Raw genomic sequence first — 142,032 nt, 5'->3', positions numbered from 1 at the left:
TGGTGGGTCATAGTATTGGCAAGAAATATACAGCTAAATGTATTTATTTATACATTTTTACTATTTTGGTCTAGTTTTCCTATGATAATTTAAAAAAACATCAGGTCGGTATCCATTATCACTTACAACCAAACGAAAGACCAATTTGTCCTGAAAATAATGAACTATAATTCACTGTAGTTGCGATTAATGATGCAGTTTTACTAACACGTGTCAAAGTTTAAAAACTTTGTTAAGCCATTAATGGGCTAAAAACGGGCATTAATGTTATTACAAAGACCTTACATGTCAGAGTCGCTAGATTGGCAAATTTTGGATTTAATGTGCATCTCTTGTAGGTCTTAAAGGAAAGTTTAAGACTCTACCCCCCTGGTCCAGGTACATCACGTGCGCTAGAAGAAGAAACTGTTATAGAGGGCGTGAGAATTCCTGCTAAATCGTCTCTTATGGTAAGATCCAAACCACTACTGCACCCAGTACTGCACCCATTTCGACCTTGGAAAAATCACGGTCTTCTTCAGGGGAGGGGGGAGTGGAAAAAAATACCTCCCCCCTGAAGAAGACCGTGATTTTTCCAAGGTTTAAATGTATTGGGGTGTTCTGTATACCAGAGGGTCACAAGAATTACATGCTATGCAAATATATTTGAATATGTATGTATTCTATCAATAGAATGTATAAACTATGTATGCATTTCCTCTACCATTCAATTATTCTGCAAGTTGTACACCAAAGCTCATATTTTAAATACTTTTTGTATACTATGTCAATTACTCAGTGTTTTGGATAATAAAATCAAGGAATTTTTATAAGCTCTTTGTTTCTCTTTCTCAGGTAAGAGATGCACACGCACCCAGATATCCACAGAATGCAAAAGAAAACGTGATTCATCAGACCAGGTGTCACTTACCTGGTCAAAAATGAGTTGACAAGAGGGCTACATCTCTTGTCCTGTTTGCCCCTGGGTTTGAAGACAGGGTATAACCCATACTTTTTGAAATGGGAATGAGGGACACCTACTAGCAAAAAGATTCAGGCATAGGACACGCCCCCTGCCACGCCTCCTTAAAGGAGAATAAACCAAAAATAAAAGATTAGTTGAACCCACAAGGGCTTTTTTTTTACCTCCTACTATTCCTTTTATTGGCAGCTACTCAGCACCAGACGCATCAAACTGTGAGGCGCTGTGTGTTCTGACACCTTTTTGCCCGAACCAGCATTCCCTATTTCAGCAATTTGAGCTGCAATAGACCTTCTATTGGATCGGACTGCATGGGCCAGCCTTTTCTCCCCATGTGCATTAATAAGCCTTGGCCACCTATGACCCTGTCTGTGGTTCACCAGTTTTCCATCCTTGGACCATTTTTTGTCAGTCCTAACCACTGCAGACCAGGAACATACCACAACAGCTGCAGTTTTGGAATGACCCAGTCACCTAGCAATAAAATATGGCCATCAAATCCTTATGCTTCCCCATTTTTTTCTGCTTCACACATTAACTTCAGGGACTACATGTTCATTTGCTACCTAATATATCCCGCCAATTTTCAGGTGCCATGGTCACAAGATAATCTTTTTTAGTGAAAAGCCTGTGGCGTGCAAAGCACACCCAAAAACTTCCACCCGGTGCCCAAAAAAGTGCACACACATCAAGAGTGAACACAAAAACGTGCAACGGGTGTCTACTGTCCTCCACTAGGAAGGACCTTACCTGATCCCCCGGGGCGTTAGGCTCCAGACGGAGACTGAGGTACCAATACATGGCCCATCTGGCTGAAGCCAGACGACCGCCTTTCTCCGGAAGGTCTGCTGAAACAGACCCACCCATGTACTTGGGTAGGGGCTCCCCCGAAGGAAGACTCCCCAAAGAGAGGGCGAACCAAGCCAGAAGGCCTATGTCCACCCTCCCACAAGACTTTCAGGGTTGGCCCGAGGACCGACGCCCTACTCATCAAACGTGCAAGTGACAACTCAAAACGTGAAAAAACACGCAAAGATAAAATAAATAATAAAGTGGGGAAGGGATAATGAAGAGGAGAGTGAAAAGGTAACCATTGTGTAAAACAATGACCAGGCCCATGGTCACAAAATAATCAACGTTATTAACTTTATCTGTCAGTGGTCATAATGTTATGGCTCATTGATAAGGTAACACTCATCATTGTATATTGCATAGTATACAACTACATCCTGTATCACACCTTAGTGAGTGATGTTCATTGAGTAATGTTCTAAAATCAATCCACCTAATAAAAATATGGAATGTTCTACTTACTGAAACAAAGTTCAGATAATTTATTTTAGAAAATAAACCTGTATCTTCTGTTGTTCCTTGCACAGTTTAACACCTACGTCATGGGAAGGATGGAGCAGTTTTACCCGGATCCCCTTGTTTTCAACCCAGATCGATTTCACCCTGATGCTCCCAAGTAATAATTTTTTTCTTACCTGTGCTAATTGTTACCTCTGTGATACTCAGGGCCATCTTTAATATTGATTGGACCCTGGGCAAACAATTTCTTGGGTACCCCCCCCCCCCAATGAATTTCACTCTCCACCTGCTCCGAGACATACAATAAATAGCAGCTGGACTTAAAATCAGTTTACTGTATCAGATTAAGCAGCAATTTCGATTGGTTGCCAGAGGTTACAGCATATCATTACTGCTTACTGACTGGTTGCTAGAGGTTACAGCACACATTACGGCTCACTGATTGATTGCTAGAGGTTACAGCAAATGATTTCTGCTTTTTAATTGGTTGCTAGAGATTACTGTACAGTAATACTGCTCACTGATTGGTTTCTAGAGGTTACAGCACATCATCTCCTCACTGCAGGGGGCCCAATATACATAGGAATGCCACCTTTATTTACATATCTATGATGCCGGCCACAGCTATTTACATATCGATGTTGCCGCTATTTACACAGGAATGACGGTTATTTACATGTAAACAAAGGGTCTGCAGGTGAGTCCTCTGTACACAACAATAGGGCAGAGCTGGGCAGCATTAGTAGCAGCACTTCACACAGATATTGGGACACAGCACAGGACTAGAACCTCAAGGGACAAGGGAATTTAAACCGGGATAGTTGGCAAGTATGAGGCAGCTGCTTTGGGACCCATGAAATGACAGGGCCCAGGGCAGCTGCCCCTTTTGCCCTGCCTTAAAGATGGCCCTGGTGATACCCTGGAAATAGCCAGTTTGACTAAAAACCATATTTCATCATAGGTTATGGTCTAGAACAGGGATATGCAATTAGCAGACCTCTAGCTGTTGCAGAACTACAAGTCCCATGAGGCATAGCAAGACTCTGAGAGCCACAAGCATGACACCCAGAGGCAGAGGCATGATGGGACTTGTAGTTTTGCAGCAGCTGGAAGTCCGCTAATTGCAGATACTCTAGAAGATCAAGGGTCTTCAAACTTTGTAAACAAAAGTTCAGTTGATTGTCCTTCAGACTTTCTTACATTTTTAAAGGCGAACTTTTATGCCTTTAACACACAGAGAACCAGACCTTATTTTCTCAGGGTGGGAGTGGGGACATATTAAAAGACCTATTAGAATTTTTTTTTTTGCTACCTTTGTCCACATTAGCAAAAAATTCCGGCAACTCGATTTGCTTCTTCTTAAATCTTTATTGAGCACTAGCAGCAGTGCAAAATCTAAAGTGCTTACAAGTTTCGGCCGGAGCCTTCCTCATAGCATACAGGTTTACAATAAAATCAAGATTATATAGAAAAGATATCAATTCCTCCAAAAAAAGGGGCGGTACAATCCAAGTTTAAAATCAATTAACAATTCAAATCATGTGAGTTTTCAGTCTGTGTTTCCATGTTCCCTCCCTTCTTTCTCTGGTTCTGCCAACTTCACATGATTTTAATTGTTAATTGATTTTAAAAATTGGATTGTACCGCTCCTTTATTTGGGGAGGGGAGTGGATACATATCTGATTCACCATACCATTCATATACTTTAAATATGTTACAAGATCATTAGGTATCACTCCCTTCAGATGTTATAGTGCATTCAGATTCTACCCAAAGGCACCACATTTTAAGAAATGTTTTAGGGCATCCTCTCAGGGCAAAAGGGGCAGCTGCCCTGGGCCCTGACATTGTTGTGGGGCCCAAAGCAGCTGCCTCATACTTGCCAACTATCCCAGTTTAAATCCCCTTTTCCTTTGAAGTTTTAGTCCTGTGCTGTGTCCGATTATCTAAGTGCTGGTAGTAATGCTGCCCAGCTCTGCCTTACTGTTGTGTACAGATGACTCACCTGCAGACCTGTGTTTACATGTAAATAACTGGCATTCATATGTAAATAGCTGCGGCATTCATAAGTAAATAGCTGCAGCGGGCGGTATTGATATGTAAATAAAGGTGGCATTCATATGTAGATCATGCCCCCCTGCAGTGAGCAGATGATGTGCTGTAACCTCTAGCAACCAATCAGTGAGCAGTAATCTCTAGCAACCAACTAACAAGCATAAATCATTTGCTGTAACCTCTAGCAACTAATCAGTGAGCCATAATGTGTGCTGTAACCTCTAGCAACCAGTCAGTAAGCAGTAATGATATGCTGTAACCTCTGGCAACCAATCGCAATTACTGCCTGATCTGATACAGTAAACTGATTTTAAGTCTAGCTTCTATTTATTATATGTCTCAGAGCAGATGGAGAGTGAAAATGCATGGGGGGGGGGGGGGGGGCAAGACATTTTTTGCCCAGGGTCCAATCAGTATTAAAGATGGTCCTGCATCCTCTGGCTTCATAAGTCATCTTATACAGTGAGATTGCTTGATTGATTAATGTAATCCAAAAAGTATGTCAGGGGGGTTTGCAATGTCATAACGTCTTATTGGCACCCCAATTGTGCCGTGATTTTGCCACGATTGTTGCGCTGCAATCGCAGCAAAATAGCAACGAGAGCCACTTGTCGTTCAAAAAAGGAGGAGAAGATCCTATAGCATCACGTTTTGCATTTTGGCGCGATTGCAGCATGATTTATTAAGTGACAATTGCAGCAAAATCGCACCACAATTCGGATTTGGATCACTCAGGTGTAGTAGTAGAATAGTTTGCTTTGCCACATGAAGTAAGCACTTTTTTTTTTCTTTTTCCAAACAGGCCATATTTTACGTATTTCCCATTTTCTCTTGGCCCACGTTCTTGTATTGGACAAGTCTTTGCTCAGGTATGTTAATTCATTTTATTTCATATCAATGAAAAATGCCTTGAGTATCGAGACATATACACAACTAGAAAACATGGACAGAGCATAGGACAAAGTGACAAATTGACTTTATACCCCGGCATCCCCTGGGCACTGATGTGTCAGAGCTTTACACAGAGTTAATGATCTTACTTCCACCCCCACATGTTCAGGTTTGGTAGTTTGCCGTTCAGGTTGGGTAGTTTGCTGATCAGGCTTGAGCACTGCATCCTGGGAGGAATAGGAAAAGGTCACACGCTTCCCCAAATCTGTTATTTCCAAGGGCTCTGACAGATGACGAATCAAGAAAGGAGAAGGTAAGCATCAGTTGATCCTTGGAGGGACAAGGGGGTAATGCCACGTACACACGACCGAATATTCCGGTAGACTAGGTCCAACGGAATCAGTCCATCGGACATTCCGATCGTTTTTCATTAAAAAAATTAGACGGACCTAGAAATAGAACAGGTTTCAAATCTGTTTGACGGACTCAATTCCTATCGGGAAAACTGTTCGTCTTTATGCTTTTCCGATTGACCAAATACGACGCAAGGGAAGCTATTGGCTACTGGCTATTGAACTTTCTTTTTTAGTCCCGTCTTACCTCATCACGTTCAAAAAGAACAGGTTTCGAACAGACTTGGTCCGTTCGTGTGTGGCCAAGTCTGTTCATCGGAAAGTCCGTCGGAACCCTGACGAAAGTCTGTCGGGAAGACCGTCGGACCTAGTCTGCTGGAAAGTCTGGTCGTGTGTACGCGGCATATTACTTTGCTTATTCCTTTTAACTCAAGTAAAATTTTTTCTAAAAAACAGCTCTGATTATTTGGTAACACATAAGCCAGGGCAGTCTTTAAGGCAGGGCAAAAGGGGCAGCTGCCCTGGGCCCTGTCATTGTTGAGGGGCCCGAAGCGGCTGCCTCATACTTGCCAAATATCCCAGTTTAAATTTCCTTGTCTCTTGAAGTTTTAGTCCTGTGCTGTGTCCCGATATCTCAGTGTGAAGTGCTGGTACTAATGCTGCCCAGCTCTGCCCTATTGTTGTGTACAGATGACTCACCTGCAGACCCTGTGTTTACATGTAAATAACCGGCATTCATATGTAAATAGCAGCGGCATTACTAAGTAAATAGCTGCAGCCGGCAGCATTGATATGTAAATAAAGTTTGCATTCATATGTAAATCATACTCCCCTGCAGTGAGGAGATGATGTGCTGTAACCTCTAGCAACCAATCAGTCAGTGGCGGCCCGTCCATAGGGGGCGCCCGGGCGCCGCCTCCCCCCCCCCGTGTAAAAAAAAAAAAAAAAACGGGCCCTTTAAGACATTTAAAAAAAAAAATGTCATTTAACAATTTAACATAGTGTACTGTGGCGCCGGTCGCAGTGCACTATGAGAAGCGCCACGTCGATGCAATCACAAGATTGCATCCATGGCACTTCATTTGCGGGTTAAAAACCCGCCTTGCGGCGCACTGTAGAACGCCGACTAGCTTCCGCCCGTAAAATCACTGTGATTCTACGGGCGGGAGCATTGTCATTCTTAGACAGACAGGTCACTTCCGGCTTTCGGCTGCTTCACGAAACCCGTAAGTGTCGTCGGCAGCTCCGTTCCTCAGCCCGAGCGGAGCTGCAAGAACGGTGAGTGGCATAATTGACTCTCTGTGGAAAAAATTTAATAATGAAGTAAATAATAATTCATTACCAAATGCACCCCGGCCGGCCTAAGGCTCGGTTCACACAGGGGTGACACGACTTCCAGGTCGACTTTGTGAGGCAACTTGGAGGCGACTTGAACACGACTTAGACACGACCTGGGGCGACTTACAACACGACTTTGAAGTCGCCCCAGGCCAGGCGACTTTTGCCGTGGCCAATCAGAGAATGAGCTGTGAAGGAGGAACTCCACGCCAAATTTATGATACTGATGGGCACAGATAAGGCGGCACTGATGGTGAAAGATGGGTACAGATAAGATGGCACTGATGGGTGGCACTAATGGGCACTGATAGGTACCACTGATAGATGGGCACTGATAGGTGGCACTGATAGGTGGCTCTGCTGGGCACTGATGGGCACTGGTAGATGACACTGATGGGCACTGTTGTTGAGGCAGATTGTGGGCACTGATAGGTGGCACTAATGGGTGGCATTGATGGGTGGGACTTTTGCCTATACTTAGTTGGCACTGGCAGGTGGGCACTGATAAGCTGGCGCCAGCTCGCCGTGATTGGGACTGAAGTCCCTCTCATGGCCGCCGTTGATCAACGGCTCTGTTGTCATCACATGATCAGCTGTCATTGACTGACAGCTGATCACGTGGTAAGGGGTCGGAATCGACCCCTTACTCCGATCTGTGATCAGGCGAGTCTCATAGACTCGCTGATCACAGAGCGCACCCTGCGCGCCACTCAGGGGGCACGCAGGCTGCTCGTGCACAGGACGACGTCAATAGACTTCATCCCGGCAAAGCAGGTCCGCGCTGTAGCCGTCATTTGGCTATAGCGCAGATCTCTAGTGGTTAAAAGTCAGCAGCAACAAAAAGTATAGCTGCTGACTTTTAATAAACACACACTCACCTGTCCTAGGCTCCAGCGATGCGGCCTCCCGAAGCCTCCCTTCTCTCCCTCGCCTCTCCCCGGTGCCGGTATCACTAATGTGGGCACCAAGCTGTGAGAGCTTGCGGCTTCACAGCTTGGTACGCACTGTGCATGCGCGAGCCGCGCTGCACGTCCTGAATGGCAGTGGAATCTTCTGGGACCTGTGACAGAAGATTGTGGTTAGAGGAGAACTTCCGCTTGAGCCGTCCAGGCAGTCTGAACGGATGTGGGAGTCGGGTACCTGTCAAAACTAGGTACCTGCCCCCCCCCCCCCCCCCAGCCACATGTAGCATGTCAGGGGGTCAGGAGTCCTTAGAGCAGAAGTTCAGTGGAACTCCACTTTAAGCTGCTGATCTGCACACCTGCTGTCCAAGAGGTAGTTGGTAGATAGGAGCTGGATACGGATTTTGACAGGTCATCAAAATGTAAAGAAAGTCATTGCTTGAGCCCTATTGGCCTCTATTCAGCAGCTCACCGCAAAGGCAGGGGACTGTCCTGGGGAGAACATTCAAGTTCAATAAGTACAAAGTCTTTATTGTTCAACTGATTGTAACAATCAGCACAAAAGCCATCAATAAGGTCTGGGTGTGGTGGTAGATCGTGGACTGAAGGATCCTGAGGAGCTGGCCTGGGGTTTCTGGTAGAGCTCAGATTTTAGACAAAAAAAAAAGAGAGAGGGAGGCAGGAGAGCCCTTACTGTATAGTGTAATACATTAATTTGAAAACAAGAAAACTGTGCTTCCACAATAAAACACAAAAAGGTCAAAATGGACTTACAATTGTGATCTCCATGCAGAGTCAGCATGGTCGCTCTTTATGCATCGGCATTCCCATCCTGGGTGCTCTTTGGGGGTTCTCAGGTGGGTGAATAAAGTGGTAAAAATAATCAACGCAAAAAGAGCCCTTAGTTAGTTCTATTGGCAGAAGCGCCCAATGTGGTTATTCAAAGGATAGGCAGGAGTCGTCTGCTTTAGTAAAACATCCAATTACTTTATTTCACAAAAAAAAGAAGCATTTTGTGGCTTTAAATTGCCACTTCCTCAGTTCAAGGTGATAAAATTGGTGTCTGTGAATAAAAAAAGTTGTCATAGGGTACAATAGGTATTTAACATAACTCAAAAGCACAATCTAAAAAACAGTCAAATAAATGTAAAACATATAAAAAGCAACCAAATATGAGAAGTGTGCAAATAGAGCCACCAATGCATTTTGGAGGGCCCAATGAAGAGGGATTGTGTGGCCCCCCAAACCACATTACTGGCTTTTGACCTGGTTGTGGTACCCAGTAGAACAATAATGACTTTGGACTCCCAAGGATTTCTCATTTTGGCTCTCGCTTTGACTTATTACACTTGGATTTATTAACTGGGGTGAATGTTCTTTCCTGGAGAGTTCCCTGCCTGTATGTGAACTGCTAAATAGAGGACCATTGGGCTCAAGTAATGACTTTGTCTGCATTTTGACGACCTGTGAAAATATGTATCCAGCTCCCCTCTACTACTGAAACAAGTAAGAGGATTGAGTCGGCAACTCTTAAGTCCATATAAAGATTTTAATAGTTGGTGACAAAAAGTGACAAGCAAAACTACTGACGCGTTGTCGGCAACAGCCTTAGTCTTAGCATCCCCTCTACTACTATCGCATGGCCAGCAGGTGTGCAGATCAAACACAGAGAGATCACAATAGAATTCCAGAGATTTGCACCTTCTCCTTGGTGCCCTCTGAACTTTTGGGCATCTTCTGTAGCCTGTATAAGGGGCTCCCATTCCACCTGCTGGATTCTTTTAATTTCCTTCATATTATGGAGATTGTAACAGGTGAACACAAAGGGGTACAGGAAGACCTAAAACTCCCATTGGACAGCAACACAATCAGAAATTATGGCAGGGAGATCTCTGTCTTGGAACATTTTAAATATGAGAGGCTGCACGAGTTGTATCTACAATGTTGATGTTGGGTGTACCGAAAACTGATTTTGTGTGTCTTCCTATATAGATGGAAGCGAAGGTGGTAATAGCCAAGCTCCTGCAGAGATTCGAGTTTGAGTTGGTGGAAGGACAAAGCTTTGAGATATACGACACTGGCTCTCTACGGCCCATGGGAGGGGCAATATGTAGACTGAGGCCCCGAACAATCTCTGGAACCATGAAGAAATAAGAGTTTTTATGTATATTGTTTCATGTAGAGACTATTGCCGCGTACACACGACCGAAAAAGGTCCAACAGTCTTCCCGACGGACTTCCGACCGAATGGACTTGTCCACACACGAACCGACCAAAGTCCGTTAGTTTTGAACGTGATGACGTACAACGGGACTAGAAAAGGAAGTTCAATAGCCAGTAGCCAATAGCTGCCCTTGCGTCGTATTTGGTCCGTCGGACCAGCACACAGACGAACGGTTTTCCCGATAGATTTCATCTGACAGATTTGAAACAGGTTCTATTTCTAGGTCCGTCAGAATTTTTGAAGAAAAAAGTCAGATGAAGCGCACACACGATCGGAATATCCGACGGAATGATTCCGTCTGACCTTTTCTGCCAGAAAGTCCGGTCGTGTGTACATGGCATATGTCAAATAACTGTCTAAAATAAGAAGACTATGTAAAAGTCTATATACTAATGAGTTTACAAAAAAAAAAAAAATGAATTTTAAAAGGGTCAACTTACTTTTACCAGAAAACTGCTTATGCATGTAAGTGATGTGTGTAGATTGAAATAAACTGTGTAGCTTTCACCAAAGTTAAGTAATGTCCTAACCACAGGAGTAGGCCATTTATGTACTTCTGAAAGCCTGGCCAAAACACTCCCAGAGATGGCAAAATCCTGTCCTACCTTGTTGCTAGGACGTTGCTAAGACACTCCCAGCTAAATCAAACTCCTTTGCATGCACTCTTTCTCCCCAGTTGCTGTAGCTTTGAGCTTAGTAATGCTATGATAGAGGAGATTGTATGACAGATCTTTGAGCTTAATAATGCTATGATAGAGGAGATAGTGGACCAAACATGTGCAAGGGTTTGGAAGCTCACCCCAGTGATGGCTGGAGTGAGCAGTAGCAGCTGGGAGTGAACCTTAGCAATGTCCTAGCAACAAGGCATGATGGAATGATGATAATGATGATAAATTGCCTACACCTATAGCAAGGGCATCATTCAACTTCAGTCAAAGCTGCCATTTGTTTTTATCTACAGCCGGGGTAGGGAACCTTTTTGGCTGAGAGAGCCATAATCGTCACATATTTTAAAATGTAATTCCACGAGAGCCATACAATATGTTTAAAACTATTTTTTTATTTTATTTTATCGAATAATAGACTAATTTCAATTATAACTGTAATATCCACATCTCCCCTATGATTGTCTGCTTGCTTACCACTACACAGGCAGGCAGACCCACGAGCAGTTGAGGTGGGTGATGATGACGTCAGCGCGCCGCTCACCTAGGCCGCCGCCGGGTGTACCAAGATGGCCGCAGCTCCGGAGCTAGGCCGAAGCTGCGGCCTTTCCTATGGGCTCAATCCATGGATCGGCACACCACGCAATCCGCGGATTGAGAGGTGAGAGCCAGATGCAGCCATCCAAAGAGTCACATCTGGCTCGCGAGCAATAGGTTCCCTACCCCTGATCTACAGGCACCCCCTTACCTGCTTAGGCGGATTTGTAGTAAAATGGAACTAACTCTTTAAACTAAAGATGCATAGAGAGCTATGTTTTTTTTAATGTATTTGTTGAAAAACAGAGCATGTAGCTATGGTCTTATTATATACTAGTAGTCAAGATGCTAATATCAGATCAAATTCAGATACTTACATTGCTTGTTACAAGGTACTTCTTTAAGGGCCACAGTGAAGCATTTGTGTAAAAAATTCCATATGCTAATCTGTGTGTAATTTTTGTTTTATATTCCTTCCCTTTGTACTTTTAGGTATTGTGCCTTGACAGTTTTTTTTTTTCTAATTGCTGCATTTTTAGTAAAAAAACAAACAAAAAAAAAACGATTGAAGAAAAAAAAGCATTTACCGATGTGGTAATGATTACAAATCTGCATTAATGTTTGTCTTTTAAATATGTCTTCGGGTTCAGCGTATTTATTATCCTAATAATACAGTAAGTAATACAGTAATACATTTGGAGCTCAGTGGTGGACCAAATCTCTAAAGGGTCCTGCGCGGAAAGAACTATTCTTGAGCCCTTCGGTCAACAACTACAGCCCAAATGCAAACACGTATACAGTACACTAAATACAGACAAAGAGTAGCCTTTGTAATACCCTAACCACTCTTATGGTTCATGATATGCCCCTGGGAAAGAAAAATGAAATGTAAGTGTAATGTGTGGGCACTAGGGATGAGCCGAACATCCCCGGTTCCGTTCGCACCAGAACCTGCAAACGGACTGAAAATTTGAGCGAATTTTACAACCCTATTAAAGTCTATGGGACTCGAATGTTCGAAATCAAAAGTGCTAATTTTAAAGGCTAATATGCAAGTTATTGTCCTATAAAGGGTTTGGGGACCCGGCTCCTGCCCCAGAGGACATGTATCAATGCAAAAAAAGTTTTAAAAATTGCAGTTTTTTTTCGGAAGCACTGATTTTAATGACGCTTAAAGTGAAAAAAAAGTGAAATATTCCTTTAAATATGGTGCCTGGGGGGTGTCTGTAGTATGCCCGTGAAGTGCCACGTGTTTCCCGTGTTTAGAACAGTCCCTGCACAAAATGACATTTCTAACGGGAAAAAAAGTTTAAAATTTAAAACTGCTTGCGGTTTTAATGTAATGTCTGGTTCCGGCAATATGGATGAAAATCATTGAGAAAAATGGCATGGGTAGCCCCCCTGCCTATTACCAGCCCCTTTGGGTCTTGTACGGATATTAAGGGGAACCCCCGTACCCAAATTCAAAAAAGGAAAGGTGTGGGGCCCCCGGGCCCTATATACTCAGAACAGCAGTATACAGGCGGAGCAAACAAGACTGGGACTGTGTAGGTTTGTTGTGTTAAGTATAATCTGTTTGTAATTTTGAACTGGTACATTTTTAAAGTGTAGCTGCAGTCAAAAAATCTATTTTTAAGCTTTTTGGAAAACATACGGAAGGGTTATCACCCCTGTATAATTTGGCCGTCCGTCTTATGTCATCTCACTTGCTGTTGTCTCCTTCCGTTTGCAAGTAGGAGACGTTTGTAAGTTGGATGTTTGAAAGTAGCTCTGCAGAAATGGCGGAACAAGGTGTTGGTGTTGCCACAACACTGTAAGCCCTCAAAGTCACTCTTGGTGGGCGCTGGAGCGCCCTGCTGTGAACGATTATATCAAGAATTGTAATTACATGCCATTGTTGAACAGTGGTAGAAAAATTGGGCCTTTGGTTGGTAGAAAAATTGGCCTGGTACCACAACACTGTAAGTCCTCACAGTTACTCTCGGTGGGCGCTGCATGGCAGGTCAACATATGTCTGGTCAAGCATGTGGTGCCCAAGCGGCTGATGTTTTGGCCACGCAAGATACGCTTGAGACATATGTTGCAAATAGCAGCGCCGCGATCTGATGCACTTGTCTTAAAAAAGGCCCACACCAAAGAACTTTTGGAATAACGTGCAGAGGCAGCTCCCTGCACAGGCGGAGCTCTGCGGTGTGATTCAGTCGGTGTGCTGCCCTTAAGCTGGCCCCTGGAGGGCATCCTACCTCGTTGGAGATGGGCCTCATCATCCTCCTTCTCTCTCCTATCAGGCACCCACGTGGAGTCAGTGACCTCATCATCTCCTTTCTCATCACTGGAGATAACCTGGCAGTATGCTGCAGCTGGTGAAACATAACTGCCAGATTGCTGTCCTTCTTGGGCATCCCCTCTCTCTGGGCTCATGCTACTGCCTTTCTCTAGCTGGGTATCATCATCAGAGCCTTCAAAACGCTGGGCATCCTCCTGGAGCATGTACCCAACACTGTGGTCAAACAGTTTGGGGGAACCTCTGGAGGACATGGTGGGTCTAGGGAAGGAGTGACTGATGCCATTAAGACGAGGGAAGAGTCCACGTTGGCAGCTGCTTTGCCAGTACCCTGAGCCTGGGTGAGAGAGGATGAGGAGGGCTTGGTCATCCACTCTACCAAGTCTTCGGAATGTTGCGGCTCAACGCGTCCAGCTGCCGAAAATAAGAACAAGTGTATCCCATGGCCACGTGCTGATGAGGATGCACCCTGTCCACGACCAGCACTGTTGCCTCTAGACACAGAGCCTGCTTGCCCTCTTTTATTGACTCGTAAATGTCTGCCTCTCCTTGTTGGCCTTCCAGGGAGATGAGAACACCAGCAATTGGGGTAGCTTTAGGTGCACACTGAGCAGATGACACAGTACACCAACTGTAATTACAGCAGCTGCCTGCGGTATAGGATCAGCAGAACACCAGCAAATGGGGTAGCTTTAGGTGCAGGTGGCACAATACACCGACTGTAACTGCTGAAGCTGCCTGTGGTATAGGACCAGAACAACACCAGCAACTGGGGTAGCTTCAGGTGTACACTGTGCAGGTGGCACAATACACCGACTGTAACTGCTGCAGCTGCCTGTGGTATAGGACCAGAACAACACCAGCAATTGGGGTAGCTTCAGGCGTACACTGTGCAGGGGGCACAATACACCGACTGTAATTGCACTAGGTTCAAAGGAAATGAAGACACTGTCTCTGCGTCTATCTGTCTATATGAGCCGCCTGCAACACACTACGCAAGGCCGTCCTGCAGGCGGCCTTATATAGTTTGGGGCGTGTACTAAACCCTGTATGCTTCGATAGAAAGAGCGGCAAGGGCAGCTGATAGCGAGTTCCCTGATCCTCAGTCAAAGTGTAAATCGGCACTCGGGGAGTTCGCCACACTGATTACACCAAAAGTGAAAGCTCAGAGTGTGTTCTCTGCCTCCCCCATAGTGTAGTACCTGGCAGGAAGAGCTAAGGTAAAGTAATGCCGATTTTTAAAAGGCTGTATGTATGTGTCATAGCGCCCAACTGTCCCTGATTTGGAGCAATGTCCACCTGTCACTCATTCCTCCTCATTTGTCCCTCATTTTGGTCTGCTTTATACAGTTGTATATAAAACGCACTTTTTCTCTATCTAAAATTGTTTTCCAGCACTAAACCTTTCATCTGATTTCTAAATTGCTGCATTTGTAAGTTCCAAAAGTCAATATAAAGGAATAGTAGTTGTAAAAAAAGCCCTTGTGGGTTTAACCAATTCTCCTTTAAGGGGGCGTGGCTAGGGGTGTGTCCTATGCCTGCATACTTTTGCTACTAGGGGTCCCTCATTCCCATCTCAAAAAATTGGGATGTATGTATTATGTGTGTTTATGTATGTATGTGTGTGTATGTGTGTGTGTGTGTGTGTGTTTGTGTTTGTGTGTGCGCATGCGTGTATGTGCATGTATGTATGTGTGTGCATTTATATATGTGTGTGTATATATGTATGTGTGTGCGTACATGTGTGTTTACATGTATGTATGTATGCACATTTTATGTATGCTCTTTTAATCCTGACCCCCTATACGTGTACAATCAGAACTGATTTTTTTTCCGTGCTTGTTCATAGTACCAGCAAAAAAATGCTGTTCCTCTGATAAGTTATCTATGCTCAGATCGCTTTTCAGAGGCATTTGACAGCCGGTAAAGAGGCAATATGTTGCCTCCTGACCGCCAGTTTTAACCCCTTAAATGCATAATCGCTATGCTACAACTGCGTGCAATGCACATATGCCAATGTAAAGAGCATTCTTTCCATTGACCACCAATATAAGGAGCATTCTTTCCATTGACCAATGACCACCAATGTGGATATTCTTTTTATAGCCCACTAATGTAAAGAGCATTCTTTCCATGGACCACCAATGTAAGGGACATTCTTCCCACTGATCACCAATGTAAGGAGCATTCTTCCCACTGATCACCAATGTAAGGAGAATTCTTCCCACTGATCACCAATGTAAGGAGCATTCTTCCCACTGATCACCAATGTAAGGAGAATTCTTCCCACTGATCACCAATGTAAGGAGCATTCTTCCCACTGATGATCACCAATGTAAGGAGCATTTTTCCCACTGATGATCACCATTGTGGATATTCTTTTCTTAGACCCCTAATGTAAGGGGCATTTATTCCATTGACAACTAATGTAAGTGTAGCAAGGTCTCCGGCCTTGTCCAGTCTAATGAGGACCTCCAAGGCCAAAGACAGCTGACATCCTTCAATATGAAGTGGGTAGTAAGGCATAGTGGGTGCAAAGATGGTGAAAGTCATTGGGCGCCAAACACTTCTTGGATGTAAAACCGGTTTTATTTCTTTTGACAGTCCTTTTTGGGCCCTAAAGAGAGTTAGGGCCCTTAAGTAGTTATAGATTCAATTAGCAGACTCTGAGACTTCAGTAGGAGGACAGCCGTGCAGGAAAAGGCCCCAGCAAGGTGCCACTTCTGCGCATGCAGGAATGCTGTCTCCTATGGCAACAGTCCTTTAACAGTTCCCAACTCAAATGTAACAGTCCTTTCAGCTCCACTACAACTGCCTCTTGTAGTTCTTGAACATTTGAGCTCCTGGTCTCTCACTAGACCCTCTGAATCACTGACTCTGAATCGCTTGCGCTCCTCCAAGGTTGGCGATGGTATCTCCCTCAAGCGTCACCCATGCTTCCCTGCTGGGTCCCAATCCATATACTTCTTAAGCTTCACCCTTGCTAAGTTGCGAGGTCCCTGGCTTGACTCACAAGGCTGCCCTGCAAGCGTCTCCTCCGCAAGTTGGGTCTCTGATTTGATCACCGCCTGAAGTTTCCCGATTCTCCACCATGCCCGTTCAGTGAGAATATGGTTCCAGTCAGTGGTGGCTTTAGGTTTTGTGCTGCCCTAGACCTGACTAAACTTGCGCACCCCTAATTTAAATATGGCCCACCCCTTCCTGTCAAGGCCACACTCCCTTCTGTTTAAGACCTGCCCTGCCCGTGCAGTCCTATCAATGCAGACTACAACAGAGTCTAATGGGACCTAGAGGGGTTTCTCTCACTAACAGTGTCCATTAGAAAGTCTCCCCCTTCCAGGACCCATTGGAGTCTTCAACGGGGTCTAATGGGACCTGGAGGGTGGTCTCTCTAACAGAGGCCCTTTCAGTGTCCATTAGAGACTCTATTAGAAAGAGTCCCCTCCAGGTCCCATTAGAGACTGAAAAGGTGTATAATGGGACCTGGAGGGGGCCTCTTCCTAACAGAGTGTACAGTGAACACCTCCATTCACTCTGGTCCTTATAGAAGCCCCTCCTTGTACCATGACTCTCACCCCTGCCCCAACCTCTCACAAAATAAAATTGGCACTGTGACGCGCTCCTCTTACCTTAGTTATGAGTACTGTAGCTGTGGCTGGCTCCTGCATCCTCTGTGACTAGCCCCTGTGGGTGGCTGGCTCCCTGGTGCGGGTGGGTCACCATGGGTGGCTGGCTGGTACCCTGGCCCTGCTGTGGATGGGTCATTGTGGCTGTCTGGATCCCTTCTGTGGTTGGGTCACCATGGCTGGCTGGCTGGCTCCTGTATGTGGCTGACTGGTACCCTGTTATGGCTGGCTGGTTTCCTGGTGGGGGTGGGACGCCCTGGTTGACTGTCTGGCACCCTGGCCGTGCTGTGGGTGGGTCACTGTAGGTGGCTGACTGTCACCCTGCTGCGGGTGGCTGGCCTGGCTCCCTGCTGTGGGTCAGTGGGTGGCTGGCTGGCACAGTGCACCCTGCTGTGGCTGATAGGGGGGGCTAACAGAGAGGGGGGCTTATAGAGAGGGGGCGCTGACAGAGAGAGGTGGGTTGACTGACAGAGGGGGGGGGATGCTTATAGAGGGGTGAGAGGGGCTGATAGAGAGAGGTGGGCTGACTGACAGGGGTGGGGGGGGCTGACAGAGAGGTGGGCTGACTGATAGGGGTGGGAGGGACTGAAAGAGAGATGTGAGATGACTGACAGAGGGGTGGGGGGGGCTGACTGACAGAGGGGGAGGGGGGCCGACAGAGAGGGGGTAAGGGGGGCAGATGAGAAAGAGATCTCAGGAGACACAGTGCGCCAGGCAGAGAGGCGGGACTCACACGTGCCGCTGTTTCGGTCGCCATATCTGAGGGAACACCGAGCTCACTCACAGACCAGTCCTGCCTCTACACGTGACCAGCTCTGCCGCAAATGACCCCATTCGGCCAATCACTGGACGCTCATCGCCCATCATTAAACTGGGCTCGGAGCAAACACTCTGAAACTTTTAAAACAGGACAGGTGTTTTGTCGATTCCGGTCAGGCTGCCCTGCAAGTGCTGCTACATCCGGCCACCGGGGGGGCTGCATTTCTGCGGGAGGTGGCCATGGGAAGACGGGTCGGGGGGCTTGGCTTTTTCTAGTGCGGGAGGTGACTTTTTTGCCGCCCTCTGCAAAGTGGGGCCTAGGCCAAAATACAGCACTGGTTCCAGTACTTTGTTCAGTTACTCACTGTGCTCCCTGGTAAAGGTGGTTGGACAGATTCCCTTCAACCTCCGACCACTGGTTGGTTCTCAGGCCAACAGAACCGTCACTTTCGGTTGGACTGCAAGCCGCAGTCCCAACTTTGTGCTGCCATCTTACTTCTGGATAGGCCCTCACACAGCCTGGCAGCTAGAGGCCCCCCAGGATAGGCCCAATCTTAGGATCTTGCAGCCTGGGGCATATGACAAACTTCCACCTAGACAGCCATCCATGTGGCTGGCACATGGATAGCAGGCCAAGGGATTCAAGAAAACCCCTGCCCATTGGCTGAGATATCCCACATACCTCATATGGGTTGCCCTCTCATATCTAGTACCACCAAGTTCCCGGACACCGAGCGGTAGAAGAGAAAAGTGCAACAAGGCAAAACTTAGGGAGAAATCAATAGATCTCTATCAATCCACCAAGGTAACTACTCTTGGAAAGTAAATTTGTGAGGAGCTCCCTGACTAAACCCCAGGGTGCTACATCAGGGCCATTTTTTCAATTGTCAACCAACGTATGGGAGCATTCTTCCCAGTGACCCCTATTTAATTAATATTAGCAGGGTTTCATTGAGACCTGAAAAATATTTCAGGAATTCCCATGGGGTAAAAAGGTTGAGAAAGGTTGCATTAATTACAGTAGATGTTGGCAAGCTACTGATGGGTTGCCAACCATCAGTATATACAATGTATGTAGTTATATGACGCTTGCCATACTTGCTTACTATGCAAAGAGCTATTGAAAGAATACTCCTTACATCAGGGGTCTCAAACTGGCGGCCCTCCAGCTGTTGCAAAACTACAAGTCCCATCATGCCTCTGGCTGTGGGAGTCATGCTTGTAACTGTCGGCCTTGCAATGCCTCATGGGACTTGTAGTTTTGCAACAACTGGAGGGCCACCAGTTTGAGACCCCTGCCTTACATGGTCAATGGAAAGAATGCTCCTTACATGGTCAATGGAAAGAATGCTCCTTACATGGTCAATGGAAAGAATGCTCCTTACATGGTCAATGGAAAGAATGCTCCTTACATGGTCAATGGAAAGAATGCTCCTAACAGTGGTGGCCACTCCTTTGGGTTCATATTAGCACTTGTTAATGCTATGCTGGCTGTAAAATAATAGAACCTCATGCTGTTAATTATCACACAGCAACCAACTTGATTCACCTGGATTTGCCCAACCTCTTTCAGACTGAGGCCTTTTCAATAATACAGGGTCGGGGGCATTATGAAAAACTTGTATAACTCGGCATTGTATATTTTTAACCCATATACTGCCTGCAAGGTTTTAACTCCAGCAAAAGGCAGATGATAACAGCTCTGCAAATGTTGGCAAAAGCAACTATACACAATGCAGAGAACTTACCAAAAAATATAAACAGAAAAATAATCTGCACGGCATGGGGACTTATAGCAGCCAATCAAAAAGCAAAGCAAAAGAAAAACTGTTTGCTGTAACTGATTAAAACATTAAAGTGGCGGGCCAGCGGAAAAAAACAAAAAATTTAAAAGTCAGCAGCTACAAACACTGTAGCTGCTGACTTTTAATAAGCACTTACCTTTCTAGGTTGCCTGCGATGTCGGCCGCCCGAGGCTGACCCTTCCCTCGGCTCTCGGGTCCCAGCGGCGCCATTCAAATTAAGGGAAACAGGCAGCGGAGCCTTGCGGCTTCACTGCCCATTTCCTACTGCGCATGCGCGAGTCGTGTGGCGCTTTGTGACACACACAGATCACACAACACACCACGCTCCATTCACCAGAAGACAACGCGAGGAGGAGAAGACTGCAGATCACCGCGGAATAGGAAGAGGCAGATTAGGACGATCTGCCTAGCAACAGCCATTTCTGGTAAGTGAAAAAAAAAATTGAGCACCAGCCGCTACTGATCTGCCTGTACATTTAACATTATCCCCCCCCCCCCCCCCCCCACAAGGCAATGCTGCTGTCCAAAGGTGCCCCCTGTGCTCCTTCATCCAGAGTGGGGGCACTCTAGTACAGGAAGTTTGTTACTGGCCAGATCACCAGGTGAAAACAGAGGGGAGGAAAAAGCCAAAGAAAAGGTTTGGTTTTAATACCAATTAAGCTCCAGTTAGGAATGCTATTCGTTAGGGTTGGTTACATTTGGTGGATTTGTCTGTGCAGAAAAAATCTGTAAGCAAAGGAGCATTGTCATATACAGTGTGTCATGGAACAAAATATTTTAATATCAAGAGCGGACCAATGCAGTACAGCGTCATTACATGGTACAGGGTGCTGTGATTGGACCCATGTGATTGGTTCCATGTGATCACTGGTGCTGACCAATCACAGATCACACACAGTAGTAAACAATAATGTCATGAATGGATTCCATTCACGATTACTGTTTACTTTGTGCCATGTCATCGCACAGCGATCACGTGGCATCTGGGCCGCTCACAGTGGCCGAATACCAAGCAACACAATCCGCTGTGTCCGGTGGTTGTATATTGCACCATTGTGCGCCCCAAGAGGTGCGCGCAGTGCGCATGTGGACCTTGACGTCCAGGTATGTTGCGGTGCCTGGGGGAGCCGTCCACCAGCAGTAAATGCTGGCAGTTGGAAAATGGTTAGTCCTCATCAGATGTGGTCAACTCCACCCTGTACAGTATTCCTCTCTTCAAAACAAACAAGGAAGTTCAATAGCCAGTAGCCAATAGCTGCCCTTACGTCGTATTTTGTCCATCAGACCAGCATACAGACGGTTTTCCCGTTAGGAATTGAGTCCGTCGGACAGATTTGAATCATGTTCTATTTCTAGGTCCGTCTGTTTTTTTTTTTATTTTTTACGAAAAATGATCGGATTAGCCCACACACGATCGGATCGTCCGACGGACTGATCCCGTTGGACCTAGTCTGCCGGAAAGTCCGGTCGTGTGTAGGCGGCATTAGGAGCGAGCAAGAGAGGGTGGCTACATACAGTGGGACCTCGGAGATCGAATGTAGCCCCCACCTTCTAACAGGGAGTCAGATCACAGCAGCAAAATAAAAAAAAATTAAAAAAATTTGGAGGAGGATGACAGCAACAAAAGGGACTTTTTTGAGTTAAGAATATTTACTTGAATAGAATATATTTTTTTGAAATCCAGAGTTTATTGTGACTTTAAATCCTGTATCAGCTGAGGAGCTGTAAAATGCCGTCATTCAGGTTTCTCATATTGCACTCTGCACTGCACAGCCCTCTATAATTGTAGAGGCCCCAGTCTGAAGGAGGTTGGACAAACCCAGGAAATCGGTCTATTGTTGCCCTTTGTCCTATTTTCAGCAGCCGGTTTGGAATTAAGAAGGGTTGCTGTCAGCCAAAAGGTGTCTGCAGCTTCTCGGCGACAATGTGGGCTCTTGTTTTCTGGATCTTTGCTCTTCTGCTATCCCTGGCCTCCGTGTCTTTTATCCTATTCTGCGGATATGTCTTCTACATACATGAGAAATATGACCACATTCCTGGACCCCCCAGAGACAGGTAAGTGAACCTTATTTTAACATAGTTAAAGTGGAGCTCCACCCCCTTCTCCTTTGCCACATTTGCCACCTTTCGGAGGGGAGGGGAGGAACGGATACCTGGTTTTGACACCCACTTCCGGGTGATTTCACCGCGGCAAGATCACCCGGAAGTTTGGTCCCCCTCCTCCTTCCTCCACCGCCAGGCCATTCACAAAGTGCAGAGCGCTTCATGCATGCGCAGTAGGGCTAGGGTTGCCACCTGTCCGGGATTCACCCGGACAGTTCGGGTTTGGAATCATGTGTCCGGGTTTCAGACTGCCTGAAACCCAGACACATTATTCAGATTGGACTATGGCTTCCCAGCAGGGTTGCTGGCTGCAGTTGTCTAAGCTGAGAGTGTCTGTTACACTCTCTTTCATGCTGCCCAAAGCCAACACTAACAATCCCCCCAGCACACTTACAGATGGTAGAGGAGAGAGGGCTTGATCTGTACCTCTTCCTCACTGCCCTGCCCCTCTGAATCTGCCCACTCTCCTTAGAAAAGGAAAGTGTGGGCTGGAAATTTTAAGTTCAGCAGCCTCAGATACATCTGAATGAGAGGTCCTGACTGCCAAGGGGTGAGTGAGCTCACCATCCATCCCTGTCTGTGACTGAAGTCTCCCACATCTCTCTCCTGCCTCTGAATGAGTACACTGAGGTAAATCAGGGTTCTCAGAGCACCCCTTACATCAGAGTTCCCCCTTCAATCAGAGCCCCCTCTGTACATCAGATTTCCCAGGAGATCCCTTATGTCAGAGTCCCCAGAGTTCCCCCTTACATCAGAGTCTGCAGAGTCCCCCCTTACAGTGTAAGATAACTTTGTGAGTTCAGATGTAAAAGGGGAACTCTGTGGACTCTGATGTAAAGGGGGACTCTTGTTATTAACTTCATATGATTAGAAATGTTATTTAATAGCAAAATATATGTATAGTTTATACTTAAAAAAAAATTGCTGTGTGCCGCAAAAGTGTTCGGGTTTGACTTGAAGAAAAGGTGGCAACCCTAAGTAGGGCACCGGCTGTAAAGCCACAAGTCTTCACTGCCAGTTTCCCTTGCAGGTAATGGCAGTATTTGCATAGCTCCCAACTGTCCCTGATTTGGAGCAATGTCCCTCTGTCCCTCTTTCCTCCTCATTTGTCCCTCATTTTGGTCTGATCTATATAGTTTTATATAAAACGCACTTTTTATGTTTCAAACAGTGTTTCCCAGCGCTAAACCTTTCATCCAATTTCTAAATTGCTGCATTTGTAAATTTTAAAAGCCAATATAAAGGAATATTAGTGGTAAAAAAAAAAAGTCCTTGTGGATTATATGAACTTTTTTTTTTTGTTTGAGGGGGGGGGGGGGGGGGTTAATTCTCCTTTAAAGAGGAAGTAAACCCTGATGGGTTTACTTCCTCTTTGATTCCCTGAAAAGGTAAAGCATAATGGACTACTATGCATCGCATCGCATCGCATAGTAGTCCATTATGTGTCACTTACCTGACACAGGAGCCAGCGCAGTCACCGCTGTCCCCTGTAGTCCGGAGCATCCATCTTCTCGGTGGGTCTCGCTGCTCCAGCGCTTTCATTTGGCGGAGCCGCAATGACATCACTCCCGCGCATGGGCACGGGAGCCGCCACTCGCGGCATATCGCCGCTAACAGCGGTGTGCTCAGTGCGCCTGCATGCCGCTGTCTACGGTGCATGCGCCGCAGACAGCGGTGCCTGTCTTTTGGCAAATATCTCCTAAACCGTGTAGGTTTAGGAGATATTTCTTGGACCTACAGGTAAGCCTTAATCTAGGCTTACCTGTAGGTCAAAGTGGTTTGTAAGGGTTTACAACCACTTTAAGGGGGCGTGCCCTATGCCTACATACAGTTGTTAGTAGGTGTCCCTCATTGCTATCTCAAAATGTAGGGAGGTATGTATTTGTAACTTTTAATTAATTGTAAAAATTATAATATTTTCTAAAGGAGCTGGAGCTCCCGCTTTAAAGTAGAGCTCAATCCAATCAATAAACTAAGCCCCCATACACAAGGTCGGACATTCCGACAACAAAATCCTTCGGATTTTTTCCGAAACTGGTGTTGCATACACACGGTCTGACAAAGTTGTCGGAAAATCCGATCGTTCGGAACGTGATGACGCTTGTTCCTTAGGATGGGACTACGTTGCGGCTAATAGCCAAGGTCTCGTAATTTGATCTGAGCATGTGTTCGCTACAAACGATCGGAAAAAGCCAGATTGGATTTTGTTGTCGGAAAATTTGAGGTACTACTGCACTGTCAATTGAAATCGCACCCTAAAGTCGCCAAAAGTAGAATTTTTTTTAAAGTCACCTATTGAGATTTTTAAGGGTAAACGTTTGTCGCCATTCCATGAGCGGGGGCAATTTTGAAGCGTGACGTGTTGGGTATCAATTTACTCTGTGTAATATTATCTTTCACAATATGAAAAAAATTGGGCTAACTTTACTGCTGTCTTATTTTTTAATTCAAAAAGTGTATTTTTTCCAAAAAAAGACCGCTGCGCAAATACGGTATGACAGAAAGTATTGCAATGACCGCCATTTTATCCTCTAGGGTGTTAGGGAAAAATGTATGATGTTTGGGGGTTCTTAGTAATTTTCTAGCAAAGAAAAACTGTTTTTAATTTGTAAACAACAAATCTCAAAAAAGAGGCTCGGTCCTTAAAGAGGAAGTAAAGGCACTTTTTTTTTTTTTTTAATGCAACCTGCAAGGTAAAGGCATAATGAGCTAGTATGCACAGCATACTAGCTCATTATAGTTACATAGTTAGTTACATAGTTAGTCAGGTTGAAAAAAGACACAAGTCCATCCAGTTCAACCACAAAAATAATAATAATAATAATAATAATAATATCATACAATCCCATACACCCAATTCTATACCCACAGTTGATCCAGAGGAAGGCAAAAAACCCCAGCAGAGCATGATCCAATTTGCTAAAGCAGGGGAAAAAATTCCTTCCTGATCCCCCCGAGAGGCAATCGGATTTTCCCCGGATCAACTTTACCTATAAATGTCAGTACCCAGTTATATTATGTACATTTAGGAAATAATCCAGGCCCTTCTTAAAGCAATCCACTGAGCTGGCACCAGAACCACCTCTGCAGGGAGTCTATTCCACATTTTCACAGCTCTTACTGTGAAGAAACCTTTCTGAAGAATAACTTACCTAAGAACGAAGCGGTCCTCCTCCTTTATCTTCACCAGTGCCGGTCATCCAGTGCCCAGGGCAAAGATGCCAAACTGCATCCCCCTTTCTCTTAGGGTTAGGGTCAGGGTGCCACCTACCTCTGCAATAAACCATTGCGCCAGAGGCAGCCGTTCCTCCTGCCCACCCCTTGTCCCGACCCTGATCTTCACCGCTGCCATGTATCCCAAAGTGACTTCCGGGTCTCGCTGCTCCGGCGTTGTGATTCGCCGGAGCCGCGATGACGTCACTCCCACGCATGCGCACGGGAACCGACACAAGCAGCATATCGCTGTGATCTGTGGCGCGCTCAGTGCACCTGCACGCTGCTGTCTATGGCACATGCGCCATAGACAGTGGTGCCTGTCTTTTTGCAAATATCTCCTAAACCGTGTAGCTTTAGGAGATATTTCTTGGACCTACAGGTAAGCCTTAATTTAGGCTTACCTGTAGGTCAAAGTGGTTTGTAAGGGTTTACAACCACTTTAAATGGTTAAACACTGCAATTATAACTAAATATATGTGTGTACAAAAAACACATTCTGCTGTCTCATTCACAGGAAATTATTTTCACTTTTAGCTTCCTCTTTGGACATTCTCCCACAACATTGAAGCACATGAAGAAAAATGAGCTTGTGTACGACTTGTTTTTTGAGTGGTAAGTTGTGCAATTATTTATTTTATGTTATACTGGGGAAGCGTGACATATGGAAAAAAATAATAATAATAATAGCAAAATCAACAGATTTATTTGAGATTATGAAAAAAAAGTGATTACATTTGCCATCTTGCTAATATGGATATAATAAAGCAGCCTTTTTGGGTTTCCCTGGGATGCCATGAACACCTGATGCGGTCTGCCCTGAATCAGTATAATGCGCAGCCATGGCGCGTGCCAGCCGCAGGCACCATAACAATCAATGAAGTTCTAGAGCTGGAACACACAATGTCCCACCCACACAATGGCAATGCATGGTGCTGAGCCAGGGCAGCCTGCCCCCAGCATTCAGAAGACAGACAGCACCTCCATCTAGACCTGCTCTGCCATGCTGATGGAGTATTTTAGGCCTCTGATGTATATTATTATAGGAGTGTAGTTTGTAGTGTGTTTGTTTTATTAACCACTTACAGACCGGACCATTTTGCTAGCCAAAGACCAGACCACTTTTTGCGATTCGGCACTGCGTCGCTTTAACTGACAATTGCGCGGTCGTGCGACGTGGCTCCCAAACAAAATTTAGGTCCTTTTTTTCCCCACAAATAGAGCTTTCTTTTGGTGGTATTTGATCACCCCTGCGGTTTTTATTTTTTTGCGCTATAAACAAAAATAGAGCGACAATTTTGAAAAAAAAACATTATTTTTTCTTTTTTGTCATAATAAATATCCCCCAAAAATATATAAAAAAACATTTTTTTCCCTCAGTTTAGGCCGATACGTATTCTTCTACATATTTTTGGTAAAAAAAAAATCGCAATAAGCGATTATTGATTGGTTTGCGCAAAAGTTATAGCGTTTACAAAATAGGGATAGTTTTATGGCATTTTTATGAATCATTTTTTATTATTTTTTTTTTCACTAGTAATGGCGGCGATCAGCGATTTTTATTGTGACTGCGACATTGTGGTGGACACATCGGACATTTTTGACACATTTTTGGGACCATTGTCAGTTATACAGCAATCACTGCTATATAAATGCAGTGATTCCTGTGTAAATGACACTGACAATGAAGGGGTTAACCAGTGGGTTGCAGTGTAGGGGTTAAGTGTTCCTAGGGGTGTGTTACTAACTGTGGGGGGTTGGGCTTTCATTTAGTGAACACTGATCTCTGCTCCAATCACATGGAGCAGAGATCAGCGTCACTAGTTGCTAGGCAGAATGGGGAAACGCTGTTTACACGGCATTTCCTCCATTCAGCCTTCCCGTGAGACGATCGCAGGTATGCCTGCGGCGATCGAGTCCACGGGACCCACGACCGGACTCACGCGGGACCCGACCGGCACTGCACGATGGCAGGGCGGCATTGAAGATTGGACGTACCTGTACGCCAATATGCCTGCCCGTGTTAATGTTATAGAGCAGGGGTCTCCAAACTGTGGCCCAAGGGCCAGATGCAGCCCTTTGCTAGCCTTTATCCGGCCCTTGGGGCACTATTTCTCCCACTGATATGAGGCACTATTCCTCCCACTGACACCAACAATGGGGCACTGTTTCTTCCACCGATACCAATGACGGGATACTATTCCTCCTCCTAATAGGGGCAATACCCCTCCTCTTTGACCACCAACCCTGAGGCCATATTTATTCTCGCTGATGCCAGGCCCATGACATTCCTGAAGAAAAAAGAAAAAAATATTGCGCTAACCCAAAAAAATGAGTGTATAAACCAGCAGCTACATCCGAATATAACCAAATTCGTAAATAAAACCAACACAATATAATGTAGCGCTAAAATATACTGTGAAAAACACACGTGACAAATAAAGAAAAAAATATAAATAAAGTCCAAATGCTAAGTGAATAGAAGAAGTCTTTTGAATCCTTATAGGACATAGGATGTGATTTTACACAAAATATGGAGGCTGGAAGGTGATCTTGAAGACATTCAAAAGCAGTGGATTCTAAGTAGAAGAAATCAAGATGGGTACTCTTACCGGAACCATGAGGTCAAGCATACATATAGAGATGAATGGATCTCCATGGGGCTATCAACCATTGAAGTTACTGTAAACCCTCTAATCCAAGGAGCAATGATCCGTGACGTCACCGGGATTCCTATTTCTCCAAGGTCCCGATGGAATGGATGTGAGGAAAACTCAACTCCAACAAAAACCAAGGATGATGGGTGGATCTGAACTCATATAAAAGATCATATAGAGAACAAAAAAGAAAAACAGCTTCCCATAGTGTAGATGAAAAATAACGAATGGCTGTTTATTGGCATAAAATCAGCAAAACACAGGATAAAAAGTATATTTTCAAAATAAAAACGTGATCACATAAAAAACAAGCAATACAGGGAACATGACTACCACGCCCTACGCGTTTCGTCCCATAGGACTTCAACAGGGCCATGACATTCCTGCCCCTGCTGGCCACACATTTTTGGCCTTCCTAAAGTCTGAAGGACAATAAACTGTGCCTTTGTTTTAAAACGTTTGGAGACTTGTAGAGTATGTTTTGTATCTTGATATAATGGTAAATTTGATTTAGTTACATTTCTCAGTTTCTGTGATAGACAACATGATACCCGGTCCTTGAATCAGTGCTGTGCACTTTGCTCATACTCTCTAGAATGTTTTTTTCACTGGCACTTCTGTTATTGCTTTACTGTATTGGCTCCAAGATGCTCTGATGCTAATTGATAATCCTGTCCCCTGTTTTTTGGGATTGGGCGCTGTATGTGGATTTTACAGTATATATGTTTGTTGTTTATCTCTAAAAAACATTTATTAAAAAAAAAAAATTATGGTAAATTTGAGCTCACCAATTGCCTTCAAACTTGGATAGAAAGAGTTGACATTTTCCAGCTTCAATAAAGGCACTTAAATGATGTAACACTATGTAACACTATGTAGAGCCTTTTATATTTGTTCTAATAATTTTTTTAATTATCAAGAGGCTTTGAGTAGGAAGTATTAAAATTTAAGAACACATTTTTGAGAAAAGAAGCAATGGTGACCTGAATTTGCATTAGGCTAGGTTCACCCTGCTCTGCCTATTGTCTACAGCGCCTTGAAAACTTATTCCTACCCCTTGAAAATTTTGCACATTTTGTCATGTTACAACCAAAAACGTAAATGTATTTTATTGGGATTTTATGTGATAGACCAACACAAAGTGACACATAATTGTGACAAAATGTGAAAAATGTCAAGGGGGTATGAATACATTTTCAAGGCACTGTATATCTGTCATTTTACATGCATGCATTTGATTATGGAATATATGGACTGGTCAGTATAATTTTGGGTAGCACCCACATATTAAAGAGATTTTCTCACACTCCTATGTAATAGTCTATAGGTCCTTCACATTGAGTTTATTTCCATCTACAGATGGTTGGCCAACTACTGAGGGTCTACTGTGTGACAGCCTCTTGCTAGGACACTGGCTAGGTCCCCCAGCAGTTTACAGGCCATCTGTAATTTCTGGGTTGGTGATCCTCGGGTGCTAGGTACCCTTGCTGAGGGCCATCCGTTTTTTGCCTTTCACCAGTGGATGTCTTGAGTGGAGAACCTTTGAGTGATTACACTCTACCCATTGTGGTGTTGTTGGCTATTCAGCCAAATCTCCCTACTTGGAACGTCCACTGTCTTCAGGTTCTATTGGGGCCCCTTTGGGGGGAGGGGATAGGGGGGTTGAAAGGTGTGGGGGGGGTCCTGAAGAATGTGGAGGGGTGCGGGAGTAATTGCAGGTGAGGGGGTTATGGGGAGGGTCAAATTAGGTCCAGAGGGCACCAGCATCATTTTTATTTTTTGACATCAGGGTTTACTTCCTCTTTACGTAATGTTTGAGAGCAGTTTTAGGCCTTAGGAGCCCAAAAGAACAGGAGTGAGACTATCTGGCCATACACTAGTCAAATTTTGTTTTAACGTTCAAAATAAATTCAGAAAAATCGTTGGTCAAAGCATTTGATCTTTCATCATTAAGTTGTTCAAAGGTCCTTCAAAATGTCTCCAGATCTGCTACTTGATTGGAAACCTAGACAACAAAACTGGTTTCTTTTGTGCCTAGAAACCAAAACAAAACAAAAACCACATTCACTGTAAGCCCTTGTACACACGGGTTGGACATTCCAACAACAAAATCCGACGGATTTTTTCAGACGGATTTTGTCCGAAACTGGTGTTACATACACACTGTCAGACAAAGTTGTCGGAAAATCCGATCGTTCGGAACGTGATGACGTTTGTACGTTACGACGGGACTACGTTCAGGCTAGTAGCCAGTAGCTTTGGTCTCGTAATTTGATCTGAGCATGCGTGGCACTTTGTCCGATCGGAATTCTCTACAAATGATCGGAAAAAGTCCTATCGGATCATGTTGTCGGAAAATTTTATATCCTGCTCTCCAACTTTGTTGGTCGGACATTCCGACGGAAAAAGTCAGATGGAGCCCACACATGGTCGGATTATCCGACAACACGGTCCGATCGGACATTTTCCGTGTGTACAAGGGCTAAGAATTTTGTTTGTTCAAGAACAATTTTCCATCCATCTTCTTTCAATTTTCTTGTCACCGTTGTTAAAAAAAAATGTTGATTTGTGCTCATTAACCATTAAAAAATGAAAAGAACATTGTAAAAATGAAAACTCTAACATTCTAAATGAAAATTCTACTAGTGTGATAAAGTAGGAGAAAATGTAGGGATTTTAACGGCACTAGTTATAAAGAAAGTTGAACAATATATAAAATAAAAGTATCCAATTTTTATTTAGAGCATAATTTTAATTCACCAACAATAAAATTGTACAATTTTATTGTCTGTCAATTTTAATTATGTTCCAAAAAAAAATTGTATACTTTTATTTTATATATTGTTCAACTTTCTTTATAACTAGCACCGTTTAAAATCCCTACATTTTCTCCTACTTTATCATATTATCTATTTGGGGGTGTGGTGCCTATCTAAAGGGTGCTTTGTATGCTTATGGTTGAGCCATCTGTATAAAATTCTACTAGTATCTGGCCAGCTTTGGGTACACTTGGCACACATCTTACAGTGTAGATCAGCCTTTCTCAGCCTTTTCAATACAGAGGAACCCTTGAAAAGTTCTCCAGTCTCAGGGAACCCCGGCTAAAAATTAGAAATCTACAACTCGTGATACATTAGTGCGATGGTCAGTGGGAAGAACGGTCCTTATGCTTGTGGTCATTGGGAAGAATTACCTCCTTACAGATAGCTAAAAAGATCAAAGGTGTGAGTGGGAACTTATCTGAGAGGCAGAAATGGCCCAATGCTGGAGGAACCCCTACAACCTCTGGAGGAACCCTGGTTGAGAATCACTGGTGTAGAGACCTGGATGGAAGGGTTTCTAAGGTACAAAGGAACAAATGTCACTATTACTCATAGTTCAGAAAAATATGGATATCACCAGCACTTCAACAGTGACTGTTATCTTGATGAAGGGTCCTGGTATGGTTTTGAAACATTGCATTGTGGTAAAAAAAGGTCTTCTTGGAGTCACTCTGGAGCACCGGTGATAGCCATGTATTTCTAAATGAACATGAAGTGTGCATAGGATAAGAAGGGTGTTGCACAAAGGGCCAGGTGCCCAGGATGGAGGACGCTCCCACCCACTACAATGCAGTGCACAGTTCTTGTTCTGAACAATACAGGCAGGGCCGTCTTTAAGGCAGGGCAAAAGGGGCAGCTGCCCTGGGCCCTGTCATTGTTGTGGGGCCCAAAGCAGCTGCCTCATACTTGCCAACTATCTTGGTTTAAATTCCCTCGTCCCTTGAAGTTTAAGTCCCTTCCTGTGTCCTGATATCTCAGTGTGAAGTGCTGCTACTAATGCTGCCCAGCTCTGCCCTATTGTGTACAGATGACTCACCTGCAGACCCTGTGTTTACATGTAAATAACCGTAAATAGCAGCATCATTCATATGAAAATAGCTGAGGCCAGCGGCATTGATATGTAAATAAAGGTGGCATTTATATGTATATCATGCATCCTTGCAGTGAGGAGAAGATGTGCTGTAACCTCTAGCAACAACCAGTGAGCAGTATTGCTGTACAGTAATCTCTAGCAGCCAATCAACAAACAGAAATCATGTGCTGTAACCTCTAGCAACTAATCAGTGAGCCTTAATGTGTGCTGTAACCTCTAGCAACCAATCAGTAAGCTGTAATGATATGCTGTAACCTCTGGCAACCAATTGCAATCGCTGCCTGATCTGATACAGTAAACTGATTTTAAGTCTAGCTGCTATTTATTATATGTCTCAGAGAAGGTGGAGAGGGAAATTGCATGGGGGGCCCCAAGAAAATTTTTGCCCTGGGTCCAATCAATATTAAAGACGGCCCTGAATACAGGACAAATAAGTGTACCTGTGTTTATACTTTGTCTTATTTTTTTTTACAGGGTCCAGAAATATGGCCCAGTTGTACGGATTAATTTTTTACATAATGTGATGATTTTAGTTGCCAATCCAGAAGCAGTAAAGGTAAGAATATCTCCATCTCTGTACCATCTCTGGACCATCAATGAACCAGTTGACTCATTAGAGTAAGCATAAGATATGTAATCATTAGCTGTAGTAAATATTGACCAGTTTAAGGTAAGGGGGTCTATCTATGCATTTGTATTTACCCAAGATTCATACATTGATCACCCAAGAGTCACACATTTTTTTAAAAAGATTCAATCAGAAAAAAATGTTTAAATCTTGAAAGAAACTTGTGTGCATCTTGGGTTAAAACATTGATAAAGAGACCCCTAAATGTTTGGATGCGATTACAGATTTTGCTTCAATATACATTATATTACCAAAAGTATTGGGACACCTGCCTTTACTCGCACATTAACTTTAATGGCATCTCAGTCTTAGTCCGTAGGGTTCAATATTGAGTTGGCCCACCCTTTGCAAATATTACATCTTCAACTCTTCTGGGAAGGCCGTCCACAAGGCTTAGGAGTGTGTCTATGGGAATGTTAAACCATTCTTCCAGAAGCGCATTTGTGAGGTCAGGCACTGATGTGGACAAAAAGACCTGGCTCGTAGTCTCTGTTCTAATTCATCCCAAAGGTGTTCTATGGGGTTGAGGTCAGGACTCTGTGGAGACCAGTCAAGTTACTCCACCCCAAACTCGCTCATCCATGTCTTTATGGACCTTGTTTATTCGCTGCCAAATATTTTACATTTTGACTCAGCACCTACTGCCATTTTTCTGTATCCCAGTTCCTATGTTTTCATGCATCGTTGAGTCGCTTGTTTCCACGTCTGAGATATGGATTTTTTGCCGCAATTCTTCTATGAAAACCACTTCTGACCAGACTTCTCCAGACGATAGATAGGCATGCATGGATCCCACTGGTTTTTCGCCAGTTTTTTGTTGATGGCACTGCTGGACACCTTCCAAAGGCAAGTAAGCATAGTTACATAGTTACATAGTTAGTCAGGTTGAAAAAAGACACAAGTCTATCCAGTTCAACCACAAAAAAAAAAGATAATAATAATATCATACAATCCCATATACCCAATTCTATACCCACAGTTGATCCAGAGGAAGGCAAAAAACCCCAGCAGAGTATGAACCAATTTGCTACAGTAGGGGAAAAAATTCCTTCCTGATCCCCCGAGAGGCAATCGGATTTTCCCCGGATCAACTTTCCCTATAAATGTCAGTACCCAGTTATATTATGTACATTTAGGAAATAATCCAGGCCTTTCTTAAAGCAATCCACTGAGCTGGCACCAGAACCACCTCTGCAGGGAGTCTATTCCACATTTTCACAGCTCTTACTGTGAAGAAACCTTTCCATATTTGGAGATGAAATCTCTTTTCCTCTAGACGTAAAGAGTGCCCCCTTGTCCTCTTTGTTGACTGTAAAGTGAATAACTCGACACCAAGTTCACTATATGGACTCCTTATATATTTGTACATGTTGATCATATCTCCCCTTAATCTCCTCTTATCAAGCGTGAATAAATTTAGTTCCTCTAATCTTTCCTCATAGCTGAGCTCCTCCATGCCTCTCATCAGTTTGGTTGCCCTTCTCTGAACTTTCTCCAGTTCCCCCATATCCTGTTTGAGAACTGGTGCCCAAAACTGAGCTGCATATTCCAGATGAGGTCTTACTAATGATTTGAACAGGGGGGCAAAATGTTATCTCTCTCTCTGGAGTACATACCTCTCTTAATACAAGAAAGGACTTTGCTCGCTTTGGAAACCACAGCTTGGCATTGCATGTTATTATTGAGGTTATGATCTACCAAAACCCCCAGATCCTTCTCCACTATGGATCCCCCCAGATCCTTCTCCACTATGGATTCCCCCAGTTGTACTCCCCCTAGTATGTATGATGCATATTCTTAGCCCCCAAGTGCATAACTTTACATTTCTCAACATTAAACCTCATCTGCCACATAGTCGCCCAATTAGACAGAGCATTGAGGCATGATGTGCCTTTTATCTGCTGCATTAAGTTTCCTTGGCCAACCACTGCATCTACGGTCCCCAACGTTGCCCAATCAATAGTGTCCTCAATTCTGAAAGATACAGGCAGATACTTTTTCATCATGCCATACCATTAGGGAGGCGTGTGATTGGCCCCAAATTTATTCTGCAGCAGGACAGTGACCCCCAACATACATCTAATGTCATTAAGGACTACCATAAAGAAGAACAAGGAGTCCTGAAAGTGATGGTTTGTCCCCCACAGAGCCCTGATCTCAACATCACTGCATCTGTCTGGGATTACACAAAAAGACAGAACGGTTTGAGGCAGCCTACATCCACAGAAGATCCGTGGTTAGCTCTCCAAAGATGTTTGGAACAATCTACCTGCTAAGCTCCTTCAAAAACTGTGTACAAGTGTAGATAGAAGAATTGATGCTGGTTTGAAGCCAAAGGGCCACACCAAAATATTGATTCAATTTCGATTTTTTTTTTTGTAAATTGATAAAAATAAATAATAAATGTGTAGGTTAGAATGGAACTTCAAGCAAACTGCTAAATACGTAATTATGCTATAAGTGAACAAAAACACAAAGCTGAGAGAAAAGCACTGAGGGCATGGCGGAGGGCATGGCTGAGGGCATGGCTTTGAGTGGGAGTGAGTGGTGTGTTTTCATTGCAATAAACCTTCCTTGGAGTAAAATTCTTGTTTTTTGCTGCCTGTTTTTTTTTTTTATTATTGACTACAGCAGAGAGTGAGCGGACTGCTCCTGGCTGATCTCAGGACATTGAGGGGAAACAGCTATCGCAGTTGACTACAGAACATTTCACACGCTATGGAGATAAGAATGCCCCATACACACGGTCAGACATTCCGACGACAAAATCCGTTGGATTTTTTTCAGACAGATTTTGGCCCAAACTTGTCTTGCATACACACGGTCGCACAAAGTTGTCGGAAAATCCGATCGTTCAGAACGGGGTGACGTGCAACGCGTACGACGGGATTATAAAGAGGCCAGTAGCCAATAGCTTTCATCTCGTAATTTATTCTGAGCATGCGTGGCACTTTTTCTGAACACGATCGGAATTTAAACGATCGGATTTTGTTGTCAGAAAATTTTAGATTCAGCTCTCAAACTTTGTGTGTTGGAAATGCCGATGGAAAAAGTCAGATGGAGCCCACACACGATCGGATTTTCTGACAACACGATCTGATCGCATATTTTCCGTCGGAAAGTCCGACCGCGTGTACAGGGCAGAAGAAATAGTCCTAACAGACAGAAGGTGTGAAAAAGGGATACATCCACAAAAACAAAAACAAATGCAGCCACCACATCTAAGAACCAGTAAGCTGCTAACTGTTTTTTGTTCTTGAGCTTAGATACAAAACTTTGGTAGCATCATATTGCAACACAGTACATGTCATAGATTTGGGCAATAGGTTATTGAATAGCATGTAAAAATGTCAGGTTCGTAACCACTTGCCGCCCGCCCTATAGGCAAATGACGGCTGCAAAGTGGTTTCAAAATCCTGACCGGACGTCATAGGACGTCCTCAGGATTTTGAGCCGCTGCGCGCCCCCGGGGGCGCGCTTAGCGGTGATCGTTGTTGCGGGGTGTCAGTCTGACACCCCGCAACTACGATCTCGGTAAAGAGTCTCCGACGGAGACCCTTTACCGCATGATCAGCCGTGTCCAATCACGGCTGATCACAGTGTAAATAGGAAGAGCCGGTGATCGGCTTTTCCTCACTCGCGTCTGTCAGGCGCAAGTAGAGGAGAGCCGATCGGCTGCTCCTCTGACAGGGGGTGTGTGTGCAGATCGATTATCAGCACAGCCCCCCCGAGGATGCCCACAATGGACCACCAGGGACTCCACCAGACCACCAGGGATGCCCAGCATCAGGTATGCCATCCTAGACCACCAGGGATGCCAGTCAGTGCCCACAATGGATGCCAATCAGTGCCCACAATGGGCATGACTGATTGGCATGCATTATTGTTTGGCACTGATTGGCATTTATCAGTACAAAACAATACAATCCAATGTCGCCTATCAGTGCCCATCCATGCCAACTATCAGTGCCCATCCTGCCTATCCATGCCCATTCATGCCGCCTATCCATGCCAATCTGTGCCAGCTATCAGTGCCAATTTGTGCCACCTATCAGTGCCCATCCATGCCACCTATCAGTGCCCATCCGTGCCACCTATCAGTGCCCATCCATGCCAACTATCAGTGCCCATCCATGCCCATCTGTGCTGCCTATCCATGCCCATCTGTGCTGCCTATCCATGCCCATCTGTGCTGCCTATCCATGCCCATTCATGCCGCCTATCCATGCCAGCTATCAGTGCCAATTTGTGCCACCTATCAGTGTCCATCCGTGTCGCCCATCAGTGCCACCTATCAGTGCCCATCAATGCCACCTCATCAGTGCCACTTCATTGGTGCCACCTCATCAGTGCCGCCTTATCAGTGCCCGTCAGTGCAGCCCCACCAGTGCCCATCAGTGAAGGCGAAAACGTACTTATTTACAAAGTTTTGAAACTGAAACAAAAAAAAATATTTTTTTTTTTAAATTTCCGGTCTTTTTTTTATTTGTTTAGCAAAAAATAAAAACCGTAGAGGTGATCAAATACCACAAAGAGAACGCTCTATTTGTGGGAAAAAAATGATACAAATTTCATTTGGGTACAGTGTAGCATGACCGCGCAATTGTCATTCAAAGTGCGACAGCGCTGAAAGCTCAAAATTGGTCTGTGCAGGAAGGTGTTTAAGTGCCCCCCGGTATTGAGGTGGTTAAAAAGCATTCAAAATGTCAGAAAGCACGTGTGTCCGGGAAATTGAGAATTCTATCGAGAAATGTTGCCAGGCTAAATAGAATGGAGTTGTCGGGGTAAAGCATGTATGTTTCACAAGGGATTTTTTTGGAACGATGTGCAGGAAAAGAATAAAAATCACAGTTACAAAGTGGCCGTTATAACTTCATTGAAGGGTAAAGCAAAGCTCTAAGATCTCCTCTTTTTTTATACCTTATTGTAGGAATTTCTGATGTCTCCAAAATACACAAAGGACAGGTTTTATAGCCGTATGTTCAACATGTTTGGCGTTCGGTATGTATCATATCTTCCAGGATATTACATACAAATTATATTGGGGTTATCCAATACAGTAGGTCTAAAGCCCCATACACACTATCAGATTATCTGCTGAGTTTTTCCTTCAGATTTACCAAAACCATATAATATGAGGACAAACCTTAGGAGTGTCAATGTGTAGGCAATCAGGCAGGCCCTTCTACTACATGGTTTTGGTAAATCTGAAGGAAAAACCCAGCAGATTATCTGATAGTGTGTATGGGGCTAAACTCCTCACCTGCTATGGTTCTTTTTATGCATAAAATCTTCCGTGCTTAATGGAAAACTAAAAGCAAAACTTTTTTTTTTTTTTTTTTTGGATAGAGTAAGGAAGGGTTTCAACTAGGGTTGCCACCTTTTCTTCAAGCCAAACCTGAACACTTTAGCAGCACAGGCCACATTGTTTTTTGTACAATACACTATAGGATTATAAAAGACCTGGGACACCTTTGGGTGCCCCAAGTTGAGTGATAATGCCGCAAAACAGTGGGCGTGGCCAAACTGCTCTTGCTGACACCATTGACACCCCCCCGCCCCCCAGTGATAACGAACCTGCCCCTAGACCAGTGATGGAGAACCTTGGCACCCCAGATGTTTTGGAACTACATTTCCCATGATGCTCAACTACACTGCAGAGTGCATGAGCATTATGGGAAATGTAGTTCCAAAATATCTGGGGTGCCAAGGTTTGCCTTTACTGCCAATCACACCGTTTTTAAGGCAGGACAAAAGGGGCAGCTGCCCTGGGCCCTGTCATTGTTGTGGGGCCCAAAGCAGCTGCCTTATACTTGCCAACTATCCTGGTTTAAATTCCCTCGTCCTTTGAGGTTTTAGTCCTGTGCTGTATCCCAATATCTCAGTGTGAAGTGCTGCTACTAATGCTGCCCAGCTCTGCCCTATTGTTGTGTACAGATGACTGATCTGCAGACCCTGTGTTTACGTGTAAATTACCGCCATTGATATGAAAATAGCGGCAACATTCATATGTAAATAGCAGAGGCCGGCGGCATTGATATGTATATCATGCCCCCCTGAGGTCATATTCACAGTAATCTCTAACAACCAATCAACAAGCAGAAATCATGTGCTGAAACCTCTAGCAACTAATCAGTGAGCCGTAATGTGTGCTGTAACCTCTAGCAACCAGTCAGTGAGCGGAAATGATACACTGTAACCTTTGTCAACCAATTGCAATAGCTGCTTGATCTGATTCAGTGAACTGATTTTGAGTTTAGCTGCTAATTATTGTATGTCTGAGAGCAGGTGCTGAGCAAAACTGCATGGGGAGGGGGGCCCCCCAAGAAAAGTTTTTCCCAGGGTCCAATCAATAGTAAAGATGGCCCTGATCACTGCCTTAGACAGTGGCACACGGCTCCCAGACGGCAACAGATTTTTGTGTAACTATCTTGGTAGTTACTTGGGGAGCCACAGCCCAGTCTGAATAATTTGTCCGGGTTTCAAGCAGACTGAAACCCGGACACATGATTCAAATCCCAGGCTGTCTGGGTGAATCCTGGACAGGTGACAACCCTAGTATAACCCCTGTTGGGTTTTTTTACAGCCTGGGTGAATCCTGGACAGGTGGCAACCCTAGTATAACTGCTGTCAGTTTTTTTTCCAGCCTGGGTGAATCCTGGACAGGTGACAACCCTAGTATAACCCCTGTCAGTTTTTTTCCAGCCTGGGTGAATCCTGGACAGGTGGCAACCCTAGTATAACTCCTGTCAGGTTTTTTTTCCAGCCTGGGTGAATCCTGGACAGGTGACAACCCTAGTATAACCCCTGTCAGTTTTTTTCCAGCATGGGTGAATCCTGGACAGGTGGCAATCCTAGTATAACCCCTGTCAGTTTTTTTCCAGCATGGGTGAATCCTGGACAGGTGGCAACCCTAGTATAACCCCTGTCAGTTTTTTTCCAGCCTGGGTGAATCCTGGACATGTGGCAACCCTAGTATAACCCCTGTCAGTTTTTTTTTTCCAGCCTGGGTGAATCCTGCACAGGTGACAACCCTAGTATAACCCCTGTTGGGTTTTTTCCAGCATGAGTGAATCCTGGATAGGTGGCAACCCTAGTATAACCCCTGTCAGTTTTTTTCCCAGCATGGGTGAATCCTGGACAGGTAGCAACCCTAGTATAACCCCTGTTGGGTTTTTTTTCCAGCATGGGTGAATCCTGGACAGGTAGCAACCCCAGTATAACCCCTGTCAGTTTTTTTCCAGCATGGGTGAATCCTGGACAGGTGGCAACCCCAGTATAAGCCCGGTCGGTTTTTTTCCATCTGGAAAAAAAAAACTGACAGGGGTTATACTAGGGTTGCCACCTATCCAGGATTCACCCAGACAGCCTGGGTTTTGAATCACTGTCTGTGTGTGCCAGTCTGCCTGGACAGATTTCTCTTCACTAATGCCCTGTAGACACGATAGGATTTTCTGACAAAATCCATGTTTTTTTTCCGATGGATTTTGGCTCAAACTTATCTTGCATACACACGCTCGCACAAAGTTGGTCGGAAATTCCGAACGTCAAGAACGCAGTGACGTACAACACATATGACGAGCCGAGTAAAATGAAGTTGAAGAGTCAGTGCGGCTCTTCTGCTTGGTTCCGAGCATGCATGGAACTTTGTGCGTTGGAATTGTGTACACGAGATCAAATCCGTTGTCGGAAAATTTGAGAACCAGCTCTCAAATTTTGTGCGACGGAAATTCCGATGGAAAATGTCCGATGGAGCCTACACACGGTCAGAATTTCCGACAACAAGGTCCCATCGAACATTTTCTGTCGGAAAATCCTATCGCGTGTACACGGCATTACTGTCCCATAGCCAAAGCTAGGAGTGGTAAGTGAGTTAGATCGGGTTTGCAGCGCACCTATAAAGAAAATAGGGGTAGGTCTGAGCGCCGGTACAATTGTAATTTTTTCCATTGTTGGTTCACTTACCTTTTCCTTCGATTTCCCTTCTAAATGTTTTTTTTTCTTTGTTTTCTTTGTCTGAATTTCTCACTTCATGTTCCTCCTCGGTAAGCTGTTCTGGCTGATTAAACACCGTTCGGATGATGGTGTGAAGTTTACTGAGGAGAAACAGGAAGTGAGAAATTCAGACAAAGAAAAAAAAAACATATAGAAGGGAAATCGAAGGAAAAGGTAAGTGAACCAACAATGGAAAAAAATACAATTGTACCGGCGCTCAGACCTACCACCTATGCACTAGCTTAAAGGAACCTATTTAGAAAATAAAAAAATGAACCTTTACAACCCCTTTAACATTTTTTTTTTTTGTGTTTTATTACCCATCATATACCAGGTTCATGGGAAGAGGCTTAGTGACAGATCGGGATTATGATCACTGGCACAAACAGAGGAGAATCATGGATCCAGCATTTAGTAGAACGTAAGTACAAATATTAACCAGACGTTAAAACTTAGAGGGTAAAATAGATGCTGCTTTTAAACCTGAAGACCATGGAAACAGCGAAATACACATATGAGATGTTAAAGAAGAATTCCAGATATGGATATTTTATATATAGTTACAGTACATTGTGCCAGCAAAGTTTATCCACTTTTTGCAATTCGGCACTGCGTCGCTTTAACTGCAAAAATTGCGCGGTCGTGCGACGTGGCTCCCAAACAAAATTGACGTCCTTTTTTTCCCACAAATAGAGCTTTCTTTTGGTGATATTTAATCACCCCTGCGGTTTTTATTTTTTGCGCTATAAACAAAAAAAGAGCGACAATTTTGAAAAAAAAAACGCATTATTTTTAACTTTTTGCTATAATAAATATCCCCCAAAAATATATAAAAAACATTTTTCTTTCCTCAGTTTAGGCCCATACGTATTCTTCTACATATTTTTGGTAAAAAAAAAAAAAAAAAAAAAAATCGCAATAAGCGATTATTGATTGGTTTGCGCAAAATTTATAGCGTTTACAAAATAGGGGATAGTTTTATGGCATTTTTATAATTTTTTTTTTTTACTAGTAATGGCGGCGGTCAGTGATTTTTATTGTGACTACGACATTATGGCGGACACATCGGACATTTTTTACACATTTTTGAGACCATTGTCATTTATACAGTAATCAGTGCTATACAAATGCACTGATTCCTGTGTAAATGACACTGGCAGTGAAGGGATTAACCAGGGGGTGACAGTGTAGGGGTTACGTGTGTCCTAGGGGCGTGTTACTAACTCTGGGGGCGTGGCTGTGTGTTATGCCTCGTACACACGATCAAACAATCAGGTGGAAAAGTCCGGCGGACTTCAATCCCCCCGTGTGTAGGCTCCGGCGGACTTTTTTTACCCAAAAGTCCGGCGGACTTAGAAAGTCGTTTTGCACTCCAATCTGTCCGCCGGATTTGCATTTCGGCGGACAATCCGGCCGTGTGTGTGCTAGTCCGCCGTACTTTTGAAATGAACGGACTTTTCCCGCACAGAGAAAAGTCTGCTCATTTTGAGCGTGTCTCCAGGTAGCCGGGGCCAGCGAAGGAGGCGTCGCTGGCCCCGTTACCTGGTATGGACTTAAAGGGGAACCCCTACGGCGTGGGGGTCCCCCCCAGGTCCACATCAGACCCTTATCCGAGCACGCTACCCGGCCGGCCAGGAAAGGGGGTGGGGACGAGCAAGCGCCCCCCCTCCTAAGCCGTACCAGGCCGCGTGCCCTCAACATGGGGGGGTGTTTTGGGGAAGGGGGGGCGTGCGGCCCCCCAACCCCAAAGCACCTTGTCCCCATGTTGATGAGGACAAGGGCCTCTTCCCGACAACCCTGGCCGTTGGTTGTCGGGGTCTGCGGGCGGGGGGCTTATCGGAATCGGTAATTTATGTGTGTGTTTGCAGAGAGACGTAATTTATGTGTGTGTTTGCAGAGAGACCATTTTTGGAGTTTTTATTCTAGCCGACTAGCTATAAGACGATACACTAGTAAAGTAGCATCGGTCTCCACAGTTGCAATGGGGGTATATGAGAACATGCATTTTGGTGTCTGGTGCATTGTGCGTTAACCTTGGTTAGCACTGCCTATTTTACCTGCATACAGATACTTGATTGGATTGATGGCACCCTTCAATGAGAAAGCCGAAGACTTGGTGGAGAGACTTTCAGAAAAGGCTGATGGAAAAACTGAGATTGGAATGCATGACATGCTGTGCAGAGTCACCCTGGATGTCATCTCGAAGGTACATAAAATGAACTGATGTAGGCTTTCCGTTACTTATAAGGTTGCCCATACACCAGCAGATGGATTCCTTCAATCTAAATGTAGCGCTTACCCCCAACGTGGCCGCTGAGAATGTACCCAAGTCTCTCAATGTAGTACAGTCATGGCTGGCAGTCACGTAAGCACAGTACCACGCACACTGACAATACAGGTTCAGTCTAGGGCAGGGATATGCAATTAGCGGACCTCCAGCTGTTGCAGAACTACAAGTCCCATGACGCATAGCAAGACTCTGACAGCCACAAGCATGACACCCAGAGGCATGATGGGACTTGTAGTTTTGCAACAGCTGGAGGTCCGCTAATTGCAGATCCCTGGTCTAGGGGATGATTTTTTAGTATCAATTGCTGAAGATCTTTATCAGAAGAAGGGTTTAGGGTTACAGTATACTCCCAAAATCAATAGAAATAATGGGAGGACAACTTCTCCCCAATTTTCTTACAATAGCCTTTCCTGGAGGTAACAGGGAATGGCCAGTATACCCAGGACTCTGTGAGAGCAGCCCCAGTCCATGTAGCAACCACTGTCACCTAGATCTCTTCTAGCACAAGCACACCCAAAGTCCACAGCAAGGTCTTTGCTCACAATGTCCTTGGAGCTGTCTGCTACCCAGCCTTCACAAGTAGATTCTTAGGGAGGGAGATAAAAGGATCCTTCTCCAAACTAGGACTTCAGAACAGTGCTCTTCAGCAAATACATCTTCAGCAGTCTTTCCCGGGGTCTCAGCCTAGCATCTGCTGAGACCCAGACTGCAATCCCCTCTCTGAGAGACTCTCTCCTAGGGGCAACAGCCCCCTAGGAAACTGGAACTATCCTTGAAAACTAAGCACACTTATCCAGAGCTCCCACGAAATGGATCACCTCCACAGCCACCTTCTAGACACCTCCGTCCAGAGATTGCCATGCTTCTTCCAGAAACAGGTGAGAGAAATCAAACACCCAACTCGGAAACCCTGAACAGACAAAAACAATCAATCAATCACTGCTCCATTCACTACAGCGAAGCCATAAACTAAATTTAACCTAGGGTTGCCACCTTTTCTTCAAGCCAAACACTTTAACAGCACGAGTCTCTCCTTACATGAGGTGTCCCCATTAGATTGCCCCCTTACATCAGGTGTCTCCATCAGAGTGCCCCTTTACATCAGGTGTCCCCATCAGTGTGCCCCCTTACATGAAGTTTCCCCATCAGAGTGTCTCCTAACATCAGGTTTCACCAGTAATTTGCTTCCTTACATCAAGTGTCCCCAGTAGAGTGCCCTCTTACATCAGGTGCCCCCGCTAGAGTGCCTTCTTACATCAGGTCCATCTTCTCAGTCCCAGTGCCGACTCTCTCTATAGCTCCCTGTAGTCTAGTCCGCCTATCCAGGTTTCAGGCAGACTGAAAACTGAACGCATGATTCAAAATCCAGACAGTCTGGGTGAATCCTGGACAGGTGACAACCCTGATTTAACCTAGCAACCTAACTAGAGGAGAGCACTACATGAATACCCCATGCCTGGACTTTGGATTTGTCTCAGCATCAGAAACATCCAGACATTCGGCCTTTTAGCTGAACTCCCAGACTGCACGTAGGACAATGGATGCAGCCCTAATAGAAGCACTGCTCAAAATGAGCAACACAATTAGACAAAAATCAGGCTGACTCTCAATTAGCAAAGTCTATGCACATAATTGCAAAGGTTTGAGAAAGATTTAGCACTGAAGATTTTTAATCCAAACAGAAACATAGCTAAGAAGCGGTCCCATGGCAGATTGTATTTTATTGTAGTTTAGAGCAGCATTGGAAGTAATTTTCGACACGAGCTGCAACCATGAAGTAAATAAAAAAATTCAGAATTAACCCTCTACACCAGCCTTTCTCAACCTTTTCAACACAGAGGAACCCTTGACATAACTTTCTAGTCTCAGGGAACCCCTGCTAAAAATTACTATATCTACAACTCATGATACATTAGTGTGATGGTCAGTGGGAAGAATGGTCCTTATGCTTTTGGACACTGGGAAGAATTACCTCCTTACAGATAGCTAAAAAGATCAATGGTGGCAGTTGGAACTTATCTGAGAGGCAGATAAACAAAGTTTATTTAGACAATAAAATACATTTACAGCAATTAAGTTGATACACATGGTGACGTAATTCAACTAGTTTCGCTCCATAATGAGCTTCTTCAAGAAATACATACGTCCCCAGCAGTGCACCAACGCAATGCTTAAAGGACCCCGAAAAGGTCTCCCCCGGCGTCTGTGGGAGGTATTGAAGTCAGACAGAGCGGCATCAAATGAATGTATGGACGTATGTATTTCTTGAAGAAGCTCATTATGGAGCGAAACTAGTTGAATTACGTCACCATGTGTATCAACTTAATTGCTGTAAATTGATTTTATTGTCTAAATAAACTTTGTTTGTATTTTATCTGTGCTATATTATTCCTCATATGTACCGAAATAGTCCGTTAGCTCTAACCCCTCCCTAGGTAGTCTGATATGGGAACCAGGCTCCCTATTTCCTTTCTCCGAACAGCTGGAATTGAAGATAGAGGGAGAAAACGTCTCCAGCACATCATGAACCACCAGAATGGGTCCAAAACTTTTTTCAGGGATCACATTGTTACAGCAGAAGCAACATTTGATAGCCTTGCAGGACCCCTTCATCAAGCATGCCCGATGAAGGGGTCTTACGAGGCTCCGAAACGTTGCTTCTGCTGTAACAATGTGATCGCTGAATAACACTTTAAACCCATTCATTCATTGCATGCTGGTGATGCTTTCTCACTCTAATGCTGAAGGGCCACAACAGGAGCCCAGCATAGCTCAGTGGTAACTGAAGACCACAAGTGTGTCCCTGAACGGACTTCTCTATAACATAATCAGGAGCCCAATCACAAGCAGGGGTTGGGATCTGTCTGTGGCAACTCGGTCACTGTTCTGGGAGCATGCATTGATCATGTTCTCAGCACAGAAAACTCAGCCGCGATGGACACGTGTGTGGCTTTAAGGCCCAACCTCCCGGCTACAGCACATATGCATTACATGGTTGGCAAGAGGTTAAAAATGTAGGGACACACCAGAAACAAAGCTCATCAAATAGATGTTCATCTGCTAAAAATCCAGTGCGGTTCTAACTTTCGGGCTGAAACACATAGTCTTTTCTGCACTGAAAGCTCAACCAGCCATGCATGTTGGACTAAAAAACGACGCCAGTGCCTTGCCCCACTCTGCCCCTTTCTTCATTATTCATTTCTTTACCAGCAAAGCATTGCTGCCGTCTTGACGCTCAAGTGCCTGGCCTACATTGTGTGTTAGGAAAGGGGTCTTGGGTGTTGCAGTTCTAGGGGGGCATGCCTACATCAATAGGAACTGGGCTCCCAACAGCTGCTCCTGCCAGAATTTTACATGCCTGGTGATGGCTTCAAAGGGCATGAAAAAAGTTGTTTCTGGGACATGCTGTAAAGCATTCCTTCTCAACCTTTTTCCAGTCAACACACCTTATAAAATGATGCGCAATTTTGAGACACCCTTAATAGTTTTACATATTAGAGCAACTCACAGCAACTAATCAGTAGAGATGCAACTAATGATTAATTTGTCTGTCGAATAATCTATCGATTATTTTTTCGATTAGTCAACGACTATCCGATTATTATTATTATTATTTTTTTTTTATGAATCTAGTGTTTTTTTTTTGATAAGCTAATTAATCCTTTGGATAACCTTGAGAGTATTGTATTGTAGAGTATTGTATTGCAGAATATTGTATTGCATTGGCTGGCAGAGTATTGTATTGGCTGGCAGAGTATTGTATTGTATTGGCTGGCAGAGTATTGTATTGGCTGGCAGAGTATGGGCTGGCAGAGTATTGGCTGGCAGAGTATGGGCTGGCAGAGTATTGGCTGGGTATGGAGGGATGGCTGCTTCCATCCAACCTCTCCCCTCCACTGTACAGATCAGTACAGAGAGGGGAGAGAGAAACCAGCATCATGTCATGACGCCGGTTTGTTTACAAGTGATCACTCTGTCGGAGCGATCACATTGTAAACGCCTGGGTGTAGAAAGATGGCCGCCGCTTCGGAGCTAGGCCGAAGCCGCGGCCTCTCCTAAGGCCGAGACCGCGGAGCGCTCCACGGAGCGCGGCATGTGCCGATCCGAGCGGGATCACCCGTTCGAGCACGGCTCGTTGACGATCCGTTGCACCCCTAGGGACGGCAGGGGGAGAAGAGAGGGGGACAGCAGCACGGAGGACAGCGGTAGATACTAAGCACTGTGATGCATCGACGCCCTGCACGCACATCGACGTATTTTTGTAGTTGACGTAATCGATTACGTCGACTCGTCGTGGCAGCTCTACTAATCAGTGAGTTGTAATGTGTGCTGTAACCTCTAGCATCCAGTCAGTGAGCGGTAATGATATGATATGCTGTAGCCTCTGGCAACCAGTCGCAATCACTGCCTGCTCTGCTACAGTAAACTGATTTTGAGTGGGGGAGGGGGGGTGGCTGGAAAGCTGTTATACATGTAGAAGAATACATTTTGGCATAAATTTATGAAAAAATGTAATTAAATTTCTTTTATTGGATATTTTTTTGCAGAAAATCAAACATATATTTTGTTTCCCCAAAAATGTTTGGTCTTTTTTCATTTATATTGCAAAAAATAAAAACCCAGTGGTGATCGAATAGCTCCAAAAAAAGCTCTATTTGTGTGAAAAAATTATACAAATATTGTTTGGGTACAGTGTTGCATGACCGCGTAATTACCGGTTAAAGTAAAGCAGTGCAGTGCTAAATAGCAAAAAAATGGCCTGGTCATGAAAGCGGAGTTCCACTAAAAAGTGGAACTTCTGCTTATATGCTCCCCCCCCCCCCCCCGTGTCACATTTGGCACCTTTAAAGGGGGAGCGTTGATTTTTGATGGGTCCCCCTTCTACACTTCCGAGAGACGGGCCTCGGCCCCCCCCCCCCTCCTTCTTCCCCCCGCCACCGGGCCAATTAGAAAGTGCATGCACAGTAGGGAACCAGCAGTGAAGGAAAGGCTTCACTGCCTGGTTCCCTTACCAGGAATGGCAGGGGCAGCACCCGGGAGTCGATCCAAAGATCGTCTGGGGTGCCGACATCACGGGCTCCCTGGACAGGTAAGTGCCCTAATATTAAAAGCCAGTAGCTGCAGTATTTGTAGCTGCCTGTTTTTATTTTTTTCACCCAGGCTGGACCTCCTCTTTAAGGAGGTAAAACCTTTCAGAGCTCAAGTGGTTAAAAAAGTCTGCTGTAAATGATGAGGGAGAGGTTTGTGGGTTAAATGTGGTCAAAATCTAGACATACATTATAATTCATTGTTTTGTTTTTCTAGGTAGCATTTGGGATGGACCTGAATTCCATTGATGATGATCAGACTCCGTTTCCTCGAGCCATATCCCTGGTTATGAGAGGATTAGTGGAAATGAGAAACCCTTTTATTAGGGTAAGGACTGGATTGATTTTTCCATCTTGCAATGTGGGCCCATAATAGACTGATGTCCTTCCGCTCATGCTACTATGGTCATATTGCTACTGTTCTCCTCTACATTATGCTATAATATTCCATTTTATAATGCTCCTAGGTTATGTTTTGTCCTTAGGACAGCACTGGAGAGGCAGTGAGTATTGCTGCCTGAACTGCATTTTTAATTTCACAACACCTGGGGCATAACAAAATGTAGCGGAATGCCAGTATACTCACCATGCTCAAATGTAGGTGCCGGTGTCCTATCATATATGGTCCCTGTCACGTACCTAGTAGTTGAGCCTGGAATGCAGGGAGCGGCCCCTCGTATCCCCTGGTTAAGGAACCCCTGAAGGTGGAGACAGGTATTCAATAGCTCAGGGGGCACAAGTGCCTGGCAGGTAGTACTGGTCCGGAGAATCAGCTGGGCACAGACAGCAAGTTGGCAGAGCAGGAGGTGCTTGACTGTAGCGGGCAGGCACAAGTGCGGAGACTGGCTGGAGAGCAGACGTCCGGTAACACAGGAACTCAGACAGGCAACAGGAACAGCGGAGTCGGGTACAGGCCGGGTCAGCAGGAATCGGTCAGCGAGGTACAAGGGGTGAGGCAGAGACGTGGTCAGACAAGCAGAGGTCGTAGGCAGGCAGCAATGGATCGGAGTCAAGGAACAGGCCGGATATCAGGAAACCAGAGTAACGGGTACAGATTCAGACAACAAGATCACGGACACGCTGTAGACTGGACAGCACGGTTAGGAGGGAGCCAGTGACTAAAGAAGGCCTTAGGGCGCCAAACGGACGTACGACGGGTCAGCGCGCCCTTGCACGTACACGTGCACCCGTTCGTGACCTGCGTGCGTGTGTGTGCGCGTTCGCGTCGACGCGGAAGCGTTCGTTCGCTTTAGCGCGCGTCCAAGGGGAACGACGGACTCTCCACGACGGGTTCCGACGGGTAAGACTCCTGTGTTTGGCTGAAACGTCAGAGTGATCGTGACATTGCCCCCCCCCAAGGGGCAGCCCCCGGATGCCCAACCGAGCCCACTTGTCCGGGTGGGAATTCTTGAAGGCACGGATGAGTCTCTTGGCATGGATATTAGCCTCTGGCTCCCAGGAATTCTCTTCGGGTCCGTACCCCTTCCACTTGACTAAGAATTGGACCTGGTTTCTTCTCTTCCTACAGTCCAGGATGGCCTAAATTTCGAACTCAATCTCCCCATCGACCAACACAGGTTCCGGAGGACGGGAAATCCTGTCAGAGAAGGGGTCCTTGACTGCAGGCTTGAGAAGCGATACGTGAAAGACCGGATGAATTCGGAAGGACTCAGGGAGTTCTAGCTCAAAAGCCACGTCATTTAACTTCCTTTTGACCGGAAAGGGACCCAGGAATCTTGGGCCCAATTTCTTGGAGGGACAGGATAGTCTGAGGTTTACGGTGGACAACCAGACCCGATCCCCGGCCTTAAGGTCCAGCTCCCCTCTTCTCCTTCTGTCGAAGACTTCCTTGTTATGTTCTTGCGACCTAGCCAAGGTTTCCTGTAAGAGCTTATTATTCTCTTCAAAGAAATTAAGTCTCTTCTGAACCGCTGGTACCGAACATTCGGGAAGATTGCCAGACAAAAACAACGGGTGGTACCCGAAGTTCGCATAGAAAGGAGACTGCTTGGTAGCTGAATGGGCTGTGTTATTATAGGCGAACTCGGCCATGGGTAGCAGGGAGACCCAATCGTCTTGTGAGAAGGACGAGAAGCAGCGAAGATACTGTTCTAAGGTCTGATTCGTCCTCTCGGTCTGACCGTTGGTCTGCGGGTGGTAGGCCGAGGACATGCAGAGGTCGATCTTCAGAGTTCCACAGAGTGCCTTCCAGAATCTGGAGGTAAACTGCACCCCCCTATCAGATGTGATGTTGGCGGGGATGCCGTGAAGTCTTACTATTTCCTTTATGAAGGCGTTAGCTGTCTCCGTGGCTGAGGGGGTGCCCTTCATGGGCAAGAAATGAGCCATTTTAGTGAGCCTATCGACTACGACAAAGATCGTTGTATGGTTCTCTGAAGGGGGAAGTTCAACAATAAAATCCATGGAGATCATTCTCCATGGTCTATCAGGAACAGGTAATGGTCTTAGTAAGCCCCAGGCTCTTGACTTGTCGCCCTTACTCCGAATGCAGGTAGTGCAGGCCTGTATGTAACTCTTGCAGTCTTCCTTCATCCGCGGCCACCAGAAATTACGCCTGAGCAATTCTAGTGTCTTGGATATTCCGAAGTGGCCAGCCATGGGATGGTCATGACAGGAGGCCAGAACCAGGGTCCGAACTGCCTGGGGGATAAAGATCCTGTTCCCATGCCACATAAGGTCATCGTTGGAAGACAGCGGGATGCCGGGTGGAGGTAAGGCGCCCCTGGAGGCTTGCTTGACTTGAGAGATCACATCTCCTTGGAGTAAGAGAAAGTTTCCAGCAGGAAGAATGGTGTCGATGGGAGACGAATCTTCCGGCTGGCTAAACATGCGAGACAACGCGTCAGGCTTCGTATTCTTGGATCCGGGACGGTAAGTTATATGGAATACGAACCTCGAGAAAAAGAGTGCCCACCTGGCTTGACGAGGCTTCAACCTTTTAGCTGTCTTCAGGTATTCTAAGTTTTTGTGGTCCGTATAGACCAGAATTGGATGGATAGCCCCCTCTAGCAGATAGCGCCACTCCTCAAGTGCAGACTTAATTGCTAAAAGCTCGCGATCACCAACGTCGTAATTTCTTTCGGCTTCAGCTAATTTGCGGGAAAAAAAGCGACTGGGTGAAGTAAGGACTTGGGTACCTGCCTCTGGGAGAGTATAGCTCCGACTGCTACTTCCGAAGCATCAACTTCAAGGGTATACGGTAGAGTGGGATCAGGGTGCTTCAGGATTGAAGCTGAGACAAACAATTTCTTCAGGGTCTTGAAGGCCTCTTGTGCCTCAGGGGTCCAGCGGAACTTTGAGCCCTGCTTGGTCAGCCCGGTAATGGGGGCGATGATAGAGGAGAATCCTTTTATGAACTTGCGATAAAAGTTCGCGAAGCCCACGAATCGCTGAACTCCCTTCCTATCGGAGGGGGCAGGCCAGTCCTGGATTGCAGAGATCTTCTGGGGATCCATCTCTACCCCTCGAACTGAGATAATCAGGCCGAGGAACTGAATACTCTCTTTTTCAAAAACGCATTTTTCGGGCTTGGCGTACAGGCCGTGGAAACGGAGGCGGGTCAGAACCTTCTTGACATGTTCTCTGTGGATGGCTAAAGTGGAGGAAAAAATTAGTATGTCATCCAAGTAAATAATCACAAACAAATCAAGAAAGTCTCTAAAAATGTCTTTAACAAAATGCTGGAACGTAGCCGGGGCGTTACACAGCCCGAATGGCATCACTAAGTATTCGTAGTGTCCGAAGCGGGTACGAAAGGCTGTTTTCCACTCATCGCCCTTTCTGATACGGACGAGGTTGTAGGCACCCCGAAGATCCAGTTTTGTGAACAGCTTAGCGGAACCCAGTCTCTGGAAAAGTTCAGGTACTAATGGCAGAGGGTAGCGATTTTTAACGGTGATCTTGTTTAGCGCCCGATAATCCACGCATGGGCGCAGAGAGTGGTCCTTCTTTTCCACGAAGAAGATCCCAGCGCCGGCTGGGGAGGTAGAAGGTCGGATGAACCCCTTTTCGAGATTATCGTCCAAATAGGTCTTTAGGGTACTCAGCTCGGATTCGGATAGGGGGAAGATCCTTCCGAAGGGGATTTCCGCCCCCGGGAGCAGTTCAATAGGGCAATCATAGGGCCTATGAGGCGGGAGAGTTTCTGCCCCCTTCTTACTGAAGACGTCCAGAAAAGCGTGGTATTGCTCAGGCACGGCTTGTCGGGTTTCCTCATCAGAATCCAAACAGAGAAGGACAGAAGAGTCCCCGTTGGGGGTCGGGCAACAATGCCGGTGGCAGTAGTCCGAGGAAAATTCAATTACTCCGGTGGCCCAATCAATGCGTGGGTTGTGTGCCTTCAACCAAGGCATGCCTAGGATGATGGGGAACAGAGGAGACTGGATGACATCTAGGCAAAGGAGTTCTTGGTGAGTCCCGGCGATGACAACGGGTAGAGGACTGGTCTCCTGGGTTACTGGTCCTGATTCCAAGGTAGACCCGTCGGCCAGGTATACCGAGAGCCCCTTCTCCCTTGGTCTAAGAGGGATCCTGTTCTTTCGGGCGAAGGACGAATCTACAAAGCCACTGCATGCCCCGGAATCAATAACCGCGTGGGTTGAGACAGTCCTTCCTGGAAGCTGTAAGAGAACAGGAACAGCTAGATGGGAGATGTTATCAGGCAACACAGGTGAGGGAACAGGTGGGACAAGGAGGCACTTACGCGTCTTGGCTGGGCAGGAACGAACAAAGTGCCCTGGTTCTCCGCAGTATAGGCAGAGATTGTTGACCCGACGACGCTGGCGTTCTTCTGGAGTCAAAGATGGGCGGAGTAGCCCCAGCTGCATGGGCTCCGGGGTGTCCAATGTGGATGCGACTGGAGCAGGCGGAGTTGGGTGACTAGGCACCCGTGGTAACATCCAAATCGGACGGGAAGTTGCGGAAGATCGTTCTTGGCGGCGCTCCCTCAAACGCCTGTCAATCTGGATAGAAGCGTCTATCAGGGCCTCCAGGGTCTCGGGAACACCCACACGTGCCAGCTCGTCCTTCAGAGCCTCGGAGAGACCCGTGCGGAACTGGTACCGCAAGGCCGCGTTGTTCCAATCTGTGTCTGCACTCCATCGTCGGAACTCTGAGACGTAGTCCTCCACAGGTCTGCGACCTTGTTGCAGGGCATGTAGGGCTGCTTCTGCAGTTGCGGCTAACTGGGGGTCCTCATAAAGCCTGGACATTGCCTGGAAGAAGATGTCCATGGAGTCTAAAGATGAGTCCTTCCGTTCCAACAGACGGTGTGCCCAGGCCTGGGGTTCGTTGCTTAGCAGGGAGATGACAAATCCCACTTTCGTCGCCTCAAGAGAGAATGTCCTGGGTTGTAGGGCGAAATAGAGTTCGCAAGAGTTGCGGAACGCCCTGAACTTGCTCCGGTCTCCTGCGAATCGTTCCGGAGTTGGGACCCTGGGTTCAGGTGGGAGCATCACGACTGACGGTGGGGCATGGACCCCAGGAGCCCTGGTGCAGAGGCGGATAGCGCCTGGATTTGTTCCTCCAATCTACCGTAGCCCTCTTGAAGGTTCTTAACTGCCTGGGTAAGGCCGGCCAGATGGTGGCAGAGCTCGTCCATGGGGGAGGCTCCCTGCGCAGGCTCGGACATGGCTGTCCAGTACTGTCACGTACCTAGTAGTTGAGCCTGGAATGCAGGGAGCGGCCCCTCGTATCCCCTGGTTAAGGAACCCCTGAAGGTGGAGACAGGTATTCAATAGCTCAGGGGGCACAAGTGCCTGGCAGGTAGTACTGGTCCGGAGAATCAGCTGGGCACAGACAGCAAGTTGGCAGAGCAGGAGGTGCTTGACTGTAGCGGGCAGGCACAAGTGCGGAGACTGGCTGGAGAGCAGACGTCCAGTAACACAGGAACTCAGACAGGCAACAGGAACAGCGGAGTCGGGTACAGGCCGGGTCAGCAGGAATCGGTCAGCGAGGTACAAGGGGTGAGGCAGAGACGTGGTCAGACAAGCAGAGGTCGTAGGCAGGCAGCAATGGATCGGAGTCAAGGAACAGGCCGGATATCAGGAAACCAGAGTAACGGGTACAGATTCAGACAACAAGATCACGGACACGCTGTAGACTGGACAGCACGGTTAGGAGGGAGCCAGTGACTAAAGAAGGCCTTAGGGCGCCAAACGGACGTACGACGGGTCAGCGCGCCCTTGCACGTACGCGTGCACCCGTTCGTGACCTGCGTGCGTGTGTGTGCGCGTTCGCGTCGACGCGGAAGCGTTCGTTCGCTTTAGCGCGCGTCCAAGGGGAACGACGGACTCTCCACGACGGGTTCCGACGGGTAAGACTCCTGTGTTTGGCTGAAACGTCAGAGTGATCGTGACAGTCCCCCATCGGATAGTGTCCACTCTGTACTACGCATGCGCAGTACACAGCACACGCAGATTCCGAAAATAGCAGAGGATGAACGGCGCCTGCGCTGTGAGTCCAGGTTCTATCCCCACCATCCAAGTGGACATAGAGTAGGAATATAAAAGAGCCGAGCACAGCGAGGCCAAGCCCTCTAATTTTCCCAACCCCATGTCCGCTTGGATGGTGGGGCTACCACCTCCACTCACGGCACAGGTACCGTTCATTTTTGGAGATTTTCCGAAGCTTCTTCTGCCCCGTACTGCGCATGCGCAGGAAGGGGCGGACACTATATGATGGCAGGACACTATCTGCCAGAACACCGGCCCCTTACCTCTTTTTTCCAACAACTCCCTGGGTCCCTAGACTCACAGAAGACACGTTTCTCTACTTCCCTCCCTCAGAATCTCCGAAACGCCACACCAGCTGAGGCAGAGGTAGTTGAGTAATTGAACTTCAGCCAAGTGTGAGGCCTTTTACTGTCAGAACCAGCGTGTGGACAGCTGGGCCAGAGCCTAACAGCACACAGTTGTAATAGGGAGCCCCTCCATGACTGCTAGCAGAGTAATACAGTTCCAGCTGGATGGCGCATTGTTCTTGGACCTTGGATCCCTCCAGCTGTTGGCCAATGTTAACAGAACTACCCTGGATTTTTACTGTAATGCCACGTACACACGACAGGACTTTGACGGACTAGGTCTTACGGTCTTCCCGATGCAATTTCGTCGGTGTTCCGACTGACTTTCCGAACGAACGGACTTGGCCACACGCAAGCAAACCAAAGTCTGATGGATTCGAACGTGATGACATACGACGGGACTAGAATAAGGGAGTTCATAGCCAGTAGCCAATAGCTGTCCTAGCATTGGTTTTCGTCCATCGGACTAGCATCTAGACGAGCAGATTTTTTCGACCGGACTCGAGTCCGTTGGAAAGATTTGAAACATTTTTTATTTCTAAGTCCGTTGGACTTTTGTGGAAAAAAGTCCGCTGGAGCCCACACATGATCGTAATATCCGACGGACTCATTCCACCGGACCTAGTCCATCAAAAAGTCCGGTCGCGTGTACGCGGCATTAGGGACACTTGTGGGTAGTTGTGTTCTGAACTGTTTTACTTGAGTAGTTACTTCCAGTTGGACTCTCTCTTGCTACAGAGTCTTATAGACACTATGCTATGCAGCCACATGTTACCCAGATTTAGTCCCAAAGTCATTGCTGTAAAGAGTCCATGTTTGTGCAGCTTTCACGATCTGTCATGCATTTTGAAACATATTGTTTTATGTATATTTCTGTATATCTTTCTTGCTAGTTCTCCATGGAAAAGCAGAAGTATATTAAAGATACTCAAGAGAGCCTCAAACTTCTCAGGAAAACTGGGAAAGAATGTATCAAAAGACGCCGAAAGGCAATTGAAGACGGAGAAGACATTCCGGTGGATATACTCACACAGATCCTCAAAGGGGCAGGTAAGCCAAAAGAGCTCTCAGTTATCTAATTTATAATAAAATAGCTAAAAAGATCGAGTCTACACAAAAGAGGTTCCTCTCCTCATTCTTTCCTGTAGTCAGCAGTTATAATGAAAAACATTTAGGAGGTATACCTGGAAAAAGGTAAAGCAGATTCTCTGATCTTAGAAGAGGTCCTCCTAGAAGAGGTTTTGGAAGAGGTCCACCTGCTCATTCTTTACAGTTGATGTCAGGGGTTATGATGTAAAACATTCAGGGGGGCCTACCTAGGAAAAAGGTAAGGCCAATTCTCCAATCTTGGAAGAGCTCCCACTGGAAGAGGTTTTGGAAGAGTTTCACCTGCTCGTTCTTTACTGTTCCCAAGGGTTATGATGTAAAACATTTAGGGGCCATACCTAGGAAAAAAGTAAGGCCAGTTCTCTGATGTTGGAAGAGGTCCCCTTGGAAGAGGTTTGGAAAGAAGTCTGCCTGCTCATTATTTAGTGTTCCCATCTCAGGAGTTATGATGTAAAACACTTAGCCCTTGTACACACGGTTGGAGATTCCGACAGAATGTGTCCTATCGGACCGTATTGTCTGATAATCCGACTGTGTGTGGTCTCCATCGGACTGTTTCCGTCGGGATATCCGACGGACCAAGTTTTCCAACTTGTCTATAAAATTTTCCGACAACATGCTCCGATCGGACATACTCCGATCATGTGTAGCCTACTCCGACGGACAAAGTGCCACGCATGCTCAGAACAAATTCCTAGACCAAAGCTATTGGCTTCTGGCCTGAACGTAGTCCCGTTGTAACGAAATAACATCATCACGTTATGTACAATCGGATTTTCCGACAACTTTGTCCGACCGTGTGTATGCAACAGTTTCGGACAAAATCCAACGGATTTGGTTGTCAGAATGTCCGACTGTGTGTAGGGCGAAGAGGATTTGGAAGAGGTCCACCTATTCATTTTTTACAGTTGATGTCAGGGGTTATGATGTAAAACATTCAGAGGGGTCTACCTAGGAAAAAGGTAAGGCCAATTCTCCAATGTTGTAAGGGTTTCCCCCTGGAAGAGGTTTTGGCAGAGTTTCACCTGCTCGTTCTTTACTGTTCCCAAGGGTTATGATGTAAAACATTTAGGGACCATACCTAGGAAAAAAGTAAGGCCAGTTCTCTGATGTTGGAAGAGGTCCCCCTGGAAGAGGTTTGGAAAGAAGTCTGCCTGCTCATTCTTTAGTGTTCCCATCTCAGGAGTTATGATGTAAAACACTTAGGAGCCATACCTAGGAAAAAAAATGGCAGGTATTCCAATCTTGGAAAAGGTTCTCCTGTAAGAGGTTTTGAAAGAGGTCTCCCTGATAATTCTTTACTGTTGTCTGGGGTTATGATGTAATACATTTATGGAAAAAAGTATGATAAATGCTCCAGTCTTCTCGCTTATTAAATATCTATGGCTAAGCATTTTCTTTTTTTCAAGAAGAAAGACTAATTTACTTTTCCCTCTCTTCACAGCCCAGGAGGATGAATGTGATATGGAAGATTTGATAGATAATTTTGTTACTTTCTTCATTGCAGGTTTGTAATCTAATCCATAATTTGTAAAATGACTTTATTGAACAGGTAGAACTGCATGTAGAATGAATTCCGCGTACACACGAACTGACTTTTTTCGATGGACTAGGTCCGACGGTCTTCTCGATGCACTTTCCAAATGAACGGACTTTGCCACACACAAGCACACCAAAGTCTGACAGATTCGAACGTGATGACATACGACTGGACTAGAATAAGGAAGTTCACAGCCAGTAGTAAATAGCTGCCCAGACTCGAAAGAAACATGTTTTAGATCTAAAGTCCGTCTGATTTTTAGACAGTAAGGGCCGGTTCACACTGCGGGCGACACGAGGCGACACGACTTGCCGTGCCGCGACCTGACAAGTCGCCCCCGTTCTGTACTACGGAACCGTTCTAAGAGGGGCGACTCGAGTCGCTCCGACTTAGAAAAAAGGTTCCTGTACTACTTTTGGGCGACCTCGGGGCGACTTGCATTGACTTCTATACAGAAGTCATTTGCAAGTCGCCGCTGAGGTCGCGGCAGGTCGCGGCGAGGCAAGTCGTGTCGCCTCGCATCGCCCCCTGTGTGAGCCGAGCCTAAAGGTCCGATGAAGCCGTCGGACCTAGTTCAACGAAAAGTCCAGTCGTGTGTATGCGGCATTAGAATCATCAGCTTTTTTTTTTAGCTGTTCTACAAGAGTATATATTGATGCAATGAGGAAAGTTTCAGGATAAGCAAGGAAATTCTTAAAGAGGAGATTCACCCTGTAAACAAAATTTTAAAAGCCAGCATTTACAAATACTGTTTAAAAAAAAACACACACTTACCTGTCCCAGGATCCAGCAATGTCCTTACCCGACCCGGCTCTTTGCCAGTCTTTGGGGCCAGGCGTCAATATCCTAACTGTCGGCATCTGACTGTGACTCCTTGCGGCTTCACAGCTGGCTGCTGAGTGAGCCGCACCGCGCCTCATGAATGGTCCCGCAGTCCCCTGGGATCTGTGACGTGTCCCAAGAGACTGTGGGGGGGGGTTGGTGAACTTCTGCCTAGATTGCCGCAGCATTCTGACTCAAAATCAGGTACCTGCCCCCCCCCCCCCCCCAAATACATTCCAATTATGGGAGAGGATGGGGGGAGGAGGAGGAAAAGTGTAACTTCCCCTTTTGGGTTGAGTTTCGCTTTATTATAAAGCTAATACAATGTAATCAGTTGAAAAATTTACACTGAAATTGTTCAGAGCAAAGGTGTACAATGAAGCAGTAAACTCAGAAAATATATGCAAATACTGTATTATACGATTTATATAATACAGTTTAAAGCCTAACTACATGTGCTTTTCTTAGAACTTAGGCCCCTTTCACACTGGGGCGGTGGGTTCGTCAATTTCGCAGCACTATTCGGCTGCTAGTGGCGCTTTTACCCTCCCGGTAGTGGCCGAAAAAGGGTTAAAACCACTGCAAAGCGCTGCTGCAGCACGCTATGCTGGCGGTATAGCCACGCTGCCCCATTGATTTCAATGGGCAGGAGCCGTGTATACACCGCTCCTAAGATGCGGCTAGCAGGACTTTTTTACCGTCCTGCCAGCGCACCGCTCCAGTGTGAAAGCCTTCGGGGCTTTCACATTGGAGAGACATCAGCGGCTCTTTCAGGGCGCTTTGCAGGTGCTATTTTTAGTGTTATAGTGCCTGCAAAGCACCCCAATGTGAAAGGGATCTAACTTTACTTGTTGCCTAATGCCGCGTACACACGATCGGAATTCTCGTCGGAAAAAGCTCTGGTGGTTTTCCCGACGAAATTCCGACGGAATTCGGCTCAAGCTGTCTTGCCTACACACAGTCACATCAAATTCCGATCATTTATAACGTGGTGACGTACAACACGTATGACGGGACTAGAAAAAGGAAGTTCAATAGCCAGTAGACAATAGTTTCTGTCTCGTAGTTGAATCTGAGCAATGCGTGACTTTGTCGGAATTGCATACACACGATCGGAATTACCGATAGAAAGTTTTTCCGTCTGGAAAATTGAGAACCTGCTATCAATTTTTGGCTGGCGGAAATTCGGACAGCTAAATTCCGATGGAGCGTACACACGGTCGCATTTTCCGATGAAAAGCTCTCATCGGTCTTTTTCTGGCCGGAATGCGGCATAAGTTACACTTTGCACTGTCTTGTTAAAGTTAAACTATACTGAGAATGTAGGAGGCCTCCATCCTTGACCTCTCCTGAAAATACTCCTTGCCTGGCTGTCATGCTGATCCAGTATCATAAGTACTTTCTGACTCACTGATCTGAGGCAAGTATACAGATCAGGAGCTCTGACTTAATAAGACGCTCATCAGGCCTATACAGAGCAGAATGACAATGCCTCCTGATTGCAACCCCATCCCCAAACAACATATATTGACCCAGGACATCGCCATTTGTGTCACTTGAAAATCAGTGATGCCATCTACCCAGCTACATTTTGACACCATATGACAACGGAGCATACTAGGGTTGCCACCTTTTCTTCAAGTCAAACCCGAACACTTTAGCGGCGCACAGCAATTGTTTTTTTTTTATAGTATAAACTATACATATATTTTGCTATTAAATAACATTTCTAATAATATGAAGTTAATAACAAGAGTTCCCCTTTACATCAGAGTCCACAGAGTTCCCCTTTTACATCTGAACCTGCAGAGTTCCTTTCACTGTAAGGGGGGTACACTGCAGACTCTGATGTAAGGGGGAACTTTGGGACTCTGACATAAGGGATGCTTTGGGAACCCTGATTTAAGGGGGAACTCTGATGTACGGAGAGGACTCTGATGTAAGGGGGAATACTGTGGCCTCTGGTGTAAAGGGGAGCTGTGATGAAAGGAGTGCTCTGAGAACCCTGAATTACCTTAGTGTACTCACTCAGTGGCAGGAGAGAGAAGGAGGGATACTTCAGTCACAGACAGTGATGGATGGTGAGCTCACTCTCCCTTTGTCAGTCAGCACCTCTCATCCAGATGTATCTGGAAGCCATAGTCCGGTCTGAATAATGTGTCCGGGTATCAGGCACTCTGAAACCTGGACGCATGATTCCAAACCCGAACTGTCCGGGTGAATCCTGGACAGGTGGCAACCCTAGAGCATACCCGGGATAGATTTCTAGAGCAGGGAGGCCCTGTCATTCTGCCCTCAATGGGTAGGTGGGCGTGTTTTACAGACATTGAAGCAATGCAAGGGTAAATGTGTGGCAATATCCTCAAACAACCAATCTGATTTCATCTTTCACCTTTTTTGGATTGGCTGTCATTAGCAAGCTTCAGTTTCGCCACTGTTTCTAGTTCTCTGTTTTTTTGTATATTAGCCATAACGATTGCTAGCTCTTGTGCTTGCTTGAAAAGGCTCGTTAAACAGATTTGTGTCCTTTTCAGGGCAAGAAACAACTGCCAACCAGTTATCATTTACAGTGATAGAACTGGCACGGAACCCGGACATTCTTAAAAAGTGAGACACATAATATGATAATGAAGATACCACGTAACTGATGTATTATCTATTAAGAAATCAAATCATTCCTTGGGCCAAGGAGAATAATTCCAAAAAAAAAGGCCAAGAAAAAATCCAAGGAAAATTCCAAGCTCTGCTTACCGACCAGCCTGCAACCAACCAAACTGACTTATATAACAGTATGTGTTAAAAACAGGGGTTTAGTCTGCACAGATTTGCAAATACATGCATAAGCTACAGCTCCCGTCAAGGCACCCTGTTACCTGTAGTCTCTACCTCTAACTTTTAAGAGGCTCCACAGTTGATATATTGGTCAGGTAACGCGCTGACACCTTTGCGTTTATAGTGCCAAGTGCTGGGTGTTCAGTGTGCCCCTGCACCTTTAACCCCTTGCCGACCAGCCGCTGACATTATACTGCGGCAGGTCGGCACAATCCCGCGAGCCGACGTAGCTATACGTTGGCTCCTTTAAGCAGGATAGCTGCACTGCGGGGGTGCCGATGCTCGTGATCAACGGTCGCAATAACCGCTGGCCACAAGCGATCGCTGGGCATGAGAGGCAGAACAGGGACGTGTGTGTGTAAACACACAAACACCTGTTCTGTTCTGTGAGGAGAGACAGATTGTGAGTTCCCAATAGCTAGGAACCACGATCTGTCATCCCCTATAGTCAGTCCCCTCCCCCTACAGTTAGAACACATAGTCAGGGAACACAGTTAACCCCTTGATCGCCACCATAGTGTTAACCCCTTTCCTGCTAGTGACATTTATGCAGTAATCAGTGCATTTTTATAGCACTGATCGCTGTATAATTGTCAATCATCCCAAAAATGTGTCAAAAGTGTCCGATGTGTCCACCATAATGATCGCCGGCATTACTAGTAAAAAAATAATAATAATAATAAAAATGCCATAAATCTATCCCCTATTTTGTATGTAGAACTTACCCCAGAAGGAGTGGCTGAATTTGATTCGGGCCTGCACTCTGCTAATGATGTGTCCACCATAATGTCGCACCATAATGATCGCCGGCATTACTAGTAAAAAAATTAAAATAATAATAATAATAATAATAAAAATGCCATAAATCTATCCCCTATTTTGTATGTAGCACTTACCCCCGAAGGAGCGGCTGAATTTGATTCAGGCCTGAACTCTGCTAATGAACCCCTCCCCTGAATTGACTCAGTCCCTTTGAAATGTAATGCAATATACCTGTATTGTAACCTCAGGATTCACTACTCCACCTGCTGGGAGAAAACACTCCACACAACTGGATACTTAACCAGATATATTTTACTGTAAATATATTTCAAAGGTGATTACAGTAATTGTGCTGTCACCCCAACATAGGACGACAGCACAATGAATTTCAACATAAATAACTACAAACAATAGATATATTTATACCTGGGAGCTCCCCTACTTTTAAAACTATGCGTGAGATCTCACTTAAAGTACTTAGTCTTTGATCTTCTTGTCTTCGCTAGCTAAGGTAACTCTTTGTAATCCACAAATTAAAGTAAGTTAAGTTGAGGTAAAGGTGCTCCTGGTGTAACTTAGCAACTTGGTTACAAAACTTGGAAACGTCGGAGTGGATAGGCCTCAGACCTGCTTAGTGTCAGTTACTTGGTCCCTCCTCCTTGGAACTATAGATCCCAGTGAGGCCTGTGTATGAGTCTATCTGCGTGTGAAAGTTAACAAACTGTGGGTTTTGACCCGCTCACTAACTGGATCGGAACTCCGTGTAATAGCTCTGGTCCGGTGACTGCAGCTTGCTTCTCTGTCAGATGGCTCCGTCACCCCTTTCCGCTATGCTGGGTGAACCCGATCCTCTGATGCTCAAATGAGTGTCTCTGGATGTCTCCAATCCAGTCGCTGTATCTCCTGCACTGTCAGGTCACTCACACAAGCTGTAGAAGTTGCGATCTGTGATGGCTGTGGGCCTCTTGTAACAGGAGGCCTCAGCACAGATCCTCACAGGCTGGTCACGTTATCCCAAGAGAGCTAAAATGGCTGCTCGGGTTCCTTTTATGTCCTACCCAGCATGCACTGCTAGAGAAAGTGTTCATGGGTAGGTCACCAAGCCTCCTGGGTAAAAAGGGTCAACCTTCTTAACAAAACAACAGTCACTTTCTGTATTGTGTTCAATGGTTGAAAACAAAAGTTATCCCAGTGCACTTTCTGTATTTGACCGCTAGATGGCACCAAATACTAAGCTATAGAATTGTCCATAGGCTTGCATTGTAAAACATTAACATCACATTTATAGGCAAAAATGTGTCCGCGCTACATGTAGACACTATAACAAGTCAATATACGCTTATTGCGATTTTTATTACCAAAAATATGTAGAAGAATACATATCGGCCTAAACTGAGAAAAAAATTAGCTTTTTTTTAAAAAAAATTGGGGATATTTATTATAGCAAAAAGTACAAAATATTGTGGGGGTTTTTTTCAAAATTGTCGCTCTTTTTTTGTTTATAGCGCAAAAAATAAAAACCGCAGAGATAATCAAATACCACCGAAAAAAAAACTCTATTTGTGGGAAAATTTTTGTTTGGGTACAGCGTCGAACGACCACGCAATTGTCAGTTAAAGCGACACAGTGCCATATCGCAAAAAATTAGCTGGTCATTGAACGCCCAAGTCTTCCGGGGCTGAAATGGTTAAGGAGGGGTGGGCTCCCTCCAGCCCATATGCCCTCTAGCTTTCCATCAGAATGCATGAGCTTCCACTGTGGAGGCTCTTAAAAGTGAGAAGTAGGGACTACAGGTAACAGGGTGCCTTGAGCCTGTAGCTTGCGCATGTATTTGCAAATGTGTGCAGACTAAACCCCCGTTTTTAAGGCCTCTTGCACACGATACTCCTGTTTGAGCATCTGTTTTTTTTCAGACGTTTTTTTTTTGTATGCATTTGTGCGTATTGTTGCGCATTTGCGCGCATATGCATACGCTCAATTCTGCACATTTTCGCAGGCAAACCTATTCTCGCATTCACAATAGGTTAATGGACTTGGAAAATGTGTGAGTATTTCCATGCATGACGCATATATTACTGACCAAAAATACAGATCTTTCTATTTTTATTTTTTTTACTGAAGAATACACAGCGCTTTTTTACATAGTTACATAGTAGGTAAGTTTGAAAAAAGACACAAGTCCATCCTATGTGTGTGATTATATGTCAACATTACATTGTATATCCCTGTATGTTGTGGTCATTTAGGTGTTTATCTAATAGTTTCTTGAAGCTATCGATCAGTCCCGATCACTGAGATGTGCCCCTGTTCCTCAGTGCCCACCTGTGCCCCCTACAAGTGCCACCTGTCCGTGCCCACAGTACCAACTATCAGTGCCCACAATCAGTGCCTGGACAGTGCTGCTGCACATCAGTTCCACCTATCAGTGCCACCCATCTGTGCCACCCATCAGGGCCCATCAGTGCCATATTATCAGTGCCGCCTTATCTGTGCCCATCAGTACCGACTTATCTGTCCCCATCAGTGCCACCTTATCTGTGCCTATCAGTGCCACCTTAACTGTGCCTATTAGTGCCCACCAGTGCAGCCTACAAGTGCCGCCTCATTAGCGCATATCAATGAAGCAGAAAAATTATCTGTTTGCAAAATTCTATAGCAAACTATTAAACATGATTTTTTTTCAAAATTTCCCATCTTTTTTTGTTTGTTTAACAAAAAATAAAAAAAACGAGCTGTGATTAAATACCACCAAAAGAAAGCTCTATTTGTGGGAAAAAAATGATAAAAATTTCATTTGGGTACAGTGTTGCATGACCGCGCAATTGCATTCAAAGTGCGTCAGCGCTGAAAATTGGTCTGGGCAGGAGAGGGGGTTTAAGTGCCCAGTAAGCAAGTGGTTAAGGTTAAACCTCTTTTCTTCTCATTTTAATGAGTGGCCACGAGTCTTATTAAACTCCCTTCTGCAAACATTTTTTCTCCCTATTGTGGGGTCACCAGTCCGGTATTTGTATATTGAAATCATTTCCTCATAACTAATGTCCTCCAGACCCTTTATTAGCTTTGTTGCCCTTCTTTGTACTCGCTCCATTTCCAGTACATCCTTCCTGAGGACTGGTGCCCAGAACTGGACAGCATACTCCAGGTGCGGCCAGACCAGAGTCTTGTAGATCGGGAGAATTATCATTTTATCTCTGGAGAGATAAAACGCGCCCGTGTGCATAGGCACATTACAATTAATGGGCTGTTTTTTGCTCAGTAAAAAAAAAAAAAAAAGCTGTGCTGAGCTTTTTCAAGCCGCAGTGTGCAAGAGGCCTGATGCATACTGTTATGCCGTGTACACACGACCGGATTTTTTTCGACGGACTTGGCCCGGCGGACAATCCAACAGACTTTGCAGCTGAGGTCCGCCGGACTTTCAAACGAACGGACTTGGCCACACACGATCACTCCAAAAGTCCGACGGATTCGAATGTAATGACGTAGAACAAGGAAGTTCATAGCCAGTAGCCAATAGCTGCCCTAGCGTCGGTTTTAGTCCGTCGGAACCAGCACACAGACGACAGGATTTTTCGACCGGACTCGAGTCCGTCGGAAAAGATTTGAAGCCAGTTTTATATCTAGGTCCGCCGGACTTTTGGGAAGAAAAAGTCCGCTGGAGCCCACGCACGATCGAATTGTCCGACGGATTCCAGTCCCCCGGACCAAGTCCGTCGAAAAAGTCCGGTCGTGTGTACGCGGCATAAGACAGGTCAATTTGGTTGGTTGCAGGCTGGTCGGTAAGTAGAGTTTGGCATTTTCCTTGGTCTTTTTTTTGATATTGATGTTGCCCTCCAATGCTCCTTACTGCAAAGGCCAGTTATAGGTGGGTGGGGGCAGTGGCTAACGTTTTGTGCAAAGGAGAATAATGCATATATGTTTATTCCTGATTGAATTGGATCAAACTATACACAGTGTATGTATTATTTAACCAATAAAATATTTTCTTACTAAATCCTCGAAAACATTATAAAATTTATGTAGACAAGTGAAAAGTGGAAAACTCACAATACATTGGTTAAATATTATACAGATTAAGCAACAAACTCTGTCTACCTTTCAGGGCTCAGGATGAAGTGGATGAAGTTATTGGTTCCAAAAGAGACCTCGACTACGATGATCTTGGAAAACTAAAATATTTGTCTCAGGTAGCTGCAAAAACTGTCCATTTTTCAGGTTACACTATATTTAAAAGCCCCCTTTGATCACCAAAGCTCATTCACTTATGAATGGACACACGAGCGATTGGTACCGATTACTCACTGTGTCCATTTAAAAAAGGAAAGTGGGAAAATATGTCATTTACCGGCCCCTTCCCGCACTCTGCATCCTGAAAGCATCCCCTGCAGCAGCTGGCGAGAGAGGGGAAGGGGGAAGCCAGCAGCAGGGGAGGGGGACCAAGGGAGCACACTGGGGCCTGGGGACAGCAGGAAACAATTAACCTGGATAAGAGGGGATGCTGGGGCGGCATATAGGGGAACCAATGCCCTCCATTTTCCTCCTCCAGCCACTGAATACTGACGGGAAGGAGAGGAGAAGAAGCTGGCTTTAAGCTGCTGCAGAAGTAAAATGAAGGACATTGGTTCCGCTATATGCTGCCCCCACCACCCCTCCTATCCAGGTATAGAACTAAATATGACAAGGGAGCCGCATGGGCCCCCTGAATGGGGCTGGGTTGCAATTGCGATCCCTACAGTTACGCCTCTGATATGTATATACAGTATCTCACAAAAGTGAGTACACCCCTCACATTTTTGTAAATATTTTATTTATTTTATTATCTTTTCATGTGACAACCTTGAAGAAATTATACTTTGCTACAATGTAAAGTATTGAGTGTACAGCTTGTACAATGCCGTGTACACACGACCGGACTTTCCGGCAGAAAAGGTCAGACGGAGTTCCGACAGTCTTTTCCGACCGAACGGACTTGCCCACACATAATCACACCAAAGTTTGCTCATTTTGAAAGCGATGACGTACAACGGGGCTAGAAAAGGAAGTTCAATAGCCAGTAGCCAGGACCAGCATACAGACGAACAGTTTTCCAGATAGGAAATGATTGAAACATTTGAAACATGTCCTATTTCTTGGTTGGTCAGAATTTTTGAAGAAAAAGGTCAGATGAAGCCCACACTCAATCGAAATATAGGACGGAATGATTCCGTCGGACCTTTACTGCTGGAAAGTCTGGTCGTGTGTACGCGGCATTACAGTGTGTAACTTGCTGTTCCCTCAAAATAACTCAACACACAGCCATTAATATCTAAACCACTCCTAACAAAAATGAGTACACCCCTAAATGAAAATGTCCAAATTGGGCCCAATTAGCCATTTCCTTCTCCGGTGTCATGTGACTCGTTAGTGTTACAAGGTCTCAGGTGTAAATGGGGAGCAGATGTGTTAAATTTGGTGTTATCACTCTCACTCTCTCATACTGGTCACTGGAAGTTCAATATGGCACCTCATGGCAAAGAACTCTCTGAGGATCTGAAAAAAAAAAAAGAATTGTTGCTCTACATACAGATTGAAATTCTATTCAAGTAAATATTCAGCTCAAAAAAAGTCCCTTCTATTGCTCTCAGTCTCCTCCAAATTCCTTTTTTTGCTGATGTGATCTGACTTCCTGGCAGAGGGTGGCAATGTTTATTATCCATAGTCTCACTGTATATAGCTACCCTCTTTCGCTTGAATCGGAGACGGGCTGTAGGATGTGTAGTGTACATAGAGCAGTGCTCATGACCTCAACTAACATGCACTGCTCCATCCAAATACATGTAAGTGAGGGGAATAAGGAGAGGTTCTGGAGCTCACAGAGGACTTTTTCAAGGAGGCAGAGAAACCATTTCATAAAGAAATAGATTACAAGACTAATAAGTAGTGGATGTATTGTGCTGGAAGAGTGCTCCATAGTGCAAACCCTGTGGACGGCCTTCCCAGAAGATTTGAAGCTGTTATAGCTGCTAAGGTTGGGCCAATTCAATACTGAACCCTATGGACTAAGACTGGGACGCCATTAAAGTGTCTAAAGGCAGGTGTCCCAATACTTTTGGTAATATTGTGTAAATTGCATATTTTTCTTCTAGCCAGAGAAAAATAAATAAATAAATAGATCAATATGAGATAAAATAGATCGGACTTGATCTGGGTTACTGTCAGGGTTGAAGGTCAGGGTGAAGGTTGGATCCAAATGTCAGGGGTCAAATGTCACTTTCTTTTTCTAGAACTAAAGAAAAACATTTTTTAATTTAGTGCCAGTGTGTTAATGTATAAATAAATAAAAGAAAAAGCAAAATGCGCACAATTGTTTCTGGGCCCTACTATGGATGCAAACAACAATTAATATACACATATCTGGTATTGCCTCAAACATACCGTATATACTCGATATATAACCCGACTGGAATATAAGCCGAGGCACCTAATTTTACCACAAAAAACTGGGAAAACGTACTGACTTGAGTGTAAGCCTAGGGTGGGAAATGCAGCAGCTACTGGGTAAACAATGTCCATCTGCAGCCTCACTGTGCCCATTTGCAACCTCACTGTGCCCTCCTGTATCATCGGAGCCCATCTGCAGCCTCACTGTGCCCATTTGCAACCTCACTGTGCCCATTTGCAGTCTCACTGTGCCCATCTGCAGCCTCACTGTGCCCACCTGTATCATCAGTGCCCATCTGCAGCCTCACTGTGCCCATTTGCAAACTCACTGTGCCCATTTGCAGCCTCACTGTGCCCACCTGTATATCAGTGCCCATCTTCAGCCTCACTGTGCCCATCTGAAGCCTCACTGTGCTCCTCTGCAGCCTCACAGTGCCCATCTGCAGCCTCACTGTGCCCACCTGTATCATCAGTGCCCATCTGCAGCCTCACTGTGCCCATTTTCAGCCTCACTGTGCCCATTTGCAGCCTCACTGTGCCCATCTGAAGCCTCACTGTGCCCACCTGTATCATCAGTGCCCATCTGCAACCTCACTGTGCCCATTTGCAGCCTCACTGTGCCCACCTGTATCATCAGTGCCCATCTGAAGCCTCACTGTTCCCATCTGCAGCCTCACTGTGCCCACTTGTATCATCAGTGCCCATCTGCAGCCTCACTGTGCCCATCTGCAGCCTCACTGTGCCCACCTGTATCAAAAGTGCCCATCTGCAGCCTCACTGTGCCCATCTGCAGCTGTACCTTTGATAACCAAAACAGCAGGTGTCTCCCGCTGTGTCATGCAGTCTTTTTGGTGGCCGTCTACTGTAACAGCATGAAATATACAATGAATTAAAAAAAAAAATTGTACTATTTTGGTCCAGTTTTCATTTGATAAAAAAAACAAAAAAAACAGGCGGTATTGATTACCATTTACCACCATGTGAAAGAACAATTTGTCCTGAAGAAAAACAAGGTATAATCCACCTGAATTTGCTACGTAGTTGCAATGATATTGCAAACTTCAGATTTAATATGTATCTTCTCTAGGTCTTGAAGGAAAGTTTAAGACTCTACCCTACTGCTCCAGGCACATCACGTGCACTAGAAGAAGAAACTGTTATAGAGGGCGTGAGAATTCCTGCTAAATCGTCCCTGATGGTAAGATCCAAACCCTCACCGCGTCCACTGACCCAAACAATGCTTACAGTGCATGTATACAGTCATCACTACCCTTAAAGAGACCTTGGCACCAATTAGAACAAATGCAGATAAAAGCAACAAACAAATATGTATTTTACATGCATAACTGCAGTGTTTTTCCTTTGTGTTGAAAAAATAAATGTTTTACTCACTTGCATTGTTTGTTTGAACTTGCTAGAAAATGTGCCTAATTGATTTCCTAGCACAGCACCCTTCTTTTGGGCGTGTCAAAGCTTTTTCCTTTTCTGGGAGTGTCTATTATCTGTGCTGGCCCAGCAACTTTGCCCCTCCCCTCCATACATAACCTTTTATGCAGCTGCTGGGGAGGAGAAATGCTTGCAAGGTCCCTTTGCCGGTGCCAGCATCTTCTCCCTGACTATTTCCGGGTGCTGGTCTTTGGGCATCTTGATTGCCTGACATAGGATGATGACCCCCCCCCCATTTCATGCACAAGAGTGCAGTCATCCGAGCACACAGGCAGTGTGCCAGAATGTAAACTGAGCTGTGCATGCGCAGCTCAGTGTACTTTCTATGGAGGATTGCAAAAAGGCAGGTAGGTGTATTCAGGGGCGGACTGACCATTGGGCCATTCGGGCACCGCCCGAGGGCCCCATGCCACTAGGGGGCCCCATCAGGGTTGCCAGCCTCAGTAAAACCAGGGACAGTATGTAAACATTTGTGTTTTTTTTTTTTTTTACATCTGATTCTGAAATGACCCTTACCGACATCCTTTTGGTCTAAAAATCCTGAGATTATAGCTCCTCCACCTCTCCAGTACCTTCTCAGCCAATAGAAACATGTCTGTGTATACTGTGTGTACATGTATGTGTATACTGTGTGAGTGTATACTGTTTGTATGTGTATACTGTGTGATTGTGTACTGTCTACTGTGGGCCCCATAATCTCTGATTGACTGGGGGCCCCATGAGTTGTCAGTCTGCCCCGGTTGTATTTTATTACACAAGAGACAGTGTATGTCCCTTCTGCAATAAAGTGCCTGCCTGCCCGCAATTTATTTATTTTTTTATAATTTTTGGTACCATTTTAAAGCTTAGCTGCTTTTGTTTGAGGGAAAATAGGAATGGTATAGAACAGTGATGGCAAACCTTGGCACCCCAGATGTTCTGAAACTGCATTTCCCATGATGCTTATGCACTCTGCAGTGTAGTGGAGCATCATGGGAAATGTAGTTCCAAAATATCTGGGGTGCCAAGGTTCCCCATCACTGGTATAGAACTTCTCTCGACCTTTTGTTTGCTGCCTGTGTCCTAGGGTTGCCACCTTTTCTTCAAGTCAAACCCGAACACTTTTTTTTTTTTATAGTATAAACTATACATATATTTTGCTACTAAATAACATTTCTAATCATATGAAGTTAATAACAAGAGTCTCCCTTTACATCAGAATCCACAGAGTTCCCTTTTACATCTGAACTCAGAGTTCCCTTTTACTGTAACGGGGGACTCTGTGCAGACTCTGATGTAAGGGAGAACTCTGGGGACTCTAGCATAAGGGATGCTCTGAGAATACTGAGGGTGTACACTGAGAACTCTGATGTACGGAGAAGATTCTGATGTAAGGGGGAAACACTGTGGCCTCTGGTGTAAAGGGGAACTCTGATGTTAGGGGTGCTCTGAGAACCCTGATTTACCTTGGTGTACTTACTCAGAGGCAAGAGGGAGACGGGGAAGACTTCCGTCACAGACAGGGATGGATGGTGATCTCACTCACCCCTTGGCATTCAACACCTCTCATCCAGATGGATCTGAGGCTGCTGGACTTCAAATTTCCGGCCCCCACTTTCCTTTTCTGAGGCACAACGCCAGGGATTGGAGTGTGGGCAGACAAAGAGAGGTGGGGGGAAGAGGTGCAGTTCGAGCCCTCTCTCCTCTGCCCTCTGTATGTGTGTGGGTGGGAGGTTTGTTAGTGTTGGCTTTGGGCAGTGTGAAAAAATGTAACAGACACTCTCAGCTGAGACAACTGCAGTCAGTAACCCTAGCCATAGTCCAGTCTAAATAATGTGTCCGGGTTTCAGACAGTCCAAAACCTGGACACATGATTCCAAACCCGAACTGTCTGGGTGAATCCTGGACAGGTGGAAACCCTACTGTGTCCCCACTGGTAAATTTTACCCTCACTTTCTGGACAGGAAGTGATGAAAAATCTCTCTTAGCCCTTGTACACACGGTCGGAGATTCCGACGGAATGTGTCCTATCGGACCGCTTTGTCGGATATTCCGACTGTGTGTGGTCTGCATCGGACTGTATCCGACGGACCAAGTTTTCCAACTTGCCGGTAAAATTTTTAGACAAAATGCTCCTATCGGACATACTCCGATCATGTGTAGCCTACTCCGACGGACAAAGTGCCACGCATGCTCAGATCAAATTCCTAGACCAAAGCTATTGGCTACTAGCCTGAACGTAGTCCTGTCGTAACGAAATAACGTCATCACATTATGTACAATCGGATTTTCCGACAACTTGGTCCGACCGTGTGTATGCAACATCACTTCCGGAATTAATCCGTCGGAATTACTCCGACGGATTTGGTTGTCGGAATCTCCGACCGTGTGTACGAGGGCTTATGGGAGCACAGACTGGAACCAATTTTCCTTAATGCCCTGTACACACGGTGGGACATTCCGACAACAAAATCCATCAGATTTTTTTTCCGACGGATTTTGTGCCAAACTTGTCTTGCATACACACGGTCGAATAAAGTTGTCGGAAAATCCGATCGTTCTGAACGAGGTGACGTCAAACACGTACCTCGGCACTATAAACGGTTCCAGTAGCCAATAGCTTTCGTCTCTTAGTTTATTCTGAGCATGCGTGGCGCTTTGTCCGTCTGCAAAATTTTAGACCCAGCTCTCAAACTTTGTGCGTCGGAAATTTCCGATGGAAAAAGTCTGATAGAGCCCACACACGATCGGATTTTCCGACAACATAATCCGATCAGACTTTTCCCATGGGAATTTCCGACCGTGTGTACAAGGGCATAAAACTGGGAAGGGTCATAAATGTGTTTTTTGTAAAGGGTGGATAGGAGCCACTGACAAGTATACTGTATAGAATATCCTATATCTCAGCTTAGTGAGTGATGTTCATTGAGTATTGCAATGTTCTAAAATCAATACCCCTCATACAAATATGGGATGTACTGAAACAAGGTTTGACCAATTTGTTTTATGAAATAAACCTGTATCTTCTGTTGTTCTTTAAACAGTTTAACTCCTACATCATGGGAAGGATGGAGCAGTTTTACCCGGATCCCCTTGTTTTCAACCCAGATCGATTTCACCCTGATGCTCCCAAGTAATTGTTTTTTTCTTACCTGTGCTAATTGTTACCTCTGTGATACATTGGAAATAGCCAATTGGTTATGGTCTAAATCAGGAGTCGCCATACTTTTTAAGCAAAGGGTCAGTCGACTGTTCTTCAAACTTCATGGGGTCCAGACTGTGGCCAGTGGGAGTAGAAATGTCCTGGCATTGTAGGGAGTAAACCATGCCTCGGCTTGGTGGTTGATATATTGTCAATAGGAAGAGGAATAGGGCCTCATCATTGGTATCAGTGAAAGGAATAGTGCTCCATCACTGGTACTCGTGGGAGGAATAGTGTCTCATAACTGGTATCAGTGGAAGGAATAGTGCCCCATCATTGGTATTAGTGGGAGAAATAGTGCCCTATAATTGGTATCAGTTGAAGGAATAGTGCCCAACCATTGGTATTAGTGGTAAGAATATTGCCCCATTATTGGTGTCAGTGGAAGGAATAGTGCCCCATCATTGGTATCAGTCGAGGAAACAGTGCCCCATCATTGGTATCAGTGGAAGGAATAGTGCCCCATCATTGGTATCAGTGGGAGGAGGGGTGCCAAATGATTGGTGTTGATGGAAGTAATAGTGTCCCATCATTGTTGCAGGGGAAGGAATAATGCCCTATAATTGGTATCAGTGGAAGGAATAGTGCCCAACCATTGGTATTAGTGATAAGAATAGTACCCCATTATTGGTGTCAGTGGAAGGAATGGTGCCCCGTCATTGGTATCAGTTGAGGAAGCAGTGCCCCATTATTGGTATCAGAGGAAGGAATAGTGCCCCATCATTGATATTAGTGGGATGATTAGTGCCCAGTTATTTGTGGTGGTGGAAGGAATAGTACCCCATCATTGATATCAGTGGAGGGAGCAGTGCCCCATCATTGGTATTAGTGGGAGGAATAGAGCCCCATCATTAGTATCAGTGGGAGGAATAGTGCCCCATCATTAGTATCAGTGGGAGGAATAGCGCCCCATCATTAGTATCAGTGGGAGGAATAGCGCCCCATCATTGGTATCAGTGGAAATAGAAGAGCCCCATCATTGGTATCAGTGGGAGGAATAGAGCCCCATCATTATTATCAGTGGGAGGAATAGTGCCCCATCATTGGTGTCAGTGGAAGGAATAGAGCCCCATCATTATTATCAGTGGGAGGAATAGTGCCCTATAATTGGTATCAGTGGAAGGAATAGTGCCCCATCATTGGTATTCGTGGGAGGAGGGGTGCCCAATTATTGGTGTTGGTGGAAGGAATAGTGTGCTCCGTCATTGGTATTAGTGGGAGGAATAGTGCCCCATCATTGGTATCAGTGGAAGTAGAAGTGCCCTATCATTGGTGTCAGTGGAAGGAACAGTGCGCCAAATGTAGAAACAGCACCATTTATTGTGGTGGAGGGGTTTCCACATTCGGCACACGTTTTTGGATTTTCTTCACTTTTCTTCACCGTGGAAGAATATACTTTTCTTTGGGACTTTTCTATGAACTTTAAGTATAAATAATATTTTTTATATTTAATTATTTGTTTATCTATTTAATTGTGGTTTGATTCCATTTTTCATGTGACACACATGTAGCTTTTTGATTGTGTTATTGGCAAATATTCATTTTCACTATATTCACTGTATATTATTTTTTAAGTCCTTGTGGCTAGGTTTTGGTAAATTAATTTTTTTCACATGGTTTTAATATTATCATGCATATGAATTGTCTACTTTTTTTTTTTTTTTGCACATAATGTACATTGACTATTTGAGAGTAATTAATGCACTTTATTTATTCCTGAGGAATCATATATTGTCACCTTAACATTCAGTTATTGAATATTGGTCAATCTTTAGCACAGCTCACTTTTTGGTGTCTTTTCTTCTTAATGTTGTATAACATTTGGGAGTTGCAGCTTGTTTTTTCTTTTTTAGGATAGCGGAGTCTTTTTCTCTTTTTTCTCTAACTATGAAATGCATTATATGATATTTTAACCACTTAAGGACCGCCTCCTGCACATATATGTCGGCAGAATGGCACGGGTGGGCACAAGCCTAGCCGTAGGTTGGGAGCGTGCTCCTGTCCCGGTCCTTAGCTCCGTGACCGTGGGACCAGGGGAACCGATCGCCGCTGGTGTCCCGCGATCGGGTCACAGAGCTGAAGAACGAGGAGAGGTCTGTGTAAACAAACCTCTCCCTGTGCTTCCTAGTGTGGCTGTCACTGATCGTCTGTTCCCTTTTATAGGGAAGGACGATCGGTAACGTCACATGCCAGGCCACGCCCCCCTACAATAAAAAACACATAACGTCATACATAACTCCTACACTGCCCCCTAGTGGTTAACTCCCTCACTGCCAGTGTCATTTACACAGGAATCTGTGTATTTAAATAGCACTGATTGCTGTATAAATGACAATTGTTCCAAAAATTTGTCAAAAATGTCCGATGTGTCCGCCATAATGTCGCAGTCACAATACAAATCGCTGATCGCCGCCATTACTAGTAAAAAAAAAAATATATGAATAAAAATGCTATAAAACTATCCCCTATTTTGTAAACGCAATAACTTTTGCGCAAACCAATCAATAATTGCTAATTGCGATTTTTTTTACCAAAAATATGTAGAAGAATACATATCGGCCTAAACTGAGGAAAAAAAATGTTTTATATATTTTTGGGGGATATTTATTATAGCAAAAAGTAAAAAATAGTGCATTTTTTTCAAAATTGTCGCTCTATTTTTGTTTATAGCGCAAAAAATAAAAACCGCAGAGGTGATTAAATACCACCAAAAGAAAGCTCTATTTGTGGGAAAAAAAGGACGCCAATTTTGTTTGGGAGCCATGTCGCATGACTGCGCAATTGTCAGTTAAAACAACGCAGTGCCAGATTGCAAAAAGGGGCCTGGTCCTTTGGCTGCAAATTGGTCCGGGGCTTAAGTGGTTAAAGTAACTACAACAATAAAAATTTTTTAGATTAGATGTTAGATTTTACTCTGGACACAATATTTTTTTTAATTGACTTCTCCGTACGCACCGATACCGGGCACCTTCGCAGCACCAATATCTTAGGACAGTGATGGTGAACCTTGGCACCCCTGATGTTTTGGAACTACATTTCCCATGATGCTCCACTACACTGCAGAGTGCATGAGCATCATGGGAAATGTAGTTCCAAGACATCTGGGGTGCCAAGGTTCACCATCATTGTCTTAGGACATTCTTTTGTACAACTAAGAAAGATTCACCTGCTACATTTTCCTAACATCTGCCAAGTGCTCCCAGGCCAGGGCTAAAGATACTGTATGTTTAGGGCAGGGATATGCAATTAGTGGACCTCCAGCTGTTGCAAAACTACAAGTCCCATCATGCCTCTGCCTCTGGGTGTCATGCTTGTGGCTGCCAGAGTCATGCTATGCCTCGTGGGACTTGTAGTTCTGCAACAGCTGGAGGTCCGCTAACTGCATATCCCTGGTTTAGGGCAAACAAGCATTTAGTAAAGCATAATCTCTGCATTGCATCATATTGAAAAGTGCAAAAAATACAGTCATGGCACCCAGCTCATTAAAAATGCTCCCTGAAGCAGACACAATTCAGCCTACATGGGAATTTTGAAAATGTGTTAATTGGTTTCACTATTGTCAAAGCATAGGCATTAATTCAACTCTCATACAAACAAATGCCTATGCACATTTGGTCTTAAAGTTGTACACTTTGATTCTGACAAAATTGCCTGTAGTCATTTCATTTTTCAGCTGAAATGTTTGGCACATGAGTAATTTTCCTTTCTCCAAACAGGCCATATTTTACGTATTTCCCATTTTCGCTTGGGCCACGTTCTTGTATTGGACAAGTCTTTGCACAGGTATGATATTTTAGTTTATCACATAACAATGTGGGGAAAAAAAATCCTGGAGTATATGCCTAGAGGCTGCCTAGAGACATACAGTATACACAACTGGAGGACAAAGTGACAAGTCCTTTTTATATCTTATTATGCCCCGGTCACTAATACTTACCTTCCCCTCACTCTCCCCTTGGCTTGTTGGACCCATGGGTCTAATCCTTATTGGAACTTCATGCCGGAGCTTACACGGGGTCTTATCCCCTCCCACAGATGCACAGCTCTGCTAATTTGCTGAACAGGCTTGAGCAGGGCTGCTGATAAGAGGGTAGTAGTAGCTGTCCTTCTGTACTGGGCCCAGGCCCTAGGCCACATAAGTTCAACAGGGGGGGCCCAGAGCAGCAGAAATTATTACAATTACTGGTACCAATACCCCTATGTCCCTCCCTGTGTTTTCAGTGTTTCAGTGTGTGAATGAACAGGGAGCCTCTGTACAGAACACTTCTTGCATGCATTGCACACGAAAGCAGCGCAGCCCCATAGAACTTAGTGGGTGAGCTTGACAGGTGGTCAAACTCTGTACCTAACGTTAAAAATTGTGCAGCTCCATCCAGCTGTATTTTAAAAATTTGGGTGGGCAGCCGCCTGTTTTTGCCACCTCCCCAACCGCCAATCTGCAAGAGATCTGATGCCGCGTACACGCGGTCGGACTTTCCAATGGGAAATGTTCGATGTGAGCTTGTTGTTGGAAAGTCCGACCGTGTGTGTGCTCCATCGAACATTTGCTGTCGGACTTTCCTCCAACAAATGTTTGCTAGCAGGTTCTCAAATTTTCGGAAAGTCCGATCGTGTGTACACAAGTCCGTCACACAAAAGTTCATGCATACTCAGAATCAAGCAGACGGATCCGCACTGGCTATTGAACTTCCTTTTTCTTGGCTTTTGTACGTCTCGTACGTCACCGCGTTCCCATGTTCTTTTGGCCAACATTTGTGTGACCGTGTGTATGCAAGACAAGTGTGAGCCAACAACCTTCGGAAAAAAAATCCACGGTTTTGTTGATGGAAAGTCCGATCCTGAGTATGGGGCATAACTCTCTAGTCTCTACCAAACACTGAGTATCTGGTTTGTGAGCTGAAACTAAGTCACTCTGCTCAAAATCTGTTTCACTAGAGCAGCCTTTCTCAACCTTTTCAACACAGAGGAACCCTTGAAATAGTTCTCCGGTCTCAGGTTAGCCCTGCTAAAAATTAAAAGTCTACAACTCATGATACATTAGTGTGATGGTCGGTGGGAAGAATGGTCCTTACACTTGTGGTCATTGGGAAGAATTACCTCCTTACAGATAACTAAAACGATCAATGGTGTGAGTGGGAACTTATCCGAGAGGCAGAAATTGCCCAATGCTGAAGGAACCCCTACAACCTCTGGAGGAACCCTGGTTGAGAATCACTGAATGAATGAATGAAGAATTTGTATAGCGTGCAACGCAAACTGAATGGCCTCAAGGCGCTGTGATGAGCTTTGTTGTCCAGCTTCTAGAAGAGGAAGGTTTGGAGTTTTTTCCTGAAGACCTGGTGGTTTTCTTCCAAGCGGGTGTTGGTTGGTAGAGCGTCCATAGCCGTGGTCCTTGGACAGCGAATCTTTGAACCCCCTTTGATTTGTACTGGGATTTGGGAACGAGGAAGAGGTTTTGGTTAGATGATCGAAGACTGCGGTTGGGTGTGTAGTGTTTTATTTTCTCGAGTAGGTATTGAGGAGCGTCTCCATGCATGCATTTGTGGGTGAGGCAGAGGGTCTTGAATGTGATCTGATTCTTTATGGTTAGCCAATGTAAGCTCCTCAGGGAAGGAGAGATGGATTCCCAGGGTTATTTTCCAGTTATCAGCTTTGCCGCCGTGTTTTGGATCAGTTGTAAGCGCGCAAGTTGATATTGGGGTAATCCTATGTAAAGGGAGTTTGCGTAGTCAAGTTGTGAATCACTGCACTAGAGAGTATAAATGAGTAGATGATTATGTGCTACTGAATAATGAAGGCTGTTTTTAGAAAAAAAGGAGACTTAAAGAGGAGGGCCGGTTTAAAAAAAAAAAATTTTTAAAAGTCAGCAGCTGCAAACACTGTAGCTGCTGACTTTTAATAAGCACACTTACCTGTCCAGGGCGCCCGCGATGTCGGCCGCCCGAGGCTGACCCGTCCCTCGGCTCTCGGGTCTCGGCGCCGCCATTTTGGCTAAGGGAAACACTTCACTGCCACCTTTCCTACTGCGCATGCGCAAGTTGCGCAGCGCTTTGTGAATGGGGCGAGCTGTGTTCTGGGACACACAGTTCCCAGAACACGGCGTGACCCATTACCCAGAAGACGCCGCACGGAGGAGAGAAGACAGAAGATCTCCGCGGAGGAGGAAGAGGCAGATTAGGATGATGTGCCTAGCAACAGGCATTTATGGTAAGTTAAAAAAAAAAAAAAAATTCATTTTTTCTTTTTCAGATTTTTTTCTAATTTTAATGTATTTTTTTTTTTTTCAGGGTGGCCCTCCACTTTAACACCCCTTTCACACCAGGGTGTTTTGCAGGCACTATAGCGTTAGAAATAGCGCCTGCAATCTGCCCTAAAGAAGCTGCACCATTGTGTGTAGTGTGAAAGCCCCGAGGGCTTTCACACTACAGCGGTGCACTGGCAGGACGTCAGAAAAAAGTCCTCCCTGCAACTTCTTTTGAGCGGTGAAGGAGCGGTGTGTTTACCGCTCCTCCACCGCTGCTCCCCATTGAAATCAATGGGGCAGCGCTGTAATACCACCGGCAAAACGCCGCTATTTCAGCATATTGCCAGCGGTTTTAACCCTTTCGGGCTGCTAGCGGGGGGTAAAAGCGCCCCGCTAGCGGCCAAAATGCGCCGCAAATCCAGCGTTTTACCGCCGACGCAATGGGCGGTGTGGTGTGAAAGGGGTCTAAGGGAGTTAACAGGAATAGGCAAAGTGTTAGGTTTTCTTGGTAACACCCCCTCCACCCAACACACTGATACCCACCTTCTCCATGTACTTCCATCTCTCTGTTGAAGCCTTCAGAACATACATCTGACAGTTTCTTACAAATTTTGCGGACTCCATTGTGACATCCCTGTATTTAGGTTGCTAGGCCTGCACACCTGCTGACAATGCACTAGTGGTAGAGGGGCGCTGGACAGGGATTCCAACAGGTCACCAAAATGCAGACAAAATCATTGCTTGAGCCCAATTGGCCTGTATTCAGGATCTCACCACAAAGCCAGGGGGACCTCCCAGGAGAGGACATTCACTCAAATTGAGAAATCCAATGGTAATACTTTAAACTGATTATCTGTATTTCTTTATACAGATGGAAGCGAAGGTGGTAATGGCCAAGCTCCTGCAGAGATTCGAGTTTGAGTTGGTGGAAGGGCAGAGCTTCAAGATTTATGATACTGGCTCTCTACGGCCCATGGGAGGGGCAATATGTAGACTGCGGCCCCGAACAATCTCTGGAACCATGAAGAAATAGACTTTTATGTACATTTTTGTATGTAAAGACTATACCAACTAACTATCTAATGTAACAAGACTATTGAATAAAGTCCATGTACTAATACGTTCATAAAAACTATTAGATAAATATTGGTATTTTAAAATAAAGATGCATATCTTTCCTCCATCCAATCACCTATTGCTTTTTTCCCCTCTGTAGGACTCTGGCATTGTGGGATCTGGAGGGCGCCCCTCCGTGGTTTGGGGAACCGAGCCCACCCAGAGGATTACTGGGGGGGTGGGAGTCTCCTGGCTCGGGGGGGGGCGTGCTATAGGACCTACATCATGAAACTGCCAGAAGCCTACAGAGTATAGTATACTGCGCAAGGTGGAAAATACACAGTATAGTCTGTTATATAAATCACAATTGATGACGTAGATAAGGCAAAGTTGTTACCAGAACCTTAGATAAAAAAAAATATATATATATATATATATATATATATATATATATATATTTAACTTAAAAGAACAAAAGATATACTGTTCATACCTACCCCGTTTCCCCCGAAAATAAGACCTAGCGTGATTGTCGGTGATGGCTGCAATATAATCCCTACCTCCCAAATAAGCCCTACCCTGTTTCCCTGAAAATAAGTCCTACCCTGAAAATAAGACCTACAAGGACTTTAACTAGGGCTTATTTGAGGGGGTAGGACTTATATTGCAGCCACCACCGACAATCACCCTAGGTCTTATTTTTGGGGAAACAGGGTATGTAACGTGTTTGAAAAATTGTGCAAATTGTAAGCTGTTAAAAAATTATGCCAATGTCTTATCCTGTACTATGAAAAAAAAAAAAAAACTTCAATAAAAACCATTGAAAATAAAATAAAGATGCATAGACAGGTACCTCTTCAAGGACCACAGTGATCCATCTGTGTGAAAATTAGCATATGCCGAGATCTGTATGTATTATTATTATTATTATTATTTTCTTCCCTTCCTTCCCTTTGTACTTTCAGGCATTGTGCCTTGACACTGTTTTTTTCTTATTTCTTCATTTTTAATAAAAATCTATTGAAGAAAATTTTTTTTAATTATGTAATATGTAATAATAATAATGAATACAAAGTTGCATTGATGTTCGTTTTTTATATCCATCTTCAAGTTCAACTTTATTATAGTAATATAATTGGGGTTTAGCGGCAGCCCAAATCTCTAAAGGGTCCTGCACTAGAACTATTCTTGGGTCCTGCATTCAACAACATCACAAGTACAAACACTTTTTCACTATGTATAGATAAATACAGATGAAAAATAGCCGTTGTTATACTCAAACCACTCTTATGGTTCATGTACTGCAGCTGGTATCAGTAATCTCCAGCACTAATGCCTCTGACACAAGAGGGTATCTTTATAAAACATTTGTTGCATGAATGTAAAAAGCATTCTTAAAGTCTTTGTGACCCCCAACACTTCATTTTCCTGATATGTGCCTGCTGTACCATATAATTGTATGAGAAAGTCTCCTGTTCTCTTGGTATTGTTTCCTTTATGTGAAATCCCTGGTGTTTCTGACAGTCCCTCTGCTTTCCTATTAAAAACTGACCACACTAAGCAGGAGAGCAGAGCATGCTCAGTTCTCTAGCTGTGCTGGGAACTCAGTATGCTCTCCTCCAATGATCAGACTTGTTTTGACACCCTCCCACTGCACAGCCATTCACTGGGAAGTTCAGAGTCCTGCTGTTTCTCCTCCCCCAGGGCTGTCTTTAACCACTTGCCGACCGCGCCGTAGCTGAAAGACGGCTACAGCGCAGTAATTTTTTTCTGGAAGGGCGTCCATGGACGTCCTCTCAGAATCATGCTCTTGCTTTCGGACCTTCCCCTGGGGAAGGTCCGGAAGACCCCGCGTATCACGGATTGCTGTAAACAGCCACTGGTTGCGACCGTTTACCACGTGATCGCTCGGTCATTTGACGCTCCGTCATGATGCCAGTTCCTCCCTCCCCTCTGTGTACCGATCAGTACAGTGCGAGGGGAGAGGGGGAGAGATTGCAGCAGCGCTGTGGGCTGGATGTGTAGTGCCCACAGTGTTGCTCTGTGACAGTACTCTGCCCATACTGTGCAAAACTCTGCCAATACTCTGCAACACTCTGCCAATACTCTGTCAACACTCTGCAACACTCTGCCAACACTCTGCCAACACTCTGCCAACACTCTGCCAACACTCTGCCAACACTCTGCCAACACTCTGCCAACACTCTGCCAACACTCTGCCAATACTCTGCCAATACTCTGCCAATACTCTGCAACACTCTTGCAATACTCTTGCAATACTCTTGCAATACTCTGACAATACTCTGCCAATACTCTGCCAATACTCTTGCAATACTCTGACAATACTCGTCAATACTCTGACAATACTCGTCAATACTCTGACAATACTCGTCAATACTCTGACAATACTCTGCAATCTATTTTAACAGAAACAAATCTTTTTTTTTTTTTTTTTTTAAACAAATTTTCAGTTTTTTAATTTATAGTGCAAAAAATAAAAAACCAGCGTTGATTAAATACCACCAAAAGAAAGCTCTATTTGTGTGAAAAAAGAACAAACATTTCATACGGGTACAGTGTTGCATGACTGAGTAATTGTCAATCAAAGTGAGAGCACCGAAAGCTGAAAATTGGTCTGGTTAGGAAGGGGGTTTAAGTGCCCAGTTGTCAAGTGGTTAATATTGATTGGACTCTGGGCAAACATTTTCTTGGGCCCTCCCGAATCCACTTATCAACTATTTGTGGGCAGTACCGACTCAAGGGGAAGCTGCCTTGTGCCCCACAACAATGACTGGGCCCGGGACAGCTGCCCCTTTTGCCCTGTTTTAAAGATGCCCCTGCCTCCCCCCCAACTATTATGCAGCGGAGAACAGAGAGAATGTGATCACTTATAAAAATGGAAAAAAAAAAAAAGGTATTGATAATGTCTTTTTTATATTTACACAAAAGTCTTTTGCATTCATTTCTATTTTAAACTGAATGGGTTGTTTTACAAGGTGATCGTTTACAATCACTTCAAGAGTTTACAGAAATGTCTTGTACTTTTGAGAGATTAATTTCTGTATCGTCAGCTCCATCTACTGGCCAAATTGGTATAGTTTTCTGAAATACTTCAATGAAAAAAACTATACTTCATTTAGGCTCCATCATACTGTAGTACAAATGAATCTGACGATATAGGCATTAAAGGAGGAGTCACTGACGGTGTAAACAGGGACACAATAAGGTGAATATGAGATATATATCCTCCCCCGAACACCAACACACCAGGCCTCTTACCAAAGAGAATGGACCACTGAATTACAGGTGGTCAGACAGGAATACAGCGTTGTGATATCAGAGTGCCACCCTACCTGGCATTTCAACTAACAGGAACGTCATCAGGGGCGTCGATGTTCCCATTGGACGAAATGCAGCGTAGGGTGGAGCTCTGACATTGCAAAACGCTGTACGCGTTGAACGTGGCCATCTTTGTGTTTGGAAACAATTGATACTTATGACAGACTGTAGCTTCTGACATGCCTGCCTTTATTTTATGAAATACTACAAGATCCAGCCATCTACTATCCAAGTGAAGTGGTGCCGTGGTTATGGATGTATTATGTCTGTCTGACCATCTGTAATTCAGTGGTCCATTCTCTTTGGTAAGAGGCCTAGTGTTTTGGTGTTCGTGGAGGATATATATCTCATATTCACCTTATTGTGTCCCTGTTTACACTGTGTGTGGTTCCACTTTTTTTCCCTGAACAAGGACTTTGTTTTAACACAATGGACTCTTACTTTTTCAATATCATGCTTTTAGCGCTACATATATATCCATCCTTTTGTTATTTATTGTTACCATACAATTTATGTCAGCTGCTTTATTAGTATTAGCGCAGTAATTAACTTTAACCACTTGCTTACTGGGCACTTAAACCCCCCTCCTGCCCAGACCAATTTTCAGCTTTCAGCGCTGATGCACTTTGAATGACAATTGCGCGGTCATACAACACCGTACCCAAATGAAATTTTTATCATTTTTTTCCCACAAATAGAGCTTTCTTTTGGTGGTATTTAATTACAGCTGGGAGTTTTATTTTTTTCTAAACAAACAAAAAAAGATACAAAATAAAAAAAAAAAAAATCATGTTTAATAGTTTGTTATAAAATTTTGCAAACAGGTAATTTTTCTCCTTCATTGAAATGCGCTGATGAGGCGGCACTGGTGGGCACTGATAGGCGGCACTGGTGGGCACTGATAGGCACAGTTAAGGCGACACTAAAAGGCACAGATAAGGTGGCACCGATAAGACATTACTGATGGGCACAGATAAGGCAGCACTGATGGGCAAAGATGGGCACTGATGGGTGGCACGGATGGGTACCACTGATAGATGGGACTGATGGGCACTGATAGGTGGCTCTGATAGGCACTGATAGGCACAGTTAAGGCGACACTAAAAGGCACAGATAAGGTGGCACCGATAAGACAGTACTGATGGGCACAGATAAGGCAGCACTGATGGGCAAAGATGGGCACTGATGGGTGGCACAGATGGGTGGCACGGATGGGTACCACTGATAGATGGGACTGATAGGTGGCTCTGATAGGTGGCTCTGATAGGTGGCACTGCTGGGCACTGATGGGCACTGGTAGATGACACTGATGGGCACGGATATGTAGCACTGAGGTGCAGCAATGTTTTTGAGGCAGATTGTGGGCACTGATGTATGGCACTGTGGGTACTGATGTATGGCACTGTGGGCACTGATGTATGGCACTGTTGGGTGGCACTATGGGCACTGATGGGTGGCACTGCTGTGTGGCACTTTTTTAATCATCTGGGGGTTACTGGCAGGAGGCAGGTGGGCACTGATACGCTGGCCGTGATTGGGACTGACAGCGCGAGGAGGAAAAATAGCCGATTACCGGCTCCGTTGTATCACATGATCAGCTGTCATTGGCTGACAGCTGATCACGTGGTAAGGGGTCGGGATCGACCCCTTGCTCGGATCCGTGATCAGGCGAGTCTCATAGACTCGCCGATCACAGAGCGCACCGCGTGCGCCCCTCAGGGGGCGCGCAGGCCGCTCGTGCAGGGGACGACGTCAATAGCCATCATTCGGCTATAGCGCGGATCTCAAGAGGTTCAATTATTATTAAAGGAGGAGTACAGGCAAAATGGAAAATTCCTATCAAAATACTTACCGTAATTTTCCTTTCCTGATGGACTCCATGGCAGCAACGTGGCCCGCCTCCACTACCCTATAGGACACTACTCCCATAAATCTTTGCTCCCCGCCCCTGGCCGTGTTCGGTAACTAGCCTACTCCAGCCATTTGGGAGGGAACTCCTGCTGCCATGGAGTCCATCAGGAAAGGAAAATTACGGTAAGTATTTTGATAGGAATTTTCCATTTTCCTGACAGACTCCATGGCAGCAACGTGTGGGAAATAACTCGCCAAACACACCTGGGTGGGCAAAATGCTGAACAAAAGATTTATTTAACACTGTCAGCCGACAAGACTTTCAAACCAAAATCAACAGAGGATAAAGATGCTGGCTCAACACAATAGTGAGACATGAAGGTATGAATTGAAGACCAGGAGGCCGCTCTGCAGATTACATCAGGCGCAACATGACGTGAAGCCGCCCATGAGGTTGAGAGACTTCTGGTAGAGTGAGCTGTAACCGCCTCAGGAGGAGCCAAGCCCTTCTCTCTATAAGCCCATTGGATTGCCTGGACCACCCAAGCAGCGATGGATCTAACGGAGGCCTTAGCGCCTCTATTTTTCCCGTTAAATAACACGAAGAGGAAGTCAGATTGACGAAAAGAAGCTGTACCATCCAGATATTGTTTTAGAGTAACTCCCAAATCGAGTGGATGTGGATCCGGACTTCCAGCAGAATTGAAAGTAGGAAGAGTGATTTCCTGGTTTTCATGGAAAACAGAGGTAACCTTGGGATTTGTCCCCAACATTGGAATTAGGACTACCCTATCTGGAAAGAAGGTGAGAAAAGGTTCCTTTGCGCCTAGAGACTGAATTTCGGAGATTCTCTTCGCCGAAGTTATGGCTACCAGAAAAGAAGTTTTAAGGGTTAATTCCCTGATTGAGAGCGTTTTGTCAAGTTGAGAGAAGAAATCTAGAACCAATGGAAGGTCCCATTTGGGGAATCTAGGCTTCCTTTGTGGCCTAAGCCTGACTCCTCCTTTGAAAAATTGTTGGACCAAGGGATGATTGGCCCATGCGACTCCATAAAAAGCTGAAATTGCTGATACCTGAACCTGGAGAGAACTAACCGAAAGGGAGATATCCAATCCTGATTGTAAAAAGTTTAAAACGTCCCGGACTGCCAGGGTATTACAGGAACTGGACCTTGAAGACAAGTGATTTGTAAACTTCGCCCAAATTATCTCATATACCCGGTTGGTACTACTTCTTCGTGCACTAAGAAGAGTGGGAATGACTTCTTCAGGACAGCCTAAAGCCTTCAACCGTCCCCTTTCAAAAACCAAGCCTTTAGGCGCAGGTGATCCGGGCAAGGATGTAATCTCGACCCTTGAGACAGAAGGTCTGGTCTAGATGGTAAAGGAATTGGATCCCTGACACTGAGGAGCATCAGAAGCAGAAACCAGGGTCTGTTGGGCCAATAAGGGATTATGGCTATCAGAGCTTGAAAGGATGCCCTTAACTCCAGGATGTTTGACACCGTCCGTCTGGAGGGGATAATTCAGGTGCCCTGAGCCACTTCCGCCAGACAGTGGGCGCCCCAGCCTCTGTTGCTGGCATCCGTTGTTATGGTGACCCATGAGATGGGGAGAATGGAATGGCAGTTGCAGAGACACCACAGAAGGGAATTCCTCATGGATAGGGTGATCCGAATCAGCTGGGTTTTGTTCCCTGACCATTGATGAAGGAAACCCTTCTGAAAGGGCCTCATCGTCCACTGTGCCCACCTCACCATCAGAATTGTCGCTACCATAGTGCCTATAATTTTCAGGCACTGGAGAGCCTGGAGATGAGAGACAGAGAGGGCTGGACGGATTCTGTCCCTGACCACTGACAACTTCTCTTCTGGTAATGAGATGGTGCCTCTGACAGTGTTGAATAGGGCCCCTAAGAACACCAGCCGCTGAGATGGGTCCAGCTGGCTCTTCTCCAGGTTCAAGATCCACCTGAACTCCTGTAGGGTGGACATGACCTGCTCTCTGTGTACCAGAAGTTGATCCTTGTCTTGAGCCAACAACAGAAGGTCATCTAGGTAGTGATGTAGACGAATCCCTTTGGTTCTCAGAAGAGCCACCACTGCCAACAGAACTTTTGAAAATACACGAGGAGAAGTTGATAGCCCGAAGGGAAGGCATGTGAATTGAAAATGGCTTTCGCCCACGGAGAAGCGGAGATACTGCTGGTAATTTTCTGCAACTGGGACATGAAAATAGGCATCCTTGAGGTCTATGGAGACCATCCAGTCCCCTGCTTGAACAGATTGTTGAATTGTGGATAATGTCTCCATCTTGAATTTTTCTTTTTTGATAAAACTGTTCAAGTGAGTTAGATCTATGACCGGCCTCCAGGCCCCGCTCTTTTTCTGAACCATAAATAGAGGAGAGTAGATTCCCATGCCTCGCTGAATGACTGGAACATGGATAACGGCGCCTTGAGCCAACAAAGATTCCACGTAGGCTAGAAGAATTAGCCTTTTTTCGTCTGAAGCCGGAAGCGAGGTGGGGACCCATCTGAGCCTGGGAGATTCCTTGAAGGTCCAAACATGACCTGAGGAGACAGTCTTGACGGTCCAGAAGTCTTGGATTGAGGCCGCCCAGACATGGCGAAAGTGGAAAAGATGAGCCCCCACCTGCCCTGTCTGAGCGGGCCCAACCTCAAAAGGATTTAGCCGGTTCCCTCTCTCCCTTTAAATCACTCTTTGTAGATTTTTTAAAAGAGGATTGTCTTGATTTCCAGGACCTGGAAAATTCACGGCCCGGTCTGTAACTGCGGGCTTCCCTAGCTCATTCCTGGTACCGTCTCTTTGGAAAAGACCTTCTCTGGGCTTGCAAACGCTGGTCCTGGGGAAGGAACCCTGACCTCCCACCAGTGGCTCGGGTAATAGCCTCATCCAACTTATTGCCGAAAAGGGAGGACCCCTCAAAGGGGATACGGCACCATACTTGTTTTGAGGCTGGGTCCACCAGCCAAGGGTGGAGCCACAGAGCCCGTTTGGCCGTAACAAAAGAAAGCATCACCCGAGCCACCAGGCGTATGTTGTCGATAGAGGCCTCCCCAAGAAAGGCGGAGGCCAGCCTAAGTTCTTGGATAGGCGAGCTCTTAGCCGTATCTTCAGAGATATTTCTAAGCGTCTCATCTACACTATCCGTCCATATCTCCATTGCTTTGGACATAGCGGCCAGAGCTAACGCTGGCTTACAGGCCATTCCTGCTGTGAGATACACTCTCTTCAAATCAGCGTCAATCCATCTGTCCAGAACATCCTTAAAAGAAACAGTATCCTCTAAGGGAAGTGTGACATGTTTCACCAGCCTCATGACTGCTGCGTCTACCAACGGCGCTGACTCCAAATGCTTCACCTCTTCTTCATTGAAAGGATAGAGTTTCAAAACCTTAGATAGCATGGAATTTTTCTTCTCCACCTTGCCCCATTCATCTGTGATAATCTCACCTAGCTCAGAGATAAAAGGAAAATTAATCCGTTCCTTCTTTAATTGCTTAAAGAATTTTCTCTGTTTGGAAGGAGCAGCCACAGAATCTTCCCAGTTCAGTGTCTCTCTAACAGCTCTGACCAGAGGAGGAAGTAGAGCGAAATCAAAACCCACACAGGGATCACTTTCATCAGAGTCACTGTCCGATATGGCAGCTGAGGGGTGGCTATGCGCAGAGGATTCCCAAGTATCCTGCAGCTGAGTCTCCCTTCCTGGAGAAAGTGGCAGCTCTGCCGGGGGGAACATGGGACTGGCCCTCAACATTTCTGAGGGACTCCTTAACAACTTTTTCCACCAGGGTTTTAAGTTGTTGATCCGCGTCACCCCTTTCATTGGAAGCCTTGGCGTAGCAAGGATCGCACAAAGATTTTCCTGCCGGTACAAGAGCTCTGCATCCCCAACAGGCACTAGCTGAGTGACTAGATTGAGTCCTAGAGGAATGCGACCGTTCCTCACTATGGTGTCCTGATCTTGAGGAGGAACCATAATGTTTTGATTTGGAAGAGGAGTGTCGGTGATGCGACTTGGAGGAGTCGCTCCCTCTATGAGAGCTGTGATGCTGTTCTGACCTGGAAGGGCTGAAACAGGAACAAAACAAGAAACCACAAGAGACAAGATATCAGGACAGAGCTAACAGATATATACCCCTCCCCTACCAGACCTTCAGGTGATCATTAAAAATACCTTTTATGAGAGGGGTGGCCACAGACAGGCGGTAGAGAATCCATGTCCTCAGCGATATCCATACGCGCTGAAAAGATGACAATTGATCAGTGCAAGGGACAGGGAAGGGATAGCCACCCTGTCCCAGAATGCCACTTACCAATAGATGCAACACAGAGGCAGGGGGAAGTCACCGCAACAGCCCGCAAGCATTCCCAAAGCTTGCAGACTAATTCCTGCCTGTGCGCATGCGTGAAATAGCGGGAATTTGCCGCTATCGCGCATGCGCGAAACCAAGCCTCGATCTCAAACCGCACTCGCACATGCGCAGTACGGCCGAGAACGCAAACCCGGAAGTAGAACGGCGGCTGGAACGCGGAAGAACCAGCCGCCATGCCTGCACATACTGATACGTTCTGATACCATTCATTATACCAGAGAGACAGACAGTGCAATGTAGTCTATTCACAGACACCCCCAAAGCACACCTGTGTTGAAGCCTTGAAGGCACTGGCAGCCCCCCGATTGGATCCCCTCCCTCTCAATTCCTGCTGCTGGACATCATCAGCTGAGCTCAGCTGTCTCTCTCTGCCCGTCGCCTCCGCCGGCCTCACAGCCTCTCAGGTCTCACTCTCCGGGCCCCGCCTACTACTGGGTGGGGAGCGGAGGAAAATGACTCTGCCGGGGAAGACAAGCAGGCAGGCGGCTGGCCGGGATTTGAGCCAAGGCAGAAGAACATGTGAGCGGAGCTGAATGGGCATGTGCCAGAAACTGAAGAAATAGTCCATCCGCTCCGACCAGCACATCATCATCAGATAGGGACACAGATAATGGAAAAAAATACACCCCCTAAGCTAGTAGGAGTGGTAGTGTGCAATTCTGATTATTTTTTTTATTCTGCACTGACTGTCTTTGAAAATTGCCCCAGCTCCTGTTGAAGTCAAATCCGGGGACAGACTTGGTCCGGGGACAGTGTCCTCAATCCGGGGACTGTCCCCTGAAACTGGGGACATCTGGTCACCCTATGCTATTGTGTTTCGGGGGGGGGGTGGTCTGTCGGAGGCCGTGCCTGAGCAAGTCATATGATTTCATAGTGCAAGGGATCATTCAGTTGATTCTCTACACTACAGTATTCTCTGCATTCCTCTTTCAGCTGCCATATACTACTAGGGATACAGTATTTTCTTTTAAAGAATAACCTTTACTGAACGGCGCTGACCAATCAGAATCCACCTAGCCCATACTGTGAGTGCTGGAGAAGAGTGAAAGCCAGGATTTCAAATCCCTGGACCGGTAAAGCATTATCCTGATGCCCGACTGCAGGTAATCGTGGACCCCTGGTACAGCGGGACCGGGGAGGGGGCCCAGTGTACAGTAAGTTCACCTTACAGATTTTCTGTAAAGGTGAACTAACCCTTTAAAGGTGATTATTGCAGCAAAAGTGGTTTATGTTTAAAGTGATATTAAAGGCTTGCTTTGTTTTTTTTTTAAATACCAAACATGCTATACTTACCTGCTCTGTGTAGTTATTTGGCACGGAGCAGCTTGGATCCTTCTCTTCTTGGGTCCCATGTCGGTGCTCTTGGCCCCTCCCTTCTGCCAAAAGCCCCCAGAGCGAGCAGCTTGCAATAGGGTGACCCGGGGGACAGCTCAGCATGGCCATTCACACAGAGAGTTGCAGCTAATAGTGGGTGTGGTCAATTTGTGCTTACAGTGGGAGGGGCTTAAAGTGGTATGCTTAAACCCTTTAGGTTAGGTCGGGAGGACTCCACTGCCACCTGTTTTTTGAAAGACCTTGATAAACTACAGAAATGTGAGTTTGTTATTATCATTTTAAATAAATTTTGATTTTAAATGGAATTATGCTATTTGGCCCCATTTTTCCATTTTATGTGTTCGTCATAACTTAGTCGGGCCTCTATATGATTGGAGAAAACCTATTGTTACCATTTGCATGGGGGAAAGACTGCTCTGACGGTTTTTGGCATTCGAGCACCTGCTAGTTCGAGTTTCCACAGATACCATAAAGCGTGTACGACCCTTAGAATATATATTCTCCTGGGTCATATTCATCTGGTAAGCCCGCATCTGCTGAGGTGGTGGTATCGGCACATGGGTGTTCGCATGTTAATCCTTTTAAGATTGGATGGTGTATCTGAAGTCTAACTATGCATGTGGGACTTGAATATTTTCTTTGATACAAAGAGACTTTATATTTATAATTTTTCTGATTCTTTTATTGATTCATTTTTGGATATATATAAGCACATGTCCATGGTTTATTAATATATTTTTTGGTGTTTATTAACACAATCATTCACTATAGATATCACGCAAATTTATATGGTTATATACGTGGTTGTTATATAAATTTCATTCATTTTGTATTAAAAAAAATTTGCGCTACACTTTTTTATAATTTGTACACTTCTTAACTAAAATATCCATATTAGTGTGTTAGCAGCTTTTACATATTTGGATAGCGCATTGTTTTTCTTTAGAAAGGGGGAAAAAATATATAATCTCTCTGCTGCCTTACTCAGACTGGGACACAGGAAGTAACAATCCCCATTCCCCACCTTAGCAGGAAAGTGACAATCTGCAACTTGTGGCAGGTGATGTGGCAAGTGGACAATCCGCAATGTGTGGCAGGGGACGTGGCAAATGGACAATTTGCAACTTGTTGCAAGTGATAATCTGCAACTTGTGGCAGGTTACGTGGCATGTGGACAATCCGCAACAGGTGGCAGGTGACGTGGCTAGAGGACAATTTGCAATGTGTGGCAAGTGACAATCCACAACTTTTGGCAGGTGACGTGGAAAGTGGACAATCCGCATTGTGTGGCAGGTGACGGGGCAAGTGGACAATTTGCAACTTGTGGCAAGTGACAAGCCGCAACTTGTGACAGGTTACGCGGCAAGTGAACAATCCGCAACAGGTGACGTGGCAAGTGGACAATTTGCAATGTGTGACAAGTGACAATACACAACTTGTGGCAGGTGACATGGCAAGTGGACAATCCGCAATGTATGGCAGCTGATAGTGGACAATTTGCAATGTGTGGCAGTTGCTGTGGCAAGTGACAATCCGCAAAGTGTGGCAGGTGACGTGGCAGGTGGACAATCCGCAACTTGTGGCAGGTGTAGTGGCAAGTGGACAATCCGCAAAGTGTGACGGATGACATGGCAAATGACAATCTGCAACTTGTGGCAGGTGACAGGGCAAGTGGACAATCAGCAATGGGTGGCAAGTGGACAATTTGCAATGTGTGGCAAGTGACAGTCCACAACTTGTGGCAGGTGACGTGGCAAGAGACAATCTGCAACATGTGACAAGTGACAATCTGCATCTGGTGGCAGACGACGGTGGCAAGTGACACACTTGGGGCTCCCACTGATTCTGCATTATGGCGAGTTGAACTATTTGATTTTCTATAACAATGTACTAATATAAATAATGTGTTTCAATCATCCTGACACCATAACAACCATGGTGCCGTGATGAGCGGACATGTCACCTCTAACTACGTATGGGCAGATTTTTTTAGGGCTGGGTACAACCAGCCCATCTGAATTTCATGTGAATATTGCCAGCTAGTGGGTCAGGATGAGTGACAGGCAACCAGCATTTTTATATGAAGGCCAACAATAGTCATCCTTGTGTCCCTGTCATGTTGAGTTTATTCATTGTCCCTGGCACAAGAGTGTTGAACTTTTCTCTCTATAAATTTGATGTTGTACAAAGAAAAATATATGAACTGTAGGTGAAGGTGCTAAATAGAATTCCTCTCTTTTTTTATTGAAGATGTACACGGTATTTACTGCAGAGAAGGCTCAAACAGCAGGCCTGTTGACCATCACATTGAGACGCTGCCAAAAAGCTACATTCAAATTGAGACTCCACCAGAGTGCGACCTAAACATGGCCGCTCCACCAGAGTGCGACCTAGACATGGCCGCTCCACCAGAGTGCGACCTAGACATGGCCGCTCTACCAGAGTGCGACCTAGACATGGCCGCTCCACCAGAGTGCGACCTAGACATGGCCGCTCCACCAGAGTGCGACCTAGACATGGCCGCTCCACCAGAGTGCGACCTAGACATGGCCGCTCCACCAGAGTGCGACCTAGACATGGTCACTCCACCAGAGTGCGACCTAGACATGGCCACTCCACCAGAGTGCGACCTAGACATGGCCACTCCACCAGAGTGTGACCTAGACATGGCCACTCTACCAGAGTGTGACCTAGACATGGCCACACCACCAGAGTACGACCTAGACATGGCCACTCCACCAGAGTGTGACCTAGACATGGCCACTCCACCAGAGTGTGACCTAGACATGGCCACTCCACCAGAGTGTGACCTAGACATGGCCACACCACCAGAGTGCGACCTAGACATGGCCTCTCCACAGAGTGCGACCTAGACATGGCCTCTCCATAGAGTGCGACCTAGACATGGCCTCTCCATAGAGTGCGACCTGGACATGGCCCCTCCACCAGAGTGCGATCTGGACATGGCCCCTCCACCAGAGTGTGACCGAGACATGGCCGCATCACCAGAGTGCGACCGAGACATGGCCGCATCACCAGAGTGCGACCTAGACATGGCCACTCCACCAGAGTTCACCTGGGAGCTCTACTTCAAGTTCTGCAAAAAACATTGTGTTCGCTTTATGCTTCCTTCAGAAGGTGATGATGACACAAACTCCACTGAGTCTCACTGATACCCAACAAAAAATTGTGTCCTCTTTCAGAAAGTATTAAAGAAATCCTGTCAGCAGGGGACTCCATCAAAACATTGTAAACGCTCTATGCTTCCTCCAGAAAGCGACGTCGACACTGAGACTCCACTAAAAAGTTGCCTTCGCCATCAGAAAACAAATAAGAAGGAAATTCAAAACCAGGGGTGTCATCAGCCCCTCCCCCCCAACATGAAAGAACTGGACAGAAGAAAAATAACCAGAAAAAGAAACAAAATAGAAAAAATAAAAGACAGTATGAGGTTGATTTACTAAAACTGGAGAGTGCAAAATCTGGAGCAGCTGTGCATGGCTGTGAGGGGAGGTTAGAGGCCAGTAGACTTTTTTTCTGCAGGTGTGTGATGGACTGGCTGTGAGGGGAGGTAGGAGGCCAGTAGACATTTCTCTTTACTGCAGGCGTGTGTTGGATTGACTGTGAGGGGAGGTTGGAGGCCGGTAAATTTTTTTATCTCTGCAGGTGTGCAATAGACTGGCTGTGAGGGGAGGCGTGTGTTGGACCGGCTGTGAGGGGAGGAAGGTCGGTAGACTTTTTTTTCCCGCAGGTGTGCAATGGACTGGCTGTGAGGGGAGGTTGGAAGCCAGTAGACTTTTTTTCTGCAGGAGTGTGTTGGACCAGCTGTGAGGGAAGGTTGGAGGCCATTAGACTTTTTTTGTGCAAGTGTGCGATGAACTGGCTGTGAGGGGAGGTTGGAGGCCAGTAGACTTTTTTCTTTTCTGCAGGCGTGTGTTGGACCAGCTGTGGGGGGAAGTTGGAGGCCGGAAGACTTTTCTTTTCCTGCAGGCATGTGTTGGATCGGCTGTGAGGGGTGGTTGGAGGCTGGTAGACTTTTTTTGGTGCAGGCATGCGTTTGACCAACTGTGAGGGGAGGTTGGAGGCCAGTAGACTTTTTTTATGGAGGCACATGCTGGACCAGCTGTGAAGGGAGGATGGAGGCTGCTAGACTAGTAGCCTTTTTGTGCAAGCGTGTGTTGGACCAGTTATGAGTGGAGTTTGGAAACCGGTATCTTTTTTCAGGCAGGTGTTGGATCAGCTATAAGGGAAGGTTGGTCAGTAGAAAGCCAAGGAGTGTTTGAACTTGGTGAGGGACCCTTAAAAGGCAGATGAGGCAGGGAACACAAGGAGAAAATGGTGGAGCTGTGAGGCACTCCAAAAGTCCAAACAGAGAGGGCCGAGCCTGTCAGAGAGTGCTTTCAGAAAGTGGGAGGTCTGAAAAAAATCCAGGCCCTTAAGAGGCCTGGGTTTGTATCTGGGGAAAATAATCTGTTACCTAAAGTTGGGTACAGAGGGGATGGAGCCAGGGAGAGTTTGCATTTCCAGAGTGTCTTGGTAGAACAAGAGATTGTGGGGCTGAATAGAGGATGGGCTTTCAAGGATGTGAGGGAGGAAGAATAGGCAGCTCAGAAGGGAACTACTTGTGGATAGTTCCAGAAGGATCCACTCTTTCAGGTCTACGTGTTTGTGCCAGCCCAGTTGTCATGTAAGGCTGCCGCTGCTGCAGTTTGGAATTTTTATGTATTTTTATATTTATATGTCAGGAAACGCCAGGCCTCCATATAGGAGTAGAGCCAGGGTGCTTAATTTAGGTCTGGAGAGTTTCTGGGCCCAAAAAAAAAAAAAAGAGTTCACTGATTTAAAGGAAGGAGCGAGGGATGCAGATCCGGAGGGTCTTAAGTAACTAGAGGAATTTTGGGAGAATAGTAATTTTAAGGATATTGCATGGGCCGAACCAGGAAAAAGGGGCCAATGTTTAATTTCTGTATAAGTAGACAGGTCCTGTAAAGGAGGGGAGGAAAGTTGAGCTCAAAAGTGTTTTAGATTCATTGGAATGTGAGTACCAAGGTATTTCAGAGCTTTAGTTGCCCAGTAGAACTTGAAGCTTGTTTGGAAGGCCGGAAAATGAGTAAGGGGCATGGCTATAGTCATGGCCTCGGATTTTTGTACATTCATTTTAAAGGATGTCAGGGCTCCATAGAGATCTATGTCCTTTAGAAGGCTAGGGAAGTGGAGACAAAGGGAAATCCCTTTTGGTCTCCTTTGTGATAGGGAATGGGTAAGACAGAATAGCATTTGCTTTGACACCCAAAGAGGCGGTAGAATAAATTGTGCGGGTCCATTAGAGCTGCACGATTAATCACTAAGAATCAAAAATCATGATAATTTTCCTTTCCCGATCTTAAAACAACAATTCCCGATTCTTGCAGAGTTCTCTGACAGCTGTAAAAAAATAAATCCAGGCAGCCTGCCAAGTTTTATTACAACATGGTGGATAACTATAACTATAAACAAGGTAACATATCGTTCTTCGATAAAAGGAATGAACTTCTGTCTGTAGATGAGGGAAGTTTAACCAGTTAAAGACTTGCTGTTTACAAGCTAAAATCAATATTTATTGCTAGAAAATTACTCAGAACCCCCAAACATTATATATATATAGTCAACAGCTGTAGTATGTGTAGCTGCTGGCTTTTCATTTTTGCAGCAGTGGGCGGACCTCCACTTTAACAACCACTTTAACTGTGTAGCCAGACATACCTTTCACCAAACAGATAACAAGCCCGGTTATATTCTGTCTCCTTCTTGTACCTGGAAGACATAAGACTTTCCTGCAAATAAAATGAAAATGTAGCCTTTCAATCGCTACAATCGCATTGGTTATTAACTAGTAGTCAAAAACAAGCTAAATACAAGCGAAAATGGATACATCACATACCTCAGTATAATTTTAGAGAATGAGAACTTTATCTGTGAAACGAGTCAAAGCCCCATTTTTCTGCTAAGTCTCCCCAGTGCGGTTAAAGTGGTTGTAAACCCTTTCCAACCACTTTTACCTACAGGCAGGGCTTTTTTTCAGGGGGAACTTGGTGGAACTCAGTTCCACCACCTCTGGCTCAGACCCTTTGGTGCCTGCTCACCACAATCACTTGTAAGCACAGAAGTCTGGTTTCTCTGTTTATACAGTAAGTGACAGCTCTGCACTCTGTGTGTAACCCCCATGAACTCTGCACTCTGTATGTAATGCAATCCTGATATTTAATGCCCCTTTGAGACCCTTCTACTGTTTGTGAAATATGACCACACCCACTATTTGATGGGATTTGGAGGGTGTGTGTGGGGGAGGGGTTTTGGGGAGTCGAGGTTGAGTTCCAGCACCTATTGTTTGAGAAAAAAAGCCCTGCCTACAGGTAAGCCTAGATTAAAGCCCCATTAATGCCACGTACACACAAATGGACTTTCCATCAGAAAAGGTCAGACTGTTTTCCCGACGGAGTTACAACGGAGTTCCGACGGACTTCCGAACGAACGGACTTGACCACACACGATTGGACCAAAGTCCATTCGTTTTGAACATGATGATGTACGACAGGACTAAAAATGGAAGTTCAATAGCCAGTAGCCAATAGCTGCCCTAGCGTCGTATTTGGTCAGTCAGACCAGCATACAGACGAACGGTTTTCCCGATAGAAATGGATTCCATCGGACAGATTTGAAACATTTTCTATTTCTAGGTCCGTCTGGATTTTTGAAGAAAAAAGTCAGATGAAGCCCACACATGATCGTAATATCCGACGGAATGATTCCGTCTGACCTTTTCTGCCAGAAAATCCGGTCGAGTGTATGCGGCATATCAGTTTTTCCTTCAGATTTACCAAAACCATATAATATGAGGTCAAACCTTAGGAATTTCAATTTGTATGAAATCAGGCAGGCCCTTGCACTACATGGTTTTGGTAAACCTGAGGAAAAAATCTGCAGAAAATCTGATGTGTGTATGGGGCATAAGGCTTACCTGTAGGTTCTCAAAATATCTCCTAAACCTCCACGATTTAGGAGATATTTGCAAAAGAGACGGGCGCCGATCTCTACAGTGCATGCGTCGTAGACAGTGGCACAGGCGCACTTTAGAAACGGCGATCGTGCCATTTCTAAAGAAGATTGCGCCGTGACTGAGTGACATCATTGTGGCTCCGGCCAATCACAGCACCGGAGTCGTGATACCCGGAAGGAAGTGGGTGACAGATGGACACTTTGTGGAGGAGAGGAAATCGGGGACCTTGCAGGCTTCGGTTTCAAGTAAGTGACACGTAATGGGGTAGTATGCGATGCGATGCATAGTAGTCCATTATGCTTTACCTTTGTAGGGAAACAAAGAGGAAGTAAAACCCATCAGGGTTTACTTCCTCTTTAAAGCTGCTTCAATTTTTGCCTTTCCTGGCTCCTCCCTCTCCCTCATCAACATACTAATGACATTTTTAAATAAAACGTTTTCATTTTCATTATGTATCTTATATTAAAACCCTGTGCACACAACCATTTTTTCAGTCAGAATAGTGCATGTGCGGGAGTACTGCCATTGCGGCGTCATTGTGGCCTGGCCTATCAAGTGGCCGAAGGCACGGGACCTAGAAGGAAGAAAGGGCGAAGATGGAAGCGCTGGGGCCCACCATATGACAGGCAAGTCTGCCATAATGTACTAATATGCTGTGCCCACCCATCTAGGGGGCTTTGAAAAAATAAATAAAATACAGCAGACTTTACTTCCGCTTTAACATGGGGTCTTTTGCCCCGTCCCTTTTTTTTCCTTCCCCTCTTCTTTCCCAAGTACGTGTGTAAGCTTAGTTTCTGCTAGGAGGGTCCCACTGATGTTACGCTGAGTAAATAGATACCAAACATGTCAAGCTTTGTAATTGCACGCACTAATTGACGACAAACGACGGTACCTAAAAATCTCAATAGGCAACGCTTTCAATTTTTTTTCTGGTTACCAAGTTAGAGTTACAGAGGAGGTCTAGTGCTAGAATTATTGCTCTCGCTCTGACGATCACGGCGATACCTCCCATGTGTGATTTGAACACCGTTTACATATGCGGGCGCGACTTCCGTATGCGTTTTTCTTTGCTGTGCGAGCTTGCGGCATCGACGGGGCGCTTTAAAAAAATAAAAAATTCTTATTTATTTTAAAATGAATCAATTGTTTTTTTTTTACAATTTTTTTGATCACTTTTATTGCTGTCACAAGGAATCCCTTGTCACAGTAATAGGTGGTGACAGGTACTCTTTATGGTCTTTCAGACCCCCGATTCCTCCTTTACACTTCAAAGTATTCAGATCGCCGCTTTCGGCGATTCCGAACACTGTATTTCTTTTTAAATCCGGCGCCATTGGCAGCCAAGTAAGTTTACGGTATTTATCGGCGTATAACACGCACTTTTTTCCCCCTAAAATCAGGGGGAAAGAGGGGGTGCGTGTTATACGCTGATCCCCCACAATTTTTAACCCTTTCTGCCGCTTTCTGCGGCTTCGAGGGTATTTTCGGCACACTCGGCCGTTCTCGGCTATTTTCGCCCGCACTCGGGTATTTTCGGCCGCTTTCGGGAAGCTGAAAACCGCCGAGAACAGCCGACTGTGTGTACACTGCTCCTTCACCGCTCCAAAGATGCTGCTAGCAGGATTTTTTTACCGTCCTGCTAGCGCACTGAGGGCTTTCACACTGGGGACATAGCAGCGGCTCTTTTTAGGGCGCTTTGCAGGTGCTATTTTTAGCGCTATCGGACCTGCAAAGCACCCCAGTGTGAAAGGGGTTTTCCTAAAATCTAGAGGGACAGATTAAGAAGTCACCTAATTAGTAAATAGAGTCCACCTGTGTGTAATTGCATTTCAGTATGAATACAGCTATTTGTGAAGAGGTTTGTTAGAGAACCTTAGTGAACAAACAGCACCATGAAGGTCAAAGAACACACCAGACTGGTCAAGTATAAAGTTGTGGAGAAGTTTAACCACTAGAGATCCTCGCTATAGCCAAATGACGGCTACAGCGCGGACCTCCTTTGCCGGGACTACGTCTATTGATGTCGTCCCGTGCACAAGCGGCCTGCGCGCCCCCTGAGGGGCGCGCGCGGCGCGCTCTGTGATCGGCGAGTCTATGAGACTCGCCTGATCACGGATCCGAGCAAGGGGTCGATCCCGACCCCTTACCACATGATCAGCTGTCAGACAATGACAGCTGATCATGTGATACAACGGAGCCGGTAATCGGCTATTATTCCTTCTCGCGCTGACAGCGCGAGGAGAAAAAAAAATAGCCGATCACCGGCGGCCGTGGTCGGGACATCAGTCCCGATCACGGCCAGCCCTGCCAGTGCCCACCTGCCCCCTGCCAGTGCCACCTCATTAATAAATAAGTGCCCCCCGTCAGTGCCACCCATCAGTGCCCACAGTGCCACCCATCAGTGCCCACAATCTGCCTCAACATCGACCCTAGAGAAGTGATGACAAACCTTGGCACCCCAGTGCCACATATCCGTGCCCATCAGTGTCATCTACCAGTGCCCATCAGTGCTGCCCAGCAGTGCCACCTATCAGAGCCACCTATCAGTGCCACCTATCAGTGCCACCTATCAGTGCCCATCAGGGTTGATTGTGCAGGTTTAACTTTGGCATCAGTTTGGCTGGGCTGTGTTAGGGTTCTGCCTGGTCATGTGTACAGTTAGGTGCACATGACAGGCCGAGAATCAGGGCTCGTTGAGCGCTTTAAGTATCAGTGTTCCCCCGGAGCCAATCAGTGGGTGCGTCTCGCCCCACTGAGGAGTCTGGGGAAGGGTACTTAAGAGGCTGAAGTCACGTGTTTGGGGTTCGTTAGGCCAGAGCTGCCTGTTCCTGAAGCTAGACCGGGGTAGCCCCGCGAGGGGTCCCGGTCCCGGTCACGGGAGAGTTTGCCGCCCCGCAACATCAGTTGGTCAGTTTGACTAGCCTCATTAGACCCGCATGGTCTGGGACAAGGATCCATCTGTTCCCGAGTCTCGGAACCGGCTGGTCGGAGGCGCAGTAACTGAGGGAGGATTCAAGGCGTCCGGGTGTGCTCTCGGCTTGGAGGGGCACCGCAGCTCATGTAAGCGACCGGGGGAGGACTCTTCGGAGGAGGGCCAACAAGCTGGCATCCCAAGAAGTGCCTGGTTGCTGGGTTGTCGAGGACACTAATGAATCCACATTTTTCCAGTACTGTCACAGAGACAGAGAACGTTCCAGGTACTGAGGAAAGGTTCCTGTTCACTTTCGGTTGCAAATTTATTCAAGGTCAGAGACTTTGCAAGTTCCGGATTAAGGTGCTGACTGCCATAATCTCTGGCTAGAGATTTTTTCAGCTTTGAAACGCCCAGCTGCGAGTGGCTACTCTCTGGGTTGCACTAGCGACTTTCTAATGATTAGCAGTTCAAGGTGCCTGAGTTTCTGTACCGGGGTAGCCCCGCGAGGGGTCCCGGTCAAGGGAGCGTGTGCCGCCCAGCAACATGGTCAGTTTGACTAGCCCCATTAGATCCGCATGGTCTGGGGTAGCGATCCATCTGTTCCTGAGTCTCGGAACTGGCTGGTCCGAGGTGCAGTAACTGAGGGAGGATTCAAGGCGTCCGGGTGTGCTCTGAACTGGAGGGGCACCGCAGCTCGTGTAAGCGACCGGGGGAGGACACTTCGGAGGAGGGCCAACAAGCTGGCATCCCAAGAAGTGCCTGGTTGCTGGGATGTCAAGGACACCCATCATATCAGAGGTCTCCCATCACATCAAAGCCCATCCTTCACATCACAAGTCCCACTATCCTATCAGAGGTTCACCCCCCCCCCCCCCTTCACATCAGAGCCCACTTTATACCAGAGGTCCCTCTATCACATCACAGGTTCCATCACATCAGAGGCCTCCTATAATATCAGAAGTCCCCCCCATGTCATCAGAGATCCCCCTTCAGTTCAGAGCCCCCCTCACATCAGACATTCCTCCATCATATCAGTGGCCCCCCTTCATGTTTGAGCCCCCCACACACACACATCAGAAGCCCCCATCACATTAAAGTCTCTTTTATACATGAGAACCCTCCCTCACATCAGTCACCCCTATACATCAGTTGGCCCCTATACATGACAGAGTGCCCCCATAACATTAGAGCCTTCGCAGTGCATCATAGTCACACCAAACACAGAGCTCCACAATTACAAAGCCCCCTATCCCAGAGCTCCCCAAACACACGGTCTGCCCTTCACATCATAATCCTACCCTTTTGCTTCAGTAGCATGGAGGAGGTCTAGAGGAGATTGACTTTCATCTTTTCCTAAATGCTGGGGATGTCCCTGCAAACATGCGGGTGAGCCAGCTGCCAACATTATAGCAAAGAATGAGGCCAATGCGCCCTGACCCTAGAGAAGACCCTAGAGAAGTGATGACAAACCTTGGCACCCCAGATGTTTTGGAACTACATTTCCCATGATGCTCATGCACTCTGCAGTGTAGTTGAGTCTCATGGAAAATGTAGTTCAAAACATCTGGGGTGCCAAGGTTCGCCATCATTGCCCAACCATTGGTTGTTGTGGCGCTGGCAGCTGACCCGTCCAAACCAACTCATAATATCGGTCTGCGCTGCTTTTGGCCCCCAGGGAGAACCCAAATGGCACCCCAGGGTGCCCAGAAACACTGGTTTAAATCCCTAATAGGAACAAGCAAGGTGGATCAGAATGAAGCTCAAACATCTTGTACTGGTTGAAAGTACTAAAGCCAACGGATCAACTTGACAGCCAGGCTTCTAGCATTTTTCAGAGGGAATAAAATGATCAGCCTATAAATTTCCCATGATCATGTTTCTTTTAACATGGTCAACAAACTGGTTCTCAATCTGTATTTCTCTCTTCTACAGGTAGAAGGCGCTCTCCCATAAGAAATAATATGTGATCTGAAAATAAGTTTTGAACTCTGAACATTGTAGTTAAGCTCCACCCTCCACCAGTTAAAGCGCGGGTACTTCCAAACGCTCCACTTAGATTTTGCCGTTAATTTAAAACTGCATCACTGTCCTTAGATGGTTTGGTAGATTGTAGGTGGTGGCTCCCATTTAGAATTTTTTTCTACAATCAGAATATAAGCAGCTACAGCACTAAGGAAAAACGAAATCAACGATTATATTTTTCTACACATTATCGTACACACACTTAATAAAGCCTCATTCACACCTAGGTTTTTGCAATCCTGAACAAAACGGACAAATTGCACCACGCTTGTTCAGGTGCCATTTATTTTCAATGGAACCTAAATGTGGGTGCGTTTCCTGCTCATCTTTTGAGCAACAAGCTTCACAAGATGCGGTTTGCCGCAAATGCAGCGCGATTTATCCAAGCACCCCGTTTAGGTTCCATTGAAAATTAATGCCACCGGAACAAGCATGATGCAATTTGTCAGTTTTGCAGAGCGTTTTGGGATCGCAGGCAGAATCGCACTGATTCTGTCCGCGTTCGCAAACGCCCAATTGTTCGCAAGTGTTTGCAAACGCCCTTATTAGTATTTATTATCAGAGATAGTCCTAATTGGTTTTAGCCCTTGTACACACGGTCGGACATTCTGGCAACCAAATCCGTTGGATTTTGTCTGACGGATTTTGTCCGAAACTGTTGCATACACACTGTCGGACAAAGTTGTCGGAAAATCCGATCGTTCAGAACGTGATGACGTAATTTCGTTACAATGGGACTACATTCATGCTAGTAGCCAATAGCTTTAGTCTAGGAATTTGATCTGAGCATGCGTGGCACTTTGTCCGATCGGAATTCTCTACACACAATCGGACAAAGTCCGATCGGATCATGTTGTCGGAAAATTTTATAGTCCAGCTCTTAAACTTTGTCCGTCGGATACTCCGACGCAAACAGTCCGATGGAGCCCACACACAGTCGGATTATCCGACAACGCGGTCCTATCAGACATTGTCCATCGGAATATCCGACCGTGTGTACAAGGGCTAAGAGAGTGACATTTTTGCTCATTCTTTGCAAAATAGCTCAAGCTCTGTCAGATTGGATGGAGAGCGTCTGTAAACAACAATTTTCAAGTCTTGTCACAGATTGGATTTAGGTCTGGACTTTGACTGGCCCATTCTAACACATGAATATGCTTTGATCTAAAGTAAGCCATTCCATTGTAGCTCTGGCTGTATGTTTCGGGTCGTTGTCCTGCTGGAAGGTGAACCTCCGCACCAGTCTCGAGTCTTTTGCAGACTCTAAAGCCCCTTACCCACGATCGGATTTTCCGTCGGGAAATGTTGGATGTCAGGCTGTTGGCAGAAAATCCGACCATGTGTACGCTCCATCGGACAATTGTTGTCAGACTTTCCGCCAACAAATGTTGGATAGCATGTCTCCAACATCCTCCTCCTTCAGAAGTAGAGAGCTCCCACGCGGCCGTGTATGTACATTGGCCGGGTGGGAAGTGGTTAAGATCAAACATACAACTATGTTGGTGTCCCTTGTCGATTTTACATTGTATTTTTAAAAATGTAACTGCCTACTCCCAAACTGTTATTTAAAGTAAAACACACAGCCAAGTATTATTCTCCACAATTTTTTTATTGTGCATTAAAAAAAAAAATAGACATGCTATCTGCCAATAGAACTTAACCAAAAAGTGCATTCTGTGCATCCAAAAATATAGAAAATATACCAAAATCAAATCATTATTCAACCAAAAAACAAATGTCAAAGCAATAAATCCAAGGCCAATAATAAATAACACATTATCTCCTCTGATTCCGCAACATGTCTGGTTGCCGTTCAGAAACAAACTGAAAAGCGCTAAATGAAAAGCGCAAACTGAAAAACGCTAAATGAAAAACGCAAAAAGAAAAGCGTGAATCAAAGCTCACCAAAACTCCTACTAACCCGAAATTAGCAGAAGGAGCCCAAAGGGTGAGGCTAAAGAGCTGAAAAACCACGCAGTACATCTAGTACGTCACTACGTTCGTAATTGTTGGCCAACATTTGTGTGACCGTGTGTATGCAAGACAAGTTTAAGCCAACACCCTTCAAACAAAATTCCACGGTTTTGTTGTCAGAAAGTCTGTTCGAGGCAAAACAGGTTTTCTTCTAAGATTGCCCTGTACTTGGCTCGATCCATCTTCTCATCAACTCTGACCAGCTTCCCTGTCCCTGCTGAAGAAAAGCATCCCTACAACATGATGCTGCCGCCACCATGTTCCATGATGAGGAAGGTGTTTTCAAGGTGATGTGCAGTGTTATGCCGCGTACACACGAGAGGATTTTCCGGCAGAAAAGGTCAGACGGAAAGATTCCATCGGACATTCCGCTCGTGTGTGGGCTTCATCTGGCTTTTTTTTTCTAAAATTCTGACGGACTTAGAAATAGAACATGTTTCAAATCTTTCTGCCGCAACTCCGCCGGCACCAGTTCCTATCGAGAAAACCGTTCGTCTGTATGCTATTCCAACGGACCAAAAACGAAGCAAGGGCAGCTATTGGCTGCTGGCTATTGACCTTCCTTTTTCTAGCCCCGCCATGCGTCATCGCGTTCTAGACGGTCGGACTTTGGTGTGATCGTGTGTAGGCAAGTCCGTTTTGGCGGAACTCTGCCAAAAAGTCCTTCAGAGTTCAGTTCGATGAGAAGTCCGCTCATGTGTACATGGCATTCGTTTTCCACCACACATTGCATTTTGCTTTTAGGCCAAAACGTTTAATTTTGGTCACATCTGACCAGAGCACCTTCTTCTACATGTTTGCTGTTTCCCCCACATGGCGTCTCGCAAACTGCAAACAGGACTTCTTATGGCTTTCTTTCACCAATGGCTTTCTTCTTTTGCCACTCTTCCATAAAGACCAGATTAGTGGAGTATACAACTTATGCCCCGTACACACGATCGGACATTCCGACAACAAAATCCATGGATTTTTTTCGACGGATGTTGGCTCAAGCTTATCTTGCATACACACGGTCACACAAATCTTGTTGGAAATTCCAAACGGTAAGAACGCGGTGACGTACAACACGTACAACGAGCCGAGAAAAATTAAGTTCAATAGCCAGTGCGTCTCTTCTGCTTGATTCCGAGCATGCGTGGCACTTTGTGCGTTGGAATTGTGTACACACAATCGGAATTTACGACATTGGATTTTGTTGTCGGAAAATTTTTGATCCGGATTTCAAATTTTGTGTGACGGAAATTCTGATGGAAAATGTCTGATGGAACCTACACACGGTTGGAATTTCCGACAACAAGCTCTCATTGAACATTTTCCATCGGAAAATCCGACCGCGTGTACAGGGCATAATAGTTGTCCTGTAGACAGAGTCTCCCACCTGAGCTGTGGATCTCTGCAGCTCTTCCAGAGTAACCATGGACCTCTTGACTGCTTCTCTGGTGAATGCTCTTCTTGCCCGGCCTGTCAGTTATGGTGGACGGCCATGCCTTGGTAGGTTTGCAGTTGTATAAATGAAATAGTGTAGCGCTAAGGTGAAACTCCAAGTGAATGATATCACAATAAAATAAGTCATATAATGCTATGTGTAAAAAATACCAAATAAATAATAGAACAGAGATGAGTGCTGGTCAAATGGCCAATGTCCACATATAAGTGTCAAAAAATTTAGTAACTAGTTCTTCTATTCCCGGCTTGTGTGGGGAACGTATATTCCAAATGAGCTCTACTGGTGAAACCAGAACGCCTACCTCCCTACGCGCGTTTCGTCACGAACGGACGTGTTCACGGGATTCTGACGTCTCCGCGTTCTACGCCCAACTAGGAAGTGCGGGCGGCATACGAGTCCGGCCGGCTCGTTCTTTTTTTTTTATACGATCGTTTTCTTCTATGTACATGTGAGTGCAATATTTTATATTTTACTTTATTAAAACTAAGTGGTTTTACGCTATGCGAGTGCCTTTTTGAATTTTTCCATATGATCCACGATACCCTTGTTTCCTGACTGGAGGCTTCGTATTGGATACAAGAGCAGTGTGGTGCCTGTGACGGTTCATCCAGAACTTCTGTGCTGTGGCTTTGTTGATCTCACTAACACTGGGATCTAAAACTCTGGTAAGCGGCCCCCCTTCTCACTGGTGGAGGATTGTTTGGAATGTTTTTTCACACAGGACTTTGTGGGTTTCCTACACCTTAATATCACCTTGGAGGAAGCAACATTATATTACTTTTTGGACAATTTTTGTTTCAATATATACAATTTTTTGTTGTTTTTGAAAATATTTTTTGTTTTTTCTAGTTTACTCACTTGAATTATCTGATTGGTGTGTGGGTTTACTTTTCTCTTTATTGTATATGATTTACACATTAGGGGTATATCATTTCTGCTAATTTCATTATTGGTTTTGTTTTATAATTCAATTTTTCACTTATAATATTTTTTATTGATATGATGATAAGACATTATTCACTTATATAATTTCATCATTCGTAAAAAAAAAAATTTCACCAAAAATAGTTTTTTATGACTATTGAGGTTTTTTGATTAGACTTTAGACACAGATTTTTTGTTTTTAGCGCAGCCCACCCTGTTCATTTATTTAGTTTGTTATCGGAGTATTACGATTAGGGTTGCCGCTTATAGGGTAGTTATTATTTAATTTTTTGTTTGAATAGCGCGGTTTACTCTTTATACCGTGCCCAATTACTACCCTAGCCTGTTCATATACTGCCCCAGCCTGACTATATACTACCCAAGCCTTAGCCTGCCCCTACCCTGCCTATAATAATCGGTGTGGAGGGAGAGGAGGGGAGCCAGCTGCAGGGGATGAAGCAGGGCCAGGGGGTAACACGGAGGGGGCAGAGAAAGACACGGAGGAGGCCGGGGTAGGAGTACACAGAACAGCTGGGAATGATCTGTGCGGCGGGAGAGGAGGGGGAGGCAGAGGACGGGGGCGGGAAAGGGGGAGGAGCGCACAGAACAGCTGGGAATGATCAGTGCTGCGGGAGGGACAGCTGTGAACACTGATCTCCCTGTATAGCTTTCTAGCTGACAGCCGCAGGAGGGAGAGAAGGAGAAGCGACCGTCCACTAAAAATCGGAGATGGGTGATCACAGCTGATCATTCCTGAGAGATCGCGGGGCACTCGCGGGTGTGTGATATTTGCACTGTTTAGCACTGAAAACAGTCATTTTAGGTAGTGTCAGTAAAAAATGTGGATCTGTCAGTAAACTGCATGTAAAAAATTGGTGTTTGTAAATTTTGAGGTTCTGCCAGTAAATTTCACTTTGGGGGAGGGGTTTGGCAACACTACTTGGAAGACTTTTATTTCTTTTGCTGACTTTTATTACTGGAGAAGTTGCAGTTTCTGTGGTTATAATGACAGACAGGGGTCTCTCCCCATGCTGTACACTGACGCCGGGTTTGGCCATCACGTCACGTCACGTCACGTCACATAGAGAGACCCAACAACCCCTCCCCGCTCGTAACTCTGAGGTAACTTTCCGGCCCCGCCCGCCAGGCTGCCGCGTGACGTCACCCTCAACGCGCGCGTCGCCTGCCCTTCCAACGCCACCTTCTTCACGTGACCTTTATTTTTAAAACCAAGCTGGGCGGGGGGCGCGCGCTGCGCACGCGCGCTGGTAGGCAGTTGGAGGACGCAGGCGCGGCTGGGCGGGGCCGGCACCGGCTCATTACAGTGACTAGGAAGCGGGCCCCTCCCTGGCTGTGGCGGGCGCCCGGGATTCAGGCTCCTCCTCTCACTCCGAGGACCTCCACCTCAGTCCGAGCACCGGAAGCCATTGACTGGGGATATCCGGCCGGATTGAGAGCACAGGGGAGCGGAGGAAGCGGCCTGCTACAGCTCTGAGAGGGAGGGGGGAAAGCTTCTCATGTGGCTGCTGAGAGGGACACCCTGCTGAGAGCTTCTCATACGGGACACTGACTCTGCTCCATACATTCAGGAGCCGGGCACACCATCTGCTATCCTCCCAGCTGAGGAGCCCCCTCAGCCCTGACCACCACCACAGCTCGCTGGAGGAGCAGCTCCAGGGGACCTGGACCTTCAGGCCCTTATCAGAGGGGCCCCTAAGTGCCACCAGACCTGGTGTGGGATCAGTACAACCTGAGCCTTGGGGCTTTACAGAACTTATCTGAGGGCCACCCTGAGTCATTGGACCCTCTCAGAAGAGCGCCCCAAGTCCTTGGACCTTCTGGGAACGCTCCTTAAGCCATTGGACCCACCTGGAGGAGAACACCAAGACATTGGGCCTTCCCAAAAGTGCACCTTGAGCCCTTGGACCTTCTCAAAAGAGCACCTTGAGCCCTTGGACCTTCTCAAAAGAGCACCTTGAGTCCTTGGACCTTCTCGGACCTGGAGGGTGCACCCTGATCTTCAGGACCCATACAGTGGGTAGTCTTGTGTTTTTTATCCCTTTTTTTTCCTGGTGGACTGTCTGCAATTCTGAGGACCTCCAAACCTCACCTAGACGACCCCACGGCTCTTAGTTCCTGAAATCCGAGGACTGCTTCTTGCCCCTCGTAATCTAAACCCCCAAGGACTGTTGCCTCCTTGTACCCCCCAACATCCAGCGATATCATCTCTAAGGTGCACTTCTTTGTGGACGTAGAGTCAGTACTCCAGCCTTGTACGTCGCAGGGGGCCACCCCCCCCCCCCCCCCCTCAACTCCAGGACACAGCAGAAGCTTGATATTGCCTGTTTGGCAGGCTGCGGGATGTTGGGTATCTAGCAACCTCCACTGAAACTACCCCCATACTAGACATCAGGGATCCTTCCACCCTCTGCACAGATCATCACGAGATCAGAACTTTGGAAGTTGCAAACAGCACAAGACTAGCACTTGATACAACTGTAGCAGGACTTTGCAGACTCCCGATAAAGGCTTGCCTGGGTACAGCCTTGCCAAGCAGTGCTTTACCCTCTTTGGGACACTTTTTTTTTTTTTTTTTTTTCCCAGGAAGTCGGGCCCATAGATACAACCCAGTTCTTCATTTATCCAAGCTGTGTTTAATGCTCCACCATGGGCAAGGTGCTATCCAAGATTTTCGGCAACAAGGAGATGCGGATCCTGATGCTTGGGTTGGATGCGGCCGGTAAGACCACCATCCTGTACAAGCTGAAGTTGGGCCAGTCGGTCACCACCATCCCCACCGTCGGCTTCAACGTGGAGACCGTGACTTACAAGAACGTCAAGTTCAACGTGTGGGATGTGGGGGGCCAGGACAAGATCCGGCCTTTGTGGCGGCACTATTACACGGGCACGCAGGGGCTCATCTTCGTCGTGGATTGTGCCGACCGGGACCGCATCGACGAGGGTAGGCAGGAACTTCACCGTATTATCAACGACAGGGAAATGAGGGACGCCATCATCCTTATATTTGCCAATAAGCAAGACCTTCCCGATGCCATGAAACCCCACGAAATTCAGGAGAAACTGGGCCTAACCCGAATCAGGGATAGGAATTGGTATGTTCAGCCTTCCTGTGCGACCAGCGGGGACGGCCTCTACGAAGGACTTACGTGGCTAACCTCCAACTACAAATCTTAATGACTATTAGAAGATTTAAACACAGTTTTACGATGTTGCTTCTCCGAAGAGGATACATTGGAAGAAGAGTAACTTCGGAGGATTATGCTGATCTAACCGATCACCCTGTTAAATTACAAAGAAGTATGGGCTGGAATATGTTCTATAAATATATATATATATATACATATTTTATTTTTTATTTTATTTTTTTCTCTTGTTCTGCGTTTTTAGAATTCTGACCTCACGGTTTCCTGTACAAACTTCAAAACTGAGCTTGAAGAAGTAGGAACTTCCTTCTCAATGAGCTGTAATGGTTTGGTTTGAGGGATAGAAGCTTTTTTTTTTTTTTTTTCTTCTGCTTTCTTTTCTGTTTTCGTTGTAATTTTCTGCATTCATACAGGGTATGTTGCTAGGTCTCTTCCAGCTAGTAAACTTTACGATTTATTCCTTAAAAAAAAAATCACACTGCAGTTTGTCTTTTATACCTAGGCTGTTTTTTAATAGGAGTTCTGCTAGCTAGCATATAACAAATTTACTTGGAAAATTTTGTTTCCCCCCCCCCCCTTAAGATAAATATATATAACTATACATCTATATTTAAAGCTTACTTGATCTTTTCAATTGGTTGCTAACAAATTTGTGCAAAAAAAAATTTAGCTGTAGATCTGCCGTGATTGGAAGCAGATGATCCCGAATCTCGTATAATATATGCATGAGTAAGCTGAATGCAAAACGATCCTTCTAATCAATTGTTAGTAAAAGATGACAAGAAAGCCCCACGAGTGACATTGAGAAAGTAGAGAGCGAGCAGGCGCTGTCACGTTTCATAAGGATCTATTTCTGTTCCGGGGGGGGCGGGGGGAGAAAAAAAAAAATTGACTTTTGTACATAGAGGAAGGTTCCCTTCACATGTAGCAATACTTTAAATTTTATGCAAAAGTTTGCCTTCTTGAAAACCAGATTCTGTAAAGCACAACTTTGTAATTCGGTGCAAAATTGCAAGGCTTTCTTGGAAGCTTGGCGATTGGCCTGTCTGATATCTGTGTTAAAAAAGGTACATTGCTCCAAAGCGTCTTAAACTATATGCATTTATTAATAAAAATACCTACATTATTTCTTTAAAAGTATTGTAAAGTACACTTTTTTTTTTCTAAGGCCAAATTTATGTGGCATAAACCGCACAATTGGGGGGGGCGGGGGGGAGGGGGAATAAACAAGTCTTACATTTGGGGTTTTTGCAAATATATAAATGTGAATTTCTGTCCCATAACGTTTTACATTTTGTAATAACAAAGAGGTTTGGTTGTCTGATTTTTGGGTATGTGTGAGGTCTGTTGCAATTAAGGCTTATTGGCCCTCGTTCACATTGGATCGACTTGTCGTCGTGCATGACAAGTCGCACCTTATTGTCGGCAATGGCCATGTTCAAATCGCTGCGACACCACCCCCGTCTTTGCGTCGCCACATCGATTTGAAAAAGTAGTACATGCACTTTGGCGATTTTGGGTGCGACTTGAATAGACTATCTGTGCATGAAGCCACACGGGTGTCTTCAAAGTCGCACTGACTGGCAGCTTTGGAATCATGTGATTTTTTTTTTTTTTTTTTTTTCAAAGACTCATTCAATGTGAACGAGAGTTTAATCGAATTTCTCCTGGTGTATGCTGCCTTTGTAATGCAGATCTGAAGACTTTTTAGCATTGTGTAACTATTATTGCCTGCATGGTGTGGTAGACGGATATCCCATTTATTTCCCAAGTGCAGTGCACTTAAAGTGGACTTTCAGCTTACGCCTAATTAACCTTAAAACTTTCCCCTCCTAACACTTTAACCCATGTAAAGCCCCATACACACTATCAGATTTTCTGCAGATTTTTTTTCCTTCAGATTTACCAAAACCATATGAGGTCAAACCTTAGGAGTTTCAATTTGTATGCAATCAGGCAAGGCCCTTGCATTACATGGTTTTGGTAAATCTGAAGACAAAAATCAGCAGACAAACTGATCGTGTGTATGGGGCTTTACAAAGATGTATATACTCTATTTTCAGGCTGCTCTGGTCCGGTCACGTGACCTCCTCTTGTGTCAGCCGGTGTAGTGTCATATTTTGCTCCCCATCATAGAATGCCCCGGAAGTGACGTTGCGGCCAGAAATTTAGCACTGCGCATGCGCGATGCGTTCCAAACACTTGCGCCATGCGTTCTAAATGATTTGCGACAATGCAGACCAGTGAAACCGTCAGATAATGTCAGAGAAGTGAGGGGAAGTAATCCCCTCCCTGAGCCACAGTTACCCGCTCTCTCTCTGCTCTGTCTAAAGTTAATGTTACGATTACCTCCCCTCACTCCCGTGACATTATCTGACGGTTTCACTGAACGACATTGTCGGAAATCCTCTGGAACGAATGGTGCAAGCATTTGGAACGCATGCGCAGTGCAAAATTTCTGGCCGCAACGTCACTTCCGGAGCATTCTATGATGGGGAGCAAAATATGACACTACACCAGCAGCAGCGAGGAGACAGTGTTCTGACAGCGGCTGGTAAAACCTGAAGCGATGATGTCAGCCGTAGGCTTCAAAGGCCCATTCGTTGTTGACGCTCCCTCGTCTCCCCTGCAGCCGTGCTAGCTGACACAGGGAAACTGGATCACATGACCAGAGAGGACTGAAAATAGGTAAGTATATACATCTTTCCTAAGCTTGCCATACATTATATAATATTATGGTAAAATTTTCCTTTTAGATTTACCACAAACTATATATTACGAGGTCAAACCTAAACACTTTTTCAATTTTGTATCCAATCAGATAGGCCTGTGCACTACATAGTTGAAGGTAAAAATGAAGAGATTGTACAAGAAAATTTTATAATGTGTGGCCAGCTTTACACAGGTTATTTAACACCAGTGTTAAGAGAGGGGAGAGTATCAAGGCCAGTTAGGTGTAAGCTGGAATTCTACTTTTAATAGGGCAGTAACATGTTCCCAATGCTACAGCCGCTTCCCGGTTTATTTATTTTTCCTCCTCCCTGTGACAGCAGTACAGGGAGAAGTTCCCCATACTAGCTGTCGGTTTTTGAAATTGGTGTTCTGTGAATGAATGAACTACAAGTACTGACATCCACTGCGGTTGTTGGCTTTCAGTTTTCAATGACCTGGTAGTTCATTGATTCTTCCTGTCGGTTGCCCGTACGGGCACACAGATACACTGGCAGATCTGCTGGAGACCTGCATGGCACCAGTGATCTGCTGATCTTTGGTGCAATGCTTTACAGGCTCCAAAAATAAATGCACATTTTTATTTTTATTTTAACGTGACTGTCTCCTTTAAAACTGACTTGTCCGTGGAATGTACTTTCTCTCGTCTGCTCAAACTCTAACATTTGTAGATGGTTATGTTGAAGACCCTTTTTTATTCTCTGTGCTGCCTCCAGTTTTTTTTTTCTTTTGATTGCTTGTCTGGGCAAAGATGATGTACCTGCTGCTTTTGGAATGTTGATGTCACAAATCCCAGGAGACCTGTGTTCCGGTGGTATGAAGTATCGCAACAATTTTGACCTGGAGCATGACTGCGCATGCGCAAGGTCTTTGGGACCTGTCAAGAGTTTTGCTGCGCGGCAGACAAGTTTCAAACCTCTGCCGGGTCCTAAAGACCTGACAAAGTTTTTTTTTTTTTGCAGTAGATCCTGGTGCAGCTGTGCATGGTAGCCAATCGGCTTTTAACTACAGCGTGTTCAATTAGATTTAAAAAAAAAAAAAAAAAATGGAGGCTGATTGATTTCTATGCAGAGCTGCACCAGATTTTGCACTCTCCAGTTTTAGTAAACACCGGCCCCCCCCCCCCCCCCCCCCCCTCTGCACAGGATAACAACCAGGAGGAGGAGAATTAAGATGGCAGCACTGAAAAATAAAATTTGCTGCAAAGGGGACAGTGTTGAACTCATTGGACTAGTAAGTATGGGGTTTTTATTTTATTATGCAGGAACTAGTATTAGGTGGAATTTTTATTTTACTTCAATAAGGTGAAGTCCCCGTTTACCTGTTCTGTCTGATAAGTGATATTACGTTTTGGGCAGATGCTGGTAATTGAAGCCCACCAGATACTTATACTGGGGATCCATAGTGGTGGGGGGGGGGGGGGGGGGTGTTAAGAACAAGCACAGCTTTCGCTTTTGGTTGGGACTATTCATTGTGTGTGTGTGTGTGTGTGTGTGTGTGTCTTTTTTGTCAGTCTAGTGGTGTAAGCAGTCGTAAGTTGAAGACTCCCATGTGCAAGTTCAGGAGGTTCAATAGGATTTTCATGCTGGAATGTGCCAGTAGATGGCTTTCTCTCTCTGAAAGCTCAGCACTGCATAGGTGGTATGTGAATTTTTTTCCGTTTGGCCCAGCTGCTCCACAGATCATTTCAGTGTTTTGCTAACCATACTTTCCATGGATATCTACTAACTCCTTTACTCCCATTTAGGCCCCTTTCACACTGGGGCGGTGCGGCTGTCGGCGGTAAAGCGACGCTATTTAAAAAAAAAAGGGTTAAAACCACCCGCGTGGTATAGCCGCGCTGTCCCATTGATTTCAATGGGTAGGAGCGGTGAACACACCACTCCTTTCACCGCTCCAAAGATGCGGCTAGCAGGTCTTTTTTTTTTTTTTTTAATTAATTTTTATTTTTTTTACTGTCCTGCTAGCGCACCGCTCCAGTGTGAAAGCCCTCCGGCTTTCACACTGGAGTGAAAGGGGTCGGTTTTTTCAGGCGCTATTTTTAGCGCTGTAGCCTCTGAAAACCACCCCAGTGTGAAAGGGACCTAAGGGTTTCATTGTAGCACATTCTGATGTTGCTCCTTGTCATCTTTTCACAGTGAATGGCCAGTTCACTGAAACTTTGTTTTATTTTTTTTATTTTTTCTGCTCAGATTTTAGTTGAAATAGGTCAGCCAGGTCCTAAAGATGCATTTTTGAAAACTTTAAGGGCTCAAAGTAGCCTGCACTGTAAAACAGATATGCAACAAACAAAAAGATTGCTAGTAACTCACTAGGGTATAAATGCTGCAAAGCTCAATGTATGAGCAAGCACAGCATCCCTTAAAGCAGAGGTACACTCTAAGAAACATTTGTACATTAAAATTGAAATATATTTAAAAAACGTAGAAAAAAATAATAATTTTACTTACCAGAAACCCCTGTTGCTAGGCAGTCTTCCTAATCTGCCTTTTCCTAGTCCGCGGAGCTGTTCCATCACTTCTTCCTCTTCGGCACGCTCCCCCGATGTCTTCTGGGACCTGTGTGTGTGTGTGTCCCAGAACACAGCCGGCCATTCACAAAGCTCAAAGTAGGAAACAACTGGCCAGGTAAGTGCCCTTATTAAAAGTCAGCATCTACAGCAGTGGTCATCAACCCTGTCCTCAGGGCCCACTAACAGGCCAGGCTTTATGTATTACCTTGGGGGGAGATGAAGACTAGAATACTGCAATCACTGAGCAGCAAATGATATCACCTGTGATGTATCTCTGTTATCTTGCAAACCTGGCCTGTCAGTGGGCCCTGATGACAGGGGTGATGACCACTGCTCTACAGTGTTTGTAGTTGCTGACTTTAAAGCGGCGGTCCAGCCATTTTTTTTTTTTTTCGCAAGGTGTGATCCAGGTAATCAAAGAGTTGAACCCAAAAAGAACAAGGTGGGGAAGTACCTCACCTAAAAGAGATTACAAAGGACCATGCAGCTTAAGATCAGGGAACTGTAATACAAAATTACAAATGGTAATGAAAAATTGCTGGTGGTAGGAATTTTTTACCTGTGTGTGTGTGTGTGTGTTTGTTTTTTTTTTTGTTTTTTTTGTATTACCATTTGTAATTTTGTATTAAAGTTCCCTTATCTTAAGCTGCATGGTCCTTGGTAATCTTTTAGGTGGGGCACTCTAAAACAGGCCTTTAAAGCCTGCCATAGATGGATCGAATCTCAGCCGGTTCAGCAGGGACTAGCCAAATTTGCATCTCTCTATGGGCAGGCAAGTTATATTGAAGTTGATCTATCAACCGACAATCGGCCTCTATTTTTTTTATTTTATTTATTTGCATGTGATTTACTACTGCGGCTATAACCGCCAGCAGTAATCGCGTTCTGCCAGCGGGGGAAGCCTTCACACAATAGTCGGTGCTGCTGGAGGGATTCCCCCAGCAGCTTTGACTGTGTTGATGGGGCAATTGAGATTTCTTTCCTGCAACACTTGGTTGCTGAAAAGGAAATTGCATCATCTGTGACCTGCCAGGCCAGTGTTCATTGGGGAAACAGCGGTGAGATATATATATATATATATATATATTTTTTTTTGTTTTAAACTTTATTTAAATTTCCGCAAATTGCATTTAATCTGGAGGCTGCATTGTGTTGAAATTTGCTGATATAAAAGGGGAGGGGTGGGGGGGGGGTGGAGTTGCAAAAAAAAAAAAAATGCAGCATGTCTGCATTTTTACACACTGCAACCCACAAAATAGCATTGCAATGTGAACAGGACACAGGAAACATTTTGTTTTCTATGTGCCTGTGCATTAATCTGTGTAAACCAGCACAGCTCAGGTAATATTGCAGACATCTGTAGCTTCTGCTGAACATTTATGCCCCTTAAAGGGCCTGTCGGACCTTTGCTTGCCAAAAATCCAGCGGACTTTAGAAATAGAACATGTTTTACAGAAAACTGATCTGTTTTTGATCGCTAAAAACGAAACCACCCATTATCTTTTCTTAGTGACTCCCAATGCAGAATTTGCATAATCTCGTGGTCCTAAGGCAGTGGTTCTCATCGCCCAGCCTCAGGACCCGCTAACAGGCCAGGTTTGCAAGATAACTTAAATACATCACAGGTGATATCATTTGCTGCTCAGTGATTGCAGTATTCTAGTCTGCATCTCCCCCAAGGCAATACTTCAAATCTGGTCTGTTGGGCCCTGAGGACAGGAGTTGAGAACCACTGACCTAGGGCCACACATTGAGTGGCCATTATCATGGTCTCAATTGTCTTTAATTTTTTTTTTTTTTATAGAATACCTAAAACCTTCTAGTGAGTATAAATACTCTCCAAGGTGTTTTGTATCGTAGGGATATCTCACCAATGGACTTCTCAAGATAACATCTTGTCAGTGGGCTTTGAGCAAAAAGGGAGGCCCTACTTATGTAAGAAATAGCTTCCAATTTTTAGATACTGTACTAGCAGTATCTAATGGTTATATATTTGTATATAGCTACTACACTGTGTGGATGGCTGTGGCAAGGTATTAAAAAATAAAAATAAAATACCTTGCTGCAAACAAACTCCTAAGACCCCTTTCACACCAGGGTGTTTTGCAGGCGCTATAGCGTTAGAAATAGCGCCTGCAATCCGCCCTAAAAAAGCTGCACCATTGTATGTACTGTGAAAGCCGGAGGGCTTTCACACTACAGCGGTGCGCTGGCAGGACGTCAGGGAAAAGTCCTGCCAGCAGCTTCTTTGGAGCGGTGTGTTTACCGCTCCTCCCCATTGAAATCAATGGGGCAGCGCTGTAATACCGCCGGCAAAACGCTGCTATTGCTATTACAGTTTTAACCCTTTCTCGGTCGCTAGCGGGGGTAAAAGCGCCCCGCTAGCGGCCGAAATGCGCCGCAATTCCAGCGGTAAAACGCCTCTAAAAATAGCGGTGTTTTACCGCCCACGATATGGGCAGGGTGGTGTGAAAGGGGTCTTAGCACAGCATTAGATTTCCAGGTGCTGCAGAGATGAGAAATGTGGCTAAGGCAGCAAAGAGCTCCAGGCGCCTCTCTCCCCCTCTCCCTCAGTTCAAGGTGTTTCGTGAATGGAGGATATTGTCCCCCCCATTCACATATCGCCTTTGTGTTTGTTTGTTTTTTTCTTTTCTTTTATACAGGCTTCTTGTGAATACATGAGGAAGGGGAAACTGGAGCCCTTCACTGCCATAGCAGCATCACTTATCACCTGGAAATACAGTACTGCTTGTAGGAGCTGGCTCGCAGCAAAGTATGGCCCTTAGACCCCTTTCACACCAGGGTGTTTTGCAGGCGCTATAGCGTTAGAAATAGCGCCTGCAATCCACCCTCAAACTGCTGCTCCATTCACACTGGAGTGTTGCGCTGGCAGGCGCCAGGAAAAGTCCGGCCAGCAGCTTCTTTGGAGTGGTGTGTTTACCACTCCTCCACCGCTGCTCCCCATTGAAATCAATGGGGCAGCGCTGCCATACCGCCGGCAAAACGCCGCTATTGCGGGAGGTTTTAAAGTGGTTGTAAACCCTTACAACACACTTTTGACCTACAGGTAAGCCTAGATTAAGGCTTACCTGTAGGTCCAAGAAATATCTCCTAAACCTACACGGTTTAGGAGATATTTGCCGAAAGACAGGCACCGCTGTCTACGGCGCATGTGTCCCTGAGCGTGGCACCCGTCAACGCCGATATGCCGCAAGTGGTGGCTCCCGTGACGTCATCGCGGCTTTGCCGAATGAGAGCGGCGGAGCCGCGATGCCCACCGAGAAGATGGATGCGCCGGACTACAGGGGACAGCGGTGACTTCGCTGGCTCCTGTGTCAGGTAAGTGACACATAATGGACTACTATGCGATGTGATGCATAGTAGTTCATTATGCTTTACCTTTGCAGGGAATGAAAGAGGAAGTAAACTCATCGGGGTTTACTTCCTCTTTAACTCTTTCTCGGCCGCGGGGGGGTAAAAGCGGCCGAAATGCGCTGCAAATCCGATGGTAAAACGCCGCTAAAAATAGCGGTGTTTTACCACCGACACTATGGGTGTGGCAGTGTGAAAGGGGTCTTATAATAAAATGCTGCAGTCATTCACACACTGTATACACATTATTAGGATTATGTTACTTGGCAGGTATCACCGGTATCTAAAAAATGAAAATCCTCCATCTCCGCTCTAAAGTTAATATTGTGTTGCATGTGCAGCCTGAGTCACGGTCGGCTGTCCTCTTCCTGCAGATGTGATTCATCAATCATTCTCTAACGTTGCAAAAAAACCTGTAAAATGCACTTGCAGTCCAGATGAATTCAGCATATTTGCAGTTAAGCAAAAGTACTGAATGAGCGCGGCCGTGTATTTCTGTCTCTATTCACCGTCACATGTTGCAAATCTCATTTTTCCATCTCTGATGTTTTTCCGTCTCTGATGTTCGGGGCAGTTGCTGTCACACCCTCCTAACCCTCCTCGCTAACTTCCTGCTGATCTACATGACTAATGAGACAATCACAACTTAACTGGCTTGGCAGCCTCCAAAAATTAGCACAGCAAGAAGTTCATTTTTTTTTTTTTTTTTTTCCTTTTTGGATAGAAGTAGAAGCTGTCATTTTTGAATGAGGGAGAAACGTATGAATCAAGCTGTAACCTTGTAGAAATTCAGTCTTGCTGACCATGTCTAGCATTTCTTTTCTATCCCTAACAGTTTTGCATCTGAATGAATGGACACCCCGACCATGGACATAAGAGTAATTACATGGGGGGGTTATTTAGTAAAGCAAATCCACTTTGCACTACTACAAGTGCACTTCGAAGTGCAGTCGCTGTAGATCTGAGGGGGACGTGCAAGGGAAAACAAAACAAACAAAAAAACAGCATTTTAGCTTGCACATGATTGGATAATAAAATCAGCAGAGCTTCCCCCACAGATCTACAGTGGCTGCACTCTCCCAATAGGGGCAATAGTTCTGGTGAACTGGGAGTCCCCAAAGGATTCCCTTTTTAATATGCAGGAATTTTATCTCCCTTCCTGCTTTGACTGTGGGACAAGAAGTTAATCTCCCTAATGGGATGCAGATGGCAAATAATAAATGGACAGGGGTTATAACCCTCCATTACTTTATCCAAAATGGAAAAATATATATATAAAAAATTTTTTTTTTCTTTTCCTATAGTTCTACTTTTAGGATAAAAAAAAAAATATATATAATACTTGAGCCTGATCTCAATCCAGCGCTGTGCCCAAGTCTCTCTCTCTCCCTCCCCCCCTCCCTCTCTCTCTCCCTCTCTCCCTCTCCCCCGGTGGCCATTGGCTCCTGCTGCTGTTAATCGCAGCCTGTGACAAGAGTGCAGGGGACGGGGCTGATCTTCACTGTCTGCATCTATAGACACAGGTGGCTCGGAATCGAGCCCTTCAGTATGCCACAATTTAGGAATCGGCTACCGATCGTGGCATGCCAAACAGAGCTCCAGCGGGGACCCCAGAAGAGGAATCTCAGGCTAGATTTTGATTTTTTTCTGGTTCAGCCCATGGACTAAATGAGAAAGATCTAAATGTGTATGGCCAGCATCGCTTTTTATTTTTTATTTTTTTTCTTATCCTGGTGTATTGGCTTCTTAAATGTGGCTTCTAGATGGAGCACAGGCACGCTATAGAACTAAAGTCTGCAAATACCTCAACTCCAGAGAGGGATGATGTACCTTCCACGCATGCACAGCCCGGTTTACAGTCTTGGGAAGATTGTGAACAGGCAGGTAAGTTGTATTTTATTGCAGAGGTGACCTAGTATGTCTCTTCTGCAGTAACGGGCCTGTCTGCTCGCAGGTTTGTTTTTACTGTTTCATTTTTTTTTGGTTCTACTTTAAGTTTTAAGCTCCACCACTTGCCTTTCTACTGTCCAGTAAGACTGTTAGTGACAGGTAGGGGCACCCCTCCCCCCCCCATGGATGGTGGAATTGCATTTGGTGAAACAGCATTAAAGTGGAACTGAACCACTAATGACTTTTATCGGTTTCTTAAAGCGGTTTCATTCAAGGCAGGCGGTTAATGAACTGTCACAGTTGCTTGTACTTTCAGTATAACTTTCAAGCCATAAAATGGCTGATCACATGTGCAGCACCATGACACCCGTAGATCAGAGGATAAGATTACAGCCAAGGAAGCTACCATGTAGGGCTGCAACTAACGATTATTTTCATAATCGATTAGTTGGCCCATTATTGTTTCGATTAATCGGTTAATAACCTTAAAAAAAAGATGTGGTGTCTAATTTAGTTAATATATAAAAAGTTAAAAAAAAAGGCCATTTATTCTTTAATATCTCTATATGCAGTGGTAAATATAAATAACCAACTATATGGTTAGGGAGCAAAATATCTAATCCACTCTGAGAATAACAGACAGAAGAGATATACTGTATATATTAGAGGGGATATATACTGTACATACTATTAGAGGAGATGTACTGTATATACCAGGGATATGCAATTAGTGGACCTCCAGCTGTTGTACAAGTCCCATCATGCCTCTGCCTCTGGGTGCCATGCTTGTGGCGGTCAGAGTCTTGCTATATACTATTAGAGGAGAGATATAATGTATATACTAGAGATATATATAAGAGAGAGAGAGAGATATAGAGAGAGAGAGAGAGAGAGAGAGAGAGAGAGAGAGAGATAGATAGATAGATAGATAGAGAGATAGATATAGATATAGAGAGAGAGAGAGAGAGATAGAGATCTATATATATATATATATATATATATATTCGAGAGGATGTACTGTATATACTATTATAGGCTATATACTATTAGCGGAGATATACTGTATATACTATTAGAGGAGAGATATACTATTAAATGGTCAATCTGGTAAATATCATCAGACTCATTAACTTTAACCCCATTTTGTTACTGGCCGATTAATCGATTACGAAAATATTAATCGATTCATTTCATAATCGATTAGTTGTTTCAGCCCTACTACCAAGGTTAGGTTTCACCTTGATGCATTCTATGCATTAAGTTGAAAAACCTTCTCTGTAGCTCTAACCCCCCCCCCCCCCCCCTTTTATTTATTTACTTATTTTGCCTGAGCCAAATTGGATCCAGCGATGTGCACGAGCACAGAGCGATTCCAGCTGCTGTCACACTCCTGATTGGACAGATTGCCATTGGCTCCCGGCTGCTGTCAATTCAAAAGCTGTGACAAGGGAGCGAGGTGTGGGGCCGAATCATGATGCCTTTCTTAATGAACACAGAAGTGGGACTCTGGAGCGCGCCCACGCGGTTGCCCCCCCATGGAAAGCGGCTTTCTGTGGGGGGCACTTTATGAACAGGAGGGGCTTGGAGCGCTGCCAGGGCACCCCAGAAGAAGAGGATCAGGGCTGCTCTGTGCAAAACCATTGCACAGAGCAAGCAAGTATAGGCATGTTTTTGATATTTTTATAAAAAAAAAAATGTTTACAATCCTTTTATGGTACTGCACATCTTATAGCATTTAATTATTTTACAATTAAAAACTACAAGTCTACTAATACATATATATATATATATATACAGAGCAATTTTTCATCCTCATTTTTTTTTTTTTTTTACTGGGTGAACCATTTTATTTATTTCAGTTACTTTATATAGCTCCTTCAATTAACGCAGCCCTTTACATATATATTGTACATTCAAATCAGTCCCTGCCCTCAAGGAGCTTACAATCTAAGGTTCCTAACTCACGTTCATACATACACATACCAGGAGGAAATTGACCTACCAGCATGTCTTTGGAGTGAAGGAGAAAACTGGAGTGCCCAGAGGAAACCCGCACAGGGAGAACATGCAAACCGCAGGCAGGTAGTGCCATGGTTGTCATTTGAACCGACAGCCCTAGCTCTGCCTGGCAGAAGTGCTGACCAATCAGCCACTGTGCTGCCACTTTACCACTTTAGTAATAGGAAAGTGAAGGTCAGTACTGGCTAAATCACTTTTTTTTTTTTTTTTTTACAATGTTTTGGAGTGGTGTGAGCAGTTAACTGCTAGAGTGAGCTTAAGGCTCGGTTCACACAGGGGCGACTTCGCCGCCTGACAAGTCGCGCTCCGTTCTGTACTATGGAACCGTTCTAATAGGAGCGACTCAAGTCGCTCCGACTTAGAAAAAAGGTTCCTGTACTATTTTTGGGGCGACTTGCATTGACTTCTATACAGAAGTCGTTTTGCAAGTCGCCGCTGAAGTCGTTTGCAGGTCGCGTCTGTGAGTCGCGCTGCAAGTCGTGCCGCCCCTGTGTGAACCGAGCCTAAAGAGGGAGTCCACCCCTAAAAAGAAAAAAAAAATCAAAAGCCAGCAGCTACAAATACTACAGCTGCTGACTTTTAATAAATTAACACTTACCTTTCCTGGAGTCCAGTGATGTCAGCAGCCGAGGCCAATCGATCGCTGCTGCCGCCGCCATTCTCGGTGAGGGAATCAGGAAGTGAAGTGTTGCGGCTTCACTTCCTGGTTCCCTACTGCGCATGCGCGAGTCGCGCAGTGCAATGGGAATGGTCCGCGCTGTCTCTGGGACCCCGTGTGCGTCCCAGCAGACAGCGCGGCGGGACCGGAAGAGGCATAGACTCCCGTGGGAGTCTATGCCCGGAAGTGGGTGCAAATACCTGTCTTAGCCCTTGTACACACGGGTTGGACATTCTGCCAACCAAATCCGTTGGATTTTGTCCGACGGATTGTGTCCGAAACTGTTGCATACACACGGTCGGACCAAGTTGTCGGAAAATCCGATCGTTCAGAACGTGATGACGTAATTTCGTTACGATGGGATTACGTTCAGGCTAGTAGCCAATAGCTTTGATGTAGGAATTTGATCTGAGCATGCGTGGCACTTTGTCCGATCGGAATTCTCTACACATGATCGGAGTATGTCCGATCGGACCAGTTTGTCGGAAAATATTTCCAACGAGTTGGAAAATTGGATCCGACGGATATTCCGACAGAAACAGTCCGATGGAGACCACACACAGTTGGATTATCCGACAAAACGGTCCGATAGGACACATTCCGACGGAATCTCCGACCGTGTGTACAAGGGCTTAGACAGTTATCTGCACCCCCCTCCCCCCTGAAAGGTGCCAAATGTAACACCGGAGCGGGGGGGGGGAGGGTTCCGTTGAGCGCAAGTTCCACTTTAGGGTGGAACTCCGCTTTAAGCATACGTGTTTTTAATTCAAGAACAACTAAACACAAGGACAAAACTGTAAAATATTGCAGCTTGCCAGTCCTTAGAATATGCCAGCTGCATTAGTCTTCAGTCTAAGAATGTTTCAGAAAGTACGAAATCCTGTTGATCCTGACAGAAATGTCATGGCCTTGTCATTTTCTGTCAGCTAAAAAAAAAAAACACAATCTTTTTTTTTTTTTTTTTTTTTTTTCTGTAAACTACCAATCCCATCATCCCGCATGTAATGGAGATGAAAAGAAGACCTGATGTCCAGCTTGTGTGACGATCATTGCTTCCTTTATAGGTGCAATGGATTGAGTGTGTAGCTGCCCCCAGGCCAGAATGCGTTTATTTTTGTTTTGTTTTTCCTGGGATCACGAGGTAAAAAACAAACAAACACCTACCCTGTTTCCCTGAAAATAAGAACCTAGCGTGATTGTCGGTGATGGCTGCAATATAAGCCCTACCTCCCAAATAAGCCCTAGTTAAAGTCCTTGTAGGTCTTATTTTCAGGATAGGGCTTATTTTGGGGGGGTAGGGCTTATATTGCAGCCATCACCGACAATCACGCTAGGTCTTATTTTCGGGGAAACAGGGTAAGGCTGGTTTCACATGGCTGATCCAATCAGGTCTGCCTGTCAGTTTTTAAGGTGGAGCTAATCAGACCAGCCATTGTTCTCTATGGAGCAGCGGATGTCATCGCGCTGACACTCACTAGCATTGGACCTGATCCTGTCCGCCAAAAACAGATGGATCTATTCCCCATCCATCCATCGATGAAAAGGTCAGGCGGTCTGCTGCCATCCGACCGCAGCATAGCGGAGTGGACACGGACATGTCATCTGCCTGTCATACAGAGTCCGTCCCGTGTGAAAGGGGCCTAAAAAGAAAACGCACAGCGCCGTCAGGTCTAAGAATGGTAAGCTGCAATAATCGCAGGTTTTTTGGGTCTAGATACACTTTTTAATTTTGGAGTACAAAATGTAGGATAAACCACTGTTTACAAAATAATTTTAATGGAGAAGTTCTATTGTCATACATTTCCTACAGCCCCCCCCTTACTTAGTTAAAGCGGAACCTCACCCAAAGAGAAAATTCTGCTTTTCTATCTCTTCCCAACACACCCCCCACCCCACACACTGTTGTTTACTATGCTTTAGTTTATGCATGAACAGGGAGATTGTGTTGGGCACTTCCTATTCATTCATTCTGTGCAGCTAAGGCAGGCATGGTGATTCATGGCGTCCACAATCGTCGGGGGGGGGTTTGTTTTGTGATCAAAGACCACTGATCGCTCAGTTCTCAGTGCGCACTGAGCACGGAGCACTGACCGTCAGTCACCAGCTCTGTCCCTCCAGCGCTTACTGGGGGGACGGAAGCTGCCAGGCTCAAGTTCCCAGTGGCACACTGAGAGGCTGAGCCAGCTGTCAGTCAGGTGCCCGGGTGGACACCGTCATTATTTTCGGGAATCCCGGCCGAGCCTGGACCGGCTCTGTGGTGTCAGCCAATAGCGGGCTTTAGCTTGCTGTCAGCTGATTCGGGGGGGTCACAGGCGCACAGAATCAAGTGAACTCCTGTGCCCCACAGTAAAAGTATGGACAAAAGAGTTTTGGTTCTACTTTTCCTTTATTGATCTTTAAGAGAACATATGGCTGGACTGAAGGGTATTTATTTTTTATTATATTTGCCTGGAATGCAACTTCAACTTAAAGAGGAACTGCAGTCTGCTCACGTAATTTGTAATAAAAACATCTTTTGCCATTCTGAAGCTTCCCTCCAACCGCTTTGCATATTATTTTACATACACTGTGATTCTGTACTTGCCAAATATGCTGCAGAAATCTCCCTCCACTAAGCATTTTTAGTACTTTTTTTTTTTTTTTTGCATTTTGCACTACAAAATTTGTTCCATGGGAAACAATGTTAAATGGACTGTAGTGCAAGATGCAAAAAAACACTAAAAATGCATAGGTGTGAATCCAGCCTACGTCTGGCTGCAACCATTTTAACTGTGGGCAGCTGAAGCTGCTGCCTGTTCACTTCCTTGATTTACGCAGAGGCCCACCTGCAGCTCTCATTGGCCCTCTTATGACTCGTCCCCCACCCTTCCTGGCAAATTCAGAGAGAGAGAGCTGTGCATGATGTCATAAGCCTAGGCCAGTGATGGTGAACCTTGGCACCCCAGATGTTTTGGAACTACATTTCCCATGATGCTCATGCACTCTGCAGTGTAGTGGAGCATCATGGGAAATGTAGTTCCAAAACATCTGGGGTGCCAAGGTTCACCATCACTAGCCTAGGCTAATGTCCAGACAAGAAACAGGAAGCTGGCTGTATAAGGTATTTACTGGCAGAAAAAATATATTTTTCTATCCAAAGTTAAAACAACACGGGCAGAAGATTTAACCACTTATATGGACCGCCCACCATCGTTATATGTCTATTTGTTATACAATGGTATTTTGAAGAGGGATATCATTGTTATGGCAGCAGCAATTGCCATAATCCCGGTATCCTCTTCTTCAGCGGGCAGTCCGCTTTCAGATAAAAGTGGTCTCTGCGGCAGATTCGCCGCAAGATCACTTTTATCGGCGGCAGGAGAGGGCGGAGGTCGATCGGTCCTTCTCCCTGTTAGGTATGGAGACGAGTGAGAGGAAGATGGCCCCCACCCGTCTCCATACCATTGCAGGGCAGAGGCGACGTCAAAACATCACTTCCGCCCAAAGCTTTTAAAGAGACTTTTTTTGTTTTGTTTTTTATGACATTTTTATTTTTAGTTTTTTTTTTTTATTGCATTTTAGTGTAAAAATGAGATCTGAGGTCCTTTTGACCCCCAGATCTCATATTCAAGAGGACCTGTCATGCTTTTTTCTATTACAAGGGATGTTTACATTCCCTGTAATAGGAATAAAAGTGACCCAATTTTTTTCCTTTTTTTGTTTTTTTGTTACAGTGTAAAAATAAAAGGTAAAATAAGAAAAAATAAATAAAAATGTTAAACGCGCGCTAAGCTCGCGTGCGGAAGCGAACGCATGTATGTTCAAACCACACATGTGAGGTATCGCCGCGATCGTTGGAGCGAGAGCAATAATAATTCTAGCCCTAGACCACCGCTGTAACTCAAAACATGCAACCTGTAAAAAATGTTAAACTTTGCCTATTGAGATTTTTAAGGGTAAATGTTTGTCGCCATCCCACGAGTGGGCGCAATTTTGAAGCGTGACATGTTGGGTATCAATTTACTCGACGTAACATTATATTTCACAATATAAAAAAATATATATTTGATCTAACTTTTTACAGTTGTCTTATTCTTTAATTAAAAAAAAAAAAAATTCCCCCCAAAAAAGTGCTCTTGTAAGACCGCTGCACAAATGTGTGTGAGATGGGTGTGACCACCATTTTATTCTCTAGGGTGTTAGAAAAAAAAAGATATGTTTGGGGGTCCTAAGTAATTTTCTAGCAAAAAAACTGTTTTTAACTTGTAAACAACAAATCTCAGAAAAAGTCTCTGTCCTTAAAGAGGAAGTAAACCCTTTCAAACCACTTTGACCTACAGGTAAGCCTAGATTAAGGCTTACCTGTAGGTCCAAGCAATATCTCCTAAACCTATATGGTTTAGGAGATATTTGCCCGAAAATGGGCACCGCTGTCTACGGCGCATGCGCCGTAGACAGCGGCGCGCAGGCGCACTAAATGCGGCAAGTCCAAGAATGGATTTGCCTAATTTGTCGACTTCCGTGCACATGCGCGGGAGTGACGTCATCGCAGCTTCGCCGCTGTCATTCGTCGGAGCTGCGAGACGCCACCAGCAAGATGGATGCGGTGGACTACAGGGGACAGCGGCGACTTCGCTGGCTCCTGTGTCAGGTAAGTGACACATAATGGACTACTATGCGATGCGATGCGATGCATAGTAGTCCATTATGCTTTACCTTTGCAGGGAAAAAAAGAGGAAGTAAACCCATCAGGGTTTACTTCCTCTTTAAAGAGGAAGTAAACCCTGATGAGTTTACTTCCGCTTTCATTCCCTGCAAAGGTAAAGCATAATGGACTACTATGCATCGCATCGCATAGTAGTCCATTATGTGTCACTTACCTGACACAGGAGCCAGCGAAGTCGCCGCTGTGTTTTTTTTTTTAATTTGGGATATTTATTATAGCAAAAAGTAAAAAATATTGTGGTTTTTTTTTTTCAAACTTGTCACTCTTTTTTTTTTGTTTATAGCGCAAAAAAAATATAAAACGCAGAGGTGATCAAATACCACCAAAAGAAAGCTCTACTTTCTACTGTGGAAAAAAAATGCTACAAATTAAATTTGGGTACAACGTCACCGGGCTGCGCAATTGTCATTCAAAATGTTACAGGGATGAAAGCTGAAAATTGGCCTGAGCAGTAAGTGGGGAGAAAATGTCCGGTATTGAAGTGGTTAATGCATTGAAAGCATTAAGGTGAAAAAAAACTCAAGGGTTTACAACCTCTTCTTGAGAATGAACTAGGGTTTGAGACAAACTCAGTTTGGCCTGAACCCATGCTAATCTGCATACCTCCCAACTTTTTGAGACGGGAAAGAGGGACACCTATTAGCAAAAGTATGTAGGTACAGGACACATGCACCGCCGCACCCCCTTAAAGAGGAAGTAAAGGCTATTTTTTTTTTTTTTTTTTTTTTTTTTAAATGCAACCTACAAGGCAAAGGCATAATGAGCTAGTATGCGTAGCATACTAGCTCATTATGAATAACTTACCTGAGAACGAAGCCCCCCAAAGCGGTCCTCCTCCTTTATCTTCACCGCTGCCATGTATCCCGGAGTGGCTTCCAGGCCCCACTGCTCCGGCGCTGTGATTCGCCGGAGCCGCGATGACGTCACTTCCGCGCATCCGCACAGGAGCCGACATGAGCGGCATATCGCCGTTGGCGCGCTCAGTGCGCCTGCGCGCCGCTGTCTACAGCGCATGCGCCCTGTAGACAGCGGTGGCTGTCTTTCAGCAAATATCTCCTAAACCGTGTAGGTTTAGGAGATATTTCTTGGACCTACAGGTAAGCCTTAATCTAGGCTTACCTGTAGGTCAAAGTGTGTTGTAAGGGTTTACAACCACTTTAAGCTGGCCATAAATGTATTGAAATCTGGCAGGGTCACCGGGGACTGGACGCGTTTCGATCCACCTATGGTTGTTCCCACTAGAAAAAGAAGTCGACATGAGGATCGGCTTTTCTTGAGTGGAAATGTTGGAAAGAAGGAGTCCCAGCTGTCAGAATACAATAGCGCAGCAGGAAGGATTCCTTCCTTGAGTCCTTCCTTGATTGATTCCTTTTTTTATTTATTTATTTTAACCACCTGCTCTGATCTATTTTATATTGGAGAATCTATTTGCTGCTGTTCTCATGCAGCCATTTTTTTTTTTTTTTGGTGAGTCACTATGAATACAAGCAGCAACTAAGAACAGATTTCAATATATAAAATGTATGTGGTTTTCAAAAAGAGGAACAGGATGTTGCATGAAATGTGTTCACCGGGTGAATGAAGTTTTGCGTCGCACAGTCTTCCTATTTCCTACATGCATGGAGAATGACATTTCATTTAATCTCACAAAAGTCCCCAGCAACACTGTGGCAGCCGTTTAAAAAAAGTCTGGCTGCTAAAGTGGACCTGTCACTGTAATAGCCGTGTTTAAAGCAAAACTTTATCCTTCTAAAAACTACAACAAAGGCACCTTTTTATAAATGATTAGTAATGGCAATCTACAAACACATATTGTTTATTGTCTGGAACTCTGGGTCTGCCTTTTGGAACCATGCACATCATCTGATGGGGAAGGCACTGGTGATGTAGCTAGCCCAGGATGCATCTGTATTGCCAGGGTTACATCACCAGTTCCTCACTCATCCAGGTACTAGAAAACAGTACTTGTAAGTAAAAGCAAAAACATTTTTTAAAGAGGAAGTAAAGGCAATAAAATAAAAAAAATAAAAAACACACCCTGTAAGGCAAAGGCATAATGAGCTAGTATGCATAGCCTACTAGCTCATTATGAATAACTTACCTGAGAACGAAGCCCCCAAAGTGGTCCTCCGTCTTCCTATTCAGCCACTGCCATGGGTCCCGGAGAGACTTGCGGGTCTCGCTTCTCCGGCGCTGTGATTCGCAGGAGCCGCGTTGACGTCACTCCCGCACATCGCTGCGATCTGCGGCTTGCCCAGTGCGCCTGCGCGCCGCTGCGCCGTAGACAGCGGTGGCTGTCTTCGGGTAAATATCTCCTAAACCGTGTAGGTTTAGGAGATATTTCTTGGACCTACAGGTAAGCCTTAATCTAGGCTTACCTGTAGGTCAAAGTGTGTTGTAAGGGTTTACAACCACTTTAAAGGATAAGTTGACCTTTTGGGAACATGTTACATGTTCCACCTGTTTTTAGGGTGGGACAGGTAATAGTGTTCCCAATACTGCAGCCACTGCGCGATTCCCCCCCCCCCCCCAACAGCAGTACGGGGAGAAGCTCTGTGTGTGGATGAACTACAAGCCCCGACATCCTTTGCGACTGTTGGCTTGTAGTTCTCAATGAACTACCATAGCGCTGTGGAGTGTCGTGGTAGTTCATTGATTCTTCTTGTCAGCGTATCTGTACGGGCACACAGATAAGCCCCATACACACTATCAGATTTTCTGCTGATTTTTGTCTTCAGATTTCCCAAAACCATGTAGAGCAAGGGCCTGCCTGATTGCATGCAAATTGAAACTTCTAAGGCCGCGTACACACACGATCGGCATTCTCGTCGGAAAAAGCTCTGATGGTTTTGCCGACGGAATTCCGCTCAAGCTGTCTTGCCTACACACGGTCACACCAAATTTCCGATCGTTTAGAAAGCGGTGACGTACAACACGTACGTCGGGACTAGAAAAAGGAAGTTCGATAGCCAGTAGCCAATAGCTTCTGTCTCGTAGTTGAATCTGAGCATGCGTGATTTTTGGGCGTGTCGGAATTGCATACACACGATCGGAATTACCGATAGAAAGTTTTTCTGTCTGGAAAATTGAGAACATGTTATCAATTTTTTGGCTGGCGGAACTTCGGACAGCTAAATTCCAACGGAGCATACACACGGTCGCATTTTCCGATGAAAAGCTCTCATCGGTCTTTTTCTGGTCCCGGAATTCCAATCGTGTGTACGCGGCATTAGACCTCATATTATATGGCTTTTGTTAAATCTAAGGCTGCTTTCACACTGGGGCGGTATTCAGGCGTTACAGCGCTAAAAATAGCGCCTGTGTAGCGCCTGAAAAAAACCGGCCCCTTTCACTCCAGTGTGAAAGCCGGAGGGCTTTCACACTGGAGCGGTGCGCTGGCAGGACAGTGAAAAAAGTCCTGCTAGCCGCATCTTTGGAGCGGTGAAGGAGCGGTGTATTCACCGCTCCTAAACCGCTCCTACCCATTGAAATCAATGGGACAGCGCGGCAATACCGCCGGCATAGCGGCGCTATGCGGGCGGTTTTAACCCTTTTTCGGCCGCTAGCGGGGGTTAAAACCACCCCGCTAGCGCCCGCAGACCTCCGCTAAAACGACGGTAAAGCGCCGCTAAAAATAGCGGCGCTTTACCGCCGACGCCCGCACCGCCCCAGTGTGAAAGGGGCCTAAAGGAGAAAATATGATAGTGTGTATGGGGCTTTACACTGACAGATCTGCAGGAGTCCTGCGTGGCACAAAATGCCCTTGTACATTTTTTTGCAGGTTAAAAAAAAAAATTTATTTTTATTTTTTTAAAGTGAACTTATCGTTTAACCCCTTCAGCCCTGGAAGATTTTACCACCTTCCTGACCAGAGCACTTTTTTGCGATTCGTGTTCCATAGGAAACCATGTTAGATGGACTGTATTGCAAATCTGCAAAATGCAAAAAGCACTAAAAATGCCATAGGTGTGAATCCAGCCTTAGTGACCAACTGGTCCTATTTTCTGAGTGGTTTTGGATCCAAGCCTAAAAATATGTAAAAGCCAAATGTTCTCGGATGTGAGCACCGACCCTTAAGCTGGATTCACACCTATGGCATTTTTAGTGCTTTTTGCATTTTGCAGATTTGCACTAGAGTCCATTTTAACATGGTTTCCTATGGAACACGTTCTGTAGTGCAAATCTGCAAAATGCAAAAAAGCACTAAAAATACCATAGGTGTGAATCAAGCCTTAGTATTTCTCAGAAAGAAACGTTGCTCATCATACAATCATATGACAAGAGCGCAGTCCACTTATAATCCACTACAGCCATATTCAGCATGATTTTCACATGGTTTCTATCAAACTCAGAGCTAAACGGAGTTATTGATTTTTAACATGGACGCATTGTTTTCTGGAAACCGTTATCAGTTCGCTCATTGATCTTTGCTATTGTCATCCTGTTATGCTTTCATTTAGAACAACCAACATAAAAAGCCCGGTTCAAAGAACTGATTACAAAGTAATTGAAAGTTGAACTCTGGCCAAAGAAGCTTTTAAAATCAGTCCCCGATAGCCACAAATTCACTAAAACTGGAGAGTGCAAAATCAGGTGCAGCTCTGCATAGAAACCAATCGGCTTTCAGGATTTTTGTCGAAGCTTAAAGTGGGACGCCCCCCTAAAAAATAAAAAAATAAATAAAAAAAAAGTAAAAGTCAGCAGCTGCAGTATTTTTTTAATAATCGGACACTTACCTGTCCCAGGGTCCAACGAAGCACCCCCCCCCCCCTCGTTCCCCGCACCGCTCGTGGCGCCGGCATTCTTACTGTGGGCACCCGGCTGTGGCTTCACAGCCGGGCACCCACTGCGCATGCGTGAGCGGCGCCGTGATACGCCGCATGGTCATCTGGGACACGTGACAGGTCCCAAATGACTGTGCGGCGTGAGGGGAAGTGATGTCACCAGCCTGGGCATTGAAGAAGGCAGACTACGAGGGACCCCCTAGCAACAGGCATTTAGAGGTGAGTAAAATATATAATTTTTTTTTCCAATTATTTTTTATTTATTTTTTATGAATTTTACGCAATTTGTTTTTTCTTTTCCGTGGCTACACCACTTTAATTGAACAAGCTAAAGTTACAAGCTGATTGGCTACCATGTACGGCTACACCAGATTTTGAACTCTCCGGTTTTAGTAAATCAATCACTGTGTGTACCAAATACCCCTTACAAACCCAGATATTACCCCCATCATCACTGGGCCTCTGCAGACAGCAGATATGTGGGAGGGGCCCCACCCACTACAGGCTGCCTGTGTTCAATCAGATTAGGCGACCCATCAGATTTTGTAACAGAAGTGACATTCCTACACCCCGCTATCGTCCACTGAAAGGATACAATGAGAAGGCACCAAGCGGACATCTTTGTACACCCACCGGAGTCATGCATTTCACACTTATTTTTACTAGTAAGCTGAGTTTATATAGTAAAATACAGGATTTAGAAATCTGTGTGACTGTTTTGATGTTGAAGTGTAAAAGCAGCGATGTTCTGTCAGATTAGCAAACCTGTGAGATCAGCAGGTTTGCCGCTGCTTATACAGTTCAACATCAAAAACCATGTCACTGATTTCTAAATACTAGGATTGTCCCGATACCGAGCATTTGCACGAGTACTTGTACCCAAACAAATTCTCCCGATGCCTTATCCGATACTTGGTCGTGGGCGCAGTGGAACTAGCTAGGTAGCTGGCAGGGGTGCAGGGCGCAGCCTATCAGGATCGGTGACTGGAGCTGTCACATTCAGTCAACGGTTGAACATCCTGACGCCCATCTTGGTACACCCTGCACTCGGTTGCAGTAAGCCAGCAGCGGTCATCTTGTTACACCCAGCCCTAACTATATGGGCTGGGTGTAACAAGATGTCTGCTGCTGCTTATTGCGGACGAGTGCAGGGTGCACCAAGATGGGCATTTTAAAATAAATTCTTTCCTCATCTCATTTATTTCTGCATTTCAGCGCCAGCCACCTATCAGTCCCCATCAGTCAGTGCCAGCCATCAGTCAGTGCCACCTATCAGTACCCATCAGTCAAACTGTCACATGACATTTAAAAAAAGAAGTATCAGTACTTGTACTAGGTATTAAAAAAGTGGTATCGGGACAACCCTACTAAATGACAATATAAGCTCAGCTTACTGTTAAAAATAAGTGTGAAATGCAAGATTTCAGTGGGTGTACAAAGATGTCCGCTTGGAGCCTTCTGACTCTAGACTTCCTGTGGACAAGTGTGGGGTGTACCAAGATGTCTGTCTCGGAACGTCACTTCTGTTATCAAATCTGACGGGTTGCCTAATCTGACGGAACACCTGCAGAAAACGACAGGAAGGGGGCAGAGACAAGACCAGTGACCCTGCACAAGGAGAGAGATCAGCAGTGACCGGTCTTTATTACAGGAAGTTCCTGCACAGAGGGAACGTCTCACAGTGGATTACTTCACAGATCTGGAAGAAATACACAAAGAGCACCAAGATTCCAGGAAGAATATACTAGCCTCTTGTATTTAGATAATATTTCCTTATCCCAGAGTCCAGCTTTAAAGGGGTTGTAAAGATTTGTTTTTTATTTTCTAAATAGGTTCCTTTAAGCTAGTGCATTGTTGGTTCACTTACCTTTTCCTTCGATTTCCCTTCTAAATGTTTTTTTTCTTTGAATTTCTCACTTCCTGTTTCTCCTCAGTAAACTTCACACCATCACCCGAGCGGTGTTTAGTCAGCCAGAAGATCTTATTGAACAGCTTACTGAGGAGGAACAGGAAGTGAGAAATTCCGACAAAGAAAAAAAAAACATTTAGAAGGGAAATCGAAGGAAAAGGTAAGTCAACCAACAATGCACTAGCTTAAAGGAACCTATTTAGAAAGTAAAAAACAAACCTTTACAACCCCTTTAAGGCTCCTCTGTGCCCAACACCATACCTCCCAAGTTTTTGAGATGGGAATGAGGGACACCTATCAGCAAAAGTATACGGGCCCAGGACACACCCCTCGCCACGCCCCCTTAAAAGAGAATTGTACAAAAAAAAAAAAACAAGATTGGTTAAACCCACAAGTTATTTTTTTTACCACTACTATTCCTTTATATTGGCTTTTGGAATTTACAAATGAAGAAATTTAGAAATCAGATGAAAGGTTTAGCGCTGGAAAACACTTTTTCATAGATAAAAAGCGCATTTTATATACAATTATATAGATCAGACCAAAATGAGGGACAAATGAGGAGGAATGAGGGACAGAGGGACATTGCTCCGAATCAGGGACAGTTGGGAGCTATGCCAACACAGCCCGCTATTCTCTGCGACGAGTGAAGAAAACTCCCAGTTTGTTGGCTGCAAATGACAACACGGTTTTGTTCAGATTGCCCGTGTTTTGATAACTCTTCCCACACAGTACAATGCATCCAGTATTTTTCCATCCCGTCTTTACACAATTAAATTCCTAGAACCAATGTTGTCTTTGCTCATTGTTGCCAATAGCAAACAAATTGTGACTCTGCCTGTAAAACGAGTCTTGTCAGGCACACGTCTCGGCTCAGATGCAATAAATGACTCACGGGGACGATCGTTGTGAAATGCCAGTGTGCAGCGTAAAGGCACAGCACATGAATGAACTCAGGAAGTGTAATTATTGAACAGGTTTGTATTAGGCTGGGCGCACACCTTTGTTTTCTCATTGTAGTGCATTTTAATGTGTACTGCATTTATGTGTCCTTTTATATGCTTTAATGCCCATTACATGCACTTTTACATGCATTAGCAAACATTTTGTCACGTCACCTTGAGGCGAGGTGACAGATGCACACCGTAGGGATCAGGAGTGCACCGCAAGGTTGTGGACCCTACGGCTGACTGCTGCAGATGGGGGACAGATCCCACTGGGGTTAGAGCGTAAGATTCCCTGGGGCGCGGAGTCTAAGAGCCAGCAGGTGTTCACCAGAGCCTCGAGTGGTGAGGATGGACTTGGCTGCAACTGGCTCCAGGTCGCGACCCCCAGGGTCCCCCAGCTCACACCCACAGTAGGCAACAGGAGGATAGGGATAGTGAGGGACAAAGACAAGGTCGGGGCCACAAGCAGACAGGAATAGTCAGGGACACGCCAAAAGGTCAGGATCACAGGCAAACAGGGATAGTCAAGGACACGCCAAAGTCGCTAACGGAACAACAGAAGAGCACAAGGCAGGTAACAGGAAGCTAACACACAAAGGTTGATCAGCCGCGTTGGCCTGCAGTGCACAGGTTAATATAGAGCTCCCTGATAGGAGCTAGGGTGGAGTCATGCCAGAGGATGGATTACAAAAGCAGACAGGTGAGGGTCGGCTGGTCTCTAGATGAACACATGGGAACAGGTAAGCAGACAAACTATTGCATAACCATGACACATTTTTCACGTGTTTTAATTATTTCAGTGGGCCCCTTGTGGGTGGGTACCGTTCCTCATGATCACTAATGCCCGGGACCAGGCAGGGCTGTGTTCATGTGAAACTCAGCACATTTAAGTGATTGTAAACGATCACCTTGTAAAACAACCCATTCCGTTTCAAATAAAAAATGAAAGGCAATGTCATTTTGAACAGATCTAAAAAATTATTATAAATACCTTTTTTTCCCTTTTCTATAAGGCTAGGGTTGCCGCCTTTTCTTCAAGTCAAACCAAACACTTTAGTGGCACACGCCAATTTTTTTATAGTATAAACTATAGATATATTTTGCTATTAAATAACATTTCTAATCATATGAAGTTAATAACAAGAGTCCCCCTTTACATCTGAACTCGCAGAGTTCCCTTTCACTGTAAGGCCCCTATCACACTGGGGCGGTGTGGGCTTTACCGGCAGTATGCGGCCGCGAGCGGGGCGGCTGCCATAACCCCAGTATTCTCTTCAACAGCGGGCGGTCCGCTTTCATATAAAAGTGGTCTCTGAGGCGGATTCGCTGCAAGATCACTTCTATCAGGGGCGGGAGGGGGCCCCCCTCCCGCCATGCTTTGGTCGTCTCTGCCACTTATCGAACCCTCGGTAGCAGCGGAGGCGATAGGATCCTTCTCCTGTGAGGCCTGGAGCCAAGGGAAAGATGGCCCCCATTCTGCTTCATACCATTGGACGGTGGAAGCGACGCCAAACGTCACTTCCACCCAATGGTCTTTGGCCCCTTTATCACTGGGGCGGTGCAGGCATCGGCGGTAAAGCGCTGCTAAAATTACCGTCGCTTTCACCCCCGCTAGCGGCCGAAAAGGGGTTAAAACCGCCCGCAAAGTGCCGCTGCAGACTCTGATGTAAGGGAGAACTCTGGGGCCTCTAACATAAGGGATGCTCTGGGGACCCTGATTTATGGGGGAACTCTGAGAACTCTGATGTAAGGGGAAACACTGTGGCCTCTGATGTAAAGGGGAACTCTGATGTGAGGGGTGCTCTGAGAACCCTGATTTGCCTTACTGTACACACTCGGAGGAGAAGGGGGAGACTTCAGTCACAGAGAGGCATGGATGGTGAGCTCACTCACCCCTTTGCAGTCAGCACCTCTCATCCAGATGTATCTGAGGCTGCTGGATTCAAATTTCGGCCCCAACTTTCCTTTTTTGAGGTACAGCGCCGGGGATTGGAGTGTGGACAGACACAGAGGAGTAGGATTGGGGGGCAGATCAAGCCCTCTCTCCTCTCCCATCTCTGTGTGTGTGTGTGTGTGTGTGTGTGTGTGTGTTTGAGGTGGGGCCGTTGTTAGTGCTGGCTTTGGGTAGTGTGAAAGAGAGTGTAACAGACACTCTCAGCTTAGACAACTGCAGCCGGAAAACCCTGCTGGGAAGCCATAGTCCAGTCTAAATAAACTGTCCGGGTTTCAGGCAGTCTGAAAACCGGATGCATGATTCCAAACCCAAACTGTCCCGGGGAATCCTGGACAGGTGGCAACCCTTTCACACTGTCGCCTGTGATTTTGCCGCAATTTGACTTGAGGTGTATGGATCTCAACTCGCAAGAAAGTGGGACCAAAGTAGTACAGGGACTACTTTGAAGTTGGCAGGACTTGAAGTTGCACAGATATGAATAGTTATCATTGGAAATCATGGGGAAACGACTTGTCATGCGACTTTGCAGTCCCAAGTCACAGGAAAAGTCACACAAGTGTGAAAGAGGCTTAAATGATCGCATTCCCTCTGTTCTCAGCTGCATAAGAGCTGGGAGAAGGAACAGCACACAGAGCTTCCCAGTGAATGGCTGTGTAGTCAGGACAAGTCTGATCATTGGAGGCAGGGCCGTCTTTAATATTGATTGGACCCTGGGCAAAACTTTTCTTGAGGGCCCCCTCCCCATGCAGTTTCGCTCTCCACCTGCTCTGAGACATACAATAAATAGCAGCTAGACTCGAAATCAGTTTACTGAATCAGATCAGGCAGCTATTGCAATTGGTTGCCAGAGGTTTCAGTGTATCATTACCGCTCACTGACTGGTTGCTAAAGGTTACAGAACACATTACAGCTCATTACAGCTCACTGGTTAGTTGCTAGAGGTTACAGCACATGAATTCTGCTTGTTGATTGGTTGCTAGAGATTACTGTGGCTATGACCTCAGGGGGGCATGATATACATATCAATGCCACCGGCTGCCTCTATTTACATATGAATGCCAGTAATTTACATGTAAACTTGGGTCTCCAGGTGAGTCATCTGGGACACAGCACAGGACTAAAACCTCCAGGGGCGAGGGAATTTAAACCAGGTTAGTTGGCAAGTATGAAGCAGCTGCTTTGGGCCCCACAGCAATGACAGGGCCCAGGGCAGCTGCCCCTTTTGCCCTGCCTTAAAAAACGGCCCTGATTGGAGGAGAGTACACGGAGTTCCTAGCCTAGCTAGAGACCTGCCCCCGGTGTTCTGTCCTGCTTAGTGTGGTCAGTTTTCAATAGGAAAGCAGAGGGACTAGCAGGAACACCGGGAATTTCATACAAAGGAAGCAATACAAAGAGAACAGGAGCCTTTTTCATAAAGTGCATGGTACAGCAGGCACATATCAGGAATATAAAGTGTTGGAGTAATAAATACTTTAAGGGTACTTTCACAGTGCTCTGCAGCAAAATTTCATATGCGTTTGCTGTGCATTTTTGGGTTGCCTGCACCTGTGAAAAATGGTCATGTGACTCAAAAAATGCACCAAGAAAGCAAAATTGCAGCAGGTTTTTACCGCAACTTTGCCCCACGATTTCTATTCATTTCTATGGGAAGCTGAGTTTTTGGTGAATATTTTACAAAACCGCATAAAAGATGCAGCATGGAGGACTTTTCAAAACGCACTGCACCTGTAATGCTGTGCAAAGTACCCCAGGATTCAATCACTTCCAGACCACCTGCTGTCGTTATATGTCGGGAATTTGAAGTTGAATTCCATTGTTATGGCAGCAGATAGCTGCTATAACCCCCGGTATTATTAAAAAAAGGTGGGCGGTCTGCTTTAAGATAAAAGTGGTCTCCGCGGTGGATTCGCCGCGAGATCACTTTTATCGGTGGCAGGAGATGTGCCCCCCCCCCACCACCACGTTCCGGGTCTTCTTCCGCCGGTTACCGGAGCCGTCGGTAGCAGCAGAGACGATCCTTCCCCCCTGAGAGGCATGGAGTCAAGTGAGGGAAGGATGGCCCCCACTCAGCTCCAATACCATTGGATGACAGAAGCGGCATCAAGCGTCACTTCCGCCCAATGGTCTTAAAGGGGATTCTTTTTTTATTATTATTATTACATTTAAGTGTAATTGTGAGATCTGAGGTCTTTTTAACCTAAGATCTCACATTAAAGAGGACCTGTCATGCTTTTTTTCTATTAAAAGGGATGTTTACATTCCTTGTAATAGGATAAAAAAAATTACCCAATTTTTTTTTTTAATGGACACTGTAAAAAGTAAAATAAATAAGAAACATATATATATATATTTTTTAAGTGCCCAGATTCCTTCTGTAGCACATTCCAACCTATCTTTCTTTGCCTTCTGAATGTAGCATTGGGGGGGGGGGGGGGGGGGACACCACAGAGCTTCCAATGTTACATAGTAGGTGAGGTTGAAAAAAAAAAACACAAGTCCATCAAGTCCAAGCTATGTGTGTGATTATATGTCAGTATTACATTGTATATTCCTGTATGCTGTGGTCGTTCAGGTGCTTATCAATAGTTTCTTGAAACTATCGATGCCCCCCGCTGAGACCACCGCCTGTGGAAGGGAATTCCACATCCTTGCTGCTCTTACAGTAAAGAACCCTCTACGTAGTTTAAGGTTAAACCTCTTTTCTTCTAATTTTAATGAGTGGCCACGAGTCTTATTAAATAAACTCCCTTCCGTGAAAACATTTTCTCCCTATTGTGGGGTCACCAGTACGGTATTTGTGTATTGAAATCATATCCCCTCTCAAGCGTCTCTTCTCCAGAGAGAATAAGTTCAGTGCTCACAACCTTTCCTCATAACTAATATCCTCCAGACCCTTTATTAGCTTTGTTGCCCTTCTTTGTACTCGCTCCATTTCCAGCACATCCTTCCTGAGGAATGGTGGACAGCATACTCCAGGTGCTGCCGGACCAGAGTCTTGTAGTGCGGGAGAATTATCGTTTTATGCCTGGAGTTGATCCCCTTTTTAATGCCAATATTCTGTTTGCTTTGTTAGCTGCAGCTTGGCATTGCATGATTTTATCCCAATTTATGCCTTGTAGCAAGGTTCATAGTTTAGGGAAGTAGGCTCTTTTGAAATTCAGTATCTTTCAGGGGCGGACTGACCATTTGGCTACTCAGGCACTGCCTGAGGGCCCCGAGCCAATAGGGGGCCCCATCAGGGTTGCCAGCCTCAGTAAAACCAGGGACAGTATGTAAAAATCTGTGTTTTTTTTTTTACATCTGTCTCTGAAATGTCCCTTACCGACATCCTTTTTGGTCTAAAAATCCTGAGATTAGAGCTGCCCCGCCTCTCCAGTACCTTCTCAGCCAATAGAAGCATGTCTGTGTATGCTGTGTGTACATGTATGTGTATACTGTGTGATTGTATACTGTGTGTGTGTGTATACTGTGTGTACATGTATGTGTTTACTGTGTGTGTATACTGTTTCGCCCCATAATCTCTGATTGCCTGGGGGGGCACATAATCTCCTATTGCCCGGGGGCCCCATAAACTCCTATTGCCCGGGGCCCCATGAGTTATCAGTCTGCCCCTGGTGTCTTTGTATTTTCCTTATGTTTCCTATTTGTGTGATTGTATATTGTGTGTGTACACTGTGTGGCCCCATAATCTCTGATTGCCTGGGGGGCCCATGAGTTGTCAGTTCGCCCCTGGTGTCTTTGTATTTCCCTTATTTTTCCTATTTGTGTGATTGTATATTGTGTGTGTACACTGTGTGGCCCCATAATCTCCTATTGCCCGGGTGCCCCATAAACTCCTATTGCCCGGGTGCCCCATAAACTCCTATTGCCCGGGGCCCCATGAGTTATCAGTCCGCCCCTGGTGTCTTTGTATTTCCCTTATGTTTCCTATTTGTGTGATTTATACTGAAGCCAATTGACCTGTGATCGCTGGCTACCTAAATTGTCCCGTATTTCCACATCTGTGATCAGGTCTGTATTCTTGGTAATCAGTAGATCCAGTAACGCTTTGTTTCTAGTTAGTGCGTCTACCATCCAGCCCATAAAATTGTCCTGCAAGACATTTAGTAACTGACGAGCCTTAGCCCTTGTACACACGGTCGGAGATTCCGATGGAATGTGTCCTATCGGACCGTTTTGTCGGATATTCGAATGTGTGTGGTATGCATCGGACTGTTTCCATCGGAATAACCGATGGACCAACTTTTCCAACTTGCCGGTAAAATTTTCTGACAAAATGCTCTGATCATGTGTACTCCGACGGACAAAGTGCCACACATGCT

The 142,032-nt window shown here is 45.4% G+C and overlaps 3 protein-coding genes across 4 annotated transcripts in view; all 3 read left to right on the top strand.

Annotated features, from left to right (window-relative positions):
* The window catches only part of LOC143958143 (cholesterol 24-hydroxylase-like), an 88,293-nt gene extending 76,419 nt beyond the window's left edge, over positions 1-11,874 (top strand). For both annotated transcript variants that reach the window (XM_077467608.1, XM_077467607.1), the window contains exons 12-15: positions 339-449; positions 2,341-2,429; positions 5,130-5,196; positions 9,804-11,874. In XM_077467608.1, coding sequence (XP_077323734.1) covers positions 339-449; positions 2,341-2,429; positions 5,130-5,196; positions 9,804-9,965 — 429 coding nt within the window. In that variant the 3' untranslated portion in view covers positions 9,966-11,874. The remainder of the gene's footprint in view (positions 1-338; positions 450-2,340; positions 2,430-5,129; positions 5,197-9,803) is intronic.
* Positions 11,875-21,516: 9,642 nt separating this feature from the next.
* Positions 21,517-80,856, top strand: LOC143958142 (cholesterol 24-hydroxylase-like). The gene is made up of 15 exons (XM_077467606.1): positions 21,517-21,766; positions 25,565-25,642; positions 32,074-32,155; positions 37,158-37,228; positions 40,557-40,643; positions 42,290-42,428; positions 47,817-47,927; positions 55,313-55,469; positions 56,971-57,033; positions 60,423-60,495; positions 65,582-65,666; positions 68,987-69,097; positions 72,369-72,457; positions 76,243-76,309; positions 79,642-80,856. The coding sequence occupies exons 1-15, from the start codon at positions 21,636-21,638 to the stop codon at positions 79,801-79,803; spliced, it is 1,506 nt and encodes a 501-aa protein (XP_077323732.1). The 5' UTR covers positions 21,517-21,635; the 3' UTR covers positions 79,804-80,856.
* A 28,252-nt stretch (positions 80,857-109,108) lies between these two features.
* On the top strand, positions 109,109-111,367 carry ARF6 (ARF GTPase 6). Its single transcript, XM_077467605.1, has one exon. It carries the CDS (start codon positions 109,734-109,736, stop codon positions 110,259-110,261), a length of 528 nt encoding a protein of 175 aa, XP_077323731.1. The 5' UTR covers positions 109,109-109,733; the 3' UTR covers positions 110,262-111,367.
* Positions 111,368-142,032: the final 30,665 nt, after the last annotated feature.

This window comes from Lithobates pipiens, unplaced genomic scaffold, assembly GCF_037356315.1.
Source record: "Lithobates pipiens isolate NorthernLeopardFrog02 unplaced genomic scaffold, aLitPip1_a1.2 Scaffold_57, whole genome shotgun sequence".
Taxonomy (NCBI): domain Eukaryota; kingdom Metazoa; phylum Chordata; class Amphibia; order Anura; family Ranidae; genus Lithobates; species Lithobates pipiens.
This window is presented reverse-complemented; position numbering and strand designations above follow the sequence as displayed.

Coding starts and splice junctions, on each gene's coding strand:
- LOC143958142 (XM_077467606.1), top strand. CDS start 21,636: ATGTGGGCTCTTGTTTTCTGGATCTTTGCTCTTCTGCTATCCCTGGCC. Junction 69,098..72,368: donor CTGCTAAATCGTCCCTGATG/GTAAGATCCAAA, acceptor TTCTTTAAACAG/TTTAACTCCTACATCATGGG. Junction 72,458..76,242: donor TTTCACCCTGATGCTCCCAA/GTAATTGTTTTT, acceptor TTCTCCAAACAG/GCCATATTTTACGTATTTCC.
- ARF6 (XM_077467605.1), top strand. CDS start 109,734: ATGGGCAAGGTGCTATCCAAGATTTTCGGCAACAAGGAGATGCGGATC.